The following is a 144,179-nucleotide window of genomic DNA, read 5'->3' on the forward strand; positions in this document are numbered from 1 at the left end:
TTGTGCGCCCATCTCACTTAAGAGGCCAGGGGCCAGCGCTGTCCGGAGACACTTCGGGTCACATGGCCAGCGTGACAAAGCTGCATCTGGCGAGCCAGAGCCGCACACGGAAATGCCGTTTACCTTCCCGCTGGTAAGCGGTCCCTATTTATCTACTTGCACCCGGAGGTGCTTTCGAACTGCTAGGTTGGCAGGCGCTGGGACCGAGCAGCGAGAGCGCACCCCGCCGCAGGGATTCGAACCACCGACCTTTCGATCGGCAAGCCCTAGGCACTGAGGCTTTAACCCACAGCGCCACCTGCGTCCCAGGTGGCGTTTCTTCAACATGAAATTCCAAATTCAGTGTAGTAATATATAATCAATATTTCAATAACAAGGGAGCACACTCACTCTCTTTCATACACACAACTTCAGTAAACTGGTTAACTTTCTCTAACTGAGCAACCAACATACAGGCTTCCTCTTAAGATCCAAATAAATTTAAATATACATTAAATATCATCATGAGATATGCACTGAAAGAAGACTGGAAAATAGCAGAAAGCAGGAAACCAGGAAAAGGGAGCGTTTTATGTGCAAGGGAGTAAGAAAAAAGAGGAAAGGTGAAAAGGGGGATGAAGGGGGTGGTTGTGAACGTTGGTGTGTCTGTGAAAAAGAGACTGCAGAAAAAGAGGGAGGAGAAAGAATGGAAATAGGGGAATATGTGTGCAAGGGAGCGGTGAGATAATTAAAGAGGAAGGGAGGAAGAGGAGGTGAAGCTGAAGATAAGTGAGCCAAGTGGTTTGCAAAAAGAGAGTATCAGGCATGGGGACATGGTAATTTGGAAAGGAGGGTATGAAAATGTCTGCAGAATAGGAAGGGGTGGTGTCACCATAATTGGGTGGAAAATGAGAAGGTGCTTTAATAGTTGCAATGTGTTGCAGGAGGAAGATATAGGAGGTTATCACAGGCTGGTTTGCTTTCATTGTGGGGTTGCAGGAAAGGAGGGGGACGTTTCATGTGGACATGGACATGGGTTTTAAAGTGAAAATGGGTGGAGAGCAGGATTGCAGGATTGAAGAGAAAAGTGGCTTGAGATATGGAGTTTGGAAGGTTAAATTCATGACTAATGGTTCGATTGGATGGGAAGGGAGAGGTTTAGGGTGTTGGTGAACAGAGGGAGCTGAGGAAAGCCCTACTAAAATTGTTAAAAGTTAGGAAGTGTAACAATTTATCCACTCTATCTGCTTATCAAAGTGGTCAGGGCTGAATAAAATAATCAACTTCGAATGACTTTAGGCTATTATGCCCCCTTTTCTGGAAATCTGATAAAAAACACTAGGCAACTAGGGCAAATTGCTACTCTTTGATAGACCACTGAAGATGCACTGAGGGATTCAGGAGTAAGAGATATAAGAAGATTCCTGGTGGATCACCCAAAAACTCATATAGTCCAGCATAGTATTCTTAGGAAACAGATGCTTGTGAGAAGCCTCTCCCACCTGTGATCTCCAGACGGAGAGTCTCATTGGCTATTACACGGGAGGAAATGTAGCTATTGTGACTAGTACTCATCTGACTCTCATAATATGAGAACCTGTGGACATGCAATGAAATTGAGTAACTTGATGGTTATGTTCTACCTCTGCTGTTGGGGGAAATGTGGATCTGAATGTCTGTTGCTGGGAAACAGTAGTAGGAGAGTGGCCTTGCTCTCATGTCCTATTTTCAGGCCACTGTAAAAATACTTTTCTTGGGCAGATTGCCTGATTCAACAGGCTGATGTAAGTTCTAGCCTGTTGCAGTTTATAGGAAATCTTCTTACAGCAGCCAAACTCCTCATTGCTTCCAAGTGGTGTTCACCCAGTGTACCTGCTGCAGAGTTGAATGTTCCATAATGTACCTGCTGAAGACGTCTGGCTTCATAATTTTATCTAATTTGACTGCTCATGTGGCTGAGTGTGGGGAGCCAAAAGATCGAACAGGTTTAGACACTATCAAGCCCTTTTTTAATATGCTCCTGGGGTTGAGAACTCCTGGCCTGGGAGCCAAATGCAGCCCCCACATAACTCGTTACCTGAAGTTTCACTAAATCAAAATGGTGAAACTTTGAGAGTTGCACAGCCCCTTTTTATGAAATTTCTATCTCATCATTCTTGCCAAAGGAGCCCTGGCTGGATATTCAAATGGTTTTTCATTTGAAAATCTCAGTTTATCCTGTCTCTTCTCTTCTCTTCTCTTCTCTTCTCTTCTCTTCTCTTCTCTTCTCCAATTACTATACCACTATTCCTCCCACACAAGTCGAAATTGGATTATCAAAAACATTATAATGTAGGGCTGGCAAACATACAGATGTTCCCAGACATTACAGGGAATTGACCTCTGAAAAAGTTACATATGCTTCAGGTTACATACGCTTCAGGTTACAGACTCCAATAACCCAGAAATAGTACCTCGGGTTAAGAACTTTGAATCAGGATAAGAAGAGAAATCGTGCTCCATCGGCCCCATTAGCTAAAGTGGTGCTTCAGGTTAAGAACAGTTTCAGGTTAAAAACAGACCTCCAGAATGAATAAAGTACGTAACCAGAGGTATCACTGTATTGGGTTTGGGGCTTTTCAACATTTTTTATTTTGTCCCACACATCCTGTCAAAGAAACGTAAGGAAGCAAACAACAGAAAAGAATAGAGTTTCAAATAAAATGAAATGTATTTAAAACTTTTGAAAACATCAATAACTTTAAAAAGCCGAAACACACCCTAATAGCCTTCAAATTATAGCAACCTTAACTCCCTGGACCAATAGGAATTTTAAAAACTCATGAAACAGCAAAATGGGAGAGGTGAATGCAGTGCACTAGAGTGGACATTCCCTGTCATGGGCCAGCAACAAATGGGAGCTACATCATGGGGACTTTCCTTGTTAATCATATGGGTCCATATTTTATGAGCAAAATATTTTTTAATTGCTATGTATATGATTTATTTTTCAGAAGTTAAAGTTGTATGAGTTTTAGTTGTAGCTGGAGCTTGTAAACATTGCTTTATCAGCTGGCCTCTCTACTTGACCTTTGTGCATCTTGGTTAACTGTATCTCTCCCTAGGTAGAGAGTGGCCAGGATGATTTTAATGCCTCATTGAAGAAGGGAAGGTGTGGTCCTATAATAAGAACAATGGCTGTGCGGCCCTTCATCCTTCATGGATTTGGATAATTTCAGGCTTTCTTGAATGAGAGAGATTATGGAGACAGGGGTAGACAACATAGTCTGCTCCAGACAATTCCCATCAACCCTAGTTGGAATGTCTGACTTTTGAGGCGATGAGAGTTGTAGTCTAGCCACCTCTGGAAGTCAGCATACTACCTCTCCCTGATCAATATCCATTTCTAGCTCAGCAGGCTCAGCTTTAGCTAAAACAACCTGTGTTATATTATTTGTAAATCACAGTTTGATATGACAATGTTCGTGCAGACAAATATATACAGTCATACCTCGGGTTACAGATGCTTTGTGTTGCAAGTTTTCGGGTTGCGCACCACACCGAACCCGGAAGTACTGGAACAGGTTACTTCCGGGTTTTGGTGGTCTCGCATGCGCAGAAGCACAAAATCACATTTTGCACATGCGCAGAAAAGCCGAATCATGACGTTGCAGGTTGCGAACGCTGCGGATTGGGAATGTGCCTCCCGCACGGATCACGTTCGCAACCTGAGCATCCACTGTAATGGAATTCATTCTCGTATAGTACCCATTATTCCTCCCTAGAGGATTCTGGGGTTGGCATTTTTGTGAGGACTATGGACAGAATATTTGATTCAACTTCAAGGAACCACACTTCCAAATATTTCTAGAGGATATATTTTGAAAAATGGTGAAATAGTACAAAACTGAACATGCTCTGTTGGCTGGTTCTAGGAATACAATCATGTTCCAGCATCACCAGATTCCTGTGAACAAAATATATATGTGATTTACCAATTGCTGATCACTGTACCTGATCATGGACATCATTTCTCCAGAAGCATTGTGATGAAATTGAGGTAGGATATACTAGGGGGTTATTTGGTGAAATTACACAGGGTTCTCAAAAAGGATTCAGTTAAGGAAAATACCTGTTTCTTAACCCTGAGAATGGGAGGGAGTGCAAACTGCAGGTGGCAGAATTTCATACCGTTTCCAAAAAAGAGTTAATCCAATTTCCACATTGTGCTTTGTGTTCCTTTATAAAATTGCACCATGTCTAGGAAAGCATGCAATCTCTAATTTCATCATTTCCCACCCCCTTACTGGAACCCCCCTTACTTGGAACCCTCGGGCTCCCTTCTTGGCCTATAAAACCCTCCAAACTAGGCTCATCCTCCATCCTTCACCTGCTTATTTGTTCTGAGTGCACTCAGCTTTTGATCTCTTCAGCACTATGACAACTTTCCTGAGTACTTGTCTCCTCTTGGTCATCCTTTGCCCAGGTGAGTAGGAGCCTGAGATCTTGAATTCTTTCTCCAAGAACATTCAGTCAAGGGGCTAGTAGTGTCCATATGCCACCTTTGAAGCAAGAGAGGCAAAGTAGTTGTTGTGGAAGATGATAGGCATCCGACCAACATGACCAGTCCAACACAGTTGATGCTACCTACCCCCTTGCAGCCATACAGAGTTCTGCAGGAAGGAGAGGAGGTCTAGCTAATCAGAGGACTGGATGAGGGAGAGCAGAGCAGGGAGGCTGGCAGGAGAAGATAAAAGCAGCAGAGCCAACTGTCTAGAGAGGCAAGGGGATTTGTCCTCCTTTCTGTTCCATTTACTCATGAGGAGGTCAGTGGAGAGGAGAGGAGTAACTTTAGTCCTGCAGTAGGCTGCTTGCTGCAGATAACTATGGCTGTTGCTGGAGGCAACAGATCAATGGTACTTTGAGGCACTGAGAGACCTCTAACCATAGATGCCAAACCTATGAGGCTGGGGACAACTCTGCCTCCCCAAGTATGTGATGATGGGACTGAAAATTCCCCAAACTTGAGAGGCCCCATTGTGCCTCCTTGCAACCTCCTTGTACATCTTATACTTGTGGTCTCAAGTGCACACAATGAGCACCCCCAGCGTCAGGCAGAACTTAGCGTCTCCCTTTAACCACAAGTTGAAAGAACTGGTTGCAAGAGTGGGGAACCAGTGCAAGGGCCACCCCTGGTAGGGGATTTGCTTTTTGGGGGAAATCTCCCTAGGTGGAAGTAGCCAGTTAGCAGTGACTGGGGATGGAATATGGCCCCTGCTGTTGTGGGCCCTGGGCTGGAGGAGTGGTATAGGGAGGGGTGAAGGGGTTTTCTTCATGAACTCCCCAGCCATTTTCCTGTGGATAGGCAACAGTTTTGATATTTTCCTGGTAGGTAGTGTGGTGTAGTGGTTAGCATACTGAGCCCAGGAGCTAAGAGAGATCAGATTCAAAATTCCCCATTCAACCGCAAAGCTGATATTGAGTCTTGTTTAGTGGTTGGGTCCTGAGGGTCCATTTAGAAAGTGTGCTTATATTTCCTTATGGAATGGGGCAAGGGGCAATTTTTACATTTGTAGAGCCTTTTTGAGCCTCAGGATTATTATGGGGAGTGGGGTGCATTTAGCATGGCTCCAGGTAAAGGCAAGGCTAAGGGGGGCCCTAAGGGCAAAGGAAAAGCATCTGCCCCACAGAGGGAGCATGCATAGCCATCCCATTCCCCTCCTGTTCTGTGGAGGAAGAGTCAGACTAGGGGACTATATTGATGTTCCTCGAGGCCCTGAGAAGGCAGAAGGAAGCCCTACTGCAGCTGTAACTTCAAGTGCTTGTCAGCTGGCAGAAGCAAGAAATACAAAATGCTAACCAAGGTGCTGTTAATTTAATTTCAACAGGTTTGGATGCCTTGGAAGTAAGTACCGGTTTTGCTTCGCAGGAAGTGCCAGAGGTGGAAGGCACGCAGGAGGTGGTCATGGCAAAAGGTGAGGCATTTTATTCTCAGCAGTGGAGTTGGCCAGGGTGGCATCCCCAATTGCCATGGATTTGTCAGGGTTGGAGTCCAGCTCAGTGGCCTTTCTCCCCTCCAGTGGTGGCTGTGGCTTCCACTGGACTCCCCCTTTATACAGGTGGATCTGCTATCTAGTTGGATGCTTGTAATCAGGAAAGGGGCCCAGGATCTGTGGATGTGACAAATCACCCTGATCTGCATGGATAACTCTGATGCCCCCCCCCCTTTCATCCAGTAGCACCCACCAGCTCTGAGGGGAATGGAAAGGGAGAAGGCGGGTCTATATCATCAGTGCTGCCCCACCCTGATCCCTTGGATGTGGTTAAGTGGACACCATCCCATTTTCAGAGCCATCAGCCCCCACCAGGTTTCCATCTCCTCCCAACTACCAAGGAAAGGATTTGGAAAGGGGAATATTGTGTTGTGTTCACTCACTTAAATAGGGAAATTCCCAAGAAAGGAAAGGACGTTGTAGGTGAGATTGATGCAGGCAAACCAAAGCACAGGAAGGTGCCAATTGGTTACTGGGGTATTTAAATTTATGTCAGAATTAATATATCAAATTATGGATTTATGGTGCATACTCAGAGTTCCTTGGGGGGGTGTTGAAAACCTATGATGAAGCTTTATGCAGCTGGGCAGCTACTAATTAGGCCTGGAGTGAGGGGAAAGATACTAGCAAATGGGAAAAAGGCTTTGTGTCTTTCCATTTCTGTGTCTGGAGATGTTCCTGTGTGAGGAATGGGGGGGGGGGAGAGATGTGTGTTGGTGTGCATGCAGCATCTAACCCACCACTACATGCGGATCCTGAGACTATTAACATTGCTCGTGTTTGGCTTGGAATATTCTGTTTCTCAAAGACTGGACAACTTATGTTTCCTCTCCTCTCCTTTCTGCAGTGACAACTCTGGAATGTGTAAGAAACAAGTCCAATACTTGTCTTATCAAAGGAGGAAGTTGCTTTTCTCAGCGTACTGAAACCCATTTAAGTGAGTATGAAGCCTTTCTGTCATATTAACATAAGTGTGTGTTTGCATCCTTTGGTCTCTGGGATATCTAGCGTGACAACGGAATGCTGATCTCACCAACCTTGAGGAACTCAACTAACTTTTTCAATAATTAAATATTAGAATTAAAACTATATATAAAATCTGTTTAAAATGTAACAATAATTACAATAAAAACAACACAACCCCAACCCTTTCAGTAGAAGCAGTCATTCTCCAAAAACCTGTTGAGACCCACTTGTAAAATGACAACAAGGTGGGATTTAGTCTAGATTCTTGAGTAAGGTACAATAAAAGTAAAAAATAAGATAAAGAAGAAAACCTCGTGTTGAAACCCATCCATCTCTCTCTCTCTCTCTCTCTCTCTCTCTCTCTCTCTCTCTCTCTTAGCAAGGGAGTTCCAGAGTCTGTAAGGAGCCACTGAGCCATTTCCATATCATGAACTAACAGAGTGTGGAACCTCTCTCACTCTCTCATACATTGACTCAAGGAAGCCTCATAGATCCACAGAGCCACTGGTAACCTTCTCCTGACTTTTACCAGCTGCTTACTGTGAACAAACTGTGCACAAATATTCAGGCCTCATCTTTCTCTGACATTTGTCTCATAGCTCCCCCATAACTCCTAAATGACAATCCCTCAGTGAATGATAATTCCCAACTGCTTAGAAAGCAACAAAATCAGAGCCTACTCTTCGTTGGTGCAGGCACATTGATGTAGCAATGAGGTGCGCAGCAAATGAATGCACACAAGGAGACATGTGTTGGGTTCAGATTAGTCCACAACTTTATTGATAAAAACAAAACAAAAAATTCCTTCCAGTAGCACCTTAAAGACCAACTAAGTTAGTTCTTGGTATGAGCTTTCGTGTGCATGCACACTTCTTCAGATACACACTGTGTTAGTTCATACCAAGAACTAACTTAGTTGGTCTTTAAGGTGCTACTGGAAGGATTTTTTTGTTTGTTTTGACTATGGCTGACCAACACGGCTACCTATCTGTAACTGGAACTTTATTGATTACAGGGATAAACAGCTTTGACACAGACACTGGACATGTAACCAGTCCGGCTACTGACTGATAGACTATTGGGGGTGACCAATATTAGCGTCCATCAACAGCATGAAGAGCATCCTGTGAACCTCAAGTAGACACTGGCAAGGGGTGCTCTGTGCCCTCAATCCCTAAGCTGGATGTATGGACAAGTAATGCATTCTTCCAAGATCCCTGAGAGGGATCCCATTTGACAGGGTGGGGCTTCACCTCCCATTCCCACTAGGAATCCAGCCCAATGATTCTTCTGCTGCACAAAGTGGTGAAATATAAGGTTGCATAGAATGTGACTGCCAAACCTACAACACCTGGAACAAGTCCAGCTTGCCATTAAGGATATCCACTAGCCACGTCTTGCAGCCAGCTGCTTAGTAGTGTATAATCTGTCCTGTCAAAAGTCCCCTTGGGCTTGCACATTTTGCTTCATCACTTAGTTCATCTTACTTGGTCCTTGTTAACTCAGATGGGATGGACAGTTCCCTTCCACACTTGCCTCTTTCATTTGCAGGGAAACTAAGCAACAGACAAGCATTTTCCTTGTCCTCCTACTGTGTTCTGCCCACACAGACCACCCAATCTCCTCCTTCATTTGTTGTCTTCTTCCCTTGAGTCCTGCAGTGTTTTCCACTGAAAGCAAAGCAGAATGCTGTGACTTGGGTCCATTGGTCACTTCACTTTGCTCTCTCTCTCTCTTTTGTAATTCATTTTTATTGGTTGCTTTAGACATACATTCATCAAATCACATTGTAAAAACTTGATTTTCCTGTAATTAAACATATATTTTTAAAACATTATGAAAGAAAAAAATAAAAAAATACATATTGATTGATTGATTTGATTCATTTGTAATCCATTTCTGTTTGACTTCCCTCCCCTTCTTACCTCAGTCCTCAGTTTTACTTAGTTGACTGCCCCTCCTAACACAGCCATTTATTCAATAACCTAATTCCATTATGTTTTACTTTTTTCTTCTTTTCTTACAGGAGTTACTCTAAAGTGGTAAAAAAAAATTATTGTCCATAATGGTCTTTCAAATACTGTTTGAATATATTTCAATCATTTTTAATTTTTTGTATTGTTTGATCTTTTTATCTGACCTGTCTGCTTGTCCAGTTCTGTATACTCCATCAATTTGATCAACCAGTCTCTCTTTGTTGATAAGGTCTCCATTTTGCAATTCTGGGCAATCAAGACTCTTGCTGCTGTGGTGGCATACGTAAATACTTTCTTGGAATTTCATCCCCCATGATCCCTCAGAGGAATGCTTTGGGCTTTTTTCCTGGTGCATAAAAGTAATATTATTTAAATATTTCTAGAAAACAGCTTTATTATCATTGGGTGCATATACTCCTATCATCACTAATTTTTCTCCTTGTACCCTTACTTGAATTACTTTGAAAAGCAGTCTGGGTTTCACATAGATGACCACGCCTCTCTTTTTACTCTTATCTGACAAGATAAAATCTGCTCCTAACTTTTTATTAATCAGCACCCTTCTGTGCTTTCTGGATATATGTTTCTCCTGGAGACATATTATGTCTAGTTAGTTTTCTGTTAAGATATGTTCCACTCTGTTCCTTTTAAATTTGCATTCTGGTGGGTGGATGAAAAATTCTCTCGTGGATGCTTTCCCTGTCTTCCAGACAGTCTTCATATTAGTTCCTTTGTTTATATTAAATTTGAAGAATTCTTATATTTTAAAAATATTTTTAATATAATTTTTTATAATTATTATTTTCTTCTCCCCCTTTTATAACAACCAAATAAAATTTCTTCATCATATATATCTTTACTCTAACTGAGCTTTGTCTTCCTCCTGTCCCCCTCTCGGACTTCCATATGTTATCACTTTTATCTTAGCATTTCTAAATCACCCTATTTATCTTAACTCCATACTTAAAAAACTTATTTTTTATAAACAGGTATCAAATCATAACCTAACAAAATATTTTAAATCAACCCTGCAAGTGTTTTCAAATGTTTACAATGTTCCTTCATATACCTTTTTACTAAAGGTATGTTTGAAAATCTTTTTCAGTTCATTATATATCATATCCCAGTACGCTTTAATCTTAGGACACTTCCACCACATATGAAATAAATTCCCTTCCTTCTCATTATATTTCCAACATACCTTATCTTCTAAATTTTAGCAAGTTTAGTCAGCATCAAATACCACCAATACATCATCTTCATTAAATTTTCTTTTAATGCCATACATGCTGTGAATTTAATTGTTTTTGTCCATGGTCTTTCCCACATCAAATTTGAAGAATTCTTTGAAAGCTTTCTTAGCTTTCTGAATTATTCCTTCATCATTAAGTAATGCTTCATTCATCCTCTATCCTTTCTGCCCTCTTTCTTTCCCCTTCAGGAATAGGGTAAAGGTAAAGGGACCCCTGACCATTAGGTCCCCTGACTGGGTTGCAGCGCTCATCTCGCTTTACTGGCTGAGGGAGCTGGCGTACAGCTTCCTAGTCATGTGGCCAGCATGACTAAGCCGCTTCTGCAGTGCACAGAAACGCCGTTTACCTTCCTGCCGGAGTTGTACCTATTTATCTACTTGCACTTTGACGTGCTTTCAAACTGCTAGGTTGGCAGGAGCAGGGACCGAACAACGGGAGCTCACCCCGTTGCGGGGTTTCCAACCACAACCTTCTGATTGGCAAGGCCTAGGCTCTGTGGTTTAATCCACAGTGCCACCCACATCCCCTTTAAAGATAAAGGGACCCCTGATCATTAGGTCCAGTCATGGCCGACTCTAGGGTTGCGGCGCTCATCTCGCTTTATTGGCCAAGGGAGCTGGCTTACAGCTTCCGGAATCCTTCAGGAATAAGGACACTGAATTGTGATCTGATAGGGACTTTGGATCAGTTTCTAATTTTCTCACTCTTAATGTTAATTCTTTTGAGATCCAAATTCCATCTTGCCTGCTGGAAGACTGGTTGGGTGTTGCGTTCGCAAAGGAAAGGAAGGATTGAACTCTGATTAATAAGAATACACACAGAGACTTGAACCAGCAAGACTCTGGGAAAGGTGCATATAATTGTGTCTCTCTGTGCTTGTCCATGTCCCCAGCCCCCTGGCCCAGGCCGTTTTTATTCACAAAAAAGCTTTTTACAGAGTGTTCGTAAGAACCAATCAGATTTCTTCTGAGCATTTCCACAAACCCACGGCGAGAAGTTAAACCACTAAAACTAATTAAGCACAAATATTTCTGGGGTAAATAAATTGAGAACTACAAAGAAGAGTATCTGGCAACCCCGGAAGTAATAAACAAGCAATACACATGATAAGGAGGATGGCCAGGAGGGTAGCGACAGTTATCACCTTAATGTGAGATCTGCTTCCTGGCCCTAAGATTAAGATCCTAAGATTACCTATTAGAAACTACAAAGCCGAAACTGCTCAGTCTTTGAGGACACAGGATGCCTGCCTGTCTAATTGTGTACGTGATTTGTCAGGCAGGGAGAAATGGGCAGCAGAGGCAAAAGGGCATCAAAAGTGCATGAATGAATCCATTATAGCTTAGGAGCCAGATAGTAAAAATGATCCCAAGGTCCAATGTAAAATATAGCCTCGGATAAGATATACAAACCATATATGACAAAAGTTAAGCTTTTTAAAATTAGTTATAACTACCCAACCTTTCTTTAATTGAAAGGTATATTCTTTTTTTGGCACTGGTCCTGTTACACCTGCATCTTTTCTTGCAAGCCCCTTTCTATCTAGCATACACTGTCCCATCTTTCTCCAGCTTTGTGAGACGAAAAGATCCCTGCTTTTAACTACTGTCACTAAGAGATGTCTCACGTAGTAGTCACTGATTTGGCCCACTCCATCACATCTTCCCAGTGAGATCAAGAATGTGAGTGATCCTGGTGTATAGCTTTTCAGAGGCTTCTGTGTCAGGCTGTTGACAATGTTTGTCACTGCAACATCTGCATGGAGCCCAGCATGGTATGCCATTTTTGGCTCGTTCACATCAGCACAATCACCAACAGCATAAATGTTATCATATCGTTTAACCTGAAGGTACTCATTCACTTGCAAAGGGCATGAATGGGATGTGAGGGTGATCTGGCTGCGACATCTGTCACCCCATTGATCGCCAGGGTTGATTCGGCTGATCTGGCTGGCTAGGTGGGTGTCCCCTTCCTCCCTCACCGCTCCATGTGCGTCCCTCCCGAAGCTGCGCACTCGGTGGAAGAGGACGACCATCCCAGAAAGAAGGAGTGTACCGTTCTTCGGTCAAGGGTATACGATAGCTGCGCTCCCCTGCTAGAACCTCCAAACAAGCTCAAGGTCCATTTGTAGGAGAACATAGGGTATTCAAGCTTCTAAGACTCCAGGCACATCCAAGTAAGGCGCTGCATGTGGCAGTTTGCCATTCTTTAAAAAAAGGGGGGGGCATGAATGTAGAATCTTATGGGATTTAATCAGAAATTATCGTCACTATATCAAACCCAGTCAACACAATGTCTTCATCGTGGGCACGATGGCCTGATGTATATTCTATAATTCCTCATGGTAATCCCATCTGATCCCTACAGTTGGGCTCAGAATAATATGAGAATTCCTTTGCCCTTGGATGTTTAAACATCCAAGCATCTACTAAATTTCTATTAACTGGAAAAAAAGTTTGAGGTAATCATCCTGTTTTATTATCTACACTTCTCTGAGTTCTATCGTGTTCGAAACAACTCCATTCAGATCTCCTAGGAGAATTATTTTCTCCTCCATATAGTCTAACACTGTTATTTCCAGGTGTTTATAGAAATTAGCTTTATTATCATTGGGTGCATATACTACTCAAGGAAGAGTATGTTTTACCAAGTAAGAAGGGACTTTCTTTTTACCCCTTTCTTCATGCCAGATTTATTTGTTCATGCCAGATTTATTTGTTCAATTTTAAATTTCATTTGTAAGATTTCCCTTTTCTGCTCTGTTAAACTCTCCTTACAAAGAGACGAAGAGACCGGGAAACTCCTCTTTGACAACAATGTTCTATGCTGACCCCAAGACTCCCTCTTGGGGGTTGGGGGGATGAGTAGCCTTTGTGTCTTCCCCCTCAAAGCCCGTTGGCGATTGAGCCCTTCTGATCTCATGCCTGCTTTACACTCTCATGTACTTTTAAGTTTTTTTTCTTGCACAGGCAGGTCTGCAAGATTTGGGACGCTGCCTGGGCCAGAGTAGGCAATGACCAGGGGTGCAGCCTATCCACTCTCACACTGGATGCAAACAACATTCCTGAAAAGGAGGAAGGGGTGAATGGAGATTCTCAGACCAATCAGAATGAATTTACCTGATCCAGGCCATATTTTATAAATATTGTCCCCAACACCACCACCCCACTCTCTCTTTTTAGAACCAGTCTCCAATTAAGGTAAAGGGACCACTGACCATTAGATCCAGTCATGGACGACTCTGGGGTTGCGGCGCTCATCTCGCTTTATTGGCCAAGGGAGCTGCGTACAGCTTCCGGGTCATGTGGCCAGCATGACTAAGCCACTTCTGGTGAACCAGAGCAGTGCATAGAAACGCCGTTTACCTTCCCGCCAGAGCGGAACCTATTTATCCAGTTGCAGTATTAGCTGATGCCGAATAGGCCTGCAACATATAGTAACAGCACATAGCATCAAATGCTGATATACTCTGATGATAAATGAAGCAACAGAAATAATTTTTAAAAAAAGAAAAGGGGGGAAAACGTACTCAGACAGATATAACTGTTGGAATTCAGTGCCGGTCAGAGGTATGTGCCTATCTCTCCAGGCACCGGCTGAATTCTTTTGACCTCCCTCCGGCGACTCCCGGCAGGAAAAACACACGAGGTCCGTTCCGGCGATTTTCCTCAGGCTGTGAGAAAAACACACCAACTGCTCTCCTCCTCCCTGCTCTCCAGCATATCCCCAGGGAGGGGAATCAGACTCAGACAGAAATGAATCTACATTGCTTTTATTCCTGTCTTTCACTTCAGTACAGAGAAAACATGTCTGCTCTCTTCAACAAACAGAGAGAAACTCCAACTCCACCCATGTACATCCTGTACAGGTCATATGACACACACTGAGCTCACATCCTGTGCTCAATAAGGAGAATGGACTGCCCCTTTGTTTCCATGGCAACAGTCACATACATCCTGTCTGGCTTTGCAGCCACAAGCAGCTGACTGAGCTGCTATAGCCTTTGCTTGCTGCAGCATTGCTGCTTTAGAATAACATACTCCCCCTAAAGTATCAATGCGTGCTGCGAGCAAAGCGTCATCCAGAGAAGAAAACAAACAGTTGTTATACTTATAACACTCCCCTGTTGTTTCAGTTCCACCCTTGGAACTACCCGCCATTCGTTTTACCAATGTACCTCTCTGGTTGTGTGACTTCCAAGGAATGAGTGCTTCTGCATTACCTTGGTTAGCAACTCTCTGTTGTGCCTTTGTCTCTGACTCAGACACAGCTTCAATTTGACCTTGGTCGTTTACAACAGCAACACATGCAATAGCTTGGTTGGCAAACTCTTCTGAATACCTCTTGGGTGGTACACCCTTTGTTGCTCTCTCAGACCTACGTAAGAGGTGCTGCTCTCCCTTGCTTTCTGGTTCAGCCTCTGAACTCTCTGAAGAACCAGTACTAAGCTTAATCAGTGGTTTATCCTCCTCTTCTGAGGGTCTAGTCATTGTGTAAGATTTCTTCTCAATGACTGTGACAACTGAGCTGTCTGAGCTATCGCTGTCATCATCAGTACTACTGAACTCAATAAAATCAACATCATCATCATCATCATCAGAATCATCATCATCACCTGTGGGAAATGTGTGAACAATCACTCGCTCCTGTTCAGGAGCACTCTCTAGAAATTTTGTGAGAATCACCTTACCAGATTCAGACAAAATTACTCTGTAGAGACCCTTTTCATAACCCACAAAAATGCCTCTGGCATTCTTTACTCCACCTGGAGCTTCTGTCCTCACATGAGACCCAAAAACCTTGAAATGGGCAACAGAAGGTTTTCTGTGGAACAGTTTCTCAAAAGGAGAACATCCCAAGTCTTTTGAAACCTTTCTCAACCACGTGTAACTAAATGACATTAGTGACTCAGCCCAGTACTCATGTGGCAGATGTGAACTAAGCAATTGCGCATGCATTCCCTTTTGCAATTCTTTGTTCACTCTAACACAGACACATCTGTTCCAAGCTTCTTCGGAACTAGCAATTTTGTGTCTTATCCCTTTCTTCTTCAGGAACCTCTGGAAATCCTGTAAGAGAAAAATTGGCTTCTCATCTGTGCAAAGACAATCTATGTCAGCATCATGCATAGTTTTAACTTTGTCACAAAACTCTTTAAACCTTTCTAAGGCTTCTTTCGGTCTCTCCAAAAGATAAATCCAGACAAAACCTGTAAAAGAATCAACACATATTAGGTAATACTTTGCATTGCCTCTAGATGGTGCTAAAGGACCAATCACATCAGTATACACCCGCTGAAATGCCTTGTCGACCCTCGAGGTGACCTGCTTGGCGTTCTTCTGGGCTACACCTGCAAAAGAAATCATGTTAGAATCACAAGAATTACATTCCATGTAATCACTTTGATCAAAAGTCAACAAATACAGTCCATCTTTCTCTTTGGCAGAAAGATACAACTCTCCATCTTTGTAGATCTCGCAGTGTTGATCATCATAGGACAGTTTTAGTCCCTTCTTGGCAATCTGCGAAACGCTGAGCAGATTGTACTTCAACTCTGGAACCAAATAAACATTGTTTATAGTCAAGTTCAGACTTTTAAGATACACAGTCCCAATTCCGGTGGCTTCCAGCTCTTGACCGTTGGCTTGTTGTACAACGAAGCTTTGCTTCTTAAACGATGAAAACAAATCCCTGCGATGGGTCATGTGAACCGTCGCTCCCGTGTCTAAAACGAAGGAATTCCCCACTTGTGGTGTGGCTTTTAGGGACATCAAAGCCTTTGCAGGCTTCGCCTGTGACTTGGCATGACTTCTGCCTGACACCTCAGACTTCGTGGAGCTTCCCTTGGCTCCTTTGTTCTGACGTGGCTTCTTGCAGTACCGCTGAAGATGCCCAGTCTGTCCACAATTGTGGCATCGGACAACGTTCAAAGCTACGGCGTCTCCTCCAGTAGCTACAGCAGTGGGGGTGTCTGAACTCCGTTCTTCCCTCCCCCTGTCCTTGACTTCCAGGGCAGCAAGTCTGTCATGTTCGTTCAGGACCACGGCAAAGACCCTGTCCGACGTTAGATCTTGCGCTGGGAGGGACCCCAGCTGACTGGCAACCGTTTTGTAAGTCCGATTCAGGCTGTTGATCACCATGAAGCAAAACACTTCCTCATCCAGACGGAAATTGCGTTCCACCATCTGCTGACGCAGAAATTTCATTTCCGTCAGGTGCGCTTGAACATCTCCATCAGGCGCAAGCCTCAGGTTAGTCAGCTTTTCAAAATACAGCAACGCTGAAGAACCTGCATCTCTCTGATGTGTCCTTCTCAGCGTGTCCCAAACATCTTTCGCGTGCGGTAAATCTTGTATATGAATAAGCTGAGAGTCTGACACGCACAGAATTATAGCAGTTCTGGCCTTCACATCCTGTGACTCCCAAACAGGCGTTGGTGCTGCAGGGATGGGGTTCTCAATCACCCCAAACAGTCTCTGATTCTGCAGCAAGGCCTTCATCTTAATAGACCAAGATGCATAATTGTCACTGGTCAAAAGGGGTGGAGAAGGCAGGCCCCCCCCTTTCTTGGCATCCATTTTGAGTCCTTGCATTGACTCTCAAACACAAGCCTCTAAAATCCAATAGCTGGCTTGTTTACACTCTGTGCACCTGGCAGCAATAACACTGGCTGCTTGGAAAGTCCCTTTCACAGTTCCTTTGTAAGGGCCTAGTCAAAACACGAGCTGTTTGTGCCTCTCTGGGCATAGCCTGACTTCCAGCCCTTATCTTGAAACTGGCCTGCGTTGCTAAGCAACCACATTCCTTTCCTTGGACAGGAAAAACCACAGGAATGTATGGAATGCAGACTCTTCTCTCTCGGAGCTGTTTTTCCCAAACGTTGCTCCCATGAAGCAGAGAATTAATCAATCTGCATTCACACTTTTAAGCCCGAAAATCTCATACCTGGGCTCCGTAGCTTGGCTTTCAGCTTCTTCTGGTCAGCTTCTGGCTGCAGAGAATCAGCCTCCATCTCAGGCTCCTATTTCTGCAGAGTTCCATGGATCGTAGAAACCAGCAGCTCTGCTACCAATGTTGGAATTCAGTGCCGGTCAGAGGTATGTGCCTATCTCTCCAGGCACCGGCTGAATTCTTTTGACCTCCCTCCGGCGACTCCCGGCAGGAAAAACACACGAGGTCCGTTCCGGCGATTTTCCTCAGGCTGTGAGAAAAACACACCAACTGCTCTCCTCCTCCCTGCTCTCCAGCATATCCCCAGGGAGGGGAATCAGACTCAGACAGAAATGAATCTACATTGCTTTTATTCCTGTCTTTCACTTCAGTACAGAGAAAACATGTCTGCTCTCTTCAACAAACAGAGAGAAACTCCAACTCCACCCATGTACATCCTGTACAGGTCATATGACACACACTGAGCTCACATCCTGTGCTCAATAAGGAGAATGGACTGCCCCTTTGTTTCCATGGCAACAGTCACATACATCCTGTCTGGCTTTGCAGCCACAAGCAGCTGACTGAGCTGCTATAGCCTTTGCTTGCTGCAGCATTGCTGCTTTAGAATAACAATAACTACTTCTCCCTATTGTGACGTGGGGTTTGTGATTTCAGCTCTCTTGACATAATATGCTGGAGACAGTTCTCTAGTAACACTTCTTTATTAAAGCAAACAAGACTGAGACCTGAGGAGGGGAGAGCTACATTTATAGGGACAGGGAACTAGCTAGAAAGGATACATTTTGGAGGGAACAATATCAGGCAATCATAGTCCTGCCTTTTGGAGGAAACCAATAAGACAGAGGATCCAAATACAGCAGCTTAAATGAATCAATAGTAGCTGCACCCTCTGGAACCAAAAGGCAGTTACTTTACCCTAATGCAAATACAGACAATAATAATACAGATATAAAATCCTTTGACTCAATACACAACACTCCCCATAGAAGGTTGCATGCAAAAAGATTTCTTGTATTGAGAAGTGAGTTCACGAGATCAGAAAATTAGAGGAAACAGGTGAAAAACCATCTTCTCCCATCTCTCAGAAATATAGTACATAATATAAGGAAGCTTCATGAGTCAGGCCCCTGGATCAGCTAGCTGTATAGTAGGTAGAGATGGGTAGTGGATCAAACTATTCTAGACTCTTTTGTATGGGCAGAAAAGGAAGTCCATCTAGTCCCATTTATGTGCAAGTTGTTAAGGAACTATCCTAGAATATTCACATGGTATTGCAGAAGAAATTATACTTCAAAGAAACTACTTTATGGATTAGTTTGCTGAATTCAGTTGTTGCCAGGTATTTTCTCTTAAATCACCCATTTGCCCAATGTATTTATATTTGTACGTTCATCAATTTGAATTTTTGCATATCTTGCTATTCCTTCAATTCTTTCTAACAGATGGCTCTAAAGAGATCTACAAGAACAAGGGTTGTGCTGAAGATTGCATCTCAATAAATGCCACCTTTTCTTCAGTAGAAAAAAAATACTTCCAACATATCCACCAATGCTGTCAAAAATTTTTGTGCAACATGAAAGTGCTTGAAAGTAAGTCTATCTATCTATCTATCTATCTATCTATCTATTGCCACAGATAAATAGCATTGAGCTTTCCAATTTCTTTTCTTGTTACTCTAAGACAAGCAACACTGTTCCAGTCCAAGATTCATTCCTGGGTCATTCAATATCAAGTAATCCAACTTTTTTACCTCATTTAACACATTTTAAAAAGAAAAGCCTAACTAGCTTTTCAGACACCTTTTAATTGAATAACTTTCAAAAGAAATGCCTGAAGCAACTAATATTATAGTTGAGTTCTTGTTTATTCTGTTATATTTTACACCAAGAAGACCCATTTATCCCAAATAGAATCCAATAAGGCAAACATTTATGTACAAAATATATTTGGAAAAATGTGAAATTTGCAGGTGGCTCTTTGAAATATTAAATAATCAATATATTTTTGGGAATTTTTAAATCATATTAATTTTTTTAATCCTTTTTTAAAAAATGAAAATTTGGTAACTCAGATTTTTAGATTTAGAGTAAGTCCATCATGTGACATATCATGAAGATCAGGTTCTGAAGGGATTTGTGTTATAGTTTTGACGTACAGTGATACCTCAGGTTACATATGCTAAAGGTTACATATGCTTCAGGCTACATACGCTTCAGGTTACACACTCCACTAAGCTAGAAATAGTGCTTCAGGTTAAGAACTTTGCTTCAGGATAAGAGCAGAAATTGGGCTCTGGCGCGGAGGCGGCAGCGGGAGGTCCCAATGATAAAGTGGTGCTTCAGGTTAAGAACAGTTTCAGGTTAAGAACAGACCTCCGGAACGAATTAAGTACTTAACCTGAGGTACCACTGTATCTCAATGCTGGGCTGAGCTTTTAAGGCCTTTGTGTACTCTGGCAAGGTCAAATTTCTCTCTCTCTTTTTGAAATTTCAAACCCACATAACTCAAAAACGGGATGAGATAAAAAATTAAAATTTTAGATTTAAACTTAGTTTTGATCACTCAACAAGTGTACAAAAGATGACAAAAGAAAATTAGATGACATGAGGTAAAAAAAGTTGTATCACTTGATTGGGTGCCACTGCAATGTTCCCTTGCCAGTAATTAGGGACAGAATTTTGATATGTCAAAAAAAATATGTAGTGAACTGCCCTGTGATTTTTGGATGAAGGGCAGTATACAAATTTAATTCCTAATAAACAAATAAGTAGATATTGAGCTCCCAATGGGGCTTCATTTGTGGAGGAAAAATGGGATCTGTGGAGTAAAATGGGATGAGTGATACTGAATAAGAAGCTGGGACTGAAACTGCCTTGATCATGCTGGCTGATGATCTCCAGTGGGCTAGGGTCAAAGGTGAAAGCAATGTCCTAGTTCTGCTGGATCTATCAGCAGCTTTTGATACCATCGACCATAACATCCTTCTGGATGTTAAAAGAAACATTTTTCAGCCATGGGCCGGTCCACCATCCCTAATACCATGTGGTGGGCTGGACAATATTTTTTTGGGGGAAATGAACGAATTCCTATGCCCCACAAATAACCCAGAGATGCATTTTAAATAAAAGCACACATTCTACTCATGTAAAAACATGCTGATTCCCGGACCGTCTGCGGGCCAGGTTGAGAAGGCGATTGGGCCGCATCCGGCCTGGGGATCTTAGGTTGCTTGCCCCTATTCTAGACCGTCTAGAAGGGCTGGGAGCTGGGGCACGGTTATACAGTGGTTCTGCTCCATCCTCCTGGGCCATGTTCAGAAAGTGGGGAGGGGATGAGTGTTCAGACCAGACCCCTGGGCTCTCACTTGTGAGGGGTCGAAGGGTTCCTCCCCTCTCCCATGCTTTGCAACATCTACATGAAGCCACTGGGGGAGATCATCAGGGGGTTCAGGTTGGGTGTTCATCAATATGCAGATGATACCCAGCTCTACCTCTCTTTTAAATCGGAACCAGTGAAGGTGGTGCAGGTCTTGTATGGGTGTCTGGAGGTGGTTGGAGGATGGATGGCGGCTAACAGATTGAGGATGAATCCTGACAAGACAGAAGTACTGTTCTTGGGGGACAGGGGGCGGGTGGGTGTGGAGAACTCCCTGGTCCTGAATGGGGTGACTGTGTCTCTGAAGAACAAGGTACATAGCCTGGGAGTCATATTGGACTCACAGCTGTCTATGGAGGTGCAGGTCAATTCTGTGTCCAGAGCAACTGTCTACCAGCTCCAACTGGTATGCAGGCTGAAATCCTATGTGCCCATGAGAAAAGAAAAAAAATAGATTGAAACTTAGTTTTCATCACTCAACAAGTGTACAAAACATGCCCCCCCCTTGCTTTCTGAAAGCCCAGCTCACCCTGGGACTCATCTTGTTGGGGCAGAACTGCAGAGGTAATAACTTTATAGTTTGTGGCTATTAGAGGCAGAATCTTAGTGTGATGTGTAGCATTTTGTAAGTTAGGAGATGTTTTATAAATGCTGTAAACTGCCCAGAGTGGCTGGGGGAACAGAGCCAGATGGGCAGGGTGTAGATAATGAAATAATAATAAAGTTATTATTATTATTATTTATTAAGAATATTATTGGAGCACTGAAGACAGAAGGGTTCCTTCACTCTAAAGACTCTTCAATATATGCGGATGTTTTTGGTTTTTTTGAGATTTTATATTTTATTGCATTGTAATGCATTTAGGTATAAAATTAAATTTTATTGTAGTTTCCAAGCCTGGCTTGCTCTGGTCCATGGATTCATGAAGAGTTGGACACGACTAAATGACTAAACAACAACAGGAGCCTCTTTTTAGTATTAAGTGATATATAATAATCATTAATAAATAAATAAATAAATACACACCAAGGCTTTATTTATTTATTTATTTATTCATTTGTTGTTTAAAAACTTTACATAGTAAACTTAATCAGAGGAGTGTTTCCAACATAATAACCAAGTATACAACATATTATACTTAAACAAGATTATATACCTAACTCTATTTCATAGTTATAAGCACTATGTTAGTATATGTAATTAGTGATTGAACACTATACATAATAAACCAAGCACCAAAAATAACAGTGGCCAATAAGTCACATTCACAACAATAAACTCCCCAACTCACTCCCTGAAAAATACCACTGCTTGTCTGCTCATCTCAGGTCTAAATATCTGCATCATCAACATCATTCATTGCAGAAACAGAATGAAGTAGAGATGTTGCAACCCTCTCACAAGATTAGAGAATTGAAGCCTAGGAATTAGAATAAAGATAAATGGGCTGGAATCATGTCTTGACTTTAGTATTTCCTTCTGGCAGTGCCACCGAGGCACTTGAATGGGCTGGAGTGCCCAAACCGTGGTGTAGCTGAATCAGAAGTTTCTGAGGCTTCAAATGCCATCAGGTGTCACGATGAGGAGACTCAGTGCATTGAGTTTGATCTTGTTCATGGTAAGTAGAACCGCCTTGCAATGAGGGGGGGGGGGAATTGTGTTTGTGTGTATGTTACTATTTCATTCTGTTTATGGCTTCCTTCCAGAAAATAGATTATTTGTACATTTGAGGCAAAGTTTCTTTTTTTCCTGAAAACATAACTCACCTCAAATCCCATTTGCTTTGTATGTATATAGATGATTATGTATATATATATTTTTCAAATCAATTTTTATTAAGATTTTTAAACATAAATGCAAATATAATAAACAATGTAACATATGTCATAACATAATTTCTTAACTTCTTTGGACTCCCTCACGTCTTCCGCTCCCACTTACATCTTTGTCAATTCTTGCCCGCAATTTATCATCCTGTTTACATTCTTGTGTCCCATTCATTTAGAATATAATCTAATGGTTCTCCCAAAGGTTTAAGGTTTTCCCTCAATCTCACTTATCATCTTAATTGCATCTAATTTAGTGGTGGTCAATTATTTATGATCTAGCCTCCATCTTAACATTCAACCAAATTACAATGCTTTTTTAAGTAAATCTTAAATTTCTTCCAATCTTCTTCAACCTTCTCTTCTCCCAGGTCTCGGATTCTGCCGGTCATCTCGGCTAGTTCCATATAGTCTATCAGTTGCATCTGCCACTCTTCCAGTGTGGGTAGATCTTGAGTTTTCCAGTGCTTAGCGATGAGTATCCTTGCTGCCGTTGCTGCATACATAAAAAATGTTCGGTCTTTCCTTAACACCTTCTGGTCGACAATACCCAAAAGGAAGGCCTCTGGTTTCTTAGCAAAGGTTACTTAAATACCTTTTTCAACTCATTATATATCATTTCCCAAAAGGCCTTCACTCTCAGGCAAGTCCACCAGAGGTGAAAGAATGTTCCATCATTTTCTTTACATTTCCAACATTTATTATCAGACAAATGGTATATTTTGGCAAGTTTAACTGGGGTCATGTACCATCTATATATCATTTTCATTACATTTTCCTTCAAAGCATTACATGCAGTGAAGTTCAGCCCGTTGGTCCACAACCTTTCCCAGTCCTCAAACATGATATTATGCCCCATATCCTGTGCCCACTTTATCATAGCCGATTTAACCATTTCATCTTGTGTATTCCATTTTAACAGCAAGTTGTACATTCTTGAAAGTATCTTAGTCTTAGGTTCTAACAGTTCTGTTTCCAATTTCGATTTCTCCACCTGGAACCCTAACTTTTTGTCATTTTTAAAAACTTCATTAATCTGAGCGTAATGTAACCAGTCTCGCACTTTGTCCTTAATTTTCTCCAAACTCTGCAATTTCCAATTGTCTCCATCTTTTTCTAATATTTCCCAATATTTTGGCCATTTGGCCTCCATATTGGGTCTTTTTCGGGCCTTAGCTTCCAGCGGTGAAAGCCACCTTGGAGTTTTATTTTCCAGTAAGTCTTTATATTTTGTCCAGACATTAAACACTGCTTTTCTGACAATATGGTTCTTAAAGGCCTTATTGATTTTAACCTTGTCATACCATAAATAGGCATGCCAACCAAAAGCATTGTTAAAACCTTCCAGATCCAATACATCAATGTCTTCGAGAAGTAGCCAATCTTTTAGCCAGCAGAAAGCTGCGGCCTCATAGTACAACTTTAGGTCTGGCAGGGCAAAGCCCCCTCTTTCTTTCGCATCAGTTAATATCTTAAACTTAATTCTGGGCTTTTTGCCCTGCCAGACAAACTTAGAAATATCTCTCTGCTACTTCTGTCTTGTCCACAATCTGCAATGTTTGGAACAAAAACAACATTTTTGGCAATACATTCATCTTGATAGCAGCAATTCGGCCTAGCAAAGAAAGTTTCAATTTTGTCCAACTATCTAAGTCTCTCTTAATTTCTGACCAACATTTTTCATAATTATCCTTGAAAAGACTCAGATTTTTTGCTGTTATGTTTACCCCTAGGTACTTTACTTTTTTAACCAAAGTTAGTTCTGTCTCTCTCTGAAACCGTTCTGACTCTGTATCTGTCAAATTTTTCCCCAGCACCTTAGTTTTCTGTTTGTTTAATTTAAATCCCGCCACCCGACCGAAATCTTGAATCAATTGTAACACTCTTTTCGTACTAGATTCTGGCTCCTGCAGGGTCAAAACTAGGTCATTTGCAAAAGCTTTAAGTTTGTATTGTTTCGCTCCGACCTGGATTCCTTCCACCAACCGGTCCCCTCTAATCATGTTCAAGAGCACCTCCAGAACCGAAATAAATAGCAGAGGGGAAATGGGGCAGCCTTGTCGTGTTCCTTTTTCAATTTTAAACTCTTCTGTAACCACATTGTTAACTATCAATTTAGCTTTTTGTTCTGAATATATTGCATCAATCCCATTCTCAAAACCCCGTCCCACTCCCATTTCTTTTAAATTTCCCTTCATAAATTTCCAAGAGATATTGTCAAAGGCCTTCTCCGCATCTATAAAAATTAACACTGCTTTTGTGTTTATGTCTGTTTGCAAAAGTTCCAAAATGTCAATGATATTCCTTGTGTTAGCAAACAAGTGTCTACCTGGGAGAAAGCCTGCCTGGTCTTTATGAATTACTTCATTTAATACTTTTTTGAGTCTACTTGCCAAAACGTCTGCGAATATTTTGTAATCCACATTTAAAAGGGAGATGGGACGATAGTTCTTAAGTTGTGTCTTTTCAGCTTCCGATTTTGGTATCAATGCTTCTTTCCACGATTCCAGTGCCTTCTTCCCCTCCATGATTTCATTGCTGACCTCCATCAGTGGTTGTATCAGATAGTCTTTTAATGTCTTGTAGTACTTGGAGGTCAGCCCATCTGGCCCTGGGGATTTGCCCAATTGCATGTTCTGAATGGCTTGTTCAATCTCTTGTCATGTTATTTTGCAGTTCAGGATTGATCTATTTTCTTGTGACAATTTTGTTAGTCCATTTTTTTCCAAAAATTGTTTAATCTCAACCTCATCTTGCGGCCCTTGAGTATATAATCTTTTGAAATATCTCTGGAAGCACTTTCTGATCTCCACAGGGTTCTGAATATTTCTTCCTTCAATTTCTAAATTTATAACTGTATTTAGTTTTTGTCTCCTCTTCAACTGCCAAGCTAGCAGTTTCCCACATTTGTTTGCCGATTCAAAAGTTTTTTGTTTCATTAATTTAATCTCCCACTCTATTTCCTGGTTTATCAATTTAGAATATTGTGCTTGATAAAGTTTGATTTCTCTCAGAGTCGGCTGTGACTTCGGATTTGATCTTAACTTCTTCTCCAATTCTTTAATTTTCTCCAAAATCTTGTCTTTCCTCTCATTTTGTCTCCTTTTCTTTACAGCATTCTGTTGTATCAAGAACCCCCTCATTACAGCCTTACTTGCGTCCCAGGTAGTTCTTTTTTCCACCGTAGTGTTCATGTTTATCTCAAAATAGTCCTTCAAAGCTTTTTGGGCCTTCTCAACAATCTCCTGATCTCTGAACAAATTGTCATTCATCTTCCATCTAAAGGAACCGGTTGGTAGTAGTGTCATGTCCATCTTCGTTGCATTATGGTTGGAGCAGGTCTTTGGGCAGATTTCCACCTTTCTGACCTTGGGTGCCAGACCTCTAGTTATCCATATTTGGTCGATTCTTGTCCAAGTCAGCTGGGCTTCAGAGAAAAATGTTCCCTCTCTTCCCAAGGGGTTCTTCGTTCTCCAGATGTCAATTAAGTCCATATTGTCTGTCATTTCGAAGAAAGTCTTTGGTAGTCTGCCATCTTTTGTAACATTTTGGCTTTGTGACTTATCCATGTTGGTTGATACGACCCCGTTCATATCTCCCATTAAAATGATGTTGTTATAGTCCAAATAGTCCAGCATGGTCTCATGCAACTTCTTATAAAATTCCGATTTCCCCTCATTTGGCGCATAGATTCCTAATATCAAAAATTTCTCTCCTTGATGTTGTATCTCAATTGCCAGAATTCTTCCATGTTCATCTTTGAATAGGAGTTTGGGTGACAGGCTCTCTTTTGCATAGATGACCACACCTCTCTTCTTTACTCTATCCGAAGATATAAATTCCTGGCCCAATCTTTTATTTATTAGCACTTTTCTATGGAGCCTAGTCACATGTGTTTCTTGCAGGCAAATAATGTCCAATTGTTCTTTTTTTAATATATGAAATATTTTCCTCCTTTTTTCCGGAATATTACAGCCATTTATATTCCAGCTCAGAAGTTGCAGAGACATCCTGAAATAATCTGGTTATTTTTCCAGGGGTGGTATCTTGTTCGCTAAGTCTTCAGATTCCAAGGGTGCCGGTACCGCCGGTGCTCCAGGCCCAAAAGGTAGTTCAATTCCTTTTTGAAGGTCCTCTCCGTATGTGGTCAGAAATTTGTCTCTATCTTCCAGTGTTCTAATCTTAACCTTCTTCCCTCTGAAGGTAAAAGATAATCCTTGGGGAAATTCCCACCTAAAGATAATTGAGTTGCTCCTAAGCAGTTTAACCAATTCAAGGTAGGCAGATCTAAGGTCCAACAGTTGTTTAGGAATATCTTTATAAACTCAATTCTTCTATCCAAAATGTCCAGTGACTTTCCGTAATGTAAGCCCAAAATCTTATCCCTTTCCTCCTTTGATCTCAATATTATCAAACAGTCTCTGGGCTTTTCTTTCTTTACAAGTCTTCCAAGCCTGAAAGCAGACACAATTTTAAAGTCCTTTTCCTCTAAATTCCAGAACTTGGAAAATTCTTTAGTCAGAAACTCAGCTAGATTGCCTTCTTCCACTTCTGGTATCGACCTTATCCTTAAATTACTCTCCCGGTTCCACAGTTCAATCATAGATAGATAAGTCTGATGTTCACCTACTTGTTTGCAGATTGGTCTTACCTCTTGTTCAAAATTTTCTAATTTTTTACTAGTGTCCTCAGCCAGCTTCCGATTTTCTAATGTAGCCTCCGTCAACTGCCCAATTGCCTGTGCGTTCTGTGATACTTGTCCAGTTAATCTATTTAGACTTTCTGTATTTTGATCAATTTTGGCTGTTTGTTCATCGACTTTCTTGTCGAGAGATTCCCCTCTCTTGTCCAAAGATTCCAATTTTTCAAAGATTTTCTCTAGAATAGAAGCATTTGCTCCTGAGGCCATATCTTCCAATTGTAACTGTTCAGTTTCTCCCTCTCCTGCCCTTGACAGAGCAGCAGCTTCTTCCTCTGAAGGCAAAGTGGGTACAGATGATCTACGTGCCTGCGAGACTGAGGTTAAAGTTGTCAAAGTTGCTTGTCTAGTTCTTCCCCTCCTTCTTGCGCCACTCATTCCAAAGTTATCTAAAAGTCAAAGTCAAGCTGAGTTGTTCCCACGAGAAAGCAGCGGCCCAGAGGAAAACAAAACAGGAGGTCGGGGAAAGGGAAAGTAAAATAATGTCACTGCTGTAAATCCCAAATCCTCTAGGGGGAGCTTGAAATGTCTCAAGGGAAGAATCCAATTCTAATAAATTTACTAGAATCAAGTTTAATGTCCAAGGACCTTCAATAGCAGATTTTAAGCAGAGTTGGTATTAACAACCACATTGTATCAAACAGTGCATACTGGTACTTCAATTGATGTTTCAAAGTAGCAAGCCCAAGCCCTCAGATTGTTGCAAGTTCTAATACACAGTAGCCAGATCTGCAGAACTGACAGCTCAAGTTACTCAGGCAGCTCCAGCACCTGGGTTTCTCATCCAAATTGTAATTCCAATAGAAGAAAGGTATCACATTGCAAATAAAAATCGGATAGTCCAATACTTAAAGTCCATATTTTGTTTTTTAAAAAAGTTCACTGGGTGCTCAGATCAATTAGGCTGAAGATTCTTTTAAAGCCTCCACTCCTCCAGCTCTTTGCTTTAAAGTTCAGTGACAGCGGAAGACGGACTTCCTGTTTTGCGTCGCTCCGCTTTCAGCCAAATTCATTAATTTAGTCTCAAATTATTTAAAATCCTTCTTTACTCACGGGTTGTTGCTTTCCCGAGTCCAAAATTTCCAGGAAAAAAGGTCAGCGCTCACCGGCAGCAGCAACGCGGCTTCACTCCGTAGATTGCGAAACGACTCACAGCGCCGCTACCCCCTCCACGTTCCGGAGCCCCTTACGGGGTCCCTTCAGCGTTTCGGGGGCCGTTTCTGGTGCCCGCCGAGTCTCAGGACCACAGGCTCTTGCTGCCTGTGGGTTTCCGATGTGGGTCTCCGCTTCGCTGTAGCGGACGACCCAGTTTCTGCGGAGCTTCCTCCTCACTAAAGGAAGAGGACCGCCATTGCCGTTCGCGCCGCCTCCGGAAGTGATTATGTATATATCCGGGGTGGGGGGCTGAGAAGGTGAGAGAAATAACATGTAAAAGTTTATTAAAAGAGTGTTTTCACCAGTCTTTAAAAGAAGTAAAATTAGCCATGGAGACCTGATCTGGAAAGCAGTATCAATGAAGATGAGCCCTTGCCCCAGAAGAAGAAAAAGTAGACTTTTTAAACATATCTTTTAAAAACCTCTCACATATTTATTTCATGTGGTGATTTTCAGATGCTTTCTATACTTGCTCAACATAGTTGTTAAAAATTAAGATGCTCCTATGTTTTCTTTTCTGGACGCGGGTGGCGCTGTGGGTAAAACCTCAGCCCCTAGGGCTTGTCGATCGCATAGTCGACGGTTCGAATCCCCGCAGCGGGGTGAGCTCCCATCGTTCGGTCCCAGCTCCTGCCCACCTAGCAGTTCGAAAGCACCCCTAAGTGCAAGTAGATAAATAGGTACTGCTTTCTAGCAGGAAGGTAAACGGCGTTTCCGTGTGCTGTGCTGATGCCGGCTCGCCAGAGCAGCTTCGTCACACTGGCCAAGTGACCTGGAAGTGTCTCCAGACAGCGCTGGCCCCCAGTCTCTTAAGTGAGATGGGCGCACAACCTCAGAGTCGGACACGACTGGCCCGTAAAGGCAGGGGTATCTTTACCTTTACCTTTAGTTTTTCTTTTGCACACACACACACACAATCACAGGTTGCTACCAAGATGCTCATCTGACCTTGCCTTTTTTTCTTTACCAGACGACAGTGAAGTTCCTGATAAGGTCGTCAAAGGCTGTGCAACACCAGCTTTTTGTGAATTGGCCAAAACATCAATGCTTAACAAGTACTTTTCAGGCATGATAACTGGAGCAAGATGCTGTGGAGCTATAGTTTCACCAAAGCAACTCAGCTTTTAAGAGTAGTTAGGAGAGAGCAATGTCTTCTTCCTTTTGGATTCCACTATTTTCTGCAACAGTGGAAGTGGTGGTTGCTTGTCTGAACATGGGAGTCCAGAGCAACAGGTATTCACAGGACTCCTGAGGCTTCTAACTGGTGAATGGGATGCAGGGAATAGAAAACTAAAGAAGAAATGTGGGACTTTGGTTCATGAAAACATGGGATATGTGTAAAAAATTCCTTTGTTCATAATCAAAATAAATTGGTGAAGCAAATCAAAACTGTGTTGTGTGTCTGCATTTATCAAATTAAGAATATTTTGTATCAGTGGTGGTGAAGGGCACTGTTTTTAGAATGAAAAACAATGGGTAATTATGAGTTATCTTATTGATTTAGGAAATGTATATTCCAGTCCATATTTCAAAGAAATCTGAGTGGCTTACAATAATGTAAATCAAAGACATACAATACAGAAACTTCCCACTCAACCTACTAAGAGGGAAACATCGAAGAAAGTTCTAAAATACAGTCAACTGTGGGCTATTGTAGAGGCTTTTCCAGAGATTTGCCACACAGCACTAGGCAGTCAGGGCAGACTGCTGCTGTTTGGCAGAAATCTGGAGAGGCACCACGGGATTCAGGAGTCAGGAACAGAAGACGATCCCTGCTGGATCACGCCAAGGACATATCTAATTCACTATCCTGGTGCCAGAGTACTTAACCATATTCCTACAAGAAGCCCAGAAAATAAGGCATGCAATTACAAATTAAGGAAGGTGGATCTGGAATTCCAAGACTGGAATTATACATTCGTGCTTATTTATTGACAAGTATCAAATATTGGAGACCTGCTGATGGCTGTAATCTTCTCAGTTGGGCAATCTTAGAATATACATATTCAGTGGTACCTCGCGTTAAGTACTTAAAATATTTGAAGTCCCTACAACTCTTGAAACAATTATGTCAATTAGAAAGATATGGAATTTATTAGCTAATAAAAATAAATTCATTTTCACATACTAAATCCTACTTTAATAATCGGGGGGGGGGTAATATGGAAAAACTATGATAACAGGTGTATTGACCTTGGACCAACTGATAGACGAGGAAGACTTCTATACATACAATATGAATGTTCTATGCAATATGTATGTATAGAGGTGGTCCAATGGAAGTACTTGCATGTACAACATATTTTAGAAACTTCGTTTGTTCTGACGACCTTCACAGCATCTGAGAAACCCAAAATTTGGAGCAATTGGATAGTTAATTTGATACTCAGTGCGTACTTTTTATAGATTTTTTAAATCACCATTAAATAAATGGCTGGATCCAGGAATGTCATTAGGTTGCAGTATCACCAGATGGCTGGGAAGAATTAGCATGTGATACATTAATTGTTTATTACTTTGTGCCTGACTGAGAACATCTTGGTCCCAAGGACATTGTGATGAAACTGAGGTGGGGATAATGGAGGAGGGCATGTGGTGAAATTTCATGGAACTGCAGAAAAGAACTCATCTACTCACAATTCCTGTTTTACGAGAGTAAGGGTGAGATGGACTGGAAGGGGCATTTATCTTGTCTTCATCTCTGGACTTTGCTGGCACAGGCATATAATGGACATGGCAGGTGACAGGAGGGCCACAAGAATGACATAGGAGACTGGTATTGGGTTGAATTAGGCCACAACTTTATTGATTACAGGAAAGAGTAGGTTTGACTAAGGCATTGGGCATGTATCCTGCAACAGGCAGCCTGCTTGCTACCTGAGAGGATTAAACTACCTGGTGGGGTCAAACCCCTGCTGGGGAGTCAACTGCCCTTGTGACTAAGGATGCAGTGCAATGCGTAATCCACCAAAATTGTGACAGTTGCTACAAGGTGGGCAAAAACATACAAATCGGCTAATTTACTTGCAGGAGAAAATTCCTCCCTTGCCCTGAAATAGGTAAAGGTAAAGGGACCCCTGATTGTTAGGTCCAGTCGCGGACGAGTCTGGGGTTGCTGCGCTCATTTTGCTTTACTGGCCGAGGGAGCTGGCATGCAGCTTCCGGGTCATGTGGCCAGCATGACTAAGCCGCTTTTGGCAAACCAGAGCAGCGCGGAAACGCCGTTTACCTTCCTGCTGGAGCAGTACCTACTGTATTTTTTACTCTATAAGACACACTTTTTCCCTCCTAAAAAGTAAGGGGAAATGTGTGTGTGCCTTATGGAGCGAATGCAGGCTGTGCAGCTATCCCAGAAGCCAGAAAAGCAAGAGGGATTGCTGCTTTCACTGCACAGTAATCCCTCTTGCTGTTCTGCCTTCTGAGATTCAGAATATTTTTTTTCTTGTTTTCCTCCTCCAAAAACTAGGTGCGTCTAGTATTTATCTACTTGCACTTTGACATGCTTTTGAACTGCTAGGTTGGCAGGAGCAGGGACCGAGCAATGGGAGTTCACCCCGTTGTGGGGATTCGAACTGCTGACCTTCTGATCAGCAAGCCCTAGGCTCAGTGGTTTAGGCCACAGCACCACCCATGTCCCCAGCCCTGAAATACAGAGACTTAATTAACCAGAGCAAGGTCCATAGGCAACGTGCCCACTTCTCCCCTCTGGTCAGGCCACTAAAGACTGGGTGATGGGATGGATAATCCCATGATGATCAGCCAGGGTCCCAGGTGAGGGGATATTGTCCTTGCTGTAACTTAGTATTATTATTAAAGCCATCAGTGCCTCCCCATCTCTCCTATACCTTTGCTCTTGTTTAAAACAAGCCTTTCTTTCTCTTTAATTGTCTCACTCTTCTTGCTGTACCCAAATGTCTTTCTTCCATTCCTCAGCTGCTTCATAGGAGAGAGAGAAAAGATGTGGAGCCCTCAAAAACTCTATAGGACCTTTGCACAATGTATTTACTTCCTGGAATAATGAGTTGTCTTTAACATGAAATTCCAAATTCAGTGTAGTAATATATAATCAATATTTCAATAACAAGGGAGCACACTCACTCTCTTTCATACACACAACTTCAGTAAACTGGTTAACTTTCTCTAACTGAGCAACCAACATGCAGGCTTCCTCTTAAGATCCAAATAAATTTAAATATATATTACATATCATCATGAGATATGTGCTGAAAGAAGACTGCAAAATAGCAGAAAGCAGGAAACCAGGAAAAGGGAGCGGTTTATGTGGAAGGGAGTAATAAAAAAGAGGAAAGGTGAAAAGGGGGATGAAGGGGGTGATTGTGAATGTTGGTGTGTCTGTGAAAAGGAGACTGCAGAAAAAGAGAGAGGAGAAAGAATGGAAAAAGGGGAATATGTGTGCAAGGGAGCGGTGAGATAAGTAAAGAGGAAGGGAGGAAGAGGAGGTGAAGCTGAAGATAAGTGAGCTAAGTGGTTTGCAAAAAGAGAGTATCAGGCATGGGGACATGGTAATTTGGAAAGGAGGGTATGAAAATGTCTGCAGAATAGGAAGGGGTGGTGTCACCATAATGGGGTGGAAAATGAGAAGGTGCTTTAATAGTTGCAATGTGTTGCAGGAGGAAGATATATAGGAGGTTATCACAGGCTGGTTTGCTTTCATTGTGGGGTTGCAGGAAAGGAGGGGGATGTTTCATGTGGACATGGACATAGGTTTTAAAGTGAAAATGGGTGGAGAGCAGGATTGCAGGATTGAAGAGAAAAGTGGCTTGAGATATGGAGTTTGAAAGGTTAAATTCATGACTAATGGTTGCATTGGATGGGAAGGGAGAGGTTTAGGGGGTTGGTGAACAGAGGGAGCTGAGGAAAGCCCTACTAAAATGGTTAAAAGTTAAGAAGTGTAACAATTTATCCACTCTATCTGCTTATCAAAGTGGTCAGGGCTGAATAAAATAATCAAACCTCATAATGACTTTAGGCTATTATGCCCCCTTTTCTGGAAATCTGACAAAAACACTAGGCAACTAGGGCAAATTGCTACTCTTTGATAGACCACTGAAGATGCACTGAGGGATTCAGGAGTCAGAAATATAAGAAGATTCCTGGTGGATCACCCAAAAACTCATATAGTCCAGCATAGTATTCTTAGGAAACAGATGCTTGTGAGAAGCCTCTCCCACCTGTGATCTCCAGACGGAGAGTCTCATTGGCTATTACACGGGAGGAAATGTAGCTATTGTGACTAGTACTCATCTGACTCTCATAATATGAGAACCTGTGGACATGCAATGAAATTGAGTAACTTGATGGTTATGTTCTACCTCTGCTGTTGGGGGAAATGTGGATCTGAATGTCTGTTGCTGGGAAACAGTAGTAGGAGAGTGGCCTTGCTCTCATGTCCTATTTTCAGGCCACTGTAAAAATACTTTTCTTGGGCAGATGGCCTGATTCAACAGGCTGATGTAAGTTCTAGCCTGTTGCAGTTTATAGGAAATCTTCTTACAGCAGCCAAACTCCTCATTGCTTCCAAGTGGTGTTCACCCAGTGTACCTGCTGCAGAATTCAATGTTCCATAATGTACCTGCTGAAGACGTTTGGCTTCATAATTTTATCTAATTTGACTGCTCATGTGGCTGAGTGAGGGGAGCCAAAAGAGTGAACAGGTTCAGACACTATCAAGTCCTTTTTTTAATATGCCCCTGGGGTTGAGAACTCCTGGCCTGGGAACCAAATGCAGCCCCCACATAAGTCTTTACCTGAAGTTTCACTAAAGCAAAAAAGGTGAAACTTTGGGAGCTGCACAGCCCCTTTATCATATATATGGCACACCACAATGAATATCTTATTCATCATCGATTTTATTTATGAAATTTCTATCTCATCATTCTTGCCAAAGGAGCCCTGGCTGGATATTCAAATGGTTTTTCATTTGAATATCCCAATTTATTCCGTCTCTTCTCTTCTCTTCTCTTCTCTTCTCTTCTCTTCTCTTCTCTTTCTCTTCTCTTCTCCAATTACTATACAACTATTCCTCCCACACAAGTCGAAATTGGATGAGAAAAAACATTATAACGTAGGGCTGGCAAACATACAGATTTTCCAAGACATTACAGGGAATTGACCTCTGAAAAAAGCTCAACAACTTTTGGGTTCTCCTTTCAAAAAGCTCAAGTTTAAAAAAACAAGTTTTGAGTGTATTGGCTTTTACTTTTTGAGATGTGGGAGCCCTAAGTTCACCATGAAAGACTTCTGAGTAAGCTTAGCTGTCCTGGAAGACAAGGAAAGGTCAGTAAAGAATATGAAGCAGTATAAACCTGCAGTATCCTCAATGAAGACGGGTCAGAAGTGGGGTCTCTCAATGCTCAATACAGTGGTACCTCGGGTTACATATGCTTCAGGTTACATACGCTTCAGGTTACAGACTCCAATAACCCAGAAATAGTGCCTCTGATCTGATCATGGACATCATTTCCCCAGAAGCATTGTGATGAAATTGAGGTAGGATATACTAGGGGGTTATTTGGTGAAATTACATGGGGCTGGGGACACCTCTGCCTCCCCAGGTATGTGATGATGGGACTGAAAATTCCCCAAACTTGAGGGGCGCCACTGTGCCTCCGTGCAACCTCCTTGTACATGTTGTACTTGTGGTCTCAAGTGTATATAATGAGCAACCCCAATGTCAGGCAGAACTTGGTGCCTCCCTTTAACCACGTTGAAAGCACTGGTGGCAAGAGCGGGGAACCAATGCAAGGACCATCCCTGGTAGCGGATTTGCTTTTGAGGGGAAATCTCCCTAGGTGTAAGTAGCCAGTTAGCAGTGCCTGGGGATGGAATATGGCCCCTGCTGTTGTGGGCCCTGGGCTGGAGGAGTGGTATAGAGAGGGGTGAAGGGGTTTTCTTCATGAACTCCCCAGCCATTTTTTTGGTAGATAGGCAACAGTTTTCATTGTACGTAGTGTAGTGGTTAGTGTACTGAGCCCAGGAGCTGAGAGAGATCAGATTCAAAATTCCCCATTCAACCACAAAGCTGATATTGAGTCTTGTTTGGTGGTTGGGTCTTGAGGGTCCATTTAGAAAGTGTGCTTATATTTCCTTATGGAATGGGGCAAGGGGAAATTTTTACATTTGCAGAGCCTTTTTGAGCCTCAGGATTATTATGGGGAGTGGGGTGCATTTAGCATGGCTCCAGGTAATGGCAAGGCTAAGGGGGGCCCTAAGGGCAAAGGAAAAGCATCTGCACCACAGAGGAAGCATGCATAGCCATCCCATTCCCCTCCTCTTCTGTGGAGGAAGAGTCGGACTAGGGGATTATATTGATGTTCCTCGAGACCCTGAGAAGGCAGAAGGCAGCCCTACTGCAGCTGTAACTTCCAAGTGCTTGTCAGCTGTCAGAAGCAAGAAACACAAAATCCTGACCAAGGTGCTGTTAATTTAATTTCAACAGGTTTGGACACCTTGGAAGTAAGTACCGGTTTTGCTTCACAGGAAGTGCCAGAGGTGGAAGGCACACAGGCCGAGGTCATGGCAGCTGATACTGCAACAGGTGAGGCATTTTATTCTCAGCAGTCGAGTTGGCCAGGGTGGCATCCCCAACTGCCATGGATTTGTCAGGGTTGGAGTCCAGCTCAGTGGCCTTTCTCACCTCCAGTGGTGGCTGTGGCTTCCACTGGACTCCCCCTTTATACAGGGGGATCTGCCATCTTGTTGGATGCCTGTAATCAGGAAAGGGGCCCAGCATTTGTGGATGTGACCAATTACCCTGATCTGCATGGATAAGTCTGATGCCCCCCCCTTTCATCCAGTAGCACCCACCAGCTCTGAGGGGAAAGGAAGGGGAGAAGGCAGGTCTATATCATCAGTGCTGCCCCACACTGATCCCTCGGATGTGGTTAAGCGGACGCCATCCCATTTTCAGAGCCATCAGCCCCCACTGGGTTTCCATCTTCTCCCAGCTACCAAGCAAAGGATTTGGAAAGGGGAATAGTGTGTTGTGTTCACTCACTAAATAGGGAAATTCCCAAGAAATGAAAGGATATTGTAGGTGAGATTCATGGGGGGAATTGAAGTCCTATGATGAAGCTTTATGCAGCTGGGCAGCTACAAAGTAAGCCTGGAGTGGAGGAAAAAATACTAGCAAATGGGAGGAGGGTTTTGTGTCTTTCCATTTCTGTGTCTGGAGATGTTCCTGTGTGAGGAATGGGGGGGGGGGGAGAAATGTGTGTTGGCGTGCATGCAGTCTCTAACCCACCACTACATGTGGATCCTGAGACCATTAACATTGCTCGTGTTTGGCTTGGAATATTCTGTTTCTCAAAGACTGGACAACTTATGTTTCCTCTCCTCTCTGCAGTGAAACTGCAATGTGTAACAAACAAGATGACTGCTTGTCTTATCGAAGGAGGAAGTTGCTTTACTCAGCTTACTGAAACCTATTTAAGTGAGTATGAAGCCTTTCTGTCATATTAACTCTAAGTGTGTGTGTTATGTAGTGAAGTTTCACCCTGGGCCAGCAGGGGGATACTGTATATAGTTTTCACTCAGGTCTGTAGATAGTTTTCACTCAGGTCCACGTCAGTTATTTTAGGCGGGAAACGCTGGGCTGTTGTTGCTACAATGTTGACAGCCGGCTGCCTATAAAAGCAGGCCGGCTGGGCTGTTTGCAGTCAGTTCTATTCCAGCTTACAAAATAAAGAGCTACTTGGAGAAATCGCTGTGTCGTCTGCTATGTCAACCCACAACTTAACACTGGCAACGAGGATGGGATTGATGGACATCAGAGCACAGCCAGATGCGGCCAGCCTCTGAACTGAGCTGAATCACTGAGCTGAATCACAGAGCGAAATCACTGAGTGAAATCACTGGACAGAACCAATTCAGAGCTGACTGTTCTGGCTAAGAGCACTGTGTTCCATCCATCGCCCTTCACGCCGGCATCGGAATCATGGCTTCACTTGTGCCTCTACCGCCGTTTGCGCCAGCCTCTGAATCATGGGACTCCTACCTCGCTCAGTTCGACTGCTACCTCCAAGCCAACGAGCTGACAGCAGTATCAAAGGATCGGAAGCGGGGCCTATTCCTCAGCCTCTGTGGGCCTGAGGTGTTTGAGATGGCCCGAGCATTGGTTGCGCCTGAAGCAGTCCAGGCAACACCATGGGACACGATCCAAGAGAAGCTCCGCAACCACTACGCACCAAAGCCGTCCAAGATTGCTGCCCGCCATGCGTTCTACCACCGGAACCAGGCATAGGGGGAGTCAATCAACAACTACACCACCGCCCTGCGACAGGCTGCAATGCACTGTGAGTTCCGAGACTTAGACGATGCCCTGATGGATCGAATCGTCTGCGGGGTCCGGGACATCCATCTGCAACGGCGTCTCCTCGCCAAGCCAGACCTCACGCTACAGAAAGCCATTGAGGAGGCTGTGGCCTCAGAAGCTGCTGAACGCTCCGCCCAGGAGATCCGCAGGTCCAGCAGCCCGCGTCTTGCTAGGGAGCCAGTTCCGGTGCATCATGAAGAGGCCAGCAGTGATGAGGCATCCTCCAGTGAAGACGATGACGTGCACCAGACAAAGCGGGAGCGCAGGAAGTTCCAACAGAAGTCCAAGGGCCAACCGGAATGTGCCGGCTGCGGAGGCAACCATTCCTGTGCCAAGTGTCGATTCAGAGACGCCATCTGTAGGAAGTGTTCCAGAAGGGGCCACATCGCTAAGGTCTGCCGATCGGCTCCGTCTGACACCCCCCCTTCATCAACTCGCAAGTCCAAGTCTTCACTCCAGTCTGCCAAGGAAAGTTGTTTCGCTCTCACCAACTGCCGCTGCCTGTCTGGAACCACGATTGGCCAAACCGACACGCTTACGCGACGCAAGCTGAACGTCACGGTGCTCATTGAAGGAGCTCCATGTGACATGGAGATCGACACCGGGTCTGCCCTGTCCATCGTGTCATGGAGCACCATCAAAAGACTGGTACCCAGAGTGTCCAAAAGGCAACTCGACTCTCACTGCGTACACCTGAGAGACTACCAGGGGAACGACATTCCCGTGGTAGGTGTTGGCCGGTTCCGGATTGCCTTCAAGGATTTTTCGGGCCTGCTCCGGTTGGTGGTGGTCGAAGGTCAGCGGCCAAGCCTCCTAGGGCTAGACTGGTTTGATGCCCTCGGCCTGGAAGTCACCGGCATCAACTGCATCTCTAACGCAGAGACTGAGGGTCTGGTCAAAGACTTTGCTGAGGTTTTCAATGGCACCTTGGGGCAATATACAGGTATGCCCATCTCCTTTAGCCTTGATCCACAAGTCGCCCCCATCAAGCTAAAGCCACGCCGGGTTCCCTTTGCTCTCAAGGCTAAGGTGGACGAACAACTGGACAAACTGATCGCCCAAGGAGTTTTGGAGCCGGTTGACCACGCCAAGTGGGAAACCCCCATCGTCACGCCTGTCAAGCCAGATGGGTCAGTGAGAATCTGCGCTGACTACAAGTGCACGATCAACAAGGCACTTCAGCAGCACGCTTATCCGGTTCCTGTTGTCCAACACCTGCTGCATTCCCTGGGTGAGGGTAAGGTCTTCGCTAAGCTGGACCTTGCCCAAGCCTATCAACAACTGCCCGTCGATGATGCCACTGCTGAAGCCCAGACGATCGTCACCCACCGGGGGGCATTCCGTTGCTGCCGGTTGCAGTTCGGGCTGAGTGTGGCTCCTGGCATCTTCCAAAGCCTTATGGAGCGTCTCCTGCAAGGGCTTCCGGGTGTGGTACCATATTTTGATGATGTCTTGGTGTCTGCAGACTCACACCAGCAGCTGTTCGAGCGCCTCCGTGCCGTGCTGACCAGGTTCCAAGAGGCTGGGCTCAAGGTAAAGAGGGAAAAGTGCCAGATCGCCGTTCCACAGGTAGAGTTCCTGGGCTATCTTATCGATGCCTCCGGCCTTCACCTGACCACATCCAAGATCCGCGCTATCCAGCAGGCCCCCACCCCAAAGAACAAGACGGAGTTGCAGGCGTTCCTGGGGCTGCTGAACTTTTATAACATGTTCCTGCCCCACAAAGCCACAGTGGCTGAGCCTCTTCACCGACTCCTTAGCACAAAGACGCCTTGGGCCTGGGGTCATCGGGAGACGGCGGCCTTCAACGCGGTCAAGGCTCTCCTTTCATCAGACAGTGTGCTGGTACAGTACAGTGAATCCAGGCCGCTGGTCCTTGCCTGCGACGCCTCACCTTTTGGCATCGGTGCTGTCCTTAGTCACCGTTTTCCAGACGGAAGAGAAGCACCGCTCGCCTACTTTTCCAGGACGCTATCTCCGACGGAACGGAATTACAGCCAGCTCGACAAGGAGGCACTGGCACTTGTGGCTGGAGTGAAAAGGTTCCATGAATACCTCTATGGCAGGACTTTTGACCTCATCACTGACCTCAAGCCACTCCTGGGCCTCCTCGCCGGTGATCGTCCAACTCCACCGGTCCTCTCGCCACGCATGCTGCGATGGACTGTTTTCCTGGCTGCCTACCACTACCGGCTCATCCATCGCCCCGGGAAATCGATGGGCCATGCCGACGCCCTCAGCCGTTGCCCTCTTCCAGCATTTGTGGAAGACCCGGCTCCAGCTTCATCGCTCCTTCTGATTGAGGATCTTCCGGCAGCGCCTGTATCGGCTGCCACCGTGGCCTCCGCGTCTGCCCAGGATCGCACCATCAGCCGGGTGCTCAACTGGGTGTGGAGGGGGTGGCCACAAGGGCCTTTTGCATCGGAGTTCCGGCCCTTCGCAACCAGACAACATGAACTCTCAGCTTATCGTGGCTGTCTGCTGTGGGGAGACCGCGTCGTGATTCCCCAGGGACTCCGTCAGCACGTCCTGGAGGCTCTGCACGTTGGCCACCCGGGAATTGTCAAAATGAAGGCGTTGGCTCGGTGTTACGTCTGGTGGTCTAATATGGACGATGCCATCACTGCCTGGGTGTCCGCCTGTCAAGCATGCCAAGAGTCGAGGCCTGCACCACCGGCAGCTAAGGGACACACCTGGGAGACGCCAAAGAAACCCTGGTTGAGGGTGCACATCGATCTGGCTGGCCCCTTTCACGGCCGGACCTTTATGGTAGTGGTGGACGCCTATTCCAAATAGCTGGAGGTCGCCCTGATGCCCTCCACCACTACCGAAGCCATCATCCGGGTGCTGTGAGGCCTGTTTGCAACGCATGGGTGTCCTGATGTCCTTGTCTCTGACAACGGACCGCAGTTCACGTCAGGCACGTTTGAGCGGCATCTTTTGGGACTGGGCATCTGCCATGCCCTAACGGCACCCTTTCATCCATCCAGCAACGGGCAAGCGGAAAGAATGGTGTGCTCGGCAAAAGAGGCACTGGCGCGCCTGGACCGGGGAGACTGGCATGAGCGGGTCGCCGAATACTTGTTCGTGCAACACATCACCCCTCATGCGGCCACAGGGCGGAGTTCTGCTGAACTGCTTATGGGCCGCCGCCTCAGGTCACCGCTCGACCGGCTACACCCGGACTTTGCCGTGGCTGAACCCCCAGGCTGTGCCAACGCGCCACGGTCATTTGTCCCAGGAAACCAGGTCTTTGCCCGGAACTATGTGGGGGACATTCCTTGGGTGCCAGCCACAGTAGTGGGAGTCACTGGACCTCGCTCGTACCAGGTGGCACTCGAAGACGGACGCTTGTGGCGCCGGCACATAGACCAGCTTAGGCGCAGGGTTGGGGACTTGGACACTACCGTGGTGCCCCCAACTGCGCTTGCGGCTCAAGAAGAGACACTTACAGATGGCGAGGCCCCACCTACACCTCCCTCGCAAACTGCCAGCGTGGAGCCGAACCAAGCCGCTTCAGAGGGTCTGCCAGACTTACCACAGACTCAGACCACTCCACTTGCGGAGGCTCCACCCACAGCAGCGGATCCAGGGGAGTTGGTTCCAACGCCACCTAGGGTCGCACCACAGCCTCAGCAAGAACTGTGTGGCCCTCTGGACTTGGCTACCAGTCCCCGGCGGTCTGGCAGAGTTTCCAAGCGCCCAACTTATTTAAAGGACTATGTTGTTGGACATGTATCACTGTTGGTCTAAGTATGGGAAATGTAACCGATATGCTTTTGTGCCTAATTGAACCATTACGCGTAGTGCTGTATATAAGGAACCCATTACGATTGTAACTAACGCCTTATCTCGGTGGGGAGGGGTGTTATGTAGTGAAGTTTCACCCTGGGCCAGCAGGGGGATACTGTATATAGTTTTCACTCAGGTCTGTAGATAGTTTTCACTCAGGTCCACGTCAGTTATTTTAGGCGGGAAACGCTGGGCTGTTGTTGCTACAATGTTGACAGCCGGCTGCCTATAAAAGCAGGCCGGCTGGGCTGTTTGCAGTCAGTTCTATTCCAGCTTACAAAATAAAGAGCTACTTGGAGAAATCGCTGTGTCGTCTGCTATGTCAACCCACAACTTAACAGTGTGAGTGCATCCTTTGGTCTCTGGGGTATCTAGTGTGACAACAGAATGCTGATCTCACCAACCTTGAGGAACTCAACTTTTTCAAAAATTAAATATTAGAATCAAAACTATATTAAAAATATGTTTAAAATGTACCAATAATTACAATAAAAACAACACAACCCCAACCCTTTCAGTAAAAGCAGTCATTCTCCAAAAACCTGCTGAGACCCACTTGTAAAATGACAACAAAGTGGGATCTAGTCTAGATTCTTGAGTGAGGTACAATAAAAGCAAAAAATAAAATAAAGAAGAAAACCTCGTGTTGAAACCCAACCATCCCTCTCTATGTTGAAAACTCTCTCTCTCTCTCTCTCTCACTCTCTCTCTCTCTCTCTCACTCTCTCTCTCTCTCTCTCTCTCTCTTTCTCTCTCTCTCTCTCAGCAAGGGAATTCCACAGACTGCAAGGAGCCACTGAGATGGCCCATTTCCATATCATTAACTAACAGAGTGTAGAACCTCTCTCACTCTCTCATACTTTGACTCAGGGAAGCCTCATAGATCCAAAGAGCCACTGGTAACCTTCTCCTGACTTTTACCAGCTGCTTACTGTGAACAAACTGTGCACAAATATTCAGGCCTCATCTTTCTCTGGCATTTGTCTCATAGCTCCCCCTTAACTCCTAAATGACAATCCCTCAGTGAATGATAATTCCCAACTGCTTAGAAAGCAACCAAGTCAGAGTCTACTCTTCGTTGGTGCAGGCAAATTGATGTAGGAATGAGGTGCACAGCAAGTGAATGCACACAAGGAGACATGTGTTGGGTTCAGATTAGTCCACAACCTTATTGATTACAGGGATAAACAGCTTTGACACAGACACTGGGCATGTAACCAGTCTGCCTACTGACTGATAGACTCTTGGGGATGACCAATATTAGCGTCCATCAACAGCATGAAGAGCATCCTGTGAACCTCAAGTAGACACTGGCAAGGGGTGCTCTGTGCCCTCAATCCCTAAGCTGGATGTATGGACAAGGAATGCATTCTTCCAAGATTCCTGAGAGGGATCCCATCTGACAGGGTGGGGCTTCACCTCCCATTCCCACTAAGGATCCAGCCCAGTGCTTCTTCTGCTGCACAAAGTGGTGAAATAGAAGGCTGCATAGAAGGTGACTGCCAAACCTACAACACCTGGAACAAGTCCAGCATGCCATTAAGGATATGCACTAGCCATGTCTTGCAGCTGGCTGCTTAATAGTGTATAATCTGTCCTGTAAAAAGTCCCCTTGGGCATGCACATTTTGCTTCATCACTGTGTTCATCTTACTTGACCCTTGTTAACTCAGATGGGATGGACAGTTCCCCTCCACACTTGCCTCTTCCATTCGCAGGGCTAACCAAGCAACAGACAAGCATTTTCCTTGTCCTCCTACTGTGTTCTGTCCACACAGACTACCCAATCTCCTCCTCTTCCTTCATTTGTTGTTTTCTTCCCTTGAGTCCTGCAATGTTTTCCACTGAAAGCAAAGCAGAATGCTGTGACTTGGGTCCATTTGTCACTTCACTTTGCGCTCTCTCTCTCTCTCTCTTTTGTAATTCATTTTTATTGGTTGCTTTAGACATACATTCATCAAATCACATTGTAAAAACGTGATTTTCCTGTAATTAAACATATATTTTTAAAACTATGAAAAAAAAGAACAAAAATACATATTGATTGATTGATTTGATTCATTTGTAATCCATTTCTGTTTGACTTCCCTCCCCTTCTTACCTCAGTCCTCAGTTTTACTTAGTTGACTGTCCCTCCTAACACAGCCATTTATTCAATAACCTAATTCCATTATGTTTTACTTTTTTCTTCTTCTTTTCTTACAGGAGTTACTCTAAACCGGTCAAAAAAATGTATTTTCCATAATGGTCTTTCAACTACTGTTTGAATATATTTCAATCATTTTTAATTTTTTGTATTGTTTGATCTTTTTATCTGACCTGTCCGCTTGTCCAGTTCTGTATACTCCATCAATTTGATCAACCAGTCTCTCTTTGTTGATAAGGTCTCCATTTTGCAATTCTGGGCAATCAAGACTCTTGCTGCTGTGGTGGCATACATAAATACTTTCTTAAAGTTTCTTGGGATTTCATCCCCATGATCCCTAAGAGGAATGCTTTGGGCTTTTTTCCTGGTGCATAAAAGTAATATTATTTAAATATTTCTAGAAATCAGCTTTATTATCATTGGGTGCATATACTCCTATCATCACTAATTTTTCTCCTTGTACCGTTACTTGAATTATTACGATCCTTCCCTCCTCATCTTTGGAAAGCAGTCTGGGTTTCACATAGATGACCACGCCTCTCTTTTTACTCTTATCTGACAAGATAAAATCTGCTCCTAACTTTTTATTCTAGTTAGTTTTCTGTTAAGATATGTTCCACTCTGTTCCTTTTAAATTTGCATTCTGGTGGGTGGATGAAAAATTCTCTCGTGGATACTTTCCCTGTCTTCCACACAGTCTTAATATTAGTTCCTTTGCTTATATTAAATTTGAAGAATTCTTATATTTTTAAAATATTTTTAATATAATTATTATTATTATTATTTTCTTCTCCCCCTTTTATAACAACCAAATAAAAATTCTTCATCATATATATCTTTATTCTAACTGAGCTTTGACTTCCTCCTGTCCCCTCTCTGACTTCCATATGTTATCACTTTTATCTTAGCATTTCTAAATCACCCTATTTATCTTAACTCCATACTTAAAAAACTTAATTTTTATAAACAGGTATCAAATCATAACCTAACAAAATATTTTAAATCAACCCTGCAAGTGTTTTCAAATGTTTACAATGTTCCTTCATATACCTTTTTACTAAAGATATTGTAATGGGATAAGGGGTTGCTTGTGCGTAAGCGCAGAACCGCTCCAAGCTGAGTAGTTGGCTAAAAACTTTCCCTAACTGGACAGCCCTTACTTCGTGGCTGTCTTAATCACTGGCAGAATCCGTCACTGGGCGTTTCCTGAATTTCTTCCAACATAAAAGCTCCTTGACAGTGAGTCTCCGCCTAGATTCCCTGCGCGAAAGCTTTCTGCGCAGAGTGGGCGTCCCATGGGGAGGTCCTGAGCTCTCTCCACTGGTCTCGCTGGAAGCCTCCCTGAGCCTTCCCTCCGACGCCCCCTCCTCCTCTCCTTCCTCAGCGGAAGCTCTCCCTCTCTCCCTGCTGGTTCCCTCTCCAGTGTCTGGGAGCCTTGCCACCACCCTAGGCTCCGATGGCAGTTCCTGACAGGTATGTTTGAAAATCTTTTTCAGTTCATTATATATCATATCCCAGTACGCTTTAATCTTAGGACACTTCCACCACATATGAAAGAAATTCCTTTCCTTCTCCTTATATTTCCAACATACCTTATCTGTTAGATAATGAAGCTTAATTGGTTTACGACCCCAATTAGCTGCAGTTTATAGCGGTCCGGCATGTTTCTCAGCCAAGCTGCGCCGAACTGCTTCTCTCCGGTTTCGCCTTGCAGAGTAAAAACACAGCAAAAAAAACTGTTGCTTCTTGCTTAGATCCAGACAAACACATCAGGCACTTGTGTGTCCAATTATCAGTCCTTTATTGCAGCAAAATATTTACAGCTCAGCATTTCTCAGATTCTCCTGGACTGCTAGCATTCATGGCGTCCTTCTCTTTCAGAGACAAAGAGAACAGAGAATAAAGCTCCTCCCTCCTTCCAAACGTCAGAATGTGAGGCATTACTCAGAATATCTTAACCCTGTAAGTTCTGAATCCCAACACCCCCTCTTGCCTTGCATTCTGACGAGACCTGTGGATGTACCTTTGCAAACCTCTGTGAGATCAATCCCTTCCCTAATACCTTGCGCCCTCTCCTGGCGTTCCTGTCAGGCATCTTTGGAACATCCTCACAACTCTCAGATTCGCATTGTGCGAAACTTACCCACGCACCTGTGGCCTGATACCTTTCAGGTGGAATACCTTTCGTTGTGCGACTGGACCGCCTGGGCACAAACTCAGGCGTTTCCTCTGACTCACTGTGGTCAGTAGGTGTGTCCTCTGCATCACGGGATTCCCCCTCTGACTTAAAGCATCTTCGAATCCTTTGCATTACACTCACAGGAGAACTAGGCTCACTCTTGGGCTCTCTTTTTACAACTTGTGGAGATGCCCCATCCTGCTCCTGACTTTGGTCAGTGAGCTGATCGTCATCAGCAGACTCAGCCTCTCCTTCCTCCTCATCAGAACCTTCCTGCTCTGAATCAGAAAGACATTCTGAAAGAACATCAAGCCTGGCAGGAGTCTTTGACCTTTCATCCTGCTCATAGAACTCAGCGTGTTTACTGATCAGCAGCTTACTCTGATCACCTGACGGGTACGCAAACCTCCATGCACGAGCCGCTGGCTCATACCCACAGAAGATCATTTTCTGGAACTTGGGTCCATCTGGCCCTTGCAAAGCCTTAGGCAGCGGCACAGAAGCAACAGATCCAAACAAACGCAGAAAGTGAATCTAGGGTTTCCTGCCATGCAACATAGAATAAGGTGTGTCACCTACCATTGAATTGTAGGTCCGATTCCAGGTGAAGCACACATACCTGACCGCCTCCAACCAAAACCTTGGAGGTAACCCAGAGTCTGTCAGGATCACCTGTGCAGCCTTAACCAGAGCCTCACTTCTGAGCTCTGCCACCCCCCTCTGTTGAGGAGAAGTCACTGTGTGACGTATCCCTTTCTTGTGAAAGAATTCCTGCAAAGCAGACCCAGTAAATTTCGCACCTCTGTCACTAGTGACTGCTTGCACTTTGGTGGAGAACCTTAGTTCCACCTCCTCAATCCAACTTCTAATCAGCTGTGCTGCATCTTCCTTGGATTTGAGACCATGAGTCCAGGTGTTCTGCGAAAAATCATCCTGCAGCGTCAGCAGAAACCTGGCCCCTCCCAGACTTGGTTCCTTCATGGTACCCAACAGATCTATGTGCACAAGATCAAAAGGTTTTGTGGTTACCCTCTCCACCTTTGGGTAACTGCACCCTTTTACCTTCGCCTGTCTGCAAGTTTCACAACTTATGGCACTACCACATTCTCTAATCTTACAGCCTTTGGAGACCTCAGGTAGAGCCTGCAGTTCTTCTAGAGAACCATGAGCTGTCTTCTTATGCCAAACACAAGCACATGAAACATGAGTGGGAACTGTAGCACGCAGGGCTTGTGCTTTCTCAACCTTCCCCTCACCCTCCAGAGACGTTTTAAGAATGAAGAGATCATTCTGTCCCTTTTTAACTTTGACAAGCTGCTTTCCCCCCTTGGAGATTGTGCAGAAAGCATTCTCAAAAGAAACCTTAAACCCCTTTTTTAACAAATAAGGCACAGACAAAAGACAGTGATGCATCCCTGGCACAATGCAAACTTCCATCTGCTCCTGCAAAACAGAAAGAAAGACATTTGCAACGTTAGTCACATTTTTCTTTTCTCCATTTGCAAACTGAACAGTTTTTCCAGCCGTGCAATTCCACATCTCGACAGCAGGGGTCTCTGGAATCAGGTTGCGGTTAGCTCCTGAGTCGATGACAAAGCATAGGTCATTGTCTCTCTCAGAGCTGTTCTCAAACATCGCCATAGCAACAAACGTCTCGCTGCCCCCTCTCTTTGGGCTTCTGCAGCTGTTCTCCCTGGTTGTCTCAGCAACCAACTCCCCCTTGCTCAGGACCTTGGCAGCTTCCGTAGAAGCAACCTCCTCCGTTGCCTTGGAGACCGGTCTGGCCTCTGCGTTCCCACGCAACTCTGTGGGGCTTATCTTCACTTTGTGCAGGTGGCCGGCCTTGAAGCGTCTAGCTCTCCGCAGCTTTCCAGACTTTGCATGACGACGATCACCAGTGGAAAAACACTGCCCAGGGCTCCTTTCAGCTGGTCTGGCCACCCTTCTTCCGGAAGAGCACTCTGTGCCAGCCCTGCCCTCGCTGAAACTGCGTTCCACTCCGGCACTCACAGTGGAAAACTGTTGAAACTTGCCTTTGGAAGTCTCAGCCCCCCCGATCTTCACCTCAGGGACAAGGGCTTCAGCCATCTTTAGGCTTTTCATGACTTCTCCAGGGCCCTGGCCTCCTGCTGAAGTTTCACACAAACTTCTCAGCACCTCCCAGGCAGCCCTTGCTGACTCTATGCCCTTCAAACTAGGCAAGAGCGATGCGTGTACGCATGCTTTCAGCATAGCAAACTCTCTTTGCATTCTCAGCTGGCTATCTTCAGGCAACGCAGCCTCAAAGCCTGCAACGTCTGTCCCTTCCGCTCCTCGCCTGAGGGGTAGTGGCTCTTTCTGGCTTACATCCCAAAGCCCAGTAACCAGAAACCAACCCCTTACTCTTCTGGACCAGGTTGCCCAACTTTTTAAAGTGAGCTTTTCAAGCGGAATGTCCTCAAAGACCAGGCTGTCTGCCATTTTCTTCCCAGGGGCCCCAAGCTGTACTCACGTATCAACAGCTTTCCGGCACCTGTCTTCTCAGCTGCTCTCAGCTCTCAGCTCTCAGCATCAGGCAAAAATCAGCGTCTCAGCCAGCTGCTTTGCCTCAGAACGCAGACCTCCGCTTTCGGTAGCGTCTTCCCAGCTGACCCAGCTGACTTCAAAGCATCCCGGCAGACTTTCAGCAACAGTTTTACAAGCGGTAATTAGTCCCCATAACCTGTTAGATAATGAAGCTTAATTGGTTTATGACCCCAATTAGCTGCAGTTTATAGCGGTCCGGCACGTTTCTCAGCCAAGCTGCGCCGAACTGCTTCTCTCCGGTTTCGCCTTGCAGAGTAAAAACACAGCGAAAAAAACTGTTGCTTCTTGCTTAGATCCAGACAAACACATCAGGCACTTGTGTGTCCAATTATCAGTCCTTTATTGCAGCAAAATATTTACAGCTCAGCATTTCTCAGATTCTCCTGGACTGCTAGCATTCATGGCGTCCTTCTCTTTCAGAGACAAAGAGAACAGAGAATAAAGCTCCTCCCTCCTTCCAAACATCAGAATGTGAGGCACTACTCAGAATATCTTAACCCTGTAAGTTCTGAATCCCAACATTATCTTCTAAATTTTAGCAAGTTTAGTCAGCATCAAATACCACCAATACATCATCTTCATTAAATTTTCTTTTAATGGCATACATGCAGTGAATTTAATTGTTTTTGTCCATGGTCTTTCCCACATCAAATTTGAAGAATTCTTCGAAAGCTTTCTTAGCTTTCTGAATTATTCCTTCATCATTAAGTAATGCTTCATTCATCCTCTATCTTTTCTGCCCTCTTTCTTTCCCCTTCAGGAATAGGGTAAAGGTAAAGGGACCCCTGACCATTAGGTCCAGTCGTGGCCAATCTGGGGTTGCGGAGCTCATCTTGCTTTATTGGCTAGGGAGCTGGCGTACAGCTTCCTAGTCATGTGGCCAGCATGACTAAGCCGCTTCTGGCGAACCAGAGCAGTGCACAGAAACGCCGTTTACCTTCCTGCCGGAGTGGTACCTATATATCTACTTTCAGTTTGACGTGCTTTCAAACTGCTAGGTTGGCAGGAGCAGGGACCGAACAACGGGAGCTCACCCCGTTGTGGAGATTCAAACCACGACCTTCTGATTGGCAAGGCCTAGGCTCTGTGGTTTAACTCACAGCACCACCCGCATCCTCCTTTAAAGATAAAGGGACCCCTGATCATTAGGTCCAGTCATGGCCGACTCTAGGGTTGCGGCGCTCATCTCGCTTTATTGGCCGAGGGAGCCGGCCTACAGCTTCCGGAATCCTTCAGGAATAAGGACACTGAATTGTGATCTGATAGGGACTTTGGATCAGTTTCAATTTTTCTCACTCTTAATGTTAATTCTTTTGAGATCCAAATTCCATCTTGCCTGCTGGAAGACTGGTTGGGCTCAGAATAATATGAGAATTCCTTTGCCCTTGGATGTTTAAACATCCAAGCATCTACTAAATTTCTATTAACTGGAAAAAAAGTTTGAGGTAATCATCCTGTTTTATTATCTACACTTCTCTGAGTTCTATCGTGTTCGAAACAACTCCATTCAGATCTCCTAGGAGAATTATTTTCTCCTGCATATAGTCTAACACTGTTTCTTCCAGGTGTTTATAGAAATTAGTTTATTATCATTGGGTGCATATACTACTCTAGGAAGAGTATGTTTTACTAAGTAAGAAGGGACTTTCTTTTTACCCCTTTCTTCATGTCAGATTTATTTGTTCAATTTTAAATTTCATTTGTAGGATTTCCCTTTTCTGCTCTGTTAAACTATGGGGATATGGAGATTTCCTGCTTCTTGGAACCGGCATCATGGGCTGCTACTCTCTTGCTTCAGAACCATCCCCCTTTCCCCTCCTTAACAAAGAGACCAAGAGACCAGGAAACTCCTCTTTGACAACGACACTTCTATGCTGACCCCAAGACTCCCTCTTTGGGGTTGGGGGGATGCGTAGACTTCGCATCTTCACCCCCAAAGCCCGTTAGCTATCGAGCCCTTCTGAGCTCATGCCATGTTCCATCCTGTGGGAAACCGGAAGTCACTTCACTTTACCCCAGGGTAGTCATAGCTACTGCCCACTGCCGCCCATCTTTCTTGATGGTAAAATTTCCTAACCACCCACCAGTGCTCGATGGAAGGAGGATTCAGCTTGTGCTGTAGAACCCCCTACTGCCCACATAGAATCCTGAAATGGCCACTAGTGGGTAGTAGGGTCCAGGTCGACAACCCCTGCTTTACACTCTCATGTACTTTTGAGTTTTTTCTTGCACAAGCATGTCTGCAAGATTTGGGATGCTGCCTGGGCCAGAGTAGGTAATGACCAGAGGCACAGTCTATCCACTGTCACACTGGGATGCAAACAACACTCCTGAAAAGGAGGAAGGGGTGAATGGAGATTCTCAGACCAATCAGAATGAATTTACCTGATCCAGGCCACATCTTGAAAATATTGTCCCCAACGCCACCACCCCACTCTCTCTTTTTAGAACCAGTCTCCAATTAAGGTAAAGGGGCCCCTGACCATTAGGTCCAGTCACGGATGACTCTGGGGTTGCGGCGCTCATCTTGCTTTATTGGCCAAGGGAGCTGGTGTACAGCTTCCGGGTCATGTGGTCAGCATGACTAAGCTGCTTCTGGCAAACCAGAGCAGCGCATGGAAACACCGTTTACCTTCCCACCAGAGCGGAACCTATTTATCTAGTTGCACTATTAGCTGATGCCGAATAGGCCTGCAATGTATAGTAACAGCACATAGCATCAAATGCTGAAATACTCTGATGACAAAGGAAGCCACAGAAATCATTTTTTAAAAAAGGAAAAGGGGGGAAAACATACTCAGATATAACTGCTTTTCCCCATAGAAGGTTGTATGCAAAAATATTTCCTGTATTGAGAAGTGAGTTCAAGAGATCAGAAAATTAGAGGAAACAGATAAAAAACCATCTTCTCCCGTCTCTCAGAAATACAGTACATAATATAAGGAAGCTTCATGAGTCAGGCCCCTGGATCAGCTAGCTGTATATCAGGTAGAGATGGGTGGTGGATCAAACTATTCTAGGCTCTTTTGTAGGGGCAGAAAAGGAAGTCCATCTAATCCCATTTATGTGCAAGTTGTTAAAGAACTATCCTAGAATATTAACATGGTATTGCAGAAGAAATTATACTTCAAAGAAACTACTTTATGGATTAGTTTGCTGAATTCAGTTGTTGCCAGGTATTTTCTCTTAAATCACCCATTTGCCCAATGTATTTATATTTGTACGTTCATCAATTTGAATTTTTGCATATCTTGCTATTCCTTCAATTCTTTCTAACAGATGGCTCTACAGAGAACTACAAGAACAAGGGTTGTGCTGAAGATTGCATCTCAGCAAATGCCACCTTCTCTTCAGTAGAAAGAAAATACGTCCGGCATATCCAGTATTGCTGTCAAAAACTTTTTTGCAACCTGGGATTTCCTGAAAGTATATCTATCTATCTATCTATCTATCTATCTTAATAATAATAATAATAATAATAATAATAATAAATTTTATTTATATCCCGCCCTCCCCAGCCGAAGCCGGGCTCAGGGCGGCTAACAACATTAAAACAGTATGACATTATAAAACATTATTAAAATGAATTAAAATCAAAATTGATGGCAACCATAAACTAAAGCTTTGTAAAGATTGCCAGAGGAGGGGGTCAGGCTGCGCCCTGACCAAATGCCAGGTGGAACAGCTCTGTCTTGCAGGCCCCGCGGAAAGATGTCAAGTCCTGCAGGGCCCTTGTCTCTTGTGACAGAGCGTTCCACCAGGTTGGAGCCGCAGCCGAAAAAGCCCTGGCTCTAGTTGAGGCCAGCCTAACCTCTCTGAGGCCTGGGACCCTCAAGGTGTTTTTATTTGAAGATCGTAAGTTCCTCTGTGGGGCATACCAGGAGAGGCGGTCCCGTAGGTACGAGGGCCCTAGGCCGTATAGGGCTTTGAAGGTTAAAACCAGCACCTTAAACCTGATCCTGTACTCCACCGGGAGCCAGTGCAGCTGGTATAGCACCGGATGAATGTGATCTCTAAGCGAAGACCCCGTAAGGAGTCTCGCTGGGGCATTCTGCACCCGCTGGAGTTTCTGGGTCAGTCTCAAGGGCAGCCCCACGTAGAGCGAGTTACAATAATCCAGTCTGGAGGTGACCGTCGTGTGGATCACAGTGGCTAGGTCAGGGCGAGAGAGGTAAGGAGCCAACTGCTTAGCTTGGCGGAGATGAAAAAATGCCGCCTTTGTTATAGCTGCAATCTGCGCCTCCATGGAGAGGGAGGTATCAAAGATTACACCCAAACTCTTAACGGACGGTGCTGGCACTAATTGCATCCCCGCAAGAGATGGGAGTTGCCCCCTCAGTCCCATGTCGTCCCGTCCCAGCCAGAGGACCTCTGTCTTCGAAGGATTTAACTTCAGCCGGCTCCCACGTAACCATCCAGCCACAGCCTCCAAGCATCTGATCAGTGTGTCTGGGGCCGAGTCCGGGTGGCGGTCCATCAACAAATAGAGTTGGGTGTCATCAGCATACTGATGGCAGCCCAGCCCAAAACTCCGGACAAGCTGGGCGAGGGGGCGCATAAAGATGTTAAAAAGCATCGGGGAGAGTATTGCACCCTGAGGCACACCACACACCAAGGAGTGGCGGGATGACAATTCCCCCCCAAGCGCCACCCTCTGTCCCCGACCAGAGAGAAACGAGCGCAGCCATTGAAGGACTGTGCCCTGGATCCCCACGTCGGCAAGGCGGTGGTCCAGGAGTTCGTGATCGACCATGTCGAAGGCTGCTGACAGGTCTAGAAGAATCAGCAGCCCCAACCCGCCTCGATCCAGCTGCCTGCGGAGATCATCTGTTAGGGCGACCAGAGCCGTCTCGGTCCCATGACCAGCGCGGAAGCCGGACTGGAATGGATCCAGAGCTGATGTTTCATCCAGAAACCTACCAAGCTGTTCAGCAACCGCTCTCTCAATCACCTTACCCAGGAATGGAAGATTCGAGACCGGGCGGTAATTGGATAGATCTAAGGGATCTAATGATGTTTTCTTTAAGAGCGGGCGCACCACTGCCTCCTTCAGTTCCCCTGGGAATGTCCCGGTGCCAAGGGACAGATTGATGATATCCCCCGGGGGGGGGCGCACCTCTTCTGGACACGCTCTAATCAGCCAGGACGGGCACGGGTCGAGAGGACAGGTGGTGGGCTTTCCAGCTCGGAGGAATCTGTCTACATCAGCTGGGGATATCCAGTCAAAGTGGTCCAATACTGAACCCGAGGACAGTCGAGGGGCCTCCAGTTCCTTCTATCTATCATCTATCTATCTATCTATCTATCATCTATCTATCTATCTATCTATCTATATCTATCTATCTATCTATCTATCTATCTACTGCCAAAGATAAATAGCATTGAGCTTCCCAATTTCTTTTCTTGTTACTCTAAGACAATCAATACTGTTCCAGTCCAAGATTCATTCCTGGGTAATTCTATATCAAGTAATCCAACTTTTTTACCTCATTTAACACGTTTAAAAGAAAAGCCTAACTAGTTTTTCAGACACCTTTTAATTGAATAACTTTCTAAAGAAATGCCTGAAGCAACTAATATTATAGTTGAGATCTTGTTTATTCTGTTATATTTTACTCCAAGAAGACCCATTTATCCCAAATAGAATCCAATAAGGCAGACATTTATGTACAAAATATATTTTGAAAAATGTGAAATTTGCAGGTGGCTCTTTGAAATATTTAATAATCAGTATATTTTTTGAATTTTTAAATCATATTAATTTTTTTAATAAAAATTGAAAATTTGGTAACTTAGATTTTTAGATTTAGAGTAAGTCCATCATGTGACATATCATGAAGCTCAGGTTCTGCAGGGATTTGTGTTTTTAGTTTTGACGTATCTCAATGCTGGGCTGGGCTTTTAAGGCCTGTGTGTATTCTAGCAAGATCAAATTTCTCTCTCTCTTTTTGAAATTTCACACCCTCATAACTCAAAAACGGGATGAGATAAAAAATTAAAATTTTAGATTTGAACTTAGTTTTGATCACTCAACAAATGTACAAAAGATTAAGAAAATTAGATGACATGAGGTTAAAATGTTGTATCACTTGATTGGGTGCCAGTGCAATGTTCCCTTGCCAGTAATTAGGGACGGAATTTTGATATACGGTATGTTAAAAAAATATGTAGTGAACTGCCCTGTGATTTTTGAATGAAAGGCAGTATACAAATTTAATTCCTAATAAATAAATAAATAAATAAATAATGAGCTCCCAATGGGGCCTCAATAATTCCTTGGAGGTGTGCAGTAAATGCCCTAACCTAGTTTCTTGGAATCAGTATCACCATCTGTATGTCATGCAGAAGCACTTTCTGCCCAAAAGATTCAAATGACCACTGGGTGTGTGGAAGAGAACACCCCAGAAAAATTGGGGAAACAGGTAGAGAGATAAGAACACATGCCCCCTCTTGCTCCCTCTGGGACTCATCTTGGTGGGGCAGAACTGCAGAGGTAGTTAGTGAAACTATCTATTGCTGCTGGATGCCATTTAACTGGAGAACAACAAAAGTCGCACTGCTTGGGCAAAGTTGTTGAGCTCTATTTGGGAACAAAAATATTTGGGAACAAAAATAATGTTGGGGTTTTGGAGGAGATTTTAAAAGCATTTTTAGAAACAAAAATCACCCTACTTGATGGGGATATATGGACATATGGTAGCCCTAAGTTCCTCCCATTGCTATATTTCATGTCTCAGTTAGTGAACTGTTTCTTTTCTCTCATTGGTTTCTACAGTAGGTCTGCCAAACATTGACGTTTTCCCATGTCCGGGGGGCATTATCGAAAATCAGCAAAATGGGGGGGGGGATGCATAAAAATTTCAAATTTGGTGTCCTGATTTTCACTTTTTTAAACTGCAATGACTGGCAATGGTTGCTGGTGATTGAGTGAGAGATGACTGGGGTGACTGGATGGATTATGTATCTGTGTCCATTTGTGCAGTAAAATGGGATGAGTGATCATGAATAAGAAGGTGGTGAAGGTCCTGTATGGGTGTCTGGAGGCGGTTGGAGGATGGATGGTGGCTAACAGATTGAGGATGAATCCTGACAAGACAGAAGTACTGTTCTTGGGGGACAGGGGTTGGGTGGGTGTGGAGAACGACCTGGTCCTGAATGGGGTAACTGTGCCTCTGAAGGACCAGGTGTGCAGCCTGGGAGTCATTTTGGACTCACAGCTGTCCATGTAGGTACAGGTCAATTCTGTGTCCAGAGCAACTGTCTACCAGCTCCAACTGCTATGCAGGCTGAAACCCTACCTGCCCATGAGGAAAAAAATAAAATTTTAGATTATAACTTAGTTTTGATCACTCAACAAGTGTACAAAACATGCCCCCTTGCTTTCTGAAAGCCCAGCTCACCCTGGGACTCATCTTGTTGGGGCAGAACTGCAGAGGTAATAACCTTATAGTTCGTGGATATTAGAGGCAGAATCTTAGTGTGATCTGTAGCATTTTGTAAGTTAGGAGATGCTTTATAAATGCTGTAAACTGCCCAGAGTGGCTGGGGGAACCGAGCCAGATGGGCAGGGTATAGATAATGAAATAATAATAAAGTTATTATTATTATTATTATTATTATTATTATTATTTATTAAGAATATTATTGGAGCACTGAAGACAGAAGGGTTCCTTCACTCTAAAGACACTTCAATATATGCTGATGTTTTTTATTTTTTTATTTTATATTTTATTGCATTGTAATGCATTTAGGTATAAAATTAAATTTTATTGTAGTTTCCAAGCCTGGCTTGCTCTGGTCCATGGATTCATGAAGAGTTGGACACGACTAAACAACAACAGGAGCCTCTTTTTAGTATTAAGTGATATATAATAATCATTAATAAATAAACAAATACACACCAAGGCTTTCTTTCTTTCTTTCTTTCTTTCTTTCTTTCTTTCTTGTTTAAAAACTTCTTGTTTAAAAATTTTATTGTAGTTTCTGAGTTTTCTATACCACTAGGAGACTCTTTTTAGTATTAAGTGATATATAATAATCATTAATAAATAAACAGATACACACCAAGGCTTTATTTATTTATTTATTTATTCATTTGTTGTTTAAAAACTTTACATAGTAACCTTAATCTGAGGAGGGTTTCCAACATAATAACAAAGTATACAACATATTATACTTAAACAAGATTATATACCTAAGTCTATTTCATAGTCATAAGCACTACATAAGTATATGTAATTAGTGATTGAACACTATATATAATAAACCAAGCACCAAAAATATCAGTGGCCAAGAAGTCACATGCACAACAATAAACTCCCCAACTCACTCCCTAAAAAATACCACTGCTTGTCTGCTCATCTCAGGTCTAAATATCTGCACCATCAACATCATTAATTGCAGAAACAGAATGAAGTAGAGATGTTGCAACCCTCTCACAAGATTAGAGAACTGAAGCCTAGGAATTAGAATAAAGATAAATGGGCTGGAATCATGTCTTGACTTTAGTATTTACTTCTGGCAGTGCCACCGAGGCGCTTGAATGGGCTGGAGTGCCCGAACCTTGGTGTAGCTGAATCAGAAGCTTCTGAGGGTTTAAATGCCATCAGGTGTTACGATGAGGAGACTCAGTGCATTGAATTTGTTCTTGTTCATGGTAAGTAGAACTGCCTTGCAATGAGTGAGGGGGGGGGGAATGGGATGTGTGTGTGTGTGTGTTACTATTTCATTCTGTTTGTGGCTTCCTTTCAGAAAATAGATTGTTTGTGCATTGGAGGAAGAGTTTCTTTTTTCCTGAAATCATAACTCACCTCAAATCACATTTGCTTTGTATGTATATAAATGAGTATGTATATATCCGGGGTGGGGCTTTGAGAAGGTGAGAGAAATAGTCTGTTTGTTAAATTACATATAAAAGTTTATTAAAAGAGTGTTTTCATCAGTCTTTAAAAAAAGTAAAATTAGCCATGGAGAACTGATCTGGAAAGCAATATCAATGAAGATGAGCCCTTGCCCCTTAAGAAAAAAATAATAATAATAGACTATTTAAACACCTCATTTAAAAACCACTCTCATGTTCATTTCATGTGGTGATTTTCAGATGTTTTCTATACTTGCTCAACATAGTTATTAAAAATTAAGATGCTCCTATTTTTTCTTTTGCGCACGCGCGCGCACACACACACACACACAGAGAGAGAGAGAGAGAGAGAGAGACAAAAACACAGGTTGCTACCAAGATGCTCATCTGACCTTGTCTCTTTTTCTTTACTAGATGACAGTGAAGTTCCTGATAAGGTCGTCAGAGGCTGTGCATCACCAGCTTTTTGTGAATTGGCCAAAACATCAATTCTTAACAAGTACTTTTCAGGCATGATAATAGGAGCACGATGCGGTGAAACTCTAGTTTCACCAAACCAACTCAGCTTTTAAGGGTAGTTAGGAGAGAGCAATGTCTTCTTCCTCTTGGATTCCACTATTTTCTGCAACAGTGGAAGTGGTGGCTGCTTGTCTGAACATGGGAGTCCAGAGCAACAGGTATTCACAGGACTCCTGAGGCTTCTATTTGGTGAATGGGATACAGGGAATAGAAAACTAAAGAAGAAATGTGGGTCTTTGGCTCATTAAAACATGGGATATGTGTAAAAAATTCCTTTGTTCATAATCAAAATAAATTGGTGAAGCAAATCAAAACTGTGTTGTGTGTCTGCATTTATCAAATTAAGAATATTTTGTATCAGTGGTAGTGAAGGGCACTGTTTTTAGAATGAAAAACAATGGGTAATTATGAGTTATCTTATTGATTTAGGAAATATATATTCCAGTCCATATTTCAAAGAAATCAAAGACATACAATACAGAAACTTCCCACCCAACCTACTAAAAGGGAAACATCGAAGAAAGTTCTAAAATACAGTCAACTGTGGGCTATTGTAGAGGCTTTTCCAGAGATTTGCCACACAGCACTAGGCAGTCAGGGCAGATTGCTGTTGTTTGGCAGAAATCTGGAGAGGCACCACGGAATTCAGGAGTCAGGAACAGAAGATGATCCCTGCTGGATCACGCCAAGGACATATCTAATTCACTATCCTGGTGCCAGAGTACTTAACCATATTCCTACAAGAAGCCCAGAAAATAAGGCATGCAATTACAAATTAAGGAAGGTGGATCTGGAATTCCAAGACTGGAATTATACATTTGTGCTTATTTATTGACAGGTATCAAATATTGGAGACCTGCTGATGGCTGTAATCTTCTCAGTTGGGCAATCTTAGAATATACATATTCAGTGGTACCTCGGGTTAAGTACTTAATTCATTCCAGAGGTCTGTTCTTAACCTGAAACTGTTGTGAAGCACCACTTTAGCTAATCAGGCCTCCTGCTGCCACCGCGCCACCGGAGCACAATTTCTGTTCTCATTCTGAAGCAAAGTTCTTAACCCTAGGCACTATTTCTGGGTTAGCGGAGTCTCTAACCTGAAGCATATGTAACCTGAAGCGTATGTAACTCGAGGTACCACTGTATAACACTTTTGATTGGGTGAATAGTATTAGGATCAAAATATTTGAAGTTCCTACAACTCTTGAAACAGTTACGTCAATTAGAAAGATATGGAATTTATTAGCTAATAAAAATAAATTCATTTTCACACACTAAATCCTACTTTAATAATCGGGGGGGGTAATATGGAAAAACTATGATAACAGGTGTATTGACCTTGGACCAACTGATAGATGAGGAAGACTTCTATACATACAATATGTATGTTCTATGCAATATGTATGTATAGAGGTGGTCCAATGGAAGTACTTGCATGTACAACATATTTTAGAAACTTCGTTTGGTCTGACTACCTTCACAGCATCTGAGAAACCCGAAATTTGTAGCAATTGGATAGTTAATTTGATACTCAATGGTTACTTTTTATAGATTTTTTAAATCACCAAATAAGTTTGATATGCAGACTTTAAGAAATGATTGGTATAAATAATTGGAATGTTCACTATTACCTAGATAGTGGGAAAATGTCTCGGCTTCGTTATCATACCAATGGATCTTAATCTAAGGATTATACAACAGAAAATCCTTCTTAGAATCTATTGGTCTCCCTTGCATTTGTATAAGAAAAGATTATCTAATGTATCTCTTGGTTGGAGATGTATGATTGACAATTCTTCTTTGAAACACATGCTTTTACTGTGTCCCACACTTACTAAGTTTTGGGAGAAAGTGCTGGACACAAGGAAAGTAGTGTCCCAAAGACACTACTCAAAAAATAAAGATTTTCAGAAGCGATTATGCTCTTGAACTATATACCCATTGTATGGAAATTGAAAACAAGAAAGCAAACATGGATTCTCTGCACCGTAATGGTGGCCAAGAGACTGATACTGATGAACTGGAAGAATAGAGATTTAATTCCCTTTACTCAATCGCTGGACAACATGACAACATGGGTAACATATGAATGGAAAGCTTTCTGTATAGGCGCAGATTTTCTTTGGATGAATTCAATGATATTTGGATTGAGGTTACTGACAATTAGAAGTTCATTAGGATAATAAGAATAAATATACACATTTGTATATTATTGTATGTTTTACCATCCTGACGCCCCCAGGACTTTCCTGGTATGCATGCCTTCACTCTCAGACTCCAGGGCACATAAAGAGTTCAGCAGAGTAACTCAGCAGGGTTGGCAGCCAATGAATCACATGAATACCTCATTTCATCAGCAGATGTGCTTTACTGAGGCATTTTAGTAAGCATAGTGGTTGCAAATCCTCAGCCAGAAGATCCCTGGCTGGGTACATAGCTCAAAAACAGTTTCAGAGAGAGAAATGCCAGTAACAGTTTGAGAGAGAGAGAGATGGCTCATCATAATATGGGATATGGGTTAAATTTTCCTTTGTTCATAATAATTTTATTTTATCCTTATAAACAATATTTTCCAATATTTCCAATACCCCCCCAACTTGGACTAGTTATCTGCCCTGTTGTCTCATTTTCCCTCACCTCTTTTAACTGATCTTGTTGATCCTCCATTTGTACTAAAATTTTATACATTTCACAGGTTTCCCCTTCTATAACTATATTTTCTTCTTTATCTCTCCTTTTTATAATCATTTGTACTAATATTTTATAAACAACATGAGTTTATTCTTTGCATTTCTTGTTTTCCTTTAACCACTTCTTTGTCCATTGCTCAAGCTATATACAGTTAAAGCAATTTATTTTACTTCCTGTTAGTGGGTCTCTTATTTGTTTGCTTCTCATTTTCTGCACCCATTCTTTTATTTTAAGTTTTTTCTTCTCTTTTTCGTCTTTTTCAATTTCCTTTTTAAAATTTACTGGGAAGTCTTCTATCATCACCACTGGAGTTAGTGGGGAATTTACTGGTATCAATTTTCCTTTATATTTCACCCGTATCTCAATGTTTCTTAATAAGGGATTTTCAATATTCTGCCACCATTGCCTATTGAAAAAAATATTTTCGTGGCAGAATCCGAGACCAAGGAGAAGAGTTGGTGGAAGAAGATTGGAAGAAATTTAAAGTTTATTTACAGAAACATTGTAAAATTAAGGAATGTTAGAAGGATGTTGGAATGAAGTTATGTGGTTATAGCAGAAATGATATAAAGGATTAAGTAAAAATGGATAGTTAATTGGTGAAAGAAGAGAGTGTAAAATTACAGTATGTTAAGATAAGTTAAAACAAAGATGGAAAGGATTTGCTGAAATATCTAATTGAACTAGAATACAAAAAAGGGAGGTCAAGGAAATCAGCAAATGGAAAATAAGTTATGGCAAGGTTTGATTTGTTTTTTTTTTTCCTTTTCCTTTTCTTTTTTTTTCTTGATTGCTTGTATATTTGTGGGGTATTATTATTATTATTATTATTATTATTATTATTGCTTGTCTGTATTCATGGTCTTGTTTTTTCTTGCTTAATCTAGTGTTTTCTTTTGTAATTTTTAAAACTGGAATAAATATTATTATTTTTTTAAAAAAGAAAAAAAATATTTTTGCTAACTTCTCCCTCATTTCCTGTGTACCACTCTCTAAGAATTCTAATGTTCCTTCTTCTGTTATTCCATCTATGATATATCTTAACAGATTTGCTATATAACATAACCTGATGTTGGGGAGACCCAGTACACCTATTTTCTGGGGTTTGAACTATCTTATTTTATTAATTTTAGGTTTCATATCACCATTACCAAATTTATTAATCATGCTTTGTCAACCCTTTATTTCTGTCTCTGATACATTAATTGGTACATTCTAAATAAAAAAAATTATTCTATACAAAATTTTCATTTCAATTATTGCTATTCTTCCAAACCATGAGAGCTTTATTTTCCTATATTGAACCAGCTTTTCCTTGCCCTTCATGGATCACTGCCTTGCCGTGGCGAAGGGGCTTGAAGAACTCAGAGAAGCTATGAACTATGCCGAGCAGGGCACCCAAGATGAACAGGTCATAGTGGAGAGTTTTGACCAAACGTGATCCACCTGGAGGAGGAACCGGCAAGCCACTCCAGTATCCCTGCCAAGAAAACTCCATGGACAAAACTAGACAGCATCTTGAGAAGTAGAGACATCACCTTGCCAACAAAAGTCCGTATAGTTAAAGCTATGGTTCTCCCAGTAGTGATGTATGGAAGTGAGAGCTGGACCATAAAGAAGGCTGATCGCCGAAGAATTGATGCTTTTCAATTATGGTGCTGGAGGAGACTCTTGAGAGTCCCATGGACTGCAAGAAGATCAAACCTCTCCATTCTGAAGGAAATCAGCCCTGAGTGCTCACTGGAAGGACAGATTGTGAAGCTGAGGCTCCAGTACTTTGGCCACCTCATGAGAAGAGAAGACTCCCTGGAGAAGACCCTGATGTTGGGAAAGATGGAGGGCACAAGGAGAAGGGGGCGACAGAGGACGAGATGGTTGGATAGTGTTTTCGAGGTTACCAGCATGAGTCTGACCAAGCTGCGGGGGGCAGTGGAGGACAGGAGTGCCTGGCGTTCTCTGGTCCATGGGGTCACGAAGAGTCGGACACGACTAAACGACTAAACAACAACAACTGTTAAAACAGAAAGGGGTCAAACCACGGCAAGAGGTGTTGAAATTTTGGGAGGTTGGATAGTTACGATGGAATTTTCTCAGGGGTGAAATTGTTTTTTTAAAAAAATGTACAAAATGAAAAAAAAACAGAAAAAACTGTGTTCTGTGGCTGTATTTAGCTAACTACAAATATTTAGTGGTGGTGATGGAAAGCAATTATTAAGTATTTTATTGATTTAGGAAATGTATATGCCAATCCATATTTTGAAGTAATCTCTGAGTGGCTAACAATATCATAAGGACATAACAAAAATTAAAATAAATAAAAGAGCAATCATCCTACCCAGATTATCAAGAGGAAAACATTGAAAAAGCTCTAAAATGCAGCCCACTGTGGGTTTTTGTAGCTGCTTTTACTGGAGATTTGCCCCCAGCGCTAGGCAGCCAGAACAGATTATTACTGTTTGACCGAGTTCTGGAGAGCCACTATGGGATTCAGGAGTCAGGAACATAAGGGAATCCCTGCTGGATCACACCAAAGGTCCATCTAGTTCAGCATTCTGCTCCCAGATTGTCTAATCATATGCCTACGTGGAGCCCAAAAAACAAGGCATGTACACAATAGCCCTCTCCCACCTGGGATCTCCAGTAACTAGTATAAAGAGCAATGCAGTCCAGCTCACGATTGGGGCACAGCTCTCCCACTGAAAATGTCAAGCAATGAAGAACAATACTGCTCCTCAAAATCTCAAAGCAGCACACTCTTTCCTGTCTCATACACATTTTATATATCCATTTCAGTCAGTCTCCTATACTCTGGCCAATCCACTTTTTGCACCGCTAACACAGTCCTCGTCCAAAATATAACTATGGCAAATAGGTTTCTTCCGTGTGTTTATAAGGAAAAGCAACATGATGTGACTGCTTGTAGTGAACCCCCTCCAACATTTCTCCGATAAAAATAGGGATGTCATTCTCTTCCTCCTCCTCCTCCATTGTATTATTGATACCCTGTCCATCTGAGTGTATACTCATTGAATTTGCTGATGACACCAAGCAGAGAGGCTAATGCCACAGAAGACAGAATCGGAATTCAAAATGACCTTAACAGATTGGAGAAGTGGGCTCAAGTTAACAAAATGAATTCCCATAGGGACAAATGTGAGGTTCTCCACTTAGGCAGAAAGAATCAGATGCACAAATACAGGATGAGGGACATCTGGTTTACTAACAGTACATGTGAAAATGATCTGGTGGTCTTGGTTGGCCACAATCTTAAATGTGTCAACATTGTGTGCAGTAGGGGGAAAAGCTAACACTATTCCAGGCTGCATCAACAGAAGCATTGTGTCCAGATCAAGGGAAGTAATAGTACCACTCTATACTGCCTTGGTCAGACCATACCTGGAATACTGTGTCCAATTCTGGGTGCCACAATTTAAGAAGGATGTTGACAAGCTGGAACGTGGTTTTTGTTGTTTTTCTGTTTGTTCTCTTTCTGAATGATGACATGGCCTATGGCTAGTGCAATAAAAAGTTTAATTGGAATTTCTCTATTTAAAATAATATAATCTGTTAATAGAATTACATATTTAGACTATGGTTCAAATAATATGGCAAAATTATATAGAGACTTTGGGCTCTATATACCTGAATGCATTTATATTTCAGTTAATTTTGACCTGCGCCCCCCCCCCGAACTGTCAAAGAGGCTCTGTAAAGGGCTTCAGAGCGGGACGGGCAGTGCTGTGCTGAGAGTCGATCGCTACTTCTGCGGAGCGAAGCTGCACAGCAGTTACCGGAGAGCGCCGACCTTTTTCCTGTGAAACCTCGATTTGAAACATCTACCCGTGAGTAAGAATTGAGAAGAGATTGGAAAAGATCAAAGAGTTGAAATTCGGATTTGATCTTGAACTTAAATTTGGCACTTTGATCGGGACCTTGAACTTGAATTCGGACCTGAAATCGGTAAGACGCAAACAGGAAGTTCGTCTTTCCGGTCTTGTAAATAGTAAGGAAGCAAAGATTAAAGAAACTTTGAACTGTAAAATTGACTTTTAAAGGAGCTAAATTTCACTGTTGGGACAGAAAATCCCCCCCCCCCCCAAGCTGTGGAGGGGAGGAAAGAAAACCCACCACTCAATCCTTGATGTCAGACTGCTTTGAATAATATAAAGGTTACTGTTATAGACATTGTATCTTTTACTTTTGATCTCTGCAAGAGAATGGCTATCTTTTAAGGGAACTCTTGAATTTGTAACTGTTTTTTATTATTGAAACAAATAGGGAAGTCTATGAAGTTACGTTTTAACAATAATCTTTGATGAAACATTTTGCTACTCTGCACCCCTAGAGGATCTTTGTGTTACAGTTGGGGATTTTCCACTCCAGCTGTTACTCTTTACTGACAAGACTAGCCTGAAAACTTAGTGAATGACCTTGGCTTTTAGAGGCACAGTTATGGATCAAGACAAAATACAAGATAAGTCCCAGGAAAAATCCACAAGAGCTAAAACTAGACAACAACAGCAGCTGCAGCAACAGCAACAGCAGCTGCATCGGAGACCGTCAGTATCAGGCCTTGCTGCCCCATTAGCTATAGAAAAAGAAGAAGTAAAAGGTGCAGGATCGGATCCTGCAACATTAGATAAAATACTTACAGCCCTACAAAATTTGACAACTAAAATTGATTTAAACACTACAACTGTTAATGACCTGGGGGAGAAAGTAAATTCCAACACTCAGGCTATTGACAGGTTACTGCAGGAATCGAAAGAGATGAAACGGATAGCAGAGGAAGCAAAAGAGAGGGTTTTGGCGGTAGAAGAAAGGATACCGCCTGTGGTGGGATAATGAGCTGCTTGTGCGTTGAAACTCGATCCCTCAGAGCTCACTCAGTGTAGTGAAACCCTGCCTTGAGAGGAGCCCTTGAGCATGGCTCCCTCAGTCGCTGGTAGAATCTGACAGTGGGCGTTTGCGGAAGCGTTTCCAACATAAAAGCTGTTTCACAGACATGCGCCTCCTGGATTCCCTGCGTGACAGTTTCCGGCGGGGGGTGGGAGTCCTTAAGGGCTGTTCTGATACCTCCTCGCTGTTCTCACTGGAAGTATCCCAGAGCCTCCCCTCCGACTCCCTTTCCTTTGGAGCTCCCGCACTCCCCCTACTGGTTCCCTCTTCTCCTGAAGAAGAGGCTCTCCTATTCTCCTGAAGCCTTCTCACCACCTGCCCTTCCGATGGCAGTTCCCTGACATCCACCTCCCCCCCAGGGCCCCCTTCACCCCCTCCCGCCTCTTCTCTTACTGGCGGCGAGGACGGAAATCCCTGGAAGGAACTCCCCTCATCCTCCGAGGATTCAAACACTTCTAACCACGGCCTACCGCCTCTTTCCCCCTCTTCCTCTTCTTCGTCGGAATCTGTTTCCACCTCCACTTCCGACTCTGGGAACCCTTCAAATTCCCCTTCCTCATCTGTAGTCCCGAAGTGTTCCCTCCTAAACCTTGCCACTGGTTGTGGTTTACTTGGGAAACGCCGATGAAACGTTTCTATTAAAATCTCGTCTTTGACTTCCTCTGCCGGTACCCATGCGTTTTCTGACTCTTCCTCCCCCTCCCATTCTACCAAGTATTCCACCTGATTCCCCTTCCACCTGGAATCAATGATCCCTGCCACATCCATGTTGCGTTCTCTCTCTTCTATGACGGGTGTCCGGGTGACCTCCCTCTCATGTTCCCCCCACTCACACCCCTCTCTGTATGGCGACAGTAATGACCTGTGAAATACTGGGTGCAATTTCATGTGACTGGGCAATCAGAGTTTGAATGCTACTGGGTTGACCTGCTGTATGACCTCAAAGGGTCCCAACCGTTTGGGTCTCAATTTCTTACACCCTCCCTTGAACGGCAGTCCTTGGGTGGATAGCCACACCCGGTTACCCACCCTTATGGTTTCGCCTTCCCTCCTATTTCTGTCAGCTTGCTTCTTATATTCTTCTTTGGCTTTCTCTAAGTTGAGTTGGAGCTGACGGTGGATCGCTTCCATCTCTTCAACAAAATTTTCCGCTGCAGGTACACTCCACCTTCCCCCGCCCTCTCCTGGAAACGCCCGAGGATGACACCCATAATTGGCTAGAAAGGGACTCATCCCTGTGGACACGTTCTCCGCGTTGTTGTAGGCAAATTCTGCCAGAGGTAACCAGTCCACCCAATCCGTTTCTCTGTCCTTTACATAACACCTCAGATATTGTTGCAAAACCCCGTTTGCCCTTTCTGCTTGCCCATTTGTTTCTGGGTGCCTGGCGGTGGAAAAACTTACCTCCACATGCAACATGCTCATTAGTTTCCTCCAGAACCTAGAAGTAAATTGTTTTCCTCTGTCGCTCAAAACCCTCAAGGGGGCGCCATGCAACCTAAAAATGTGCTCCACAAACAACCTTGCGGTTTCTTCCGCTGTCACTGCATGTGAACAAGCTATAAAGTGGCACATCTTAGTTAGTAGATCTACCACCACCATGACCGCGGTTTTCCCTTTGGATCTCGGTAGATCGGTCATGAAGTCTATGGATACCATCTCCCATGGCCTTTCTGGGGTGGGTAAGGGTTCTAATAACCCCGCTGGCGCCAACCTCTCTCCCTTTGCTCTTTGGCACCTGTCGCATCCCCTGACATACTCCCGCACGTCCTCCCGCACCTTGGGCCACCAAAACTCCCTGGTAACCAACCACATGGTTTTGTGCTGCCCGAAGTGCCCCGCCGTGGGGCTGTCATGCAACTGCTTAAGCACCCGCCCTCTTAGTTCCCCACCTGGTATGTAGAGCGCCCCTTTGTAATATAGTTTTCCGTTCTTTTCCTCAAACCCCCCTGCGTTCTCACCTGTCTCCCTGAGTTCCCTAAGTTTCTCTTGGGCATATTCATCGTTTTCAATACCCTCTACCAGTTCTCTTTGCCCCACCAATGCCGCCCCACAAACCCAGTGGTCCTCTGAGATGATATGTCTTTCTTCCGCCCCTCCTTCCCCCTCCAAGTACTCAGGTTTTCTGGAGAGAGCGTCCGCCCTGACATTCTCAGCCCCTGGCACGTAGCGAATCTCAAAATTGAACTTGGAGAACTCTTGCGCCCATCTTACTTGTCTCTGGTTCAACACTCGGGCTGTTCTCCAGTATTCTAGATTTTTGTGGTCTGTCCGCACTTGAACCTTGTGTTGCGCTCCAGTCAACAGGTGTCTCCATCTCTTGAACGCTTCGTGGACAGCGAGTAGTTCTCTGTCGTACACTGTATAATTCCTCTCAGACTTGTTCAATTTCCTCGAGAAGAAGGCACACGGCCTCCATTCCGACGTATTCGCTCCTGGCTGCAGAAGCACGGCCCCCACCGCTCTGTCAGACGCGTCGGTTTCCACCCTCATCGGCTGCTGCAGATCCACGTGTAAGAGTTGTTCTTCCGAAGCAAACGCCCTCTTTAAACTTTCGAAAGCTCGCTGCGCTTCTTCCGTCCAGACAAATTTCTTCTTACTGCTGAGACAATCCGTGATGGGGGCTGTTAAATGGGCGAAGTTCTTGATGAACTTCCGATAGAAGTTTCCGAACCCCAAAAACCTCTGCACATCTTTCTTAGTTTTCGGTGGCCTCCATTCCAGCACCGCTTGCACCTTGCTAGGATCCATGGCCAGCCCCTTGTCCGACAACCGGTACCCAAGGAATTCCACCTCCCTGGTGTGAAACTGACACTTCTCCAGTTTCACCCACAGCTGGTTTTCTTGCAGTTTGCTCAGTACTTCTCGCACATCTCGCACATGCTGCTCTTCATCCTCCGAGTACACCAGTACATCGTCCAAGAACGCAGCGCAGTTCTTGTACAGCAATGGTCCTAGTACGTGATTCATGAATGATTGAAATACTGCTGAACCCGCCTGGAGGCCGAAAGGCATAACGCAGTACTCAAATGCCCCCAAGGGGGTGAACATAGTGGTTTTCCACTCATCTCCCTTTCTCATACGTATCAGGTTATACGCCCCCCTCAGGTCCAGCTTGGTAAAAATCTTCCCTTTTCTCACCCGGGTCAGAATGTCATCGATTCTGGGCATAGGGAAGCTCACGGGTTCGGACACTGCGTTTAGGGCCCTGAAATCCACAATTAATCTCGGTTTGTCCGAGTTTTTTTTGTCTACAAAGAACACTGGACTACCCCCCACCGCTCGTGACTCCCTGATGAACCCACGCTTGAGGTTTTTGTCAATAAACTCCCTTAGCTCCTGCATCTCTCTGTCAGACATTGCATACACCTTGCCCACTGGCAATTGCGCTCCTGGAAGTAAGTTGATTTGGCAGTCAAAGGGTCTGTGCGGGGGTAGTTTATCTGCTTCCCTTTCGCTGAAGACGTCGGCAAAATCTGCATATTGTCGTGGTACCCTACCTTGTTCCATTGCTTCTATCTTTGCTAACGTGGCCTGAGTGCCTACTTGGCCCCCTTTTTCTGTGCAGTGTCCCATACAATGTGCTGACCCAAAGGAAACCACTCTCTGATGCCATCCCACAAGCGGATCATGCAGCGCTAGCCAGCTCATCCCCAAAATGATGGGCGCTCCTCCCAACGTGGCTATATTAAACGCTATCCGTTCTGTGTGTCTTGCCACCCTCATTGTCATGGGGACAGTCTGCTGGTCTACTTCTCCCCCCAACAGCGCCCTCCCATCAATCGTGGTCACCTGCAGGGGATTTTTCAAAGGAATGGTTTGTATCTGATGGGCGGCTGCAAACTCCTTACTCATAAAGTTGCAGGAGCTGCCTGAGTCTAGTAACGCCTTCACTTTTAGTGGGTGTCCGTTTGCCAGCTCCAGCAACACCTCTATTACAAGAGCTGGTCTTGGGGGTTCTGGCGTGGGCACATTTACTGTTCCTTGGCCTGGCTGCTGTGCCCCGTCGGTGGCAGCCAGGCGTTGGCTTTTACTTGCTCCTTAGCTCCTTCTCCCTCCTCCCCAACAGCTCCCGCCATTCCTTGCCATTCCTTTCTTTGCGGACAAACTCTGGCAAAATGACCTGGCTGTTGGCAGAGAAAACATTTCTTGGCGCCTTTTCCCTCCTTCTTCCGCCCTTCACTGGGGTTTGAAATTGCGCGCGCGCGCGCTGTTCCGATTTCCATCGGCTCTGCTGGCAGAGAAGGCTGCTCTGGCATCTCTGGAATGCGGAAATCCCTCCAACGCTCCCCTTTCCCTTCCCGCTTCTCCAAGGCTCTGGCCTCCTGGCGTGAGCCTATGGCCAGCGCTGATTTGGTCAGAAGGTCCATAGACTCCGCCCTGGGCCCCCGGGAAAGTTCGTCTTTCACTGCCGAAGATAGTCCTTCTTCGAACAGCATTTGTATCGGTTCCGCTGACAAATCCCATCCTAATTTATGGATCAACATGGTGAACTCAGTCCAGTACTCACGGACAGATCGGTTCCCTTGTTTACACGCCATTAACTGCCTGCGCGCCACCCCCTGCTCAATCTCGCTGGAAAACATCAGATCCATGGCGCGAAAAAACTTCCTTGTGTCCCTTAGGGCTTCATTATTGGCTGCCATTAGTGGTCTCACCCAATCTCTGGCCGGGCCTTCGAGATGCCCAATCACAAAAGCAACCCTCGAATCCTCATCAGGAAAATCATCAAACTGCAGATTGAGGGCATATTGCATCTCAGTCCTGAAGGCTTGATAATTCCTGGGATCACCCCCAAACTTCTGCACCAGTCCTGGCACTTTCCTCGAGAGCTGGGCGGCTTTCCCCTTTTCTGCATCATGAGCCCTCCTCTCCTCCAACCTCGCCGTTTGCAGAGCTAACTGTACCTCCAACATCCTGTACCTTTCTTCCAGGCTAGGACCGGCTGCAGCTGCTCCCCCATCTCCGGCTCCGGCTGGGTTGCTCATGATGCCTCTCTTTGCACAAGCTGCTTTCAGGGACTGTCAGATTGCTGTGGTGGGATAATGAGCTGCTTGTGCGTTGAAACTCGATCCCTCAGAGCTCACTCAGTGTAGTGAAACCCTGCCTTGAGAGGAGCCCTTGAGCATGGCTCCCTCAGTCGCTGGTAGAATCTGACAGTGGGCGTTTGCGGAAGCGTTTCCAACATAAAAGCTGTTTCACAGACATGCGCCTCCTGGATTCCCTGCGTGACAGTTTCCGGCGGGGGGTGGGAGTCCTTAAGGGCTGTTCTGATACCTCCTCGCTGTTCTCACTGGAAGTATCCCAGAGCCTCCCCTCCGACTCCCTTTCCTTTGGAGCTCCCGCACTCCCCCTACTGGTTCCCTCTTCTCCTGAAGAAGAGGCTCTCCTATTCTCCTGAAGCCTTCTCACCACCTGCCCTTCCGATGGCAGTTCCCTGACACCGCCAATTAATAAACAGCTGGAAGATTATAGGGCACAATTCTCTTTGATTGAACTCAAGAACAAACAGGCAAATTTGAGAGTCAGGGCGGTCCCAGAAGTGGAAGAAGGAGATTTAATTGAACTTCTTACATTGGAATTTGGGGACTTTTGGGGCCTGGACCCAGAAAAACAAGAATTTAAAATAGTGAGTGCTTTTCGACTTGGAAGAGTTAAAAGGAAAAATAGAGCAAGAGACTGTTTGCTTTGAGATCAAAAGAAGAGAGAGATAGAATATTGAGTCTCCACTACCAGAAAGCACTCGAGATACAAGGTGTGAGAATTGAAATTTTTAAAGACATCCCAAAATATCTACTTGACCTCAGGGCCAGCTACGGAGGTTTGGTAGGCCTGCTAAGGAAAAACACTATTTTATTCAGGTGGGAATTTCCTCAGGGCCTCTCTTTCACATTTAGAGGGGAAAAAATCAAGATAAGATCAGAGGAAGACAAAGTGAGATTCCTGAGAGACTACGGTGAAGAACTACAAAAAGAGGCGGAAACAAAAGAGCCAGGAATACCAGGACTGGGACCACCTGACTTAGGAAGACACCCCTTGGGATTGGATAAAGCTGAGAAAGAGACACCGCCGTCGGAACAAGAGCAACTTCAAGGAGCAGTTGGAGGAACAGCAAAATAACTACAACATGTCTCTGCAGGTTTTAACTTGGAACATTAGAGGTATGAACTCCCCGGACAAGAGGAAAAGAATCTTCCATATGTTGAAAAAGGAACAATTGGATCTGATTTGTTTACAAGAAACTCATGTAACAAGACTCCACAGGAAAGTATTGATAAACAAAAGGTTAGGTCAAGAATTTATTTCATCAGACAAAGTTAAAAAAAGAGGAGTTGTGATTTATGCAAAAGAAAAATTATCACCAAAATTTATCTTTAAAGATGAGCATGGACGTTTTGTGGCAATTGAAATACAATTTCAAGGAGAGAGATTACTGATAGTTGGAGTCTACGCACCAAATGAGGGGAAATCAGAGTTTTACAAGAAACTGCATGAGACGTTGTTGGATTTTATGGACTATAATATCATTCTGATGGGAGACATGAACGGCGTTGTGTTGACAAATATGGATAAATCTGAAAGACAGGTAGTTATAAAAGATGGAAGACTACCGAAGACCTTCTTTGAAATGACAGACAATATGGACTTAATCGATACTTGGAGAACTAAGAACCCCCTAGGCAGAGAGGGAACTTTCTTCTCTGAAGCTAAAATGACCTGGACAAGAATTGACCAAATCTGGATTACCAGAGGAATGGCCCCTAAGATCCGAAAAGTGGAAATCTGTCCAAAAACTTGTTCCGACCATAATCCTGTGAAAATGGAAATGAAATTAACACCAATTGAATCCTTCAGATGGAGGATGAATGACACTTTGTTTAGAGATCCAGGAATTACCAAGAAGGCCCAAAAAACTTTGAAAGACTATTTTGAAATAAACTTGAGGACCACAGTAGAAAAAAGAGTAATCTGGGACACAAGCAAAGCTGTAATGAGAGGTTTTTTGATTCAACAAAATGCAATTAAAAGGAGAAGCCAAGAGGAGAAAAAAGAAAAGATTTTGGAGAAAATTAGAGAAGGAGAAAAGAAGCTTAGGACTAAACCAAAGTCACAGGAGATTTTGAGAGAAATTAAGCTACATCAAGTACAATATATGAAAATGGTAAATCAAGATATAGAATGGAAGATTAAACAGATGAGACAAAAAACATTTGAATCAGCTAACAAATGTGGAAAGTTATTAGCATGGCAGTTGAAGAAAAGACAAAAAGTAAATACAGTTACAAATCTTGTAGTGGATGGCAAGAACATACAAAACCCACAGGAAATTAAAAATTGCTTCCAGAGATATTTTAAAAAATTGTATGCACAAGGGCCACAGAATGAGACTAAAATTGAGCAATTTTTGGAAATAAATGGACTACAAAAAATCTCTCAAGAGAACAAATTATTATTGAACTCTAGAATTTCTGAACAAGAGGTGGAGGGTGCCATTCAGAATATGCAATTGGGCAAATCTCCAGGGCCGGATGGATTGACCTCCAAATATTACAAAGTTATGAAAGACTATCTAATTCAACCGCTAAAGGAGGTATGCAATGAAATTATGGAGGGGGGAAAAGCGCCGGAGTCAAGGAAAGAAGCTTATATCACGCTTATACCGAAAAATGAGTCTGAAAAGACACAACTTAAGAACTACCGCCCCATATCCCTGCTCAATGTGGATTACAAAATTTTTGCAGATATTTTGGCTAAAAGATTGAAAAAAGTATTAGCTGAAATGATACATAAAGACCAGGCCGGCTTTCTCCCTGGCAGACATTTATCAAATAATATGAGGAATATAATTGACATTTTGGAAAAGCTACAAGTTAGCATCAATTCTAAAGCTGTTTTGATATTTATTGATGCAGAGAAAGCCTTTGACAATATATCTTGGAGTTTTATGAAGAAGAATCTTCAGGGGATGGGGGTTGGAGGAAAATTTGAAAATGGTATAGGTGCGATTTATTCAGAACAAAAAGCTAAATTAATAGTTAATAACGTAGTCACAGAAGAGGTTAAAATTGAAAAAGGGACACGACAAGGCTGCCCAATTTCCCCATTGCTTTTTATTTCGGTCCTGGAGGTTTTGCTGAACATGATTAGAAGGGATCAACAGATCCAGGGTATTCAGGTTGGAGACAAACAATACAAACTCAAAGCTTTTGCAGATGACCTAGTTTTGACATTGCAGGAGCCAGTCCCTAGTACTAAAAGGGCCCTAGAACTAATCCAGGATTTTGGTCAGGTGGCTGGCTTTAAACTGAATAAGTTAAAAACTAAGGTATTGGAGAAAATTTTAACGCCAATAGAGAAAGAAAAGTTTCAGAAGGAGACAGATTTATCATTGGTAAAGAAAGTAAAATACCTAGGGGTGAATATGACTTCAAAAAATGTTAATTTATATAAGGATAACTATGAGAAGTGTTGGTCAGAAGTGAAAAAGGATCTTGAAATTTGGTCAAATTTAAAGCTTTCTTTACTTGGACGAATTGCTGTCATCAAGAGGAATGTATTACCGAAAATGTTGTTTTTGTTCCAATCATTGCAAATTATAGACAAGGTGGACTGTTTTAAGAAGTGGCAAAGGGACATTTCTAAATTTGTCTGGCAGGGCAAAAAGCCCAGAATTAAATTTAAGATACTTACGGATGCGAAAGATAGAGGGGGATTTGCCCTGCCGGACCTTAAGTTATATTATGAAGCAGCAGCTTTCTGCTGGCTGAAGGAATGGCTACTTCTTGAAAACACGGACATTTTAGATTTGGAAGGATATGACAATGTATTTGGATGGCATGCGTATTTGTGGTATGGTAAAGTTAAGGTACACAAGGCATTTAAAAACCATATTGTCAGAAAAGCATTATTTAATGTCTGGATCAAATATAAGGATGTGTTGGAGAACAAAACCCCAAGGTGGTTATCGCCAATGGAGGCAAAGGCCATGAAAAGACTTAACATGGAGACCAATTGGCCAAGGTACTGGGAAATTTTGGAACAGGAGGGTGATATTGAAATTGCAGAGTTATGAAAATCTCAAAGATAAGGTGCGGGATTGGCTACATTATTTCCAAGTAAGAGAGGCCTATAACTTAGATAAAAAGATTGGCTTTCAGGTGGAAAAATCAAAGTTAGAAACTGAACTGCTAGAACCCAATGCTAAGATATTATCAAAAATGTATAATCTGCTGTTGAAATGGAATACTGTGGATGAGACAGTGAAATCTACTATGATTAAATGGGCGCAAGATGTTGGACATAACATTATGTTTGCTGACTAGGAACAGTTATGGACCACTGGAATTAAATTTACAGCATGCAATGCCTTAAGGGAGAATATTATAAAAATGATGTATAGGTGGTACATGACCCCAGTCAAGCTCGCTAAAATTTACCATTTGCCCGATAATAAATGCTGGAAATGTAAAGAAACTGAAGGTACATTCTTCCACCTTTGGTGGACGTGCCCAAGGATTAAGGCTTTCTGGGAGATGATTTATAATGAAATGAAAAAGGTATTTAAATATACTTTCTTGAAGAAACCAGAGGCCTTTCTCCTGGGCATGGTCGGCCAATTGGTGCCAAAGAAGGATAGAACTTTCTTTTTGTATGCCACAGCAGCAGCAAGAATTCTGGTTGCAAAGCATTGGAAGACACAGGACCTACCCACCTTGGAAGAATGGCAGATGCAAGTAATGGACTACATGGAAATGGCAGAAATGACTGGCAGAATACGAGATCAAGGAGAAGAGCAGGTAGAAGAAGATTGGAAGAAGATTAAAAACTACTTACAAAAACATTGTAAAATCTTTGAATGTTGAGAACACTGAAATGAAAAGAAGAGGTTCAAGTAATTAAGATAAATAAGAATGTGAAAGAAGGGATAGATATTGGATGAAAATTTGAATAATATAATAGTTGAAGGAAATTTTAAAGGAGAAAACTAATATAAATGAATTTGCTAAATTAAATTTGAAGTGGAATACAAGAAAGGAGGGTGGGTGGAAGTCAAGAAAATAAGGGTATGAAGGACATGAATGTGAAAAGAGTGTTCCTTTTCTTTTTCTTGCTTTTTTTCTATGTTAAGTGTTTGTATTTTTGTGGTTTGTATTTTTCTTTTTCTGTGCTTTTTCTATTTATTGTGTATTGTTTATAATTTTTTTATTGTGGAAACTTAATAAAATATCATTTAAAAAATAAAATAAAAAGTTTAATTGGAATTTCTCTATTTAAAATAATATAATCTGTTAATAGAATTACATATTTAGACTATGGTTCAAATAATATGGCAAAATTATATAGAGACTTTGGGCTCTATATACCTGAATGCATTTATATTTCAGTTAATTTTGACCTGTGCTTAGGAAATAAAAATGAATTTCTATGGATTTAATATCTGATTCCTTCATTTGGAATGATTTTATTATTATTTATTAGATTTCTAAGCCACCCTTCATCATACGATGACAGGGTGGTTCACATCATAAAATACAGGATAAAAATAAGTAAAAAAGTAAAACAAAACAAAACAACACACAAACAACTTTTCCACAGATACAATTAAAAGAAGGTGGTATCTCAAACCATACATAGTTAAACCAGGAAAACTTCAAAACTGAACACGTAAACTTGGCTGGATCCAGGAATGTCATTAGGTTCCAGCATCACAAGATTGCTGGGAAGACAAATATATGTGCATGTGATGTACTACAGGTAATTGTTAATGGCCTTGTGCCTGACTGAGAACATCTTGGGTCCACGGACATTGTGTTAAAACTGAGGTGGGGATAAAGTAAAAGGACATGTGTGAAAGGGACTGATTTACTCATGATTCCTGTTTTCTGACAGTGAGGGTGAGATGGACTGGAAGGGACATTTGTGTTGTACCCATCTCTGGTATTTGCCAGAAGAGGCATATAATGGACATGGCAGGTGATGGAAGGGTCATAAGAATGACATAAGAGACTGGCATTGGGTTGAATTAGGCCACAACTTTATTGGTTACAGGAAAGAGTAGGTTTGACTAAGGCATTGGGCATGTATCCTGCATCAGGCAGCCTGCCTGCTACCTGATAGGATCAAACTACCTAGCTGGGTCAAACCAGTGCTGGAGTATCAACTGCAAAATAGATTGGATGCCACAACCCCATACTGGCTGTCAGTGGTAGAAATGTATTGGCCCATTGGTCCGCTGTTGGACTTCTGGGCAGAGTCAACCCTCCTGAATCCCTTTAATGGTGTGCCCTTGTGACTAAGGATGCAGTCCAATGCTTAATCCACCCAAGTAATGATGGTTGCTACAAGGTTGGCAAAAACATACAAGTTGCCCAGATTGCTTGCAGGAGAAAATTCCTCCCTCTCCCTGAAATACGGAGACCAAATTAACCAGAGCAAGGTCCATAAGCAACGTGCCCACTTCCTCCCTCTGGGTGGGGCCCTAAAGACTGGGTGAGTGGGTGGAAAATCCTGTGACAATCAGCCAAGAGGGCAGCTGACACCTGGCTGCCCCCTTAAAAAGGCTGGGGGTGGGCTACTCCCAGCCCCAAACCCCAGACTCTGATTGGCTGAGCAGGCACTAACTTCCCTTACCTGAGGGTCCAATGCAGCTGAAGATGGGCAGTGCCAGCTATGCCCTCTCCTGGATGCACCTGGAAGTTGGCAGGCTCCCTGAGCCCATCCCAGCCACTCCATAAGGCAATGGCTGCCCACCCAAGGACCCAGGTAAGGGGATATTGTCCTTGCTACCACCCAGTATTACAGTGGTACCTCGGGTTAAAAACTTAATTTGTTTTGGAGGTCTGTTCTTAACCTGAAACTGTTCTGAACCTGAAGCACCACTTTACCTAATGGGGCCTCCTGCTGCCGCTGTGCCACCACTGCACAATTTCTGTTCTCATCCTGAAGCAAAGTTCTTAACCTGAGGTAATATTTCTGGGTTAGCGGAGTCTGTAACCTGGAGCGTATGTAACCTGAAGTGTATGTAACCCAAGGTACCACTGTATTATTAAAACCCTCAGTGTCTCCCCATCTCTCCTTTACCTTTGCTGTTGTTTAAAACAAGCCTTTCTTTCACATTAAGGCTCTCCCGACATAAGGAGGGGGGTTGTGGGCTCGCGCCCCACCTACATCCTCATGGGGCTAGCTCAGCCCCCCGGGACTTGGGTATCCCGGGAGTCATCATTCACCACACCAGCCAATCAGCTGGTGACGGGGGCGGGCTTAGGAGAGTTCATTTAAGGTCCGGGCAGCACGTGATCGCCCCTTTCTTTTCTTTCAGCCAGCTGCAGTTTCCCACCCACCCACCCACTAGGTTGTCATTTGGACTTTGCTCTGGTCTTCGGCTGGTCGCTGTAAGGGGCCTGGTAGGAGTTTTTTTCCATTTGGCTAATTGGCTGTATTTTGGAAGCCACTTGGTTTTTTTGCCTACCTCGTAGCAAAATGTCACAACACCTTTGGTCTTGGCGGTTAGGCATTGGCAGGGGTATGATTATGCAAATGAGTTGGGGCGGAGGAATGCCATCACCTCCCCCAAATGATGAAGAGTAATTCATTAAAGGACTCTGGGGGGGGGGGCTCATCCGAAACCTATGGAGGCTAGGGCCTAAAGCGCGATCTCGAGCGGTAACCCCTCGGGGAGCGCCTAGGGATGTGCATCTTGGGGGCTCCCCCTGTTGGTGCTTAACCCTTCACGGCTATATACCGGTTAGTCCGATAGGGCCAATGCCTAAAGCCAATATCACTCTTACCTGTAATCAATAAAGTTGTGGCCATTTTTCGCGCATTAACCTAAATTCTTGTGTCCGGTGTCTTTATTTATTCCATCTGTGGGAGGGGGCAGGAATCGCCACGCAAATTGTCCCACTCTTCTTGCTGCACCCAAATGTCTCCCTTCCATTCCTTGGGTACTTCACAGGAGAGAGAAAGGATGTGGAGCCCTCAAATAAATGACATTTGCATCCCTTCCAACTTAAAGTCTCTATGATTCAACTCACTCAAGTTGGTTAGTGTGGGGGTGGTACAGATGGCAGTGACCTGGAGCGCCTTACTTTGGGCACGTATTTGATTTAGTTCAGTGTCATGTGATGGACCCTTGGCAGTCTTGCAGCCTGCAGTTGCTTGTAGGTTGTTAAGGCTTTGGGCTTAAAAATAAATTACTATTACCATTTAAAATAATATGATCTGTTAATAGAATTACATATTTAAACACATTCACATATCATCATTTGCTATCAGAACCTTAGTGCAAACTTTCTTCCTGGCAGACTCTGGGAACTACAGTGCTGTTGTGTCTTCTAACAGCAAATTTGATTTGGTTTCATTGAACTACATTTCAAAGGATCTTTTGGAAAATGATTCTATGTCTTTTGAACCTGGATAACTCCTAAAAGGAATGCATAATCTGGAGTAGATATTAGGATGACATATGTTTAGAGCAGATTTTGAGATGGCCTGATCCTGCAGGCCATGCCCTGTAACATTTCTCCTATGAAAATAAGGATATTTTTTCAGGAAGCTTTTGCGAACCCACACACTAAACCCTGTCCCTGGAGCTTACCCTCCCCCCCCCCGGAATGAGACATGACAACAATGGATAGGTTTAAAATTAAGCCACAACTTTATTGAATTTCAGCTGTAGGGACTTTGGCTGAGGCCTTGGAAGGTATCCCTCTCATATATGACAGGGGCTGAGGATGCGCAGGGCAGTCAGGCATTGTGGAAGGGGACTATAAAGTGTGAACTTACACAGCATGCCCTCCCACTTCACCAAAGCTGTGAGTTTGACATTGTGATGCCACTCCAGGGCCAGTGACTCCCACAACCCACCCTTTAATGGACCCTGCTAACGCCACCATGTGAGGGTGCCTGAAAATGCTACCCCCAATCACAAAGATCGACTATAGAATACCAACCAATGCCTAAAACTGCCACCCTAGACTCCAAACTGGGGACTTGCCACCAAGATACCTGAAGGCCCCCTCCTAAAGAGAAGGGCTGTGCCCTGCCAGTCACCATTCCTTGAGGCCCTAATGCACATCGCACATCCAAAGGGCATTAGCGGGGGTGGGTGTCAAATGTACTTCATCCGCACATAACAGTTCGGAATTGTCCATTCTAATTTTGCGGTGGCGAACGGAGACACTGCTGATTTGGTGCATTGTGTTAAGCATGGCCCTATTAATTTTTTGCACTGTATAATTGATGTGAGAAGGTTTATTGGCCCCTCTCCAACACTGACAGGGAAGGAGGTCGGATCAGAGGATGGTCAATGCTGGGCATAGGGCATGCACATTTTCGTGGTCCGCCTTCGCAGATAGAACCAGGCTGATGCCTTTTTGCGCTACCAGGTCATATCCTCCCAGGTGCAGAATCAATGCCTCTGGCAGGCTGTGGGCAGTGACGGCTCTGCGTAACAGGGGCATCAGTGCACCCCAATGCATGCCTCGCTGTCGTATCCAATGTATGCTGGCATTAGGCTGGATGTCAAGGTTAGTTCCCCAAATGTGCAAGGTGACATGGATCTTGGCCCAGGGTACAATGCTATGCCCCACAACCCAGATGTTTGTGCCGGGCACACCTGCAATAAAAGTCAAAGGGAAACAGTAAATGAAACTGTGTGGGGACGAATGTAGCCCTTGTAGGGCGCAGAACTCCATCAGCCCAGAGCCTTGATACTGGCAGAGTCCCAACCCTGGGCTGCTGCCGTTGAAGCTGCACCAATGTGGAAGGAATGACCTGAGAATTCCCTTGGATTGCCGCCTCAATGGCCATAGGTAAGACTTCCGTGTGTTGGCAGCACATCCAAGGGCGTTGGTCTGCATGGATGAGGAAGGCACCCCAGTGGTTAGGACACACTCAGAGGAACCTGCACGTGTCTCACCACAGGCAGGGGCCATCCTGCTCAGAGGGGGCCAGTGTTGTGGTCGGTTTGGATGCACAAATCTTAATTTTTAGGTGGAGCCCTAAGAAACATACACCAGTGTCTGTTAAACCTGTGTGTGGTGTTGAGGGGCTACTGAAAATACATTCACCAATGCATAGAGCCCCAAAGAAGACCAGGGAGAATGCTGCATTGAAGAGGTGTGTTTCGAAGTTCGACCAGCCCAGCTTTGGCAACTTGTCCCAAATTAACCTCAGGGTATCTGGTGTTATAGGCTTCCTGCCATCTTGGCAGGGAGGGATAATACAATGCCACCCCACGCACAGCTTCTTGACATGGAAGCTTGCACAAGGGTCAGGCCACCGGAAACATTTACGGAAGAATGAAATAGCTGCCTTGTAGAGCAGTAAGGTTTTGATGGCCAAACCTCTAAATTTTAGGTGGAACCAGAATTTTAGCATGTCAGAGTCAGAGGCACATCTGGAGGCTGAGCCTTAGCGGCCACAGAAACACTCCAAGGATGACCAAGCTCTGGCATATGAGCGCCTAGGGGAGGGTGCTAATGCCAAAAATATTCCCTGCATTACTTCTCTCATCCAATCTGCCACAGGTCGTCTGGGAAGGGGTCAGGTATCTGTGCTGCCTCGGGTGCCAGTTCTTGGAAATGCTCCATCTGGAAATGAGATAAAGCACTTGCAATGTCGTTGTTAAGACCTGGTATGAAACGTGTCATGAAGGAAAAGTTGTGCGGAAGGCATTCTAGCACGAACAGGTGCAACACCCTGATGGCCTGGTCAGACTTTGCTGACTGCCTGGCTAAAATCCTTACCACTGCTTCATTGTCCAACCAGAAGCAAACCCTGGAATTCCTGAAATGGTTTCCCCAGATGTGAAGGGCAACTAGAATAGGAAAGAATTGGGGAAAAGTTAAGTCCCATGTGATGCCTGCTGCATGCCTGAGAATACAGTGTAGGGCTCCATTACCAATAAAGGAATCAACGCTGCATTTTATGAGAAGTGGTTGGCGACTAAAGTATTGCAATGAAAGAATTTAAAGTGGATTGGTGACCTTTTCCTTCAAAATTGTAAGAAGGGCTTCATATGTCAGTGTCACCATTTCCTTCCTTTGGTACAATTATTTGTACTTTTATTTATTAGATTTATACACCACCCTTCATCATCTGATCGCAGGGTGGTTCACAGAATAAAATATAGCATAAAAACAAGGAAGAAATAGAACAAAACTTCAGAACAACACCCCCCCCTTCCCACAGACACATTTAAAAGAAGGTGGATTCTCAAACTATGCACATTTAAATCAGGGAAACTACAAAATTGAACACGTAAACTTGGCTGGATCCAGGAATGTCATTAGGTCCCAGTATCACCAGATGGCTGGGAAAAATTAGTATGTGATGCATTAATGGTTGATTACTTTGTGCCTGACTGAGAACATCTTGGTCCCAAGGACATTGTGATGAAACTGAGGTGGGGATAAAGTAGGAGGGCATGTGGTGAAATTTAATGGAACTCTAGAAAAGTACTCATCTACTCACAATTCGTGTTTTATGAGAGTAAGGGTGAGATGGACTGGAAGGGACATTTATCTTGTCTTCATCTCTGGACTTTGCTGGCACAGGCATATAATGGACATGGCAGGTGACAGGAGGGTCACAAGAATGACATAGGAGACTGTTATTGGGTTGAATTAGGCCACAACTTTATTGATTACAGGAAAGAGTAGGTTTGACTAAGGCATTGGGCATGTATCCTGCAACAGGCAGCCTGCTTGCTACCTGAGAGGATTAAACTACCTGGTGGGGTCAAATCCCTGCTGGGGAGTCAACTGCAAAATGGATTGGATGCCCCAACCCTTAAAAAGCTGCCAGTGTCACCCTTCCTGGACCCCTCTAATGGGGGTACCCTTGTGACTAAGGATGCAGTGCAATGCCTAATCCACCAAAATTGTGACAGTTGCTACAAATCGGCTAATTTGCTTGTAGGAGAAAATTCATCCCTTGCCCTGAAATGGGTAAAGGTAAAGGGACCCTTGACTGTTAGGTCCAGTCGCAGACGACTCTGAGGTTGCTGCGCTCATCTTGCTTTAGTGGTCGAGGGAGCCGGCATGCAGCTTCCGGGTCAAGTGGCCAGCATGACTAAGCCGCTTCTGGCAAACCAGAGCAGCGCGGAAACGCCATTTACCTTCCTGCTGGAGCAGTACCTACTGTATTTTTTACTCTATAAGACACACTTTTTCCCTCCTAAAAAGTAAGGGGAAATGTGTGTGCCTTATGGAGCGAATGCAGGCTGTGCAGCTATCCCAGAAGCCAGAAAAGCAAGAGGTATTGCTGCTTTCAGTGCACAGTAATCCCTCTTGCTTTTCTGGCTTCTGAGATTCAGAATATTTTTTTTTTCTTGTTTTCCTCCTCCAAAAACTAGGTGCGTCTTGTGGTCTGGTGCATTTTATTGGGCGAAAAAATTGCACTTTGACATGCTTTTGAACTGCTAGGTTGTCTGGAGCAGGGACCGAGCAATGCACCACCCGCATCCCTGGCCCTGAAATACAGAGATTTAATTAACCAGAGCAAGGTCCATAGGCAACGTGCCCACTTCTCCCCTCTGGTCAGGCCACTAAAGACTGTGTGATGGGATGTATAATCCCGTGATGATCAGCCAGGGTCCCAGGTGAGGGAATATTGTCCTTGCTGTAACTTAGTATTATTATTAAAACTATCACTGTCTCCCCATCTCTCCTATACCTCTGCTGTTGTTTAAAACAAGCCTTTCTTTCTCTTTAATTGTCTCACTCTTCTTGCTATACCCAAATGTCTTTCTTCCATTCCTCGGCTTCATAGGAGAGAGAGAAAAGATGTGGAGCCCTCAAAACCTCTATAGGACCTTTGCACAATGTATTTACGTCCTGGAACAATGTGTTTTCTTCAACATGAAATTCCAAATTCAGTGTAAGGTAAAGGTAAAGGTACCCCTGCCCGTACGGGCCAGTCTTGACAGACTCTGGGGTTGTGCGCCCATCTCACTTAAGAGGCCAGGGGCCAGCGCTGTCCGGAGACACTTCGGGTCACATGGCCAGCGTGACAAAGCTGCATCTGGCGAGCCAGAGCCGCACACGGAAATGCCGTTTACCTTCCCGCTGGTAAGCGGTCCCTATTTATCTACTTGCACCCGGAGGTGCTTTCGAACTGCTAGGTTGGCAGGCGCTGGGACCGAGCAGCGAGAGCGCACCCCGCCGCAGGGATTCGAACCACCGACCTTTCGATCGGCAAGCCCTAGGCACTGAGGCTTTAACCCACAGCGCCACCTGCGTCCCAGGTGGCGTTTCTTCAACATGAAATTCCAAATTCAGTGTAGTAATATATAATCAATATTTCAATAACAAGGGAGCACACTCACTCTCTTTCATACACACAACTTCAGTAAACTGGTTAACTTTCTCTAACTGAGCAACCAACATACAGGCTTCCTCTTAAGATCCAAATAAATTTAAATATACATTAAATATCATCATGAGATATGCGCTGAAAGAAGACTGGAAAATAGCAGAAAGCAGGAAACCAGGAAAAGGGAGCGTTTTATGTGCAAGGGAGTAAGAAAAAAGAGGAAAGGTGAAAAGGGGGATGAAGGGGGTGGTTGTGAACGTTGGTGTGTCTGTGAAAAAGAGACTGCAGAAAAAGAGGGAGGAGAAAGAATGGAAATAGGGGAATATGTGTGCAAGGGAGCGGTGAGATAATTAAAGAGGAAGGGAGGAAGAGGAGGTGAAGCTGAAGATAAGTGAGCCAAGTGGTTTGCAAAAAGAGAGTATCAGGCATGGGGACATGGTAATTTGGAAAGGAGGGTATGAAAATGTCTGCAGAATAGGAAGGGGTGGTGTCACCATAATTGGGTGGAAAATGAGAAGGTGCTTTAATAGTTGCAATGTGTTGCAGGAGGAAGATATAGGAGGTTATCACAGGCTGGTTTGCTTTCATTGTGGGGTTGCAGGAAAGGAGGGGGACGTTTCATGTGGACATGGACATGGGTTTTAAAGTGAAAATGGGTGGAGAGCAGGATTGCAGGATTGAAGAGAAAAGTGGCTTGAGATATGGAGTTTGGAAGGTTAAATTCATGACTAATGGTTCGATTGGATGGGAAGGGAGAGGTTTAGGGTGTTGGTGAACAGAGGGAGCTGAGGAAAGCCCTACTAAAATTGTTAAAAGTTAGGAAGTGTAACAATTTATCCACTCTATCTGCTTATCAAAGTGGTCAGGGCTGAATAAAATAATCAACTTCGAATGACTTTAGGCTATTATGCCCCCTTTTCTGGAAATCTGACAAAAAACACTAGGCAACTAGGGCAAATTGCTACTCTTTGATAGACCACTGAAGATGCACTGAGGGATTCAGGAGTAAGAGATATAAGAAGATTCCTGGTGGATCACCCAAAAACTCATATAGTCCAGCATAGTATTCTTAGGAAACAGATGCTTGTGAGAAGCCTCTCCCACCTGTGATCTCCAGACGGAGAGTCTCATTGGCTATTACACGGGAGGAAATGTAGCTATTGTGACTAGTACTCATCTGACTCTCATAATATGAGAACCTGTGGACATGCAATGAAATTGAGTAACTTGATGGTTATGTTCTACCTCTGCTGTTGGGGGAAATGTGGATCTGAATGTCTGTTGCTGGGAAACAGTAGTAGGAGAGTGGCCTTGCTCTCATGTCCTATTTTCAGGCCACTGTAAAAATACTTTTCTTGGGCAGATTGCCTGATTCAACAGGCTGATGTAAGTTCTAGCCTGTTGCAGTTTATAGGAAATCTTCTTACAGCAGCCAAACTCCTCATTGCTTCCAAGTGGTGTTCACCCAGTGTACCTGCTGCAGAGTTGAATGTTCCATAATGTACCTGCTGAAGACGTCTGGCTTCATAATTTTATCTAATTTGACTGCTCATGTGGCTGAGTGTGGGGAGCCAAAAGATCGAACAGGTTGAGACACTATCAAGCCCTTTTTTAATATGCTCCTGGGGTTGAGAACTCCTGGCCTGGGAGCCAAATGCAGCCCCCACATAACTCGTTACCTGAAGTTTCACTAAATCAAAATGGTGAAACTTTGAGAGTTGCACAGCCCCTTTTTATGAAATTTCTATCTCATCATTCTTGCCAAAGGAGCCCTGGCTGGATATTCAAATGGTTTTTCATTTGAAAATCTCAGTTTATCCTGTCTCTTCTCTTCTCTTCTCTTCTCTTCTCTTCTCTTCTCCAATTACTATACCACTATTCCTCCCGCACAAGTCGAAATTGGATGATCAAAAACATTATAATGTAGGGCTGGCAAACATACAGATGTTCCCAGACATTACAGGGAACTGACCTCTGAAAAAGTTACATATGCTTCAGGTTACATACGCTTCAGGTTACAGACTCCAATAACCCAGAAATAGTACCTCGGGTTAAGAACTTTGAATCAGGATAAGAAGAGAAATCGTGCTCCATCGGCCCCATTAGCTAAAGTGGTGCTTCAGGTTAAGAACAGTTTCAGGTTAAAAACAGACCTCCAGAATGAATAAAGTACGTAACCAGAGGTACCACTGTATTGGGTTTGGGGCTTTTCAACATTTTTTATTTGGTCCCACACATCCTGTCAAAGAAACGTAAGGAAACAAACAACAGAAAAGAATAGAGTTTCAAATAAAATGAAATGTATTTAAAACTTTTGAAAACATCAATAACTTTAAAAAGCTGAAACACACCCTAATAGCCTTCAAATTATAGCAACCTTAACTCCCTGGACCAATAGGAATTTTAAAAACTCATGAAACAGCAAAATGGGAGAGGTGAATGCAGTGCACTAGAGTGGACATTCCCTGTCATGGGCCAGCAACAAATGGGAGCTACATCATGGGGACTTTCCTTGTTAATCCTATGGGTCCATATTTTATGAGCAAAATATTTTTTAATTGCTATGTATATGATTTATTTTTCAGAAGTTAAAGTTGTATGAGTTTTAGTTGTAGCTGGAGCTTGTAAACATTGCTTTATCAGCTGGCCTCTCTACTTGACCTTTGTGCATCTTGGTTAACTGTATCTCTCCCTAGGTAGAGAGTGGCCAGGATGATTTTAATGCCTCATTGAAGAAGGGAAGGTGTGGTCCTATAATAAGAACAATGGCTGTGTGGCCCTTCATCCTTCATGGATTTGGATAATTTCAGGCTTTCTTGAATGAGAGAGATTATGGAGACAGGGGTAGACAACATAGTCTGCTCCAGACAATTCCCATCAACCCTAGTTGGAATGTCTGACTTTTGAGGCGATGAGAGTTGTAGTCTAGCCACCTCTGGAAGTCAGCATACTACCTCTCCCTGATCAATATCCATTTCTAGCTCAGCAGGCTCAGCTTTAGCTAAAACAACCTGTGTTATATTATTTGTAAATCACAGTTTGATATGACAATGTTGGTGCAGACAAATATATACAGTCATACCTCGGGTTACAGATGCTTTGTGTTGCAAGTTTTCGGGTTGCGCACCACACCGAACCCGGAAGTACCGGAACAGGTTACTTCCGGGTTTTGGTGGTCTCGCATGCGCAGAAGCACAAAATCACATTTTGCGCATGCGCAGAAAAGCCGAATCATGACGTTGCAGGTTGCGAACGCTGCGGATTGGGAATGTGCCTCCCGCACGGATCACGTTCGCAACCTGAGCATCCACTGTAATGGAATTCATTCTCGTATAGTACCCATTATTCCTCCCTAGAGGATTCTGGGGTTGGCATTTTTGTGAGGACTATGGACAGAATATTTGATTCAACTTCAAGGAACCACACTTCCAAATATTTCTAGAGGATATATTTTGAAAAATGGTGAAATAGTACAAAACTGAACATGCTCTGTTGGCTGGTTCTAGGAATACAATCATGTTCCAGCATCACCAGATTCCTGTGAACAAAATATATATGTGATTTACCAATTGCTGATCACTGTACCTGATCATGGACATCATTTCTCCAGAAGCATTGTGATGAAATTGAGGTAGGATATACTAGGGGGTTATTTGGTGAAATTACACAGGGTTCTCAAAAAGGATTCAGTTAAGGAAAATACCTGTTTCTTAACCCTGAGAATGGGAGGGAGTGCAAACTGCAGGTGGCAGAATTTCATACCGTTTCCAAAAAAGAGTTAATCCAATTTCCACATTGTGCTTTGTGTTCCTTTATAAAATTGCACCATGTCTAGGAAAGCATGCAATCTCTAATTTCATCATTTCCCACCCCCTTACTGGAACCCCCCTTACTTGGAACCCTCGGGCTCCCTTCTTGGCCTATAAAACCCTCCAAACTAGGCTCATCCTCCATCCTTCACCTGCTTATTTGTTCTGAGTGCTCTCAGCTTTTGATCTCTTCAGCACTATGACAACTTTCCTGAGTACTTGTCTCCTCTTGGTCATCCTTTGCCCAGGTGAGTAGGAGCCTGAGATCTTGAATTCTTTCTCCAAGAACATTCAGTCAAGGGGCTAGTAGTGTCCATATGCCACCTTTGAAGCAAGAGAGGCAAAGTAGTTGTTGTGGAAGATGATAGGCATCCGACCAACATGACCAGTCCAACACAGTTGATGCTACCTACCCCCTTGCAGCCATACAGAGTTCTGCAGGAAGGAGAGGAGGTCTAGCTAATCAGAGGACTGGATGAGGGAGAGCAGAGCAGGGAGGCTGGCAGGAGAAGATAAAAGCAGCAGAGCCAACTGTCTAGAGAGGCAAGGGGATTTGTCCTCCTTTCTGTTCCATTTACTCATGAGGAGGTCAGTGGAGAGGAGAGGAGTAACTTTAGTCCTGCAGTAGGCTGCTTGCTGCAGATAACTATGGCTGTTGCTGGAGGCAACAGATCAATGGTACTTTGAGGCACTGAGAGACCTCTAACCATAGATGCCAAACCTATGAGGCTGGGGACAACTCTGCCTCCCCAAGTATGTGATGATGGGACTGAAAATTCCCCAAACTTGAGAGGCCCCATTGTGCCTCCTTGCAACCTCCTTGTACATCTTATACTTGTGGTCTCAAGTGCACACAATGAGCACCCCCAGCGTCAGGCAGAACTTAGCGTCTCCCTTTAACCACAAGTTGAAAGAACTGGTTGCAAGAGTGGGGAACCTTTGCAAGGGCTACCCCTGGTAGGGGATTTGCTTTTTGGGGGAAATCTCCCTAGGTGGAAGTAGCCAGTTAGCAGTGACTGGGGATGGAATATGGCCCCTGCTGTTGTGGGCCCTGGGCTGGAGGAGTGGTATAGGGAGGGGTGAAGGGGTTTTCTTCATGAACTCCCCAGCCATTTTCCTGTGGATAGGCAACAGTTTTGATATTTTCCTGGTAGGTAGTGTGGTGTAGTGGTTAGCATACTGAGCCCAGGAGCTAAGAGAGATCAGATTCAAAATTCCCCATTCAACCGCAAAGCTGATATTGAGTCTTGTTTAGTGGTTGGGTCCTGAGGGTACCCATTATTCCTTCCTAGAGGATTCTGGGGGTGGCATTTTTGTGAGGACTATGGACAGAATATTTGATTCAGCTTCAAGGAACCACACTTCCAAATATTTGTAGAGAATATATTTTGAAAAATGGTGAATTAGTACAAAACTGAACATGCCCCTTTGGCTGGTTTTAGGAATATAGTCATGTTCCCTCCTCACCAGATACCTGCGAATAAAATATAGATGTGATTTACCAATTGCTGATCACTTTGCATCTGATTTACCAATTGCTGATCCCTATGTATCGGGGCATCATTTCCCCAGATGCATTGTGATGAAATTTAGGTGAGATATACTGGGAGGTTATTTGGTGAAATTACATGGGCTTCCCAAAAAGGATTCAGTTCAATTCAAAATCCTTTATTAGGCATTGCACATTAACAAACAAACATCATATACAGACTGTATAAAATACGGGCTCAGCGAACACAATTTATCCCAGACCTATTCTTAACTCCAAGAAATATATCGATGTACACAAATAATATAATACAACACAGCAACATCACCTACCATTAAAAACCACTAAGTCTCTTTATCATGGCCCATTCTTTCTTCATGGACAGCACTTAAAAATTCAGCCGCTATTAAAGTAATTTGATCATCGCTGTCCGCCAGCAGGTCCTGAACAGTTGGTTGTGTAAAAATCTGTCTATTAAATTTTAGGGCCTCAAATAATTGTCTTCTGGCATAGCTGCCTAAATCACAGGAAAAGAATATATGCTCTAGAGTATCAGGTTCCTGTTTTCTGCATTTGCAGAGACGCTCTGATTCTGGGATAGCTAAGTATCTTCCTCTCACTACCGCCGAGGGAAACATGTTAAATCTGGCCAACATAAACAGCCTACACAATTCATGTTCCTTCAGATTTGTCATGTATCCCTTTTGGAAATCTCTACACAAAGGGAGATTTAGGTGGATAGGAGAGCAGGTGCTGTGCTTTGCAACCTCAAGCATGGCGAGAACACTTTTTTCTGTGAGGGTCTTCCTGATAATTTCCCATATATCTTTGGGATCAGAGATTTCAAAATCAGTTAGAGTGAGCCCTATCGAATCCAGTTTTCTCCTACAAATCAATGATAGATTGTTGATTGCACTATCACTTAAAAGATCGTAAAGTATAGAATTAGGGGATAGGGCTCTATAATTGAGGAAGATCCAATATGTCAAGGTCCTCAGCCATGCTCTTACTGATAAAGGCAGTATTCCCAGCTCACAACATATTGTTTCATATTTTACAGAGTTTGCAAGAAAAAGGATTCAATTAAGTAAAATATCTGTTTCTTAACCCTAAGAATGGGGTGGAGTGCAAACTGCAGGTGGCATAATTTCTTTTCTTTTTTTTAATAAATTTTTATTAAAGTTTCAACAAATTTTATAGTAACACAAAAAGCAAAACATCACAACAACAATACAAACAAACAATACAAAACAGAAATCAAACAAAATTAAAAGGTTCCATTCTTGGTTTCATACAGCTTTCTTTCTGGACTTCCTCACATCTCCCTTTTCTGTTTTCAAATTTCCAATTTAGTTTCAGCAGATTTTTCCCCTATTTTAACCAAATTAATATGTCTTAATTTCTTTTAAAGTTAACCATTCCTGCTGCTATCCACTCATCTTTTTATCTTCCATCCTTAGGTTAACTAAACTGTGATTCTCTTATTTGTTACTAATGAAACATCTTTGCACATTCCTTCAGCTTTGTCACTAATGCCACATTGTCTCAATATCCTGCATCATATTAACATTCATATAGTTTACAATGTTTTTGCAGATAATCTTTGAATTTCTTCCATTCTTCTTCTATTTGTTCTTCTCCCGTATCTCGGATTCTGCCAGTCATTTCTGCTAGGTCCATTTAGTCCATCAATTGCATCTGCCATTCTTCCAGAGTGGGCAAATCTTGTGTCTTCCAATACTTTGCGATGAGTATTCTTGCTGCTGTTGTTGCGTACATAAAAAAGGTTCTATCCTTCTTTAACACCTTCTGATCGACAATGCCCAAAAGGAAGGCCTCTGGTTTCTTCAAGAACGTATACCTAAATACCTTTTTCAACTCATTATAGATCGTTTCCCAGAATGCCTTTACCCTTGGGCACGTCCACCAGAGGTGAAAGAATGTTCCCTCAGTTTCCTTACATTTCCAACATTTATTATCAGGCAGATGGTATATCTTTGCAAGCTTGACTGGTGTCATGTACCACCTATAGATCATTTTCATAATATTTTCTTTCAAGGCATTACATGCCGTAAATTTCATACCAGTGGTCCATAACCGTTCCCAGTCGGCAAACATAATATTATAACCAATGTCTTGTGCCCACTTAATCATAGCTGATTTAACCATTTCATCCTGAGTATTCCATTTTAACAGCAAGTTATACATTCTTGACAATGTCTTAGTTTTAGGTTCTAACAATTCCGTTTCTAGTTTCGATTTTTCCACCTGGAAACCTAGTTTCTTGTCCATGTTAAAAGCCTCTCTAATTTGGTAGTAATGTAGCCAATCTCGCACTCTATCTTTTAGCTTCTCAAAGCTCTGCAATTTCCATGTGTTTCCTTCCTGTTCTAATATCTCCCAATATTTCGGCCATTTGGCCTCCATATTGAGCTTTTTCAGAGCCTTAGCCTCCATAGGTGACAACCACCTTGGGGTCTTATTTTCTAGCAAGTCTTTATATCTTATCCAGACATTAAAAACTGCTCTCCTGACAATATGGTTCTTAAATACTTTATGAACTCTTACCTTGTCGTACCACAAATATGCATGCCATCCAAACGCATTATTAAACCCTTCCAAGTCTAGAATGTCAGTGTTTTCAAGAAGTAGCCAGTTCTTAATCCAGCAGAAAGCTGCCGATTCATAGTAAAGCTTCATGTCTGGCAGGGCAAACCCCCCTCTTTCTTTAGCATCGGTTAATATTTTAAATTTTATTCTGGGCTTTTTGCCCTGCCAGACAAATTTAGAAATATCTCGCTGCCACCTCTTGAAACAATCCATTCTGTCCACAATCTGCAAAGTCTGAAACAAAAACAACATTTTCGGCAAAACATTCATCTTTATAGCGGCAATTCGGCCCAACAAGGAGAGTTTCAAGTTTGACCATGTTTCTAAATCTTTCTTTACCTCTGACCAACATTTTTCATAATTGTCCTTAAATAAATTCAGGTTTTTAGCTGTCATATTTATCCCTAGGTATTTCACTTTCTTCACCACATTTAAATCTGTCTCTTTCTGAAGCTTTTCTATTTCCATTGAAGTCATATTTTTCTCCAATACTTTAGTTTTTTGTTTATTTAATTTGAATCCTGCTACCTGACCAAACTCCTGAATCAGTTCTAAGACTCTTTTCGTACTAGATTCTGGCTCCTGTAACGTTAAGACCAAGTCATCTGCAAAGGCTTTAAGTTTATATTGTTTAGCTCCGACCTGAACCCCTTTAATCAACTGGTCCCTCCTAATCAGATTCAGGAGCACTTCCAGGACCGAAATAAATAGCAATGGAGAGATAGGGCACCTCTGTCGCGTTCCTTTTTCAATTTTAATCTCTTCTGACACCACATTGTTAACTATCAATTTTGCTTTTTGTTCCAAATATATTGCTTCTATGCTATTTTCGAACCCTCGTCCCACACCCATTCCCTTAAGATTTTTTTTCATAAAACTCCAAGAAATGTTGTCAAAGGCCTTCTCCGCATCAATAAAAATTAACACTGCTTTTGTATTTATATTCGTCTGCAATAACTCTAATATGTCAATGATGTTTCTTGTATTGTCAGTCAGATGCCTTCCAGGGAGAAAGCCTGCTTGGTCCTTATGTATTACTTCATTTAAGACTCTTTTCAGTCTATTTGCCAAAATGTCTGCAAAAAAATTATAATCCACATTTAACAGGGATATGGGATGGTAGTTTTTAAGTTGTGTCTTTTCAGCTTTGGATTTTGGTATAAGCGTGATGAAAGCTTCTTTCCACGATTCTGGTGCCTTCTTCCCCTCCATTATCTCATTACACACCTCCTTTAGTGGTTGAATTAAATAGTCTTTCAACATCTTGTAATATTTGGAGGTTAACCCGTCCGGCCCTGGAGATTTGCCCAACTGCATATTCTGAATAGCACCTTCAATCTCCTGTTCTGTTATTTCATAATTCAATATCATCTTATTTTCTTGAGATAGCTCTTGTAATCCGTTAGTCTTTAAAAATTGGTCTATGTCAAACTCTTTTTGCGGCCCCTGCGTGTAAAGTTGTTTAAAATATCTCTGGAAACACTTTCTAATCTCTTCAGGTTTCTGTATATTTCTCCCCTCTATCTCAAGGTTGGTTACCGTATTCAACTTCTGTCTTTTTTTCAGCTGCCATGCTAGCAACTTTCCACATTTATTTGCCGATTCAAAAGTTTTCTGCTTCATTTGTTTAATTTTCCATTCAACTTCTTTATTTACTAATTTCATATATTGTACTTGGTAGAGTTTAATTTCTCTCAAAATCTCCTGCGACTTGGGTTTCGATCTTAACCTTTTTCCCCCCTTCTTTTATTTTTTCCAAAATTTTGTCTTTTTTCTCATTTTGGGTTCTCCTCTTTATTGCATTCTGCTGTATCAGAAACCCCCTCATAACTGCTTTACTTGCGTCCCAGATTATTCTTTTTTCCACTGTAGTGTTCAAATTAACTTCAAAGTAATCCTTCAAGTTTTTTGGGGCCTTCTTAAAATCTCTTGATCTCTTAATAAGGTGTCATTCATCCTCCATCTAAAGGAACCAGTTGTAGTTAATCTCATTTCCATCTTGACGGCGTTGTGGTCGGAGCATGTTTTTGGGCAGATTTCCACTTTTCTAGTCTTTGGTGCCAGTCCTCTAGTTATCCATATTTGGTCAATTCTTGTCCATGTCAATTTAGCTTCAGAAAAGAAAGTCCCTTCTCTTCCTAGGGGGTTTTTAGTTCTCCAAATATCAATCAGATCCAAATTGTCAGTTAGTTCAAAGAAAGTCTTAGGTAGTCTGCCCTCTTTTGTTATATTATGACTTTGTGCTTTGTCCATGTTCGTGGACACCACTCCGTTCATATCTCCCATCAAAATGATGTTGTTGTAGTCGATGTGCTCCAGCATTTTCTCATGCAACTTCTTATAAAATTCCGACTTTCCCTCATTTGGTGCATATATTCCTAAAATCAAAAATTTTTCTCCTTGTACTTGAATTTCAATTGCCACAATCCTTCCTTGTTCATCTTTAAAAAGAAATTTCGGTGACAGGCTTTCTTTTGCATATATAACAACTCCTCTCTTCTTCACTCTGTCAGATGAAATAAATTCTTGACCCAATCTCTTATTAATCAAAACTTTCCTATGAAGCCTAGTCACATGTGTTTCCTGTAGGCAAATTAAGTCTAATTGCTCCTTTTTTAATATGTGAAATATCCTCTTCCTTTTCTTCGGACAATTACAGCCATGAATATTCCAAGTTACCAGTTGCAGGGCCATGCTGGAGCCTTCTTGTTCCTTTTGGGTGGTGTCACTTACTTCTGGTCCACTGATCCCAAAGGTGTGGGAACAGAGCTTAGTGGTCCAGATCCTAAGGCTCCTTGTTCCACTTCAATCCCTTTCTGAAGGTCTTCTCCGTAGTGGCTCAGGAATTTTTCCCTGTCTTCAGCTGATTTGATTTTAACCTTCTTCCCCCTAAAAGTGAAAGATAGTCCCTGGGGGAACTCCCATCTAAAAATGATGCTGTTTCCTTTCAATAGTGTCACCAAATCTTTGTAATCAGCTCTAAGATCTAATAAATATTTCGGGATGTCCTTGTAGATTTCCACGTTGATATCCTGGATAGTTAAGGTCTTTTGATAGTGTGCATTCAGTATCTTGTCTCTTTCTTCTTTCGATCTGAGGGAGATCAGACAGTCTCTAGACTTGTCTTTCCTCCCTCCTCTTCCAAGCCTGAATGCAGTTGTTATTTTAAAATCCTTATCTTCTTCCAAAGACCAAAGTTCTGCAAATTCTTTTGTCAGATACTCCTTCAAGTCTCCTTTTTCAAGTTCTGGGACTGACCTCAGCCTCAAATTATTTTCTTTACTTTTCAGATCCACCATGGAAAGATATGCCTGATGATCACCAATCTGTTTAGGCATAGGTTTTATTTCCTGTTCCACGGCTTCCACTTTCCGTTGAGCCTCCTCTGCAATTTTATGATTTTCAGTGGTGGTTTCTAAGAGTTTCCCAATTGCCTGTGCATTTAAGCCGACTTGTTGTGTCAAATTATTTACACTAGCAGTGTTCTGATCTAGTTTAGATGAGTGTTCATTCACTTGCTTACACAGATCATCTAAACAAAAAAAATTCCTTCCAGTAGCACCTTAAAGACCAACTAAGTTAGTTCTTGGTATGAGCTTTCGTGTGCATGCACACTTCTTCAGATACACTGAAACAGAAGTTTCCAGACCCTTCTGTTTCAGTGTATCTGAAGAAGTGTGCATGCACACGAAAGCTCATACCAAGAACTAACTTAGTTGGTCTTTAAGGTGCTACTGGAAGGAATTTTTTTTGTTTTGACTATGGCAGACCAACACGGCTACCTATCTGTAAACAGATCATCTAGTTTCCCAAGGATTTTATCCAATACTGTTACTGATGTGTCTCCACCTGTGGCCATTCCTGCAGGCCTTGCTGGCTCTAAATCTTCCTGTGGAGTCACGGAAACTGTAGGAACCAATGATCTGCGCAGCTGTGAAGTTATCGTAGTTTGTTGTGTTTTGGCTTTTGCTGATCTTGTCTTCCCACTCATCCCACCACTGTCTAGGCGCCAAGGTCAGTCTTATGATTAACAGTTCCCATGGGAATCCACAAGCCCTTGGATGGAAAATTCCCCCCTAGCCGTTGCAAGTTTTCAATAATCCACTAGGGGAAGACTGGCAGTTTCGTTACAAAGGAAAAACAATTTGCAATATGCCAAAATTCAAAGTCTCTAGAAAGTTCAATAACAATGTCTAACAGCCCCAAACTTCCAAAGACCTTCTGAGGTTCTTAATTTTTGCAGAGCCCAGCCTTAATTCCTTACAATGTCTCAAAGAGTTCAAGTTTCTAGTGTAACAACTCCATGTAGCAATCCACTGTAACAGTTCCAACAGACTGGCAACTCTGGCAATTTAGTAGCTTTACCAATCGGGCAGTCCGCTTCAGTCAGTGTCTCTCAAAGAATTTATAAATCCATAAAAAAAAGAAAGATATATCCACAAGTATAGGGTATAGTCCACAAGCATAATAAATTAGAGCCAGTTGATGCTTGGAAAGATGTTATTCAGAGAAATAGTTCAATGGCAATTAGAAAGTTAAAAGTCTCTGCTTAAAATCTATATACAAAACCGGGAGACGGACTTCCTGGTTGCATCTCCCGCTTCAGTGCCAAATTTCCACAAATTTAGTCTCCAAATCGATTAACTTCACCTACTCACGAGTAGTTGGTTTATATCCGAATTGTCCCAGGAAAAAAGGTCAGCGCTCACCGGCAGCAGCTTCGCGGCTTCGTCTCTGCAGGAAGAGCGATTGACTCACAGCACCGCGCTAGCCCTTTCACGCTCCGGAGCTCCTTACGGGGTTCCTTTGACGTTTCTGGGCGCACAAATGGTGCCCGCCGAGTACCACGGCCACAGGCTATCTCTGCCTGTGGTTTTCCGACGCGGGTCTCCGCTTCGCTGTAGCGGACGACCCGTTTCTGCAGAGCCTCCTCTTCACAGAGTAAAGAGGACCGCCATTGCCATTCGCGCCGCCTCCGGAAGTCCTGCAGGTGGCAGAATTTCATACCGTTTCCAAAAAAGAGTTAATCCAATTTCCACATTGTGCCTTGTGTTCCAGTATAAAATTGCACCATTTCTGGGAAAGCATGCAATCTCTAATTTCATCATTTCCCACCCCCTTACTGGACTAGTTCTTTCCACCTGGAACCCTCGGGATCCCTTCTTGGCCTATAAAACCCTCCAAACTAGGTTCATCCTCCATCCTTCACCTGCTTGCTTGTTCTGAGTGCTCTCAGCTTTTGATCTCTTCAGCACTATGACGACTTTCCTGAGTACTTGTCTCCTCTTGGTCATCCTTTGCCCAGGTGAGTAGGAGCCTGAGATCTTGAATTCTTTCTCCAAGAACATTCAGTCAAGGGGCTAGTGGTGTCCATACACCACCTTTGAAGCAAGAGACGCAAAGTAGTTGTTGTGGAAGATGATAGGCATCCGAACAACATGACCAGCCCAACACAGTTGATGCTACCTACGCCCTTGCAGCCATACAGAGCTCTGCAGGAAGGAGAGGAGGTCTAGCTAATCAGAGGACTGGATGAGGGAGAGCAGAGCAGGGAGGCTGGCAGGAGAAGATAAAAGCAGCAGAGCCAACTGTCTAGAGAGGCAAGGGGATTGGTTCTCCTTACTGTTCCATTTACTCATGAGGAGGCCAGTGGAGAGGAGAGGAGTAACTTTAGCCCTGCAGTAGGCTGCTTGCTGCAGATAACTATGACTCTTGCTGGAGGCAACAGATCAATGGTACTTTGAGGCACTGAGAGACCTCTAACCATAGATTCCAAACCTATGGGGCTGGGGACAACTCTGCCTCCCCAAGGATGTGATGATGGGGCTGAAAATTCCCCAACCTTGAGGGGCCCCACTGTGCCTCCTTGCAACCTCCTTGTACATCTTATACTTGTGGTCTCAAGTGCACACAATGAGCACCCCCAATGTCAGGCAGAACTTGGTGCCTCCCTTTAACCACAAGTTGAAAACACTGGTTGCAAGAGTGGGGAACCAGTGCAAGGGCCACCCCTGGTAGGGGATTTGCTTTTGGGGGGAAATCTCCCTAGGTGGAAGTAGCCAGTTAGTAGTGACTGGGGATGGAATATGGCCCCTGCTGTTGTGGGCCCTGGGCTGGAGGAGTGGTATAGGGAGGGGTGAAGGGGTTTTCTTCATGAACTCCCCAGCCATTTTTTTGGTGGATAGGCAACAGTATTCCTTGTAGGTAGTGTGGTGTAGTGGTTAGTGTACTGAGCCCAGGAGCTGAGAGAAATCAGATTCAAAATTCCCCATTCAACCACAAAGCTGATATTGAGTCTTGTTTAGTGGTCCTGAGGGTCCATTTAGAAAGTGTGCTTATATTTCCTTATGGAACGGGGCAAGGGGCGATTTTTACATTTGCAGAGCCTTCAGGATTATTATGGGGAGTGGGGTGCATTTAGCATGGCTCCAAGTAAAGGCAAGGCTAAGGGGGGGCCCTAAGGGCAAAGGAAAAAGATCTGCAAAACACAGAGGGAGCATGCATAGGCATCCCATTCCCCTCTTCTTCTGTGGAGGAAGAGTCAGACTAGGGGACTATTTTGATGTTCCATGAGGCCCTGAAAAGGCAGAAGGGAGTGGGTAGGGGGGAAGAGTATTTCCCTGATTTAGCATGCATAATAGCAAATGGGAAGAAGGCTTTGTGTCTTTCCATTTCTGTGTCTGGAGATGTTCCTGTGTGAGGAATGCGGGGGGGGGGGGGAGATGTGTGTTGGTGTGCATGCAGTCTCAAACCCACCACTACATGTGGATCCTGAGACCATTAACATTGCTCGTGTTTGGCTTGGAATATTCTGTTTCTCAAAGACTGAACAACTTATGTTTCTTCTCCTCTCCTCTCTGTAGTGAAAGGTAATCACTGTAAATCAAGCAGGACTCATTATTGTACTGTGGAAGGAGGAAGTTGCTTTTCTCAGCTTACTGAAACCTATTTAAGTGAGTATGAAGCCTTTTTGTCATATTAAATCTAAGTGTGTGTTTGCATCCATTGGTCTCTGGGGTATCTAGTGTGACAACAGAATGCTGATCTCACCAACCTTGAGGAACTCAACTTTTTCAACAATTAAATATTAGCATTAAAACTATATATAAAATCTGTTTAAAATGTACCAATAATTACAATAAAAACAACACAACCCCAACCCTTTCAGTAAAAGTCATTCTCCAAAAACCTGTTGAGACCCACTTGTAAAATAACAAGGCGCGATTTAGTCTAGATTCTTGAGTGAGGTACAATAAAAGCAAAAAATAAAATAAAGAAGAAAACCTCATGTTGGAACCCATCCATCCCTCTCTATGTTGAAAACTCTCTCTCTCTCTCTCTCTCTCTCTCTCTCTCTCTCAGCAAGGGAGTTCCAGAGTCAGCAAGGAGCCACTGAGATCGCCTATTTCCATATCATTAACTAATAGAGTGTGGAACCTCTCTCATACTTTGACTCAGAGCCACTGGTAACCTTCTCCTGACTTTTACCAGCTGCTTACTGTGAACAAACTGTGCACAAATATTCAGGCCTCATTTTTCTCTGGCATTTGTCTCATAGCTCCCCCTTAACTCCTAAATGACAATCCCTCAGTGAATGATAATTCCCAACTGCTTTGAAAACAACCAAATCAGAGTCTACTCTTTGTTGGTGCAGGCACATTGATGTAGTGATGAGGTACGCAGCAAGTGAATGCACACAAGGAGACATGTTTTGGGTTCAGATTAGTCCACAACTTTATTGATTACAGGTATAAACAGCTTTGACACAGACACTGGGCATGTAACCAGTCCGCCTACTGACTGATAGACTCTTGGGGATGACCAATATTAGCGTCCATCAACAGCATGAAGAACAACCTGTGAACCTCAAGTAGACACTGGCAAGGGATGCTCTGTCCCCTGAACCCCTGAGCTGGATGTATGGTCAAGGAATGCATTCTTCCAAGATCCCTGAGAGGGATCCCATCTGACAGGATGGGGCTTCACCTCCCATTCCCAGTAAGAATCCACCCCAATGATTCTTCTGCTGCACAAAGTGGTGAAATAGAAGGTTGCATAGAAGGTGACTGCCAAACCTACAACTCCTGGAACAAGTCAAGCATGCCATTAAGGATATCCACTAGCCACGTCTTGCAGCCCTCTGCTTAGTAGTGTATAATCTGTCCAGTAAAAAGTCTCCTTGGGCTTGCACATTTTGCTTCATCACTGTGTTCATCTTACTTGGTCCTTGTTAACTCAGATGGGATGGATAGTTCCCCTCCACACTTGCCTCTTTCATTTGCAGGGTTAACCAAGCAACAGACAAGCATTTTCCTTGTCCTCCTACTGTGTTATGCCCACACAGACCACCCAATCTCCTCCTCCTCCTTCATTTGTTGTCTTCTTCCCTTGAGTCCTACAATGTTTTCCACTGAAAGCAAAGCAGACTGCTGTGACTTGGGTCCTTTGGTCACTTCACTTTACTCTGTCTCTCTCTTTTGTAATTCATTTTTATTGGTTGCTTTAGACATACATTCATGAAATCACATTGTAACAACTTGATTTTCCTGTAATTAAACATATATTTTTAAAACATTATGAAAGAAAAAAAGAACAAAAAAATCATATTTATTGATTGATTTGATTCATTTGTAATCCATTTCTGTTTGACTTCCCTCCCCTTCTTACCTCAGTCCTCAGTTTTACTTAGTTGACTGAAGCCTCCTAACACAGCCATTTATTCAATAACCTAATTCCTTTATGTTTTAATTTCTTCTTCTTCTTCTTTTGTTACAGGAGTTACTGTAAACTGGTAAAAAAAAAATATTTTGCATAATGGTCTTTCAAATAATGTTTGAATATATTTCAATCATTTTTAATTTTTTGTATTGTTTGATCTTTTTATCTGACCTGTCCGCTTGTCCAGTTCTGTATACTCCATCAATTTGATCAGCCAGTAACTCTTTGTTGATCAGGTCTCCATTTTGCAATTCTGGGCATTCAAGACTCTTGCTGCTGTGCTGGCATACATAAATACTTTCTTAACGTTTCTTGGAATTTCATCCCCCATGATCCCTAAGAGGAATCTTTAGGCTTTTTAGGGAATGAGCTTTTAAACATCTTTTTAAATTATTTATAAATTCCCTCCCAAAATTCCCTCATCTTTTTTCAGGTCCAACAAACATATGTTGTTCCTGCCACTTCTTTACATTTCCAACACTAGTTCGTTTTTTTCTTTTAACATTTTTTATCTTCCATTCTGTCTCCTGATTCAAGATAACTGATAATTGAGTTTGAAGCATTTTAATAGTCTGACTTAACATCTTGTTCTTTGGGTTCTTAGCTATTTCTTTTTCATTATTATTTTTTATCTCCTCTATTATTTCCATTCTTTCTTTTTCTATCAATTTCTTTTGAATTGCATTCTGGTGGATGAAATATCCTCTAATGGATGCTTTCCCTGTCTTCCAGACAGTCTTAATATCAGTTCCTTTGTTTATATTAAATTTGAAGTATTTCATTTGTTGAATTTATATACTGCCCTATACCCAGAGGTCTCAGGACAGTTCACAATAAAAATGACAATATATAACATCAAAAATAAAAATAATCCAATACCCCCCCCAAAAAGAGCCACCTTCAAAAAGGTATAGGATGTTGATTGGTCAAGAAAAGGCCTGGTTAGAAAGGAACATTTTTTGCCTGGCGCATAAAAGTAATATTATTTAAATATTTATAGAAATCAGCTTTATTATCATTGGGTGCTGTGATGGGACAATGAGCTACTTGTGCGTAAAAGGGTTAGTCCCTCGGAGTTTGCTTAACGTAGCAAAGCTCTGCCTTGAGTGGAGCCCTTGGACATGGCTCCGTCAGTCACTGGTAGAATCCGACAGTGGGCGCTTGCGGAAACGTTTCCAGCATAAAAGCTGCTTGACGGAAACACGTCTCCTAGATTCCCTGCGTGACAGCTTCCGGCGAGGGGTGGGGGTCGCTAAAGGGGGCCTTGATACCTCCTCACTGTTCTCACTGGAAGTGTCCCAGAGCCTCCCCTCCGACTTCCTGTCCCTGGAAGCTCCTGCTCCCCCCCTACTGGTTCCCTCTTCTGCTGCTGAATCTCTTCTATCCTCCTGGAGCCCTTCCCCCACCTGTTCTTCCGATGGCAGTTCCCTGACATCCACCTCCCCTCCAGGCCCCCCTCTATCCCCTCCCGCCTCCCCTCCTACAGGCGGTGAGGCTGGAAAGCCTCGGAAGGAACTCTCCTCGTCCTCAGAGGATTCAAACATTTCTAGCCACTGCCTTCCATTTCCTTCCCCGTCTTCCTCTTCTTCGTCGGAGTATGCTGCCTCCTCACTCCCTGACTCTGGGAACCCTTCAAACACCCCTTCCTCATCAGTGGTTCCGAAGTATTCCCTCCTAAATCGCTCCACCGGCTGCGGTTTTCTAGGGAAACGCTGATGGAACGTTTCTATCAGAACCTCGTCGTGGACTTCTTCCGCCGGCACCCACGTGTTTTCTGACTCTTCCTCCCCCTCCCATTCTACCAAGTATTCCACCCGATTCCCCTTCCACCTGGAATCAATGATTCCTGCCACTTCCATGTTGCGTTCTCTCTCTTCAATGACAGGTGTTTGGGTGACCCCCCTCTCACGTTCCCCCCACTCCCTTCCTTCTCGGTACGGTGACAGTAATGATCTGTGAAATACGGGGTGCAATTTCATGTGACTGGGCAATCTGAGTTTGAAGGCTACTGGGTTCACCTGTTGTATGACCTCAAAGGGTCCCAACCGTTTGGGTCTCAATTTCTTACACCCTCCCTTAAACGGCAGTCCTTGGGTGGATAGCCACACCCTGTCTCCCACCCTTATGGTTTCACCTTCCCTCCTATTTCTGTCTGCTTGTTTCTTATATGCTTCTTTGGCTTTCTCCAAGTTGAGTTGGAGCTGCCGGTGGATTGCTTCCATTTCTTCCACAAAGCGTTCCGCCGCTGGTACACTCCAGTGCTCCCCTCTTTCTCCTGGGAATGCTCGAGGGTGACACCCATAATTGGCCAGAAAGGGACTCATCCCTGTGGACACGTTTTCCGCGTTGTTGTAGGCAAATTCTGCCAGAGGTAACTTATCTACCCAATCAGTTTCTCTGTCTTTTACATAACACCTCAGATATTGTTGCAAAACCCCGTTTGCCCTTTCTGCTTGCCCATTTGTTTCTGGGTGCCTGGCGGTGGAAAAACTTACCTCCACATGCAACAAGCTCATTAGTTTCCTCCAGAACCTGGAAGTAAATTGTTTCCCCCTGTCGCTCAAAACCCTCAAGGGGGTGCCATGCAACCTGAAAATATGCTTTACAAACAACCTTGCGGTTTCTTCCGCTGTGACTGCATGTGAACAAGCTATAAAGTGGCACATCTTAGTTAGTAGATCTACTACCACCATGACCGCGGTTTTCCCTTTGGATCTCGGTAGATCGGTCATAAAATCTATGGATACCATCTCCCATGGCCTTTCTGGGGTGGGTAAAGGTTCTAATAACCCTGCTGGCGCCAACCTCTCTCCCTTTGCTCTTTGGCACCTGTCGCATCCCCTGACATACTCCTGCACGTCTTCCCTCACCTTGGGCCACCAAAACTCCCTGGTAACCAACCGCATGGTCTTGTGCTGTCCGAAGTGCCCCGCCGTGGGGCTGTCATGCAACTGTTTGAGCACCCGCCCTCTTAGTTCCCCATCTGGTATGTAGAGTGCCCCTTTGTAATATAGTTTTCCGTTCTTTTCCTCAAACCCCCGTGTTCTCACCTGTCTCCCTGAGTTCCCTAAGCTTTTCTTGGGCATATTCATCGTTCTCAATACCCTCTACCAGTTCTCTTTGCCCCACCAATGCCGCCCCACAAACCCAGTGGTCCTCAGAGATGATATGTCTTTCTTCCGCCACTCCTTCCCCCTCTAAGTACTCAGGTTTTCTGGAGAGAGCGTCCGCTCTGACATTCTCTGCCCCTGGCACGTAGCGAATTTCAAAATTGAACTTGGAGAACTCTTGCGCCCATCTTACTTGTCTCTGGTTCAGTACTCAGGCAGTCCTCCAGTATTCTAGATTTTTGTGGTCTGTCCGCACTTGCACCTTGTGTTGCGCCCCAATCAACAGGTGTCGCCATCTCTTGAACGCTTCATGGATGGCGAGTAATTCCCTGTCGTACACGGTATAGTTCCTCTCGGATTTGTTCAGTTTCCTCGAGAAGAAGGCACACGGTCTCCATTCTGACGTATCTTGTCCCGGCTGTAGGAGTACGGCGCCCACCGCTCTGTCAGACGCGTCGGTTTCCACTCTCATCGGCTGCTGCAGATCCACGTGTAAGAGTTGTTCCTCCGAAGCAAACGCCCTCTTTAAACTTTCAAATGCTCGCTGCGCTTCTTCCGTCCAGACAAATTTCTTCTTACTGCTGAGACAATCCGTGATGGGGGGCGTTAAGTGGGCAAAGTTCTTGATGAACTTCCGATAGAAGTTTCCGAACCCAAAAACCCTTTGCACATCTTTCTTAGTTTTCGGTGGCCTCCATTCCAGTACCGCTTGCACCTTGCTAGGATCCATGGCCAGCCCCTTGTCTGACAACCGGTACCCTAGGAATTCCACCTCTCTGGTGTGAAACTGACACTTCTCCAGTTTTACCCACAGCTGGTTTTCTTGCAGTTTGCTCAGTACCTCTCGTACATCTCGCACATGTTGCTCTTCATCCTCTGAGTACACCAGTACATCATCTAAGAACGCAGCGCAGTTCTTGTAAAGCAATGGTCCTAGGACGTGATTCATGAATGATTGAAATACTGCCGACCCCCCCTGGAGGCCGAAAGGCATAACGCAGTACTCAAAGGCCCCCAAGGGGGTGAACATAGTGGTTTTCCACTCATCTCCCTTTCTCATATGTATCAGGTTATACGCCCCCCTCAGGTCCAGCTTGGTAAAAATCTTCCCTTTTCTCACCCGGGTCAGAATGTCATCAATTCTGGGCATAGGGAAAGTCACGGGTTCGGACACTGCGTTTAGGGCCCGGAAGTCCACAACCAATCTTGGTTTGTCTGAATTTTTTTTGTCCACAAAGAACACTGGGCTACCCCCCACCGCTCGTGACTCCCTGATGAACCCACGCTTGAGGTTTTTGTCAATAAACTCCCTTAACTCCTGCATCTCCCTGTCTGACATTGCATACACCTTGCCCACTGGCAATTGTGCTCCTGGGAGTAAGTTGATTTGGCAGTCAAAGGGTCTGTGCGTGGGTAGTTTATTTGCTTCCCTTTCGCTGAAGACGTTGGCAAAATCTGCATATTGTCGTGGTACCCTACCTTGATCCGTTGCTTCTATCTTTGCTAACGTGGCCTGGGTACCTACTTGGCCCCCCTTTTCCGTGCAGTGTCCCATACAATGTGCTGACCCAAAGGAAACCACTCTCTGATGCCATCCCACAAGCAGATCATGCAGCGCTAGCCAGCTCATCCCCAAAATGATGGGCGCTCCTCCCAAAGTGGCTATATTAAACGCTATCAGTTCCGTGTGTCTTGCCACCCTCATTGTCATGGGGACAGTCTGCTGGTTAACTTCTCCTCCCAACAGTGCCCTCCCATCAATCGTGGTCACCTGCAGGGGATTTTTTAAAGGGATGGTTTGTATCTGGTGTGCAGCTGCAAACTCCTTACTCATAAAGTTGCAGGAGCTGCCTGAGTCTAATAGCGCCTTAACCTTTAGAGGGTGTCCGTTTGCCAGCTCTAACAACACCTCTATTACTAGCGCTGGTCTTGGCGGTTCCGGCGTGGGCACATTCACTGATCCTTGGCCTGGCTGCTGTGCCCTGATGGTTCCAGCCAGACGTTGGCTTTTACTGACTCCTTAGGTCCCTCCTCCTCCTCCCCAACAGCTCCCGCCATTCCTTGCCATTCCTTTCTTTGCGGACAAACCCTGGCAAAGTGACCTGGCTGTTGGCAGAGAAAACATTTCTTGGCGCCTTTCCCCTCCTTCTTCCGCCCTTCGCTGGGGTTTGAAACTGCGCGCGCGCGCGCTGTTCCGATTTCCATCGGCTCTGCTGGCTGGGAAGGCTGCTCTGGAATCTCTGGAATGCGGAAATCCCTCCAACGCTCCTCTTTCCCTTCCCGCTTCTCCAGGGCTCTGGCCTCCTGGCGTGCTCCTATGGCCAGCGCGGATTTAGTCAAATGGTCCATAGACTCTGCCCTGGGCGCCCGGGAAAGTTCATCTTTTACTGCTGAAGATAATCCTTCTTCGAACAGCATTTGTATCGGTTCCGCAGACAAATCCCAACTTAATTTATGGATCAACATGGTGAACTCAGTCCAGTACTCATGGACAGATCGGTTCCCTTGCTTACACGCCATTAACTGTCTGCGCGCCACTCCCTGCTCAATCTCACTGGAGAACATCAGATCCATGGCGCGAAAAAACTTCCTTGTGTCCTTTAGGACCTCGTTATTGGCTGCCATCAGGGGCCTCACCCAGTCTCTCGCCCCTTTTTCTAGATGGCCAATCACATACCCCACCCTCGATTCCTCATCAGGAAAATCATCAAACTGCAGATTAAGGGCATATTGCATTTCTGTCCTAAAGGCTTGATAGTTCCTGGGATCACCCCCAAATTTCTGCACCAGTCCCGGCACCTTCCTTGAGACTTGGGTGGCCTTTCCCTTCTCTGCATCCTGAGCCCTCCTCTCCTCAAGCCTAGCCGTTTGCAGGGCTAACTGCATCTCCAACATCCTGTACCTTTCTTCCAGGTTTGGAACGGCTGCAGCTGCTTCCCCTTCGCCGGCTCCGGTTGGTTTGCTCATGATGCCTCTCTTTGCACAAGCGCTTTCAGGGACTGTCGGATTGCTGTGATGGGACAATGAGCTACTTGTGCGTAAAAGGGTTAGTCCCTCGGAGTTTGCTTAACGTAGCAAAGCTCTGCCTTGAGCGGAGCCCTTCGACATGGCTCCGTCAGTCACTGGTAGAATCCGACAGTGGGCGCTTGCGGAAACGTTTCCAGCATAAAAGCTGCTTGACGGAAACACGTCTCCTAGATTCCCTGCGTGACAGCTTCCGGCGAGGGGTGGGGGTCGCTAAAGGGGGCCTTGATACCTCCTCACTGTTCTCACTGGAAGTGTCCCAGAGCCTCCCCTCCGACTTCCTGTCCCTGGAAGCTCCTGCTCCCCCCCTACTGGTTCCCTCTTCTGCTGCTGAATCTCTTCTATCCTCCTGGAGCCCTTCCCCCACCTGTTCTTCCGATGGCAGTTCCCTGACAGGTGCATATACTCCTATCATCACTAATTTTTCTCCTTGTACCGTTACTTGAATTATTACGATCCTTCTCTTCTCATCTTTGAAAAGCAGTCTGGGTTTCACATAGATGACCACGCCTCTCTTTCTACTCTTATGTGACAAGATAAATTCTGCTCCTAACTTTTTATTAATCAGCACCCTTCTGTGTTTTCTGGATATATGTTTCTCCTGGAGACATATTATGTCTAGTTAGTTTTCTGTTAAGATATGTTCCACTCTGTTCCTTTTAAACTTGTTATTTAGAGCATTTACATTCCATGTTGTGATTTTAAGAACCATCCTTTATTTTAATTTAATTTCTACAGTGAGAATTTAAGTTGTAAGAAAAATAAATAAAAGGTGTGAATGCATAAGTCTAAGATATTTCTCTTCTTACTGTCCCTCTCTTCTTCTGCTACCTCCTCTTCCTCCTTCCCTGTCAGCTCTTCTCTTTTGATTCCAAAATGCTTCCTGTAACTTCTAGCAAATCTTTCTGCTCCTTCCACCATCTTAAGTTTCCATCTCTTTCCTTTGTAAGTGAAGGTTATTCATTATGTTAGCTCCCACCTATATGGAATATTCTTCTTGAGTGGATCAGTCAGAAATTTATGATGCTTCTTTTTTTAAGCATCCTGCCTGGAACTTCTCTCAGAATAATTATATTTTTCTCTTCTATGCAGTCTTTTTTTGTAGTTTGTTTGGAGGATCCTATCTCTTAGAGCTACAGAGTTTAGACATACGAAGCAATCACCTGGTCATTTGAGCTCATGCCATGTTCCATCATGTGGCAAACCAGAACTCACTTCACTTTACACCAGGGTAGTCAATCTTTTTATACCTACCACCCACTAATGCATCTTTGTTGATGGTAAAATTTCCTTACTGCCCACCAGTGCTCAATGGAAGGAGGATTCAGCTTGTGCTGTAGTACCCCCTACCACCAACCCAGAATCCTGAAATGGCCATTAGTGGGTACTAGGAACCAGGTTAACAACCCCTGCTTTACACTCTCATGTACTTTTGAGTTTTTTCTTGCACAGGCATGTCTGCAAGATTTGGGACACTGCCTGGGCCAGAGTAGGCAATGACCAGATGAAAAACCGTCTTCTCCCATCTCTCAGAAATATAGTACATAATATAAGGAAGGTTCATGAGTCAGGCCCCTGGATCAGCTAGTTCCATATCAGGTAGAGATGGGTGGTGGATCAAACTATTCTAGGCTCTTTTGTATGGGCAGAAAAACAAGTCCATCTAATCCCATTTATGTGCAAGTTGTTAAGGAACTATCCTAGAATATTCACATGGTATTGCAGAAGAAATTATACTTCAAAGAAACTACTTTATGGATTAGTTTGCTGAATTCAGTTGTCGTCAGGTATTTTCTCTTAAATCACCCATTTGCCCAAAGTATTTATATTTGTACATTCATCAATCTGAATTTCTGCATATCTTGCTATTCCTTCAATTCTTTCTAACAGATGGCTCTAAAGAGACCTACAAGAACAAGGGTTGTGCTGAAGATTGCATCTCAATAAATGCCACCTTTTCTTCAGTAGAAAGAAAATACGTCCAGCATAGCCACTATTGCTGTCAAAAACTTATGTGCAACATCTTATCGCCTACCCGTAAGTATATCTATCTATCTATCTATCTATTGCCAAAGATAAATAGCATTGAGCTTTCAAATTTCTTTCTTTGTTACTCTAAGACAAGCAATACTGTTCCAGTCCAAGATTCATTCCTGGGTCATTCAATATCAAGTGATACAACTTTTCCCCTCATTTAACACATTTTTAAAAGAAAAGCCTAACTAGCTTTTCAGACACCTTTTAATTGAATAACTTCCTAAAGAAATGCCTGAAGCAACTAATATTATAGTTGAGATCTTGTTTATTCTGTTATATTTTACTCCAAGAAGACCCATTTATCCCAAATAGAATCCAATAAGGCAGACATTTATGTACAAAATATATTTTGAAAAATGTGAAAATTGCAGTTGGCTCTTTGAAATATTAAATAATCAATATATTTTTGGAATTTTTAAATCATATTAATATTTTTAATCCTTTTTATAAAATGGAAAATTTGGTAACTTAGATTTTAGATTTAGAGTAAGTCCATCATGTGACATATCATGAAGCTCAGGTTCTGAAGGGATTTGTGTTTTTAGTTTTGACGTATCTCAATGCTGGGCTGAGATTTTAAAGGCTTTCTGTAGTCTGGCAAGGTCAAATTTTTCTCTCTCTCTTTGAAATTTCAAACCCTCATAATTCAAAAACGGGATGAGAAAAAAAATTACAATTTTAGATTTAAACTTAGTTTTGATCACTCAACAAGTGTACAAAAGATTAAGAAAATTAGATGACATGAGGTAAAAAAGTTGTATCACTTGATTGGGTGCCAGTGCAATGTTCCCTTGCCAGTAATTAGGGACAGAATTTTGATATACGGTATGTCAAAAAAAATGTGTAGTGAACTGCCCTGTGATTTTTGGATGAAGGGCAGTATACAAATTTAATTCCTAATAAATAAATAAGTAAATACTGACTTCCGAATGGGGCCTCAATAATTCCTTGGAGGTATTCAGTAAATGCCCTAACCTAGTTTGTATGAAAAATTCTTGGAATCAGCATCAACATCTGTATGTCATGGAGAAGCACTTTCTCCCCAAGAGTTTCAAATGACCACTGGGTGTGTGGAAGAAAACACCCCAGATAAATTGGGGAAACAGAGAGATAAGAACACATGCCCCCCCCCTTGCTCACTGATAGCCCTGCTCACTCTGGGACTAATCTCGGTGGGGCAGAACTGCAAAGGTAGTTAGTTAAACCATCTATTGCTGCTGGATGCCATCTAACTGGAGAACAACAAAAGTCACACTGCTTGGGCAAAGTTGTTGAGCTCTATTCGGGAACAAAAATACTTGTGAACAAAAATAAGTTTTTGGGTTTTTTGGGGGGAGATTTTTAAAGCATTTTAAAAAACAAAAACCACCCTACTTCACATACGTCTGGGAAAACACGGACATATGGTAGCCTTAAGTTCCTCCCATTGCTATATTTCATGTCTCAGTTAGTGAACTGTTTCTTTCGCTCATTGGTTTCTGCAGTAGGTCTGATAAACACTGACATTTTCCAGTGTCCAGGAATTATTATCAGAAATCAGCAAAATAGCCGGGGGGGGGGTGATGCATAAAAGCTTCAAATTTAGTGTCCTGGTTTTCACTTGTTTAAACTGCGGTGACTGGCAATGGTTGCTGGTGATTGAGTGAGAGATGACTGGGGTGACTGGATGGATGATGTATCTGTGTGCATTTGTGGAGTAGAATGGGATGAGTGATACTGAATGAGAAGCTGGGACTGAAACTGCCTTGGTCATGCTGGCTGGTGATCTCCGGTGGGCTAGGGACAAAGGTGAAAGCTATTTTCTAGTTCTGCTGGATCTCTCAGCAGCTTTTGATACCATCGACCATAACATCCTTCTGGATGTTAAAAGCAACATTTTTCATCTGTGGGCTGGTCCACCATCCCTCAGACCATGTGGTGGGCTGGACTATATTTTTTGGGGAAAGATGAACAAATTCCTATGCCCCACAAATAACCCAGAGATGCATTTTAAATAAAAGCACACATTCTACTCATGTAAAAACACGTTGATTCCCGGGCCGTCTGTGGGCCGGTAGGAGAAGGCGATTGTGCTGCATCTGGCCTGAGGACCTTAGGTTGCCTGCCCTTGTTCTGGACCGTCTACAGGGGCTGGGAGCTGGGGCATGGTTATATACTGGTTCCGCTCCTTCCTCTTGGGCCATGTTCAGAAATGATGTGGGGGGGATGAGTGTTCAGACCAGACCCCTGGGCTCTCACTTGTGAGGTGCCGAAGGGTTCCGTCCTCTCCCCCATGCTTTGCAACATCTACATAAAGCCACTGGGAGAAATCCTCAGGGGGTTTGGGCTGGGTGTTCATCAGTATGCAGATGATACCCAGCTCTACCTCTCTTTTAAATCGGAACCAGTGAAGGTGGTGAGGGTCCTGTATGGGTGTCTGGAGGCAGTTGGAGGATGGACTGCGGCTAACAGATTGAGGATGAATCCTGACAAGACAGAAGTACTGTTCTTGGGGGACAGGAGGCGGGTGGGTGTGGAGAACTCCCTGGTCCTGAATGGGGTAACTGTGCCTCTGAAGGACCAGGTGCGCGGCCTGGGAGTCATTTTGGGCTCACAGCTGTCTATGGAGGTGCAGGTCAATTCTGTGTCCAGAGCAACTGTCTACCAGCTCCAACTGGTATGCAGGCTGAGACCCTATCTGCCCTTGAGAGAAAAAATATAATTTTAGATTGAAACTTAGTTTTCACCACTCAACAAGTGTACAAAACATGCCCCCTTGCTTTCTGAAAGCCCAGCTCACCCTGGGACTCATCTTGATGGGGCAGAACTGCAGAGGTAATAACTTTATAGTTTGTGGATATTAGAGGCAGAATCTTAGTGTGATGTGTAGCATTTTGTAAGTTAGGAGATGCTTTATAAATGCTGTAAACTGCCCAGAGTGGCTGGGAGAACTGAGCCAGATGGGCAGGGTGTAGATAATGAAATAAGTTATTATTATTATTATTATTATTATTATTATTTATTAAGAATATTATTGGAGCACTGAAGACAGAAGGGTTCCTTCACTTTAAAGACACTTCAATATATGCTGATGTTTTTGTTTTTGAGATTTTATATTTTTTCGCATTGTAATGCATTTAGGTATAAAATTAAATTTTATTGTAGTTTCCGAGCCTGGTTTGCAATGGTCCATGGGGTCACGAAGAGTTGGTCACGACTAAACAACAACAGGAGCCTCTTTTTAGTATTAAGTGATATATAATAATCATTAATAAATAAACAAATACACACCAAGGCTTGCTTTCTTTCTTTCTTTCTTTCTTTCTTTCTTTCTTTATTGTTTAAAAACTTTACGTAGTAACCTTAATCAGAGGAGTGTTTTCAACATAATAACAAAGTATACAACATATTATACTTAAACAAGATTATATACCTAAGTCTATTTCATAGTCATAAGCACTACATAAGTATATGTGATTAGTGATTGAACACTATATATAATAAACCAAGCACCAAAAATAACAGTGGCCAATAAGTCACATTCACAATAATAAACTCCCCAACTCACTCCCTAAAAAATACCACTGCTTGTCTGCTCATCTCAGGTCTAAATATCTGCACCATCAACATCATTAATTGCAGAAACAGAATGAAGTAGAGATGTTGCAACCCTCTCACAAGATTAGAGAACTGAAGCCTAGGAATTAGAATAAAGATAAATGGGCTGGAATCATGTCTTGACTTTAGTATTTACTTCTGGCAGTGCCACCGAGGCGCTTGAATGGGCTGGAGTGCCCAAACCTTGGTGTAGCTGAATCAGAAGCTTCTGAGGGTTTGAATGCCATCAGGTGTTACGATGAGGAGACTCAGTGCATTGAATTTGTTCTTGTTCATGGTAAGTAGAACTGCCTTGCAAGGAGTGAGGGGGGGGGGAATGGGGTGTGTGTGTGTGTGTTACTATTTCATTCTGTTTGTGGCTTCCTTTCAGAAAATAGATTATTTGTGCATTGGAGGAAGAGTTTCTTTTTTCCTGAAATCATAACTCACCTCAAATCACATTTGCTTTGTATGTATATAAATGAGTATGTATATATCCGGGGTGGGGCTTTGAGAAAGTGAGAGAAATAGTCTGTTTGTTAAATTACATATAAAAGTTTATTAAAAGAGTGTTTTCATCAGTCTTTAAAAGAAGTAAAATTAGCCATGGAGAACTGATCTGGAAAGCAATATCAATGAAGATGAGCCCTTGCCCCTTAAGAAAAAAAAATAATAATAGACTATTTAAACACCTCATTTAAAAACCACTCTCATGTTCATTTCATGTGGTGATTTTCCGATGTTTTCTATACTTGCTCAACATAGTTATTAAAAATTAAGATGCTCCTATTTTTTCTTTTGCACACGCACACACACACACACACAGAGAGAGAGAGAGAGAGAGAGAGAGAGAGAGACAAAAACACAGGTTGCTACCAAGATGCTCATCTGACCTTGTCTCTTTTTCTTTACTAGATGACAGTGAAGTTCCTGATAAGGTCGTCAGAGGCTGTGCATCACCAGCTTTTTGTGAATTGGCCAAAACATCAATTCTTAACAAGTACTTTTCAGGCATGATAATAGGAGCACGATGCGGTGAAACTCTAGTTTCACCAAACCAACTCAGCTTTTAAGGGTAGTTAGGAGAGAGCAATGTCTTCTTCCTCTTGGATTCCACTATTTTCTGCAACAGTGGAAGTGGTGGCTGCTTGTCTGAACATGGGAGTCCAGAGCAACAGGTATTCACAGGACTCCTGAGGCTTCTATTTGGTGAATGGGATACAGGGAATAGAAAACTAAAGAAGAAATGTGGGTCTTTGGCTCATTAAAACATGGGATATGTGTAAAAAATTCCTTTGTTCATAATCAAAATAAATTGGTGAAGCAAATCAAAACTGTGTTGTGTGTCTGCATTTATCAAATTAAGAATATTTTGTATCAGTGGTAGTGAAGGGCACTGTTTTTAGAATGAAAAACAATGGGTAATTATGAGTTATCTTATTGATTTAGGAAATATATATTCCAGTCCATATTTCAAAGAAATCAAAGACATACAATACAGAAACTTCCCACCCAACCTACTAAAAGGGAAACATCGAAGAAAGTTCTAAAATACAGTCAACTGTGGGCTATTGTAGAGGCTTTTCCAGAGATTTGCCACACAGCACTAGGCAGTCAGGGCAGATTGCTGTTGTTTGACAGAAATCTGGAGAGGCACCACGGGATTCAGGAGTCAGGAACAGAAGACGATCCCTGCTGGATCACGCCAAGGACATATCTAATTCACTATCCTGGTGCCAGAGTACTTAACCATATTCCTACAAGAAGCCCAGAAAATAAGGCATGCAATTACAAATTAAGGAAGGTGGATCTGGAATTCCAAGACTGGAATTATACATTCGTGCTTATTTATTGACAGGTATCAAATATTGGAGACCTGCTGATGGCTGTAATCTTCTCAGTTGGGCAATCTTAGAATATACATATTCAGTGGTACCTCGGGTTAAGTACTTAATTCATTCCAGAGGTCCGTTCTTAACCTGAAACTGTTGTGAAGCACCAGTTTAGCTAATCGGGCCTCCTGCTGCTGCCGCACCACCGGAGCACAATTTCTGTTCTCATCCTGAAGCAAAGTTCTTAACCCGAGGCACTATTTCTGGGTTAGCGGAGTCTCTAACCTGAAACATATGTAACCTGAAGCGTATGTAACCCGAGGTACCACTGTATAACACTTTTGATTGGGTGAATAGTATTAGGATCAAAATATTTGAAGTCCCTACAACTCTTGAAACAATTATGTCAATTAGAAGGATATGGAATTTATTAGCTAATAAAAATAAATTCATTTTCACATACTAAATCCTACTTTAATAATCGGGGGGGGGGGTAATATGGAAAAACTATGATAACAGGTGTATTGACCTTGGACCAACTGATAGATGAGGAAGACTTCTATACATACAATATGTATGTTCTATGCAATATGTATGTATAGAGGTGCTCCAATGGTAGTACTTGCATGTACAACATATTTTAGAAACTTCGTTTGGTCTGACGACCTTCACAGCATCTGAGAAACCCAAAATTTGTAGCAATTGGATAGTTAATTTGATACTCAGTGGTTACTTTTTATAGATTTTTTAAATCACCAAATAAGTTTGATATGCAGACTTTAAGAAATGATTTGTATAAATAATTGGAATGCTCACTATTACCTAGATAGTGGGAAAATGTCTCGGCTGCGTTATCATACCAATGGATCTTAATCTAAGGATTATACAGCAGAAAATCCTTCTTAGAATCTATTGGTCTCCCTTGCATTTGTATAAGAAAAGATTATCTAATGTATCTCTTGGTTGGAGATGTATGATTGACAATTCTTCTTTGAAACACATGCTTTTACTGTGTCCCACACTTACTAAGTTTTGGGAGAAAGTGCTGGACACAAGCAAAGTAGTGTCCCAAAGACACTACTCAAAAAATAAAGATTTTCAGAAGCGACTATGCTCTTGAACTATATACCCATTGTATGGAAACTGAAAACAAGAAAGCAAACATGGATTCTCTGCACCGTAATGGTGGCCAAGATACTGATACTGATGAACTGGAAGAATAGAGATTTAATTCCCTTTACTCAATCGCTAGACAACATGACAACACTGGTAACATATAAACGGAAAGCTTACTGTATAGGCGCAGATTTTCTTTGGATGAATTCAATGATATTTGGATTGAGTTTACACAGAATATATTAGGTTACTGACAATTAGAAGTTCATTAGGATGATAAAAATAAATATATACATTTGTATATTATTGTATGTTTTACCATCCTGACGCCCCCAGGACTTTCCTGGTATGCATGCCTGCACTCTCAGACTTCACAGCACATAAAGAGTTCAGCAGAGTAACTCAGCAGGGTTGGCAGCCAATGAATCACATGAATACCTCATTTCATCAACAGATGCGCTTTACTGAGGCATTTTAGTAAGCATAGTGGTTGCAAATCCTCAGCCAGAAGATCCCTGGCTGGGTACATAGCTCAAAAACAGTTTCAGAGAGAGAAATGCCAGTAACAGTTTGAGAGAGAGAGAGATGGCTCATCATAATATGGGATATGGGTTAAATTTTCCTTTGTTCATAATCAATTAAATTGTTGTGGCAAGTTGATGTTTAAGAATCATTGCTTTGCCACTGGTGATCTTTGGGTGTAGGGATGATTGCTGGGTCCGGAGCACACTCCCCACCCGCAGGCAGCCTCAGTCTGCCTGCACACATGAACTTGGGGTACGGAGCACACTCCCCTTCACAGACAAAGCCACAGCTATCTGAACATTGTGCCCTCTGTCTAACCTTCTGTGGTCTCAGTAGCCTGCGGTGTCCTGTCTGAGACCTTTGTCTCCCTCATCATACACTGTGCAAGGGGGAAATGATGTCGTGGAAACAGGTGCCAAAATAACTTTGTACCACCCCATAATCTCAGGACTGGAAGATGTGTAAAGGTTAAAATGTATCTGCCTAGGTTTGCATGTGTCAATAAAAGGAGCCTTCACAGAGCTGGCCAGCAGCTTGCTTGCAGGTCACCTATGCATTATTAACTCCTGCCTCATGTCCTTCACTTCATTTGGCATTTATAAATGGTCCAGGTTTCACAAGCATACAGTAAGGTTGGTAGTACAATAGCTTTGTAAACAAGCATTTCGGTTTCCCTGCAAATGTCCCGGCCCTCAAACACTCTGCACTTCAATCGGGAGAAAGCTGCACTTGTAGAGCTCTGGCAATACTGGATTCCAGAATCAATGTCGGCCCTTGTGGAAGGATAACTTCCAACATTACACCACTGAGTTGGATTTGTGTTACTACAGAGAGGTTGTTTTGTGCTTGTTGGTACAGCACTTAGGTTTTTGGGAAGCTGAGCGATAGGCCAACCATTTCGTAAGCTTCTGCGAAGATATTTAGGATGGTTTGGAAGTCATCCTCTGAAGTGTGCGCACACTACATTGTCTTCAGCATACTGAAGCTCTATGACAGAAGTTATAGTAACCTTACTCTTTGCTTTCAGCCTGCTTAAATTAAAGAGCTTAACTATACGGACCTTTGTTGGCAAGGTGATGTCTCTGCTTTTTTTTTTAATAATCTTTTTTTTTTAATGATATTTATTAGAAGTTTAAAAATTGCAGAAAAAAAGAAGAAAAGAAAACAACAACAAAATTAACAAAACATACATTACAATACATAAAACACACACATAAAAACCAATACAACAATACAGCAAAAAAGAACAATAACATTAAAACACACATCCAATATTCCATATCTTTATCTTTCATTTACTTGTTTCATCGACCTCCTCACACCTCCCTTTTTGTATTCTAGTTTAATTAATTGTTTTAGCAAATTCTTTCCATCTTTCTCAATTTTTGTTGAGAAATGCTTTCTTGCATTTCCTTTTCATTGGGATGGTTTTCGTTGCTGCCTCCTGTATAATGTTGCAAGCCTCCATCCATAGTTCTTCAGGCACTCTGTCCACCAAATCTAAATCCTTAAACCTGTTCCTCACTTCCACTGTGTATTCATAAGGGATTTGACTTAGATTGTATCTTACCGGCCCAGTGGTTTTTTCCTACTTTCTTCAGTTTAAGCTTGAATTTTGCTGTAACCAGCTGATGATCTGAGCCACAGTCCACTCCAGGTCTTGTTTTTGCTGACTGTATAGAGCTTCTCCATCTTTGGCTGCAGAGAATATAATCAATCTGATTTTGATGCTGCCCATCTGGTGATGTCCATGTGTAGAGTTGTCTCTTGTGTTGTTGGAAAAGAGTGTTTGTGATGACCAGCTTGTTCTCTTGGCAGAACTCTATTAGCCTTTGCCCTGCTTCGTTTTGATCTCCAAGGCCAAACTTGCCAGTTGTTTCTTTTATCTCTTGACTCCCTACTTTAGCATTCCAATCCCCTATAATGAGAAGAACATCCTTCTTTGGTGTCACTTCTATAAGGTCTTGTAAGTCTTCATAGAACTGGTCAATTTCAGTTTCTTCAGCACCAGTAGTTGGTGCATAAACTTGGATTACTGTGATGTTAAAAGGTCTGCCTCCACTCCATTTCTTTTACAGGATTCTTGCCCACAGTAGTAGACATGATGGTCATCCGAACTGAATTCGCCCATTCCCGTCCATTTTAGTTCACTGATGCCAAGGATGTCAATATTTATTCTTGCCATCTCATTTTTTACCACATCCAACTTACCAAGGTTCATGGTTCTTACATTCCAGGTTCCTATGCACTATGTATGTAACTGGCTGACTGACCGAACCCAAAGGGTGCTCATCAATGGTTCCTCTTCATCCTGGAGAAGAGTGACTAGTGGGGTGCCACAGGGTTCTGTCTTGGGCCCGGTCTTATTCAACATCTTTATCAACGACTTGGATGATGGACTCAAGGGCATCCTGATCAAATTTGCAGATGACACCAAACTGGGAGGGGTGGCTAACACCCCAGAGGACAGGATCACACTTCAAAACGACCTTGATAGATTAGAGAACTGGGCCAAAAGAAACAAGATGAACTTTAACAGGGAGAAATGTAAAGTATTGCACTTGGGCAAAAAAAATGAGAGGCACAAATACAAGATGGGGGACACCTGGCTTGAGAGCAGTACATGTGAAAAGGATCTAGGAGTCTTCGTTGACCACAAACTTGACATGAGCCAACAGTGTGATGCGGCAGCTAAAAAAGCCAATGCAATTCTGGGCTGCATCAATAGGAGTATAGCATCTAGATCAAGGGAAGTAATAGTGCCACTGTATTCTGCTCTGGTCAGACCTCACCTGGAGTACTGTGTCCAGTTCTGGGCACCACAGTTCAAGAAGGACACTGACAAACTGGAACGTGTCCAGAGGAGGGCAACAGAAATGGTCAAAGGCCTGGAAACGATGCCTTATGAGGAACGCCTAAGGGAGCTGGGCATGTTTAGCTTGGAGAAGAGGAGGTTAAGGGGTGATATGATAGCCATGTTCAAATATATAAAAGGATGTCACATAGAGGAGGGAGAAAGGTTGTTTTCTGCTGCTCCAGAGAAGCAGACACGGAGCAATGGATCCAAACTACAATGTAATGGTTTGGAGTTACTCGTGCATAAGCTGACCCCATTTGGGCGCTTGGTTGCCTGCTTAAACCCTTCGGACTGCACAGCCCATCTCCGCGTGGCTGCCTCAGTCACTGGCAGAATCTGTCTGTGGGCGTTTCTTAAACCTCTGCCAGCATAAAAGCTGTTTGACACCTAATCGTCTCTGCCTCTCATTGCACAGGAGTCTCCTGCGCAGGGTGGGCGTGGGTAGCGGAGTGCCTGGGCTCTCTTCACTGACTTCCAGGGAAGAATCCCGGAGCCCTTCCACCTCCTCTTCCCATTGCTCTCCTGGACTCTTGGTGTTACGTGTATTTCCTTCCCCTTCCACCAAGCTGAGTCTCCCCCTTGTGCTAGGACCTTCACCTGCAGAATCAGAGACCCTCTCCTTCTCCCGTGTCTCTGATGTCAGTTCCTTGACATACAAGAAAGAAGATTCCACCTAAACATTAGGAAGAACTTCCTGACAGTAAGAGCTGTTCGACAGTGGAATTTGCTGCCAAGGAGTGTGGTGGAGTCTCCGTCTTTGGAGGTCTTTAAGCAGAGGCTTGACAACCATATGTCAGGAGTGCTCTGATGGTGTTTCCTGCTTGGCAGGGGGTTGGGCTCGATGGCCCTTGTGGTCTCTTCCAACTCTATGATTCTATGATTCTATGATTCTATGATTTTTCTTTACAGCATTGGACTTTCCTTTCGCTTGCAGGCACATCCGCAACTGAGCATCCTTTCGGCTTTGGCCCAGCTGCTTCATCAGCTCTGAATCTACTTGTACTTGTCCTCCACTCTTCCTCAGTAGCATGTTGGACGCCTTCCGACCTGAGGGGCTCATCTTCCAGCGCCATAACTTTTATATGCCTTTTGTCTTTGTCCATGGAGTTTTCTTGGCAGGGATACTAGAGTGGCTTGCCAGTTACTGCTCCAGGTGGATCACGTTTGGTCAAAACTCTCCACTATGACCTGTCCATCTTGGGTGGCCCTGCACGGCATAGCTCATAGCTTCTCCGAGTTATTCAAGCCCCTTCGCCACAGCAAGGCAGTGATCCATAAAGGGGGCTTAGAGAGTGGTACACAGGAAATGAGGGAGAAGTTAGTGAAAATATTTTTTTCAATAGGCAATGGTGGCAGAATATTGAAAATCCCTTATTAAGAAACATTGAGATATGGGCGAAATATAAAGGAAAATTTATACCAGTAAATTCCCCACTAACTCCAGTGGTGATGATAGAAGACTTCCCAGTAAATTTTAAAAAAAAGGAAATTGAAAAAGAAGAAAAAGAGAAGAAAAAACTTAAAATAAAAGAATGGGTGCAGAAAATGAGAAGCAAACAAATAAGAGATGCACTAACAGGAAGTAAAACGCAGCAGCCAGACTGGTGACTGGGAGCGGCCACCGAGATCATATAACACCGGTCTTGAAAGACCTACATTGGATCTCAGTACGTTTCTGAGCACAATTCAAAGTGTTGGTGCTGACCTTTAAATCCCTAAACGGCCTTGGTCCAGTATATCTGAAGGAGCGTCTCCACCCCCATCGTTCTACCCAGACACTGAGGTCCAGCACCGAGGGCCTTCTGGCGGTTCCCTCATTGCGAGAAGCCAAGTTACAGGGAACCAGGCTTCTTGGTAGTGGCGCGCTCCCTGTAGAACGCCCTCCCACCAGATGTCAAAGAGAACAACAACTACCAGACTTTTAGAAGACATCTGAAGGCAGCCCTTTTTAGGGAAGCTTTTAATGTTTGATGTATTACATTATTTTAATATTTTTGGAAGCTGCCCAGAGTGGAAAATATTGTTTATAAGGATAAAATAAAATTATTATAAGTTAGTATGTTGGAGGGGATGCTAGGAAACGGGGACTTATGTTCACATTTGGTGGGGGTGTAGATATGTACATTTTTTGAAAAGGGTGTTTAAAGAGATAACAGAAATTACTGGGTTAAAGCTGACCGAAAGTCCAGAGGTAGCATTGCTATCCATTTTCGATGGGGTGGATGGTTCACAGGCTATGAAGGACTTGCTCACAAATTTATTGACACGAGTTATTATAGCTAGGAAGAGTAAGGGGCAAGGCAAATACAAAATGGAAGAATGGTATAAAGAGGTGTGGGATATAGTTATTAATGAGAAATGAATGTGTGCTATTAAGGTAAGATGGGGAATACGCAGGAGAAATGATTATGAGGAGATATGGAAGCTTTTTGTAGAATTTGTACTGTTAAAGCAGAAAGGGGTCAAACCACGGCAAGAGGTGTTGAAATTTTGGGAGGTTGGATAGTTACAATGGAATTGTCTCGGGGGTGAAATTGTTTTTTTTTAAAAAAATGTACAAAATGAAAAAAAACCAGAAAAAACTGTGTTCTGTGGCTGTATTTAGCTAATTACAAATATTTAGTGGTGGCGATGGAAAGCAATTATTAAGTATTTTATTGATTTAGGAAATGTATATGCCAATCCATATTTTGAAGTAATCTCTGAGTGGCTAACAATATCATAAGGACGTCACAAAAATTAAAATAAACAAAAGAGCAATCATCCTACCCAGATTATCAAGAGGAAAACTTCAAAAAAGCTCTAAAATGCAGCCCACTGTGGGTTTTTTATAGCTGTTTTTACTGGAGATTTGCCAAACAGCACTAGGCAGCCAGAACAGATTCTTACTGTTTGACCGAGTTCTGGAGAGCCACTATGGGATTCAGGAGTCAGGAACATAAGGGGATCCCTGCTGGATCACACCAAAAGTCCATCTAGTTCAGCATTCTGCTCCCAGATTGTCTAATCATATGCCTACGTGGAGCCCAAAAAACAAGGCATGTACACAATAGCCCTTTCCCACCTGGGATCTCCAGTAACTAATATAAAGAGCAATGCAGTCCAGCTCACAATTGGGGCACTGCTCTCCCACTGAAAATGTCAAGCAATGAAGAACAATACTGCTCCTCAAAATCTCAAAGCAGCACACTCTTTCCTGTCTCATACACATTTTATATATCCATTTCAGTCAGTCTCCTATACTCTGGCCAATCCACTTTTTGCACCGCTAACACAGTCCTCGTCCAAAATATAACTATGGCAAATAGGTTTCTTCCGTGTGTTTATAAGGAAAAGCAACACGATGTGACTGCTTGTAGTGAACCCCCTCTCTTTCTGAATGATGACATGGCCTATGGCTAGTGCAATAAAAAGTTTAATTGGAATTTCTCTATTTAAAATAATATAATCTGTTAATAGAATTACATATTTAGACTATGGTTCAAATAATATGGCAAAATTATATAGAGACTTTGGGCTCTATATACCTGAATGCATTTATATTTCAGTTAATTTTGACCTGTGCTTAGGAAATAAAAATGAATTTCTATGGATTTAATATCTGATTCCTTCATTTGGAATGATTTTATTATTATTTATTAGATTTCTAAGCCACCCTTCATCATACGATGACAGGGTGGTTCACATCATAAAATACAGGATAAAAATAAGTAAAAAAGTAAAACAAAACAAAACAACACACAAACAACTTTTCCACAGATACAATTAAAAGAAGGTGGTATCTCAAACCATACATAGTTAAACCAGGAAAACTTCAAAACTGAACACGTAAACTTGGCTGGATCCAGGAATGTCATTAGGTTCCAGCATCACAAGATTGCTGGGAAGACAAATATATGTGCATGTGATGTACTACAGGTAATTGTTAATGGCCTTGTGCCTGATTGAGAACATCTTGGGTCCACGGACATTGTGTTAAAACTGAGGTGGGGATAAAGTAAAAGGACATGTGTGAAAGGGACTGATTTACTCATGATTCCTGTTTTCTGACAGTGAGGGTGAGATGGACTGGAAGGGACATTTGTGTTGTACCCATCTCTGGTATTTGCCAGAAGAGGCATATAATGGACATGGCAGGTGATGGAAGGGTCATAAGAATGACATAAGAGACTGGCATTGGGTTGAATTAGGCCACAACTTTATTGATTACAGGAAAAAGTAGGTTTGACTATGGCAATGGGCATGTATCCTGCATCAGGCAGCCTGCCAGCTACCTGACAGGATCACACTACCTAGCTGGGTCAAACCCATGCTGGAGTGTCAACTGCAAAATGGATTGGATGCCACAACCCCACACTGGCTACCAGTGGGAGAAATGTATTGGCCCATTGGTGGACTTCTGGGCAGAGTCAGCCTTCCTGGACCCCTTTAATGGGGTGCCCTTGTGACTAAGGATGCAGTCCAATGCTTAATCCACCAAAGTAATGATGGTTGATACAAGGTTCGCAAAAACCTACAAGTTGGCCAGATTGTTTGCAGGAGAAAATTCCTCCCTCTCCCTGAAATGCAGAGACCAAATTAACCAGAGCAAGGTCCATAAGCAACGTGCTCACTTCCTCCCTCTGGGTGGGGCCCTAAAGACTGGGTGAGTGGGTGGAAAATCCTGTGACAATCAGCCAAGAGGGCAGCTGACTCCTGGCCGCCCCCTTAAAAAGGCTGGGGGTGGGCTACTCCCAGCCCCAAACCCCAGACTCTGATTGGCTGAGCAGGCACTAACTTCCCTTACCTGAGGGTCCAATGCAGCTGGAGGTGGGCAGTGCCAGCCATGCCCTCTCCTGGATGCACCTGGAAGTTGGCAGGCTCCCTGAGCCCATCCCAGCCACTCCATAAGGCAATGGCTGCCCACCCAGGGACCCAGGTGAGGCAGTATTACAGTGGTACCTCGGGTTAAAAACTTAATTTGTTCTGGAGGTCTGTTCTTAACCTGAAGCACCACTTTAGCTAATGGGGCCTCCTGCTGCCGCTGTGCCGCCACTGCATGATTTCTGTTCTCATCCTGAAGCAAAGTTCTTAACCCGAGGTAATATTTCTGGGTTAGCGGAGTCTGTAACCGGAAGCATATGTAACCTGAAGCGTGTGTAACCCAAGGTATCACTGTATAATTAAAACCCTCAGTGTCTCCCCATCTCTCCTTTACCTTTGCTGTTGTTTAAAACAAGCCTTTCTTTCACATTAATTGTCCCACTCTTCTTGCTGCACCCAAATGTCTCTCTTCCATTCCTTGGCTGCTTCAAAGGAGAGAGAAAGGATGTGGAGCCCTCAAATAAATGACATTTGGGTCCCTTCCAACTGAAAGTCTCTATGATTCTTGTTCAACTGGCTCACGTTGGTTGGTGTGGGGGTGGTACAGATGGCAGTGACCTGGAGCGCCTTACTTTGGGCATGTATTTGATTTAGTTCAGTGTCATGTGATGGACCTGGCAGTCTTGCAGTCTGCAGTTGCTTGTAGGTTGTTTAGGCTTTGAGCTTATAAATAAATTACTATTGCTATTTAAAATAATATGATCTGTTAATAGAATTACATATTTAAACACATTCACATATCATCATTTGCTTTCAGAACCTTAGTGCAAACTTTCTTCCTGGCAGACTCTGGGAACTGCAGTGCTGTGATGCCTTCTAACAGCAAATCTGATTTGGTTTCACTGGACTACAATTCAAAGGATCTTTTGGAGGATGATTCTATGTCTTTTGAACCTGGATACCTCCTAAATGGAATGCATAATCTGGAGTAGATATTAGGATGACATACGTTCAGAGCAGATTTTGAGATGGCCTGATCCTGCAGGCCATGCCCTGTAACATTTGTCCTATGAAAAGGAGAAAGCTTTTGCGAACCCACGCACTAAACCCTGTCCCTGCAGCTTGCCCCCCAGGAATGAGAAATGACCACAATGGATGGGTTTAAAATTAAGCCACAGCTTTATTGAATTTCAGGTGTAGGGACCTTGGCTTAGGCCTTCGAAGGTATCCCTCTCAAACCTGACAGGGGCTGTCGATGCGCAGGGCAGTCAAGCATTGTGGGAGGGGACTATAAATGTGAACTTACACAGCATACCCTCCCACTTCACCAAAACTGTGAGTTTGACCTTATGACACCACTCCAGGGCCAGTGGATCCCACAATCCACCCTTTAATGGACCCTGCTAAGGCCTAGAACTGCCAGAAAAGACACCAAACTGTAGGCACCAAGATACCTACAGCTGAAAGCCCCCTCCTAAAGAGAAGGGCTGCGGTTTGGATTCTTAGATCACGGACTGCAGTTTCTTGAAGATGGACTTCTGGCAAACGATGGGCTGCACCTCACAACGGTTGGGAGGAATGTTTTTGCCAAAAATCTCAGAAACCTCATCAGGAGGGCTTTAAACTGACTAATGTGGGGGAGGGAGACAGTGCTCCTGAAGGTAGGAGTCTATCGACGACTATCGACGAGTCTAGCGAAGTCCCACGACTGGAATGTAATAATGGAAGGATACAATCTATTTCAGAGAAACAGACCAGACAAGAAAGGAGGAGGAGTGGCGTTATATGTCAGGGATGTGTATACCTGTGAAGAGATCCAAGATTTAGAACCTCAAAGCCAAAGTTAGTGGGGTAGAAGTGGAAGGATCATTAGGCGCGAGTGATCATGTTCTTCTGAAGTTTACTATACAGCGGAAAGGAGCAGCCAAGCATACTAGGACTCAATTTCTTGACTTTAAGAAAGCCGACTTCATAAAACTTAGGGAAGTGCTGGGTGAGATCCCATGGACAGTAATACTAAAAGGAAAGGGAGTTCATGATGGCTGGGAGTTTGTTAAGAGGGAGATAGTAAAAGCACAACTTCAGGCAATACCAATGAGACGGAAACATGGAAGGTGCCTAAAGAAGCCAGGGTGGCTATCTAAAGAACTTTTAACTGAGTTAAGATTAAAAAAGGATGTGTACAAAAAATGGAAAAGGGGGGAAACCACCAAAGAGGAATTCAAACAAATAGCCAGCACGTGTAGACACAAAGTCAGAAAAGCTAAAGCACAGAATGAACTCAGGCTTGCTAGAGAGGTTAAAAGCAACAAAAAAGGCTTTTATGGGTATGTTCGTAGCAAAAGGAAGAACAAAGAAACTGTGGGGTCACTCAGAGGAGAAGATGGTGAAATGCAAACAGGGGACACAGAAAGGGCTGAACTCCTCAATGCCTTCTTTGCCTCAGTCTTCTCCAATAAAGAAAACAATGCCCGACCTGAAGAATTTGGAGCAAATGATTCAGCAGAGGAAACACAGCCCAGAATAACTAAGGAGATAGTACAAGAATACTTGGCTAGTTTAGATGTATTCAAGTCTCCAGGGCCAGATGAACTGCATCCAAGAGTATTAAAAGAACTGGCAGATGTGATCTCAGAGCCACTGGCTCTGAGAATTCCTGGAGAACAGGCGAAGTCCCAGCAGACTGGAGGAGGGCAAATGTTGTCCCTATTTTCAAAAAGGGGGAAAGAGAGGACCCAAATAATTACCGCCCAGTCAGTCTGACATCAATACCAGGGAAGATTCTGGAGCAGATCATTAAGCAAACAGTCTGTGAGCACCTAGAAAGGAATACTGTGATCACCAATAGTCAGCATGGATTTCAGAAAAAATAAGTCATGTCAGACTAACCTGATCTCGTTTTTTGACAGAATTACAAGCCTGGTAGATGAAGGGAACGCAGTGGATGTAGCCTACCTTGATTTCAGCAAGGCATTTGACAAGGTGCCCCATGATATTCTTGTAAAGAAGCTGGTAAAATGTGGACTTGACTATGCTACCACTCAGTGGATTTGTAACTGGCTGACTGACCGAACCCAAAGGGTGCTCATCAATGGTTCCTCTTCATCCTGGAGAAGAGTGACTAGTGGGGTGCCACAGGCTTCTGTCTTGGGCGCGGTCTTATTCAACATCTTTTTCAACGACTTGGATGATGGACTCAAGGGCATCCTAATCAAATTTGCAGATGACACCAAACTGGGAGGGGTGGCTAACACCCCAGAGGACAGGATCACACTTCAAAATGACCTTGACAGATTAGAGAACTGGGCCAAAACAAACAAGATGAATTTTAACAGGGAGAAATGTAAAGTATTGCACTTGGGCAAAAAAAAATGAGAGGCACAAATACAAGATGGGTGACACCTGGCTTGAGAGCAGTACATGTGAAAAGGATCTAGGAGTCTTGGTTGACCACAAACTTGACATGAGCCAACAGTGTGACGCGGCAGCTAAAAAAGCCAATGCAATTCTGGGCTGCATCAATAGGAGTATAGCATCTAGATCAAGGGAAGTAATAGTGCCACTGTATTCTGCTCTGGTCAGACCTCACCTGGAGTACTGTGTCCAGTTCTGGGCACCACAGTTCAAGAAGGACACTGACAAACTGGAACGTGTCCAGAGGAGGGCAACCAAAATGGTCAAAGGCCTGGAAATGATGCCTTATGAGGAACGGCTAAGGGAGCTGGGCATGTTTAGCCTGGAGAAGAGGAGATTAAGGGGTGATATGATAGCCATGTTCAAATATATAAAAGGATGTCACATAGAGGTGGGAGAAAGCTTGTTTTCTGCTGCTCCAGAGAAGTGGACACGGAGCAATGGTTCCAAACTACAAGAAAGAAGATTCCACCTAAACATTAGGAAGAACTTCGTGACAGTAAGAGCTGTTCGACAGTGGAATTTGCTGCCAAAGAGTGTAGTGGAGTCTCCTTCTTTGGAGGTCTTTAAGCAGAGGCTTGAAACCATATGTCAGGAGTGCTCTGATGGTGTTTCCTGCTTGGCAGGGGGTTGGACTCGATGACCCTTGTGGCCTCTTCCAACTCTATGATTCTATCATTCTATGAGTCACCAGTCCTTGAGGCCCTAATGCACATTGCGCAACCAAAGCACATTACCGGGGGTGGGAGTCAAATGTACTCCATCCACACGTAACAGTTCGGAATTGTCCATTGTAATTTTGGGGTGGCGAATGGAGACACCGCTGATTTGGTGCATTGTGTTACACATGACCCTATTAATTTTTTGCACTGTAGATTGATGCGAGAAGGTTTATTGGCCCCTCTCCAGCACTGACAGGGAAGGAGGTCGGACCAGAGGATGGTCGTTGCTGGGCATAGGGAATGCACATTTTCGTGGTCTGCCTTTGCAGACAGAACCAGGCTGATGCCTTTTTGCGCTATCAGGTCATTTCCTCCCAGGTGCAGTATCAATGCCTCTGGCAGGTTGTGGGCAGTGACGGCTCTGTGTAACATGGGCATCAGTGCACCTCAATGCATGCCTCGTTGTCCTATCCAATGTATGCTGGCATTAGGTTGGATGTCAAGGTTAGTTCCCCAAATGTGTGAGGTGACATGGATCATAGCCCAGGGTACAATGCTATGCCCCACAACCCAGATGTTTGTGCCGGGCACACCTGCAATAAAAGTCAAAGGGAAACAGTAAATGAAAAAGTGTGGGGATGAATGTAGCCCTTGTAGGCCGCAGAACTCCATCAGCCCAGAGCCTTGATACTGGCAGAGTCCCAACCCAGGGCTGCTGCTGTTGTGACTGCACCAATGTGGAAGGAATGACCTGAGAATTCCCTTGGATTGCCACCTCAATGGCCATAGGTAAGACTGCCATGACATGGCAGCACATCCAAGGGCGTTTGTCTGTATGGATGAGGAAGGCACCCCAGTGGTTAGGACATACTCAGAGGAACCTGTGCGCGTCTCACCACAGGCAGGGGCCATCCTGCTCAGAGGGGGCCAGTGTTGTGGTGTTACCCCTCCACAACTGCTCGGTTTGGATGAAATTAATTTTAGGTGGAGCCCTAAGAAGCATTCATCAGTCTCTGTTAAACCTGAGTGTGGTGAGGAGGGGCTACTGACAATACATTCACCAATGCATAGAGCCCCAAAGAAGACCAGGGAGAATGCTGCATGGTAGAGGCGCATTTCGAAGTTCGACCAGCCCAGCTCTGGCAACTTGTCCCAAATTAACCTCAGGGTATCTGGTGTTATAGGCTTCCTGCCATCTTGGCGGGGAGGGATGATACAATGTCACCACGTGAGAAGCTTCTTGACATGGAAGCTTGCACAAGGGTCAGGCCACCGGAAACCTTTACGGAAGAATGAAATAGCTGCCTTGTAGAGCAGTAATGTTTTGATGGCCAAGCCTCTACATTTTAGGTGGAACCAGAATTTTAGCATGTCAGAGTCAGAGGCACTTCTGGAGGCCGAGCCATAGCGGCCGCAGAAATGCTCCAAGGATGACCAAGCTCTGGCATATGAGCGCCTAGTGGAGGGTGCTAATGCCAAAAACATTCCCTGCATTACTTCTCTCATCCAATCTGCCACAGGTCGTCTGGGAAGGGGTCAGGTATCTGTGCTGCCTCGGGTACCAGTTCCTGGAAATCCTCCATCTGGAAATGAGATAAAGCACTTGCAATGTCGTTGTTAAGACCTGGTATGAAACGTGTCATGAAGGAAAAGTTGTGCGGAAGGCATTCTAGCACGAACAGGTGCAACACCCTGATGGCCTGGTCAGAATTTGCTGACTGCCTGGCTATAATCCTTACCACTGCTTCATTGTCCAACCAGAAGCAAACCCTGGAATTCCTGAAATGGTTTCCCCAGATGCGAAGGGCAACTGGAATAGGAAAGAACTGGGGAAAAGTTAAGTCCCATGTGATGCCTGCTGCATGCATGATTAAACAGTGTAGAGCTCCATTATCAATAAAGGAATCAACGCTGCATTTTCTGAGAAGTGGTTGGCGACTAAAGTATTGCAATGAAAGAATTTAAAGTGGATTGGTGACCTTTTCCTTCAAAATTGTAAGAAGGGCTTCATATGTCAGTGTCACCATTTCCTTCCTTTGGTATAATTATTTGTACTTTTATTTATTAGATTTATACACCACCCTTCATCATACGATCACAGGGTGGTTCACAGAATAAAATATAGGATAAAAGCAAGGAAGAAATAGAACAAAACTTCAGAACAACAGACACATTTCCCACAGACGCATTTAAAATAAGGTGGATTCTCAAACTATGCACAGTTAAATCAGGGAAACTACAAAATTGAACACGTAAACTTGGCTGGATCCAGGAATGTCATTAGGTTCCAGTATCACCAGATGGCTGGGAAGAATGAGCATGTGATGCATTAATTGTTTATTACTTTGTGCCTGACTGTGAACATCTTGGTCCCAAGGACATTGTGATGGAACTGAGGTGGGGATAATGTAGGAGGGCATGTGGTGAAATTTCATGGAACTCCAGAAAAGAACTCATCTACTCACAATTCCTGTTTTACGAGAGTAAGGGTGAGATGGACTGGAAGGGGCATTTATCTTGTCTTCATCTCTGGACTTTGCTGGCACAGGCATATAATGGACATGGCAGGTGACAGGAGGGTCACAAGAATGACATAGGAGACTGGTATTGGGTTGAATTAGGCCACAACTTTATTGATTACAGGAAAGAGTAGGTTTGACTAAGGCATTGGGCATGTATCCTGCAACAGGCAGCCTGCTTGCTACCTGAGAGGATTAAACTACCTGGTGGGGTCAAACCCCTGCTGGGGAGTCAACTGCCCTTGTGACTAAGGATGCAGTGCAATGCGTAATCCACCAAAATTGTGACAGTTGCTACAAGGTGGGCAAAAACATACAAATCGGCTAATTTGCTTGCAGGAGAAAATTCCTCACTTGCCCTGAAATAGGTAAAGGTAAAGGGACCCCTGACTGTTAGGTCCAGTCGCGGACGAGTCTGGGGTTGCTGCGCTCATCTTGCTTTACTGGCCGAGGGAGCCGGCATGCAGCTTCCGGGTCATGTGGCCAGCATGACTAAGCCGCTTTTGGCAAACCAGAGCAGCGCGGAAACGCCGTTTACCTTTCTGCTGGAGCAGTACCTACTGTACTTTTTACTCTATAAGACACACTTTTTCCCTCCTAAAAAGTAAGGGGAAATGTGTGTGCGCCTTATGTAGTGAATGCAGGCTGTGCAGCTATCCCAGAAGCCAGAAAAGCAAGAGGGATTGCTGCTTTCACTGCACAGTAATCCCTCTTGCTGTTCTGCCTTCTGAGATTCAGAATATTTTTTTTCTTGTTTTCCTCCTCCAAAAACTAGGTGTGTCTAGTATTTATCTACTTGCACTTTGACATGCTTTTGAACTGCTAGGTTGGCAGGAGCAGGGACCGAGCAATGGGAGTTCACCCCGTTGTGGGGATTCGAACTGCTGACCTTCTGATCAGCAAGCCCTAGGCTCAGTGGTTTAGGCCACAGCACCACCCGCATCCCTGGCCCTGAAATACAGAGACTTAATTAACCAGAGCAAGGTCCAGAGGCAACGTGCCCACTTTTCCCCTCTGGTCAGGCCACTAAAGACTGGGTGAAGGGATGGATAATCACCAGGGTCCCAGGTGAGGGGATATTGTCGTTGCTAGGAAGGGGTGGTGTCACCACAATGGGGTGGAAAATGAGAAGGTGCTTTAATAGTTGCAATGTGTTGCAGGAGGAAGATATATAGGAGGTTATCACAGGCTGGTTTGCTTTCATTGTGGGGTTGCAGGAAAGGAGGGGGACGTTTCATGTGGACATGGACATAGGTTTTAAAGTGAAAATGGGTGGAGAGCAGGATTGCAGGATTGAAGAGAAAAGTGGCTTGAAATATGGAGTTTGAAAGGTTAAATTCATGACTAATGGTTGCATTGGATGGGAAGGGAGAGGTTTAGGGGGTTGGTGAACAGAGGGAGCTGAGGAAAGCCCTACTAAAATTGTTAAAAGTTAGGAAGTGTAACAATTTATCCACTCTATCTGCTTATCAAAGTGGTCAGGGCTGAATAAAATAATCAAACCTCATAATGACTTTAGGCTATTATGCCCCCTTTTCTGGAAATCTGACAAAAAACACTAGGCAACTAGGGCAAATTGCTACTCTTGGATAGACCACTGAAGATGCACTGAGGGATTCAGGAGTCAGAGATATAAGAAGATTCCTGGTGGATCACCCAAAAACTCATATAGTCCAGCATAGTATTCTTAGGAAACATGCTTGTGAGAAGCCTCTCCCACCTGTGATCTCCAGAACCTTAACGGAGAGTCTCATTGGCTATTATACGGGAGGAAATGTAGCTATTGTGACTAGTACTCATTTGTCTCTCATAATATGAGAACCTGTGGACATGCAATGAAATTGAGTAACTTGATGGTTATGTTCTACCTCTGCTGCTGGGGGAAATGTGGATCTGAATGTCTGTTGCTGGGAAACAGTAGTAGGAGAGTGGCTTTGCTCTCATGTCCTATTTTCAGGCCACTGTAAAAATACTTTTCTTGGGCAGATGGCCTGATTCAACAGGCTGATGTAAGTTCTAGCCTGTTGCAGTTTATAGGAAATCTTCTTACAGCAGCCAAACTCCTCATTGCTTCCAAGTGGTGTTCACCCAGTGTACCTGCTGCAGAGTTGAATGTTCCATAATGTACCTGCTGAAGACGTCTGGCTTCATAATTTTATCTAATTTGACTGCTCATGTGGCTGAGTGTGGGGAGCCAAAAGAGCGAACAGGTTGAGACACTATCAAGCCCTTTTTAATATGCTCCTGGGGTTGAGAACTCCTGGCCTGGGAGCCAAATGCAGCCCCCACATAACTCTTTACCTGAAGTTTCACTAAATCAAAATGGTGAAACTTTGAGAGCTGCACAGCCCCTTTATTATCTATATGGGCCACCACAATGAATATACTATTAATCATCAATTTTATTTATGAAATTTCTATCTCATCATTCTTGCCAAAGGAGCCCTGGCTGGATATTCAAATGGTTTTTCATTTGAAAATCTCAGTTTATCCTGTCTCTTCTCTTCTCTTCTCTTCTCTTCTCTTCTCTTCTCTTCTCATTACTATACCACTATTCCTCCCACACAAGTCGAAATTGGATGATCAAAAACATTATAATGTAGGGCTGGCAAACATACAGGTGTTCCCAGACATTACAGGGAATTGACCTCTGAAAAAGTTACATATGCTTCAGGTTACATACGCTTCAGGTTACAGACTCCAATAACCCAGAAATAGTACCTCGGGTTAAGAGGTACTATTACCATCGGCCCCATTAGCTAAAGTGGTGCTTCAGGTTAAGAACAGTTTCAGGTTAAAAACAGACCTCCAGAGGTACCACTGTATTGGATTTGGGGCTTTTCAACATTTTTTATTTGGTCCCACACATCCTGTCAAAGAAACGTAAGGAAGCAAACAACAGAAAAGAATAGAGTTTCAAATAAAATGAAATGTATTTAAAACTTTTGAAAACATCAATAACTTTAAAAAGCCGAAACACACCCTCCCAGTCAATAATTTGAAGGCTAATAGCCTTCAAATTATTGCAACCTTAACTCCCTGGATCAATAGGAATTTTAAAAACTTGTGAAACATCAAAATGGGAGAGGTGAATGCAGTGCACCAGAGTGGACATTCCCTGTCATGGGCCAGCAACAAATGGGAGCTACATCATGGGGACTTTCCTTGTTAATAATATGTAGGGCTGGCAAACATACAGGTGTTCCCAGACATTACAGGGAATTGACCTCTGAAAAAGTTACATATGCTTCAGGTTACATACGCTTCAGGTTACAGACTCCAATAACCCAGAAATAGTACCTCGGGTTAAGAGGTACTATTACCATCGGCCCCATTAGCTAAAGTGGTGCTTCAGGTTAAGAACAGTTTCAGGTTAAAAACAGACCTCCAGAGGTACCACTGTATTGGATTTGGGGCTTTTCAACATTTTTTATTTGGTCCCACACATCCTGTCAAAGAAACGTAAGGAAGCAAACAACAGAAAAGAATAGAGTTTCAAATAAAATGAAATGTATTTAAAACTTTTGAAAACATCAATAACTTTAAAAAGCCGAAACACACCCTCCCAGTCAATAATTTGAAGGCTAATAGCCTTCAAATTATTGCAACCTTAACTCCCTGGATCAATAGGAATTTTAAAAACTTGTGAAACATCAAAATGGGAGAGGTGAATGCAGTGCACCAGAGTGGACATTCCCTGTCATGGGCAAGCAACAAATGGGAGCTACATCATGGGGACTTTCCTTGTTAATAATATGGTCCATATTTTATGAGCAAAATATTTTTTAATTGCTATGTATATGATTTATTTTTCAGAAGTTAAAGTTGTATGAGTTTTAGTTGTAGCTGGAGCTTGTAAACATTGCTTTATCAGCTGGCCTCTCTACTTGACCTTTGTGCATCTTGGTTAACTGTATCTCTCCCTAGGTAGAGAGTGGCCAGGATGATTTTATTTTTATTTTTATTAAAATTTTTATTACATTTTCAGTTTACAGAAAAGAAAAAGAAGGACAAACCAGAAAAAAGAAAGAAAGAAAAACAATCCAACTTTCAAAATACATTTTTAGGTTACTAACTGGACTTCCCCACATCTCCCTCACCCTGCGTTCTTTACAATAAACATATCAGCAAATTATTACCTTGTTTCGTATCTTATTTATATCTTTCAGAGTGTTTTACTTCTAAATTTAAAGTACCTTTTGTCAAATATTTATACCTTAAGATAATACATAAAATAACTTTAAATTTCAACTTTTTCTTACTTATAACTTAACTTTCTATTTTCCTAATCTAATTGCAGGAGCTAAAATTTCCAAGTCATGCAGATTCTTAACATTCATATAACTTATAATGTTTTTGTAAATAGTCCTTAAATTTCTTCCAGTCCTCTTCCATTGTCTCTTCTCCCAGATCTCGGATTCTGCCAGTCATTTCAGCCAGTTCCATATAGTCCATCAACTGCGTCTGCCACTCTTCCAGCGTGGGAAGGTCTTGTATCTTCCAATATTTTGCAATGAGTATTCTTGCTGCTGTAGTTGCATACATAAAAAAAGTTCTATCCTTCTTTAACACCTTTTGGTCCACAATGCCCAGGAGGAAGGCCTCTGGTTTCTTAGGGAAGGTGTATCTAAACACCTTTTTTAACTCATTATAGATCATTTCCCAGAAGGCCTTCACTTTTGGACAAGTCCACCAAAGATGAAAGAATGTCCCTTCAGCCTCCTTACATTTCCAACATTTATTATCAGACCGATGATATATTTTTGCAAGTTTGACTGGGGTCATGTACCACCTATATATCATTTTCATAATATTTTCCTTCAGGGCATTACATGCCGTGAATTTCATTCCAGTGGTCCATAACCTTTCCCAGTCTTCTAACATAATGTTGTACCCAATATCCTGAGCCCATTTTATCATGGCTGATTTGACTATCTCATCCTGGGTGTTCCATTTAAGCAGCAAGTTATACATTCTCGAAAGTGCCTTGGTCTTAGGTTCTAACAGTTCTGTCTCTAATTTCGATTTTTCCACCTGGAATCCTATTTTTTTGTCTGACTTAAAAACCTCTTGAATTTGAGCATAATGAAACCAGTCTTGCACCCTATTCTTTAATTTTTCAAAGCTCTGCAGCCTCCAATTATCTCCATTTTTTTCTATTATTTCCCAGTATTTCGGCCATCCGGCCTCCATATTGGGTTTTTTTCGAACCTTGGCCTCCGCTGGTGATAACCACCTCGGGGTCTTACCTTCCAATAAGTCTTTGTATTTTGTTCAGACCATAAATATAGCTTTCCTGACAATATGGTTTTTAAACATTTTATGAACCTTTACCTTATCGTACCACAAATACGCATGCCATCCAAAAACATTATTATACCCTTCCAGATCTAGGACGTCAGTGTTCTCAAGGAGTAACCAATCTTTCATCCAGCAGAAAGCCGCAGCTTCATAATATAACCTTAAATCTGGCAGGGCAAACCCCCCTCCGTTAATATTTTAAATTTTATTCGGGGCTTTTTGCCCTGCCAGACAAACCTAGAAATATCTTTCTGGAGAGTGGCCAGGATGATTTTAATGCCTCAATGAAGAAGGGAAGGTGTGGTCCTATAATAAGAACAATGGCTGTGCGGCCCTTCATCCTTCATGGATTTGGATAATTTCAGGCTTTCTTGAATGAGAGAGATTATGGAGACAGGGGTAGACAACATAGTGTGCTCCAGACAATTCCCATCAACCCTAGTTGGAATGTCTGGCTTTTGAGGCGATGAGAGTTGTAGTCTAGCCACCTCTAGAAGTCAGCATACTACCTCTCCCTGATCAATATCCATTTCTAGCTCAGCAGGCTCAGCTTTAGCTAAAACAACCTGTGTTATATTATTTGTAAATCACAGTTTGACATGACAATGTTGGTGCAGACAAATATATACAGTCATACCTCAGGTTACAGACGCTTTGTGTTGCAAATTTTCGGGTTGCGCACCACACTGAACCCAGAAGTACCGGAACAGGTTACTTCTGGGTTTTGGTGCTCTCGCATGCGCAGAAGCACGAAATCACATTTTGCGCATGCGCAGAAAAGCCGAATCATGACGTTGCAGGTTGCGAACGCTGTGGATTGGGAACGTGCCTCCCACACAGATCACGTTCGCAACCTGAGCATCCACTATAAGGGAATTCATTCAAGTATAGTACCCATTATTCCTCCCTAGAGGATTCTGGGGTTGGCATTTTTGTGAGGACTATGGACAGAATATTTGATTCAACTTCAAGGAACCACACTTCCAAATATTTCTAGAGGATATATTTTGAAAAATGGTGAAATAGTACAAAACTGAACATGCTCTGTTGGCTGGTTCTAGGAATACAATCATGTTCCAGCATCACCAGATTCCTGTGAACAAAATATATATGTGATTTACCAATTGCTGATCACTGTACCTGATCATGGACATCATTTCCCCAGAAGCATTGTGATGAAATTGAGGTAGGATATACTAGGGGGTTATTTGGTGAAATTACACAGGGTTCTCAAAAAGGATTCAATTAAGGAAAATACCTGTTTCTTAACCCTGAGAATGGGAGGGAGTGCAAACTGCAGGTGGCAGAATTTCATACCGATTCCAAAAAAGAGTTAATCCAATTTCCACATTGTGCTTTGTGTTCCAGTATAAAATTGCACCATGTCTGGGAAAGCATGCAATCTCTAATTTCATCATTTCCCACCCCCTTACTGGACTAGTTCTTTCCACCTGGAACCCTCGGGCTCTCTTCTTGGCCTATAAAACCCTCCAAACTAGGCTCATCTTCCATCCTTCACCTGCTTGTTTGTTCTGAGTGCTGTCAGCTTTTGATCTCTTCAGCACTATGACGACTTTCCTGAGAACTTGTCTCCTCTTGGTCATCCTTTGCCCAGGTGAGTAGGAGCCTGAGATCTTGAATTCTTTCTTCAAGAACATTCAGTCAAGGGGCTAGTAGTGTCCATACACCACCTTTGAAGCAAGAGACGCAAAGTAGTTGTTGTGGAAGATGATAGGCATCCGAACAACATGACCAGTCCAACACAGTTGATGCTACCTACGCCCTTGCAGCCATACAGAGCTCTGCAGGAAGGAGAGGAGGTCTAGCTAATCAAAGGACTGGATGAGGGAGAGCGGAGCAGGGAGGCTGGCAGGAGAAGATAGAATCAGCAGAGCCAACTGCCTAGAGAGGCAATGGGATTGGTCTTCTTTACTGTTCCATTTACTCATGAGGAGGCCAGTGGAGAGGAGAGGAGTAACTTTAGCCCTGCAGTAGGCTGCTTGCTGCAGATAACTATGGCTCTTGCTGGGGGCAAAATATCAATGGTACTTTGAGGCACTGAGAGACCTCTAACCATAGATGCCAAACCTATGGGGCTGGGGACACCTCTACCTCCCCAAGGATGTGATGATGGGGCTGAAAATTCCCCAACTTTGAGGGGCCCCACTGTGCCTCCTTGCAACCTCCTTGTACACGTTGTACTTGTGGTCTCAAGTGCACACAATGAGCACCCCCAATGTCAGGCAGAACTTGGCGCCTCCCTTTAACCACAAGTTGAAAGCACTGGTTGCAAGAGTGGGGAACCAGTGCAAGGGCCACCCCTGGTAGGGGATTTGCTTTTTGGGGGAAATCTCCCTAGGTGGAAGTAGCCAGTTAGCAGTGACTGGGGATGGAATATGGCCCCTGCTGTTGTGGGCCCTGGGCTGGAGGAGTGGTATAGGGAGGGGTGAAGGGGTTTTCTTCGTGAACTCCCCAGCCATTTTTTCGGTGTATAGGTAACAGTGTTGATATTTTCCTGGTAGGTAGTGTGGTGTAGTGGTTAGTGTACTGAGCCCAGGAGCTGAGAGAGATCAGATTCAAAATTCCCCATTCAACCACAAAGCTGATATTGAGTCTTGTTTAGTGGTTGGGTCCTGAGGGTCCATTTAGAAAGTGTGCTTATATTTCCTTATGGAATGGGGCAAGGGGCAATTTTTACATTTGCAGAGCCTTTTTGAGCCTCAGGATTATTATGGGGAGTGGGGTGCATTTAGCATGGCTCCAGGTATAGGAAAGGCTAAGGGGGGCCCTAAGGGCAAAGGAAAAGCATCTGCCCCACAGAGGGAGCATGCATAGGCTTCCCATTCCCCTCCTGTTCTGTGGAGGAAGAGTCAGACTAGGGGACTATATTGATGTTCCTCGAGGCCCTGAGAAGGCAGAAGGCAGCCCTACTGCAGCTGTAACTTCAAGTGCTTGTCAGCTGGCAGAAGCAAGAAACACAAAATCCTAACCAAGGTGCTGTTAATTTAATTTCAACAGGTTTGGATGCCTTGGAAGTAAGTACCGGTTTTGCTTCACAGGAAGTGCCAGAGGTGGAAGGCACGCAGGAGGTGGTCATGGCAAAAGGTGAGGCGTTATATTCTCAGCAGTGGAGTTGGCCAGGGTGGCATCCCCAATTGCCATGGATTTGTCAGGGTTGGAGTCCAGCTCAGTGGCCATTCTGCCCTCCAGTGGTGGCTGTGGCTTCCACTGGACTCCCCCTTTATATAGCGGGATCTGCTATCTAGTTGGATGCTTGTAATCAGGAAAGGGGCCCAGGATCTGTGGATGTGACCAATCACCCTGATCTGCATGGATAACTCTGATGCCCCCCCTTTCATCCAGTAGCACCCACCAACTCAGAGGGCAAAGGAAGGGGAGAAGGCGGGTCTATATCATCAGTGCTGCCCCACCCTGATCCCTTGGATGTGGTTAAGCGGACGCCACCCAATTTTCAGAGCCATCAGCCCCCACCAGGTTTCCATCTCCTCCCAACTACCAAGGAAAGGATTTGGAAAGGGCAATATTGTGTTGTGTTCACTCACTTAAATAGGGAAATTCCCAAGAAAGGAAAGGACTTTGTAGGTGAGATTGATGCAGGCAAACCAAAACACAGGAAGGTGCCAATTGATTAGTGGGGTATTTAAATTTATGCCAGAATTAATATATCAAATTATGGATTCATGGAGCATACTCAGAGTTCATGGGGGGGATTGAAGACCTATGATGAAGCTTTATGCAGCTGGGCAGCTACTAATTAGGCCTGGAGGGGGGGGGAAAGGTGGCTGACTTATGGCTCCATTTTATATCTCACATATGTCCCATAGAATCCTAGAGCTGTAGAGTTGGAAGGGACAGGGAGGGCCATCTAGTTCAACCCTTTGCAATGCAAGAATCCTTTGACCAACATGGGGCTCAAATCAACAACCCTGCGGTAAAGAGTCTCATGCTTTACACACTGAGCTCACTTAATGCCTAGGCAAACCCAAGCCACGTTACCCACATCAGAGGGGCAAGAAGTTCAACCCCACCTATTGGGTTGGGAATAGAGTTCCTTCAGTACTTGTGGCAAACACCCATGGTGCTACTCCACTGCATCTGTGCACTGTGTGCAATGCCTCTTCACAAAGACACACCCCAGGTTTGTTCATAATTTTGCTTCCTGAGCCCATGATTGGGAATATTAAATGGAAAATTGGAAGTGGATGGGAGTTTGGTTTTAGAGTCAACAATTGTAGGGATTCCCATGCTTATCTCATGAAGACTCAGCCATCTTCCCATTGCTTTCAGCAGAGGTCACCTAACTGTGGTCCGTGGGCCTCATATATCTGCAGGTTGCCAACTTTCCATATTTGTTGATTCAGCCCTTGCTCTGCTGTGGCAATCGTGCTTCCCTCAGATGGCTAAGGTCCTTGGCAGGGTTTGATGGACATTATTTCCATGAGGTTGGTGGTTGATAGGGAAGACACTCTCATGTACAATTCTCCCCATGCTCTCTTCATTGACCCCAAATTGATTTGTTTGGTTAAGGGGAAGCACCATTACCAGTGTGCTGAATGTGAAAGTATGTAATGAGACTGCTGAAGTCCCATTCTGCGATTCACTGGCCAACAACATGTAGTGGGTAGGGAGGAAGAGGATGTCCCTGATTTAGCATGCATACTAGCAAATGGGAAGAAGGCTTTGTGTCTTTCCATTTCTGTGTCTGGAGATGTTCCTGTGTAAGGAATGGGGGGGGGGAGAGAGATGTGTGTTGGTGTGCATGCAGCCTCTAACCCACCACTACATGTGGATCCTGAGACCATTAACATTGCTCGTGTTTGGCTTGGAATATTCTGTTTCTCAAACACTGAACAACTTATGTTTCCTTTCCTCTCCTCTCTGCAGTGAAAACTGTGGAATGTTTTACAAACAGGCAGACTTCTTGCCGTATGAAAGGAGGAAGTTGCTTTTCTCAGCGTACTGAAACCAATTTAAGTGAGTATGAAGCCTTTCTGTCATATTAACTCTAAGTGTGTGGGTGCATCCTTTCGTCTCTGGGGTATCTAGTGTGACAACAGAATGCTGATCTCACCATCCTTGAGGAACTCAACTTTTTCAACAATTAAATATTAGAATACAAACTATATTAAAAATCTTTTTAAAATATACCAATAATTACAATAAAAACAACACAACCCCAACCCTTTCAGTAAAAGCAGTCATTCTTCAAAAAGCTGTTGAAACCCACTTGTAAAATGACAACAAGGCGGGATCTAGTCTAGTTTCTTTAGTGAGGTACAATAAAAGCAAAAAATAAAATAAAGAAGAAAACCTCGTGTTGAAACCCATCCATCCCTCTCTATGTTGAAAACTCTCTCTCTCTCTCTCTCTCTCTCTCTCTCAGCAAGGGAATTCCACAGACTGCAAGGAGCCACTGAGATGGCCCATTTCCATATCATTAACTAATAGAGTGTGGAACCTCTCTCATACTTTGACTCAGGGAAGCCTCATAGATCCACAGAGCCACTGGTAACCTACTCCTGACTTTTACCAGCTGCTTACTGTAAACAAACTGTGCACAAATATTCAGGCCTCATCTTTCTCTGACATTTGTCTCATAAAAAGGTAAAGGTAAAGGTACCCCTGCCCGTACGGGCCAGTCTTGACAGACTCTGGGGTTGTGCGCCCATCTCACTTAAGAGGCCAGGGGCCAGCGCTGTCCGGAGACACTTCCGGGTCACGTGGCCAGCGTGACATCGCTGCTCTGGCCAGAGCCAGAGCCGCACACGGAAACGCCGTTTACCTTCCCGCTGGTAAGCGGTCCCTATTTATCTACTTGCACCCGGAGGTGCTTTCGAACTGCTAGGTTGGCAGGCGCTGGGACCGAGCAGCGGGAGCGCACCCCGCCGCAGGGATTCGAACCGCCGACCTTTCGATCGGCAAGCCCTAGGCGCTGAGGCTTTAACCCACAGCGCCACCTGCGTCCCATTTTGTCTCATAGCTCCCCCTTAACTCCTAAATGACAATCCCTCAGTGAATGATAATTCCCAACTGCTTAGAAAGCAACCAAAGCAGAGTCTACTCTTCGTTGGTGCAGGCACATTGATGTAGCAATGAGGTGCGCAGAAGTGAATGCACACAAGGAGACATGTGTTGGGTTCAGATTAATCCACAACTTTATTGATTACAGGGATAAACAGCTTTGACACAGACACTGGGCATGTAACTAGTCCGCCTACTGACTGATAGACTATTGGGGATGACCAATATTAGCGTCCATCAACAGCATGAAGAGCATCCTGTGAACCTCAAGTAGACACTGGCAAGGGATGCTCTGTGCCCTGAACCCCTGAGCTGGATGTATGGACAAGGAATGCATTCTTCCAAGATCCCTGAGAGGGATCCCATCTGACAGGGTGGGGTTTCACCTCCCATTCCCACTAGGAATCCAGCCCAATGATTCTTCTGCTGCACAAAGTGGTGAAATAGAAGGTTGCATAGAAGGTGACTGCCAAACCTACAACACCTGGAACAAGTCCAGCATGCCATTAAGGATATCCACAAGCCACGCCTTGTAGCCAGCTGCTTAGTAGTGTATAATCTGTCCTGTAAAAAGTCCCCTTGGGCTTGCATATTTTGCTTCATCACTTAGTTCATCTTACTTGGTCCTTGTTAAGTCAGATGGGATGGACAGTTCCCCTCCACACTTGCCTCTTTCATTTGCAGGGTTAACCAAGCAACAGACAAGCATTTTCCTTGTCCTCCTACTGTGTTCAGCCCACACAGACCACCCAATCTCCTCCTCCTCCTTCATTTGTTGCCTTCTTCCCTTGAGTCCTGCAATGTTTTCAACTGAAAGCAAAGCAGATTGCTGTGACTTGGGTCCATTGGTCACTTCACTTTGCTCTCTCTCTCTCTTTCTCTCTTTTGTAATTCATTTTTATTGGTTGCTTTAGACATACATTCATGAAATCACATTGTAACAACTTGATTTTCCTCTAATTAAACATATATTTTTAAAACATAATGAAAGAAAAAAGAACAAAAATACATATTGATTGATTGATTGATTGATTGATTGATTTGATTCATTTGTAATCCATTTCCGTTAGACTTCCCTCCCCTTCTTACCTCAGTCCTGAGTTTTACTTAGTTGACTGCCCCTCCTAGCACAGCCATTTATTCAATAACCTAATTCCATTATGTTTTACTTTTTTCTTCTTTTCTTACAGGAGTTACTCTAAAGTGGTCAAAAAAATTATTCTCCATAATGGTCTTTCAACTACTGTTTGAATATATTTCAATCATTTTTAAATTTTTGTATTGTTTGATATTTTTATCTGACCTGTCCACTTGTCCAGTTCTGTATACTCCATCAGTTTGATCAGCCAGTAACTCTTTGTTGATAAGGTCTCCATTTTCCAATTCTGGGCAATCAAGACTCTTGCTGCTGTGTTGGCATACATAAATACTTTCTTAACGTTTCTTGGAATTTCATCCCCCATGATCCTTAAGAGGACTCTTCAGGCTTTTTAGGGAATGAGATTTTAAACAACTTTTTATATTACTTATAAATTCCCTCCCCAAATTCCCTCATCTTTTTTCAGGTTCAACAAACATATGTTGTTCCTGCCACTTCTTTACATTTCCAACACGAGTCCGATTATTTGTTTTAACATTTTTTATCATCCATTCTGTTTCCTGATTCAACATAACTGATAATTCAGTTTGAAGCATTTTAATAGTTTGACTTTACATCTTGTTCTTTGGGTTCTTAGCTATTTCTTTTTCATTATTATTATTATTATTTTCATCTCCTCTAATATTTCCATTCTTTCTTTCTTTTTCAATTTCTTATGAATTGCATTCTGGTGGATGAAAAATCCTCTCATGGATGCTTTCCCTGTCTTCCAGACAGTCTTAATATTAGTTCCTTTGTTTATATTAAATTTGAAGAATTCTTCTATTTTTAAATATTTTTAATATAATATTTATTATTATTATTTTCTTTTTTCCCCATTATAACAACCAAATAAAATTTCTTCATCACATATATCTTTGCTCTAACTGAGCTTTGACTTCCTCATGTCCCCCTCCCTGACTTCCATCTGTTATCACTTTTATCTTAGCATTTCTAAATCACCCTATTTATCTTATCTCCATACTTAAAAGACTTCTAATTTTTATAAACAGGTATCAAATCATAACCTATCAATATTTTAAATGAACGCTGCAAGTGTTTTCAAATGTTTACAATGTTCCTTCACATACCTTTTTACTAAAGGTATTTTTGAAAATCTTTTTCAGTTCATTATATATCATACCCCAGTAGGCTTTAATCTTAGGACACGTCCACCACATATGAAAGAAATTCCCTTCCTTCTCCTTATATTTCCAACATACCTTATCTTCTAAATTTTAGCAAGTTTAGTCAGCGTCAAATACCACCAATACATCATCTTCATTAAATTTTCTTTTAATGTCATGCATGCAGTGAATTTAATTGTTTTTGTCCATAGTCTTTCCCACTTCAAATCTGAAGAATTCTTCAAAAGCTTTCTTAGCTTTCTGAATTATTCCTTCATCAATAAGTTATGCTTCATTCATCCTCTATCTTTTCTATCCTCTTTCTTTCCCCTTCAGGAATAAGGACAATGAATTGTGATCTGATAGGGACTTTGGATCAATTTCAAATTTTCTCACTCTTACTGTTAATTCTTTTGAGATCCAAATTCCATCTTGCCTGCTGGCAGACTGGTTCTGCTCGGAATAATATGGGAATTCCTTTGCCCTTGGATGTTTAAACCTCCAAGCGTCTACTAAATTTCTATTAACTGGAAAAAGTTTGAGATAATTGTCCTGTTTTATTATCTACACTTCTCTGAGTTCTATCATGTTTGAAACAACTCCATTCAGATCTCCTGGAAGAATTAATTTCTCCTCCATATAGTCTAACACTGTTTCTTCCAGGTGTTTATAGAAATCAGCTTTATTATCACTGGGTGCATATACTACTCAAGGCAGAGTATGTTTTACCAAGTAAGAGGGGACTTTCTTTTTACCCCTTTCTTCATGCCAGATTTTTTTGTTCAATTTTAAATTTCATTTGTAAGATTTCCCTTTTTTGCTCTGTTAAAGAATGGGGATATGGAGATTTCCTGCTTCTTGGAACCGGCATCAGGACCATCCCCCTTTCCCCTCTCCATACAAAGAGACGAAGAGACCGGGAAACTCCTCTTTGACAACAACGCTTCTATGC

The 144,179-nt window shown here is 43.4% G+C and overlaps 1 protein-coding gene across 1 annotated transcript; it reads left to right on the forward strand.

The window, feature by feature from the left end:
• Positions 1 to 4,322: 4,322 nt before the first annotated feature.
• On the forward strand, positions 4,323 to 57,931 carry LOC307221671 (phospholipase A2 inhibitor and Ly6/PLAUR domain-containing protein-like). The gene is made up of 6 exons (XM_079986419.1): positions 4,323 to 4,444; positions 5,847 to 5,933; positions 6,859 to 6,948; positions 51,511 to 51,657; positions 56,756 to 56,887; positions 57,506 to 57,931. Exons 1-6 carry the CDS (start codon positions 4,396 to 4,398, stop codon positions 57,661 to 57,663), a joined length of 663 nt encoding a protein of 220 aa, XP_079842545.1. The 5' UTR covers positions 4,323 to 4,395; the 3' UTR covers positions 57,664 to 57,931.
• The last annotated feature ends 86,248 nt before the right edge of the window (positions 57,932 to 144,179 follow it).

The sequence above is a fragment of the Podarcis cretensis genome (assembly GCF_951804945.1).
Source record: "Podarcis cretensis genome assembly, chromosome: 8".
Lineage (NCBI taxonomy): Eukaryota > Metazoa > Chordata > Lepidosauria > Squamata > Lacertidae > Podarcis > Podarcis cretensis.

Bases quoted from the DNA above. Each gene is read 5' to 3' on its own strand.
- LOC307221671 (XM_079986419.1), top strand. From the start codon at position 4,396: ATGACAACTTTCCTGAGTACTTGTCTCCTCTTGGTCATCCTTTGCCCA. The intron at 4,445-5,846 runs GTGAGTAGGAGC...TAATTTCAACAG, and splicing joins CTTGGTCATCCTTTGCCCAG to GTTTGGATGCCTTGGAAGTA. The intron at 6,949-51,510 runs GTGAGTATGAAG...TCTTTCTAACAG, and splicing joins GCGTACTGAAACCCATTTAA to ATGGCTCTACAGAGAACTAC.